The sequence below is a fragment of the Eulemur rufifrons genome, chromosome 9 (genome assembly GCF_041146395.1).
Source record: "Eulemur rufifrons isolate Redbay chromosome 9, OSU_ERuf_1, whole genome shotgun sequence".
NCBI classification, from domain to species: domain Eukaryota; kingdom Metazoa; phylum Chordata; class Mammalia; order Primates; family Lemuridae; genus Eulemur; species Eulemur rufifrons.
The window spans coordinates 46,392,238-46,536,416 of NC_090991.1; the positions used below are offsets into that span (position 1 = coordinate 46,392,238).

At 42.7% G+C, this 144,179-nt stretch overlaps 2 protein-coding genes and 1 long non-coding RNA gene across 5 annotated transcripts; 2 read left to right on the forward strand and 1 right to left on the reverse strand.

Moving 5' to 3' along the window:
* The first annotated feature begins 2,343 nt into the window (after positions 1-2,343).
* Positions 2,344-21,875, forward strand: PRKAR1A (protein kinase cAMP-dependent type I regulatory subunit alpha). Of its 2 annotated transcripts, none has more exons than XM_069482802.1 (11): positions 2,344-2,478; positions 5,779-5,961; positions 10,836-11,006; positions 11,821-11,912; positions 12,121-12,182; positions 13,054-13,100; positions 13,984-14,142; positions 15,690-15,750; positions 16,723-16,844; positions 18,079-18,160; positions 18,769-21,875. In XM_069482802.1, exons 2-11 carry the CDS (start codon positions 5,785-5,787, stop codon positions 18,939-18,941), a joined length of 1,146 nt encoding a protein of 381 aa, XP_069338903.1. In that variant the 5' UTR covers positions 2,344-2,478; positions 5,779-5,784; the 3' UTR covers positions 18,942-21,875. The 2 variants fall into 2 exon arrangements, with proteins under 2 accessions (XP_069338903.1, XP_069338902.1); XM_069482801.1 differs by lacking the exon at positions 2,344-2,478 and adding an exon at positions 2,768-2,883.
* Positions 21,876-23,525: 1,650 nt separating this feature from the next.
* FAM20A (FAM20A golgi associated secretory pathway pseudokinase) lies at positions 23,526-78,503 on the reverse strand. The gene is made up of 11 exons (XM_069482803.1): positions 78,080-78,503; positions 37,772-37,956; positions 37,043-37,093; positions 35,682-35,760; positions 30,982-31,074; positions 30,617-30,732; positions 29,880-30,060; positions 28,767-28,876; positions 27,864-27,945; positions 27,308-27,367; positions 23,526-25,671 (listed from the first exon to the last, which is right to left on the reverse strand). The coding sequence occupies exons 1-11, from the start codon at positions 78,493-78,495 to the stop codon at positions 25,407-25,409; spliced, it is 1,638 nt and encodes a 545-aa protein (XP_069338904.1). The 5' UTR covers positions 78,496-78,503; the 3' UTR covers positions 23,526-25,406.
* Positions 77,786-102,350, forward strand: LOC138392210 (uncharacterized). Of its 2 annotated transcripts, XR_011234903.1 has the most exons (4): positions 77,786-77,934; positions 81,459-81,569; positions 84,851-85,016; positions 101,472-102,350. It is a non-coding gene; the product is annotated as an uncharacterized lncRNA (long non-coding RNA). The 2 variants fall into 2 exon arrangements; XR_011234902.1 differs by lacking the exon at positions 77,786-77,934 and having other exon boundaries at positions 81,430-81,569.
* The last annotated feature ends 41,829 nt before the right edge of the window (positions 102,351-144,179 follow it).

A 144,179-nucleotide genomic window follows, 5' to 3' on the forward strand; every position in this document is an offset into this window, starting at 1 on the left:
ACAGGCCAAAGGAAAGGTCAAGAAACCTTTGGGTCAAAGGCAGAAGGCCTCTGGAGAACAGAAACTGTACAGAAACTACAATGGAACAAATGTCATTTCTGAAATGTGATTTACAAGTTGGTATTCTCACAGCAGCACAGTGGCACTGGAAGAGCATTTGCACCATTTGGAAAGCCCTGAGGCTGTTGAGTTTTTCAGAGCAGCTGTCTCAGTGAACTCTCCCCAGGCTCAACTATCTACTGCCCATTTCCCTTTTTGTCTTCTAAAGCCCCAGCATATGAGGATTTGGCAGCTAGAACAAGGTTGAGTGCGACTGACACAGGAAACGGCCCGTGGCTGGACTGGTGCCTGCATGCAGCTGAATGGGGACACATGGCCAGGCCTTAGCAAGAAAGCAGCTGTCACTCAAAGCACTCAACTCAATGTCACCAGCTTGCTTGTTTCCTTATTCTTAGTGTCTTAACTGCCTTAGGAAGGTAACACTAATAGTGGGACAGAATATCACTAAGACTTAACCTTGTCGTTTGGGCAGCTCTTTATGAAGGGAGAGAAGTAGGAAGTGAACGAACATTTATTTAATGTATCCCACAATGTACTGGGCACTTTATATATATAGGCTGCAAAGGAGAGTGGTTAAGATTACTGCCTGGGTTTGAGCCACGCTAGCTGGGTGGCCTTGGGCAAGTCACTTAACTTCTCCATGTCTCATGTTCTTTCTGTAATAATAACACTACCTACATCATAGAGTTATTATGAGGATTGAATTAATTATTACATGGAAAACACTTAAAACAATGCTTAGAACATAATGAGTGCTATACATATGTTTGCTGTTATTATCTTTACTAATTAACTTTAACTCAGCCCTGTTTATCCTTTTACAATTGAGGAAACTGAGGCTCATGGAGATTAAGTCAATTACCAGAGATGGCAGAGCCTGAACCAAACTCAGATTTATCTGACTGCAATGTTTTCTTCCCATAACAGGACCAGGCATGCTCAATGCTATCGAATTCCCTCTCCTGCTTGCCAGCTTAGGGTTCAGTTTATCAGCCGTTCTTTGTACTGACAAGAGTGAAATCCTATATGGCTGAGCCTCTGTCTTTAATCCCCCATTCCGCTCATCTCTGGAGAAGAGCCAATGGTGAGCATGTGGGGGATTGGTGAGAGGAGGAACTTCCCACCTACATTCCCCGCTGTAGGTGTAATTGGCCTTTCTCATGTTGCCTATGCTTCCCCTGACTATGAGAAAGCAGGGGATCACCGTAACTAAAGGAAATGGTCTTATGAGCAGGATCCTTATCATAGCCTGGTAGATTGAGGGGAGCAGTTGGCCTGGTAGGGCAGTGCTATCCAAAAGAAATATAATGGGAGCCACCTATGTCATTTAAAATTTTCCAATAGCTATGTTAGAAAAGTAAAAACAAAGGAGAAATTAATTTTAATATTGACCCTGATATATCCAAAATAGTATCACTTCAACCTAGAATCAATAAAAAATTATTGAGACACTTTACTTTTTTGTGTGTTAAGTGTTAAATCCATTATGTACTTTACACATACAGTACCAGAACTATATATGGGGCAACCACAACGGCTCCCAGCCAGACACTTGGATACGTGTCCTCCAAGGGCCTTCTTTATTCATTTAGTGACTTTATATGTTTAAAACTCTCCTCTGCTTCTCTCTTCTTCCTCCACCAGCAGATAGTCTGATCTACAAAAATGTCTGAAAGAGTAAAGAAGTCGCCTTTTCTCTGAATTTCCCCTGATTAGTGCAGCTTTTACAGACAGTTGAGATTCCTTGCGTGGTCACAGAGCATTTGTGACAATCTGCGCGCTCTGTACTTCTCACCCTGTGTGGTCAGGCGTGATGATGGGGGCATTTCAGGTTCCAGAAGGTCTTAAGGCTCTTCTTGGACCCTGACAAGGTCCTTTCCTGTGTCTTGTGGACACAGGGGACGGTATGGCCTACACTGATGACAGCACCCCCGGAGGGGAGAGCAGCCAGATCGTCCAAGCAGAGACTTGGCAGGGCTCAGATTTCCTGGACCGGATGGCAGGCCGGAGCCCAGAGCCCAGCGCGGCGCTGGCAGGGCACAGGATGCGCAGCCTGAAGTGGGCATCCCGGGCATCCGCCCGCGCTCGGCCCCGCATCGCAGCTGCTGCAGATTCGCCAAGGCCGCCGCCTCCTCCGGGGTCTGGAAACTGCAGGAATCTCCCCGCCCCGGCCTGGAGTCCTCCTCCCTGCCGGGGCCGCGGGGCGGAGTCGCCCACCTGTCATCCGAGACGCCCCACGTGGGTCCGCGGGGCGGAGAAGGGTGAAGGGAGGAAGAAAAGGCGGAGGCCTCGAGGGAGGCAGGAGTGAGAGTGGGGTGAAGAGAGGAGCGGAGAAGAGGGAAGCTCACGGGAGCCGCGCGGAGAGGGAGCGAAGAGCAGAAGAAATAAAGGGGACCTGAGACACCCAGAGAGGGACAGGTAAGGAGGGGCAGGTGAACAGGTAGGAGGAAATAACCCGGCTAGAGAGAGTGGGGAAAGGAGGCGCCAGGAGTGAGGAAAGGGCTGCGGATAAGGGACAAGGTAAGATGAACATAATGGCAGAAGGCAACCATTGTACAGTGAAGACGGGTGAAGGTCTTTCAAAGAGGGGCGGAGGAACTAGGGCCGCTGCGCCTTTAAGGTTGCCAAGGCGACGGGTCTGGCCAGAGCGAGGCGCATTGACGTCAACAGCCGAGCGCTGATTGGCTGTGGCCGGGTCGTTTCCGGTGGAGCCGTCGCCGAGCAGCTATCGCAGAGTGGAGCAGCGCTGGAAGCGAAGGGCTGAGAGAGCTCGGCACGACGCAGCCTCGCCCCTCGCCCGTGGCCGCCGCCACCCGTCCCCAGGTGAGTGGGGTCGGCCAGAGGCTCCGGCGCAGTGAGCTTCGTCGCCTCGCCGCCCGTTTGGGGGCGCTGGACCTATCCAAGATGGCGTCACGGGGCGCGACCTGCAGGGGGACGGCCGCACCCCCTTCCCCTCCCGGCCCGGCGAACGCCTCCCCGCAGGCCTCATGTCCCGGGCCGCGCCCCCGACTCGGAGTCTGTACCCCTGAGGCCCTGTGGCCTTCGGACGTCCGCTTCCGCACGGGGTTCTCGACCGCTTGGCTGCCCCCGCCCGCGCGCGCGGGCGCGCGCTCCCCCCACTCCGCGGCGGTCGGGGCCCCGGCCCTCAGCGGCCAGCCCCGGCCGTCTTCGCCCCCGCACGCCACGGCCTCCTCGCTCGCCCTCCCCCATTTCCTGAAGGACAGCAGCTCGATTTTGCCAGAATCCGCCATCGCATCCCCTGCCGGTTCTGGCTCATCTTGAGACCTAACAGTTCTTTTTATCTCCGTTCTGTCTCCTCTTTGTCATTACCAGCAGTCGTTTTCTCTCTTAAAGGAATAATTCCTTCCACCCCCCTACGATGATCTTAATGTCTCCTAAATTTCCTTTTGTCCCCTTTCACCTCCTTCCCATTCCGGATTTTTTCTCCCTGAGGCCTCTTCTCCACCGCCGTGGCCTTGCAACTAGGTTAGGATGAGGGGTTGGCCTCCTTTCTTCATTTTGTGGTCATGACCGTGGCCTACGTGAAGTGAAGGGCACTTTCCTGCTCTTCCTCTAGAAAATACGCGGTACTTATTAATTCTTCCAGCTCAGTGCATGTATGGTGCCAACCGACTTACTTGCAAGATTCCAGAGAGATCCGTCTTTTCAGCAGAGCAAGGAAAGCTAACACTTCCTTAAGGTGACCCCAAGGAAATGTTACTTGGCAGGTCGAAGGGGGTGCGGTCTGAATCAGGAAGTTTTTCAAAGTGTTTTAAATATTTCCTAGAATGTAATCCGTTTGAAACATAATTCTATCATAACTGAAATTCCAAAAGAAAGAATCTAAGTGTTTTCTCATGTGTAGAGGCAATGCAGTGAAAGTTTTAAAGTAGTTAAATTTTATTAGGGGGAGAAAGCTAAATTGTTGGGCTCTTAAAAATAAATACAAATACACAATTAGTCCAGGTGTATTTGATTAAAAATATTTAGACCATGAAATTTGGTTAAGGGTTTCACATAGTGACTGCATTAATCTTGGGGCATTTCTGTTTGTGTACTATCTTATTACCAGCGTCATCTTTTTGGTCTTTGTAATATATTGCTTGTTCCAAACAAACCAAAAAAACCCAGTTTCACCCCTTAAGCCCAATTCTCTCATCTCTACCAGCCAAAGATCGAGTGTTAAAATGATTTCTCTGATCAGTTGAATACATGTGTGGACATTCCTGAAATGTGACTAAAGTTTTGAAGCATAAAATGATCTGATTTAATCATTGTTCTTGGGAGCCTTCTGTATTATTTGAAATGCAGAAAATTCTACTGAAGTAGGTTTTCAGTTCATACCATTTGCCTGACTTGGAAAAGTGGCTGGTATAAATTTACCCTAAAGTAAATTAACTTTTTTCTTTTTAATGTTTACTTTTGAAGTAGCAGCATGGCTCTTTTTCCATGGCTTCTAATTTGTGCTTGTCATGGAGCCACAAACTTTCTCATGGTCTGTTAGTCTACATGTTATTGACCTCTATTATGAAAGTTGTCAAAACAAAATGAGTAACAGTGTAGCACTTCAGAATAGCTCTTTACTCTGATATTTCTTCTTTTACATTTACAGTTTCATCTCTGTGGTTTCAAATGCATTATAATTGGAAAAGTCTGATTAGTGTTGAACTCAGTTGTTGAGTGTAGGGGACCACACTCTGATTTTCTAATCTTAATTGCTCACTAATTAGGAGTTGGAAGGAAAACAGTGTATGACCCTGTTGTTCAATTACTAAGCTTTTAAGTCCAGGATAAGGTTAGCTGCTCATTCTTCTGTTTGCTTTATTTGACATCAAGGTACCATAGTTTGAACCCTCTAATATCCATTAAATGCAATTTATGTACTGAATCTTCATGTAAATTAGAAACTTAAGTGTTTTAACGTTTTCCCATCCAGATGAAGGAAATGTGTTGACAATTTTCTGTCCATATCTTTTAGTTTACTTGTTAAGGAATTCTCCTCTCCTCCCTTCCAAGGATTTTCCCTCTTTTACCACTAACTGTATTATCATCTAGGGCTGGCATCTGGTAAAAGAATCCAGAAAAAAAGGTTGCTTTTAAAACTCATCTGAGGTTTCTTTTTTAAAATTTTTTTTTTCAAAATTTAAAAAAAAATTTTGATTATACTCGTAGTTGGGTAATTAGATCCTTTCTCCATTGGTTTGTTGTGTGACGTTAAGACACTCCCATGGGTTAGAAGTTACGTATAGGGAATGTCACACATTCTTCGTTGTGCTTACTTGCTTTCACTTAGTGCTGAGTTGTGTGCCCTTTTAATTCTCTGTCATGTTTACCATTTACACACTTCCCACGTCATCATGATTTCTTTTGCAAGGGAGAACTGAATGGAATTCCCTTAAGGGCTTGACTTCTCAGCAGCCGGCCTCTGCAGGGGATAGTGGCTCATACTTCCTCTCAGGAGCTGAGGGTATTGACTTTCACTGTTGCTTACAGAGCCCAGATCTTGCAGCAGGAACTAAATGCAACACTTACTTAGAAGAATGCTCGTTCTGTACATACTTTATTCCCTACCCCCCACCTCCCTGTTTAAAAACCAGATCTACTTAGAAAAAAATCGCTATGAACCAGTTGCTTAATGAATTTAGTAAGTCAAAGGCCAAATTGGCATTTGTGCTTTATAAATAGTTTACACAAGCATATGTGTGTTTTTTCTTGCAGAGAACCATGGCATCTGGCAGCGCTGCCGGCAGTGAGGAGGAGCGCAGCCTCCGGGAATGTGAGCTTTATGTCCAGAAGCACAACATTCAGGCACTGCTCAAGGATTCTATTGTGCAGTTGTGCACTGCCCGACCTGAGAGACCTATGGCATTCCTCAGGGAATACTTTGAGAGGTTGGAGAAGGTAAAAATAAATGTGGGGGGATGACAAGATGACCTTGACAATTGCTAAATTCAGTGCTGTAGAATGTTACTAATTTGTATCTTTTGGAAGAAAAACAATTCTGACCAAATAGGAAGCCTAAAACAGAATTTCAAATAAGAAATGCAGTTAAGCAATTTGTAGTAATTTTAAAATTCTTAATCAGAATTTATCAGAAAATGAATCTATATGTTAAGTTTACTTGGCTAACAAAAGAATTTTCAAACACACAGTTTCCAAACTTTTAATTAGTACATAAAACTGACTATAACAGATAAAACTGGTCAGAAGTGGTATAGCAGTTGGAAGAAATGAGACATTCTGCAGTACTTGAAAGCAGTTAATGCTTTTCTTTTACAAAGCAAGTAAGCTTAATAAACCTTATCACATCTTTTAAAACTAGTATAATGAAACTTTTGAATCTATCTTGTGACCAATATATCAAAAAATCTGAATTAGGGAAGTCCATTTTACTGTAGAGTATATCTCAGATGAATTTAGCTATAGAGTGGAGGAGATATCAAGATTAATGGTTGTCAAAATTTTCCTCTATAGTTTTGGTCAGGACTTGGTTCCCCTTGAAAAAATTTAATCTGAGTTTTATTTTTTGTTGTTCATCCTATATATGTGGTATTGTGACCTACATACATGGTATATGCTTTTCTAAGAAAAATGACAATTTTGTATCAAGGACAATACTTAAATTCACTTTGCTCAAGAAAACAGTGAAAAAGTCTAGATCACCAAATGTTTTGAGTAGTTTGTGTGATTTGCTTCTGTAAATCAGTGGGATAAATTTATAGATTTTCTTGTGTACAGTGACTTTTTGAGGTGGCCCATAATGATTAGGAACCAATTGGACATTTGTTTGGCATATGATTATTAATTATCTAATTGTATAATAGAAATATTTGCATTTCTGATTTGCTTGGACAATTTCTTAATCAGCATAATTTATTAGTAAGAGAATCTGTACATTAAGGTTTAAAAATGTTTAGCTCAGGGATCAGGTATTTTCAACTGTTTTCTTGAAAAACTGTTAAAGTTGGTATTTAGTACCATGATTAGAATAATTAAAAAAACAAAATTGACTAACTAGTCCCTATGAATGTAACTTTGCTGTCTTGGAATTATGTTAGAAATTTTGGCTTTCTCTTTTTTAAGCAATTTCTAGATAATGGCACTACTGTATAGCCAGGCCATGGTTATTCCTTGTTTTGAAATCAAGTGCGTTCCTGGAGATCTGGTTCTGAAATGGGTCACTGTAAGGTGATCCCTCATCTTTGGACATCAATAGAAACCATCAAATGAGGGGATTAAGTTGGTGAGACATTAAGTGTGTATCTTTTTATAGGGAGTATTGAATGTGTGGTGCTAGTTTCAAAGCCTCTAGTTACCACACTACTGTTTAAGGACTAACCAGTGTGGAAAACAAGAAATAATTATTAAAATACTTACTTTACAGATGTGATTTTTAGATTTAATGGGTGTTGGCTTCTTTACCTCGTAATAAAAGTCACAACTCAACACACTTTTTGTTATAATTCAAGGATCTTTGTTCATTTGCATATATTCCTTCAGCCAGGGTGAAATACAGATACCTGGACCTTCAGATAACTAGCTTTTCAACTTTTTAACAGGTCACTTTTGTGTATATTAAGTATTAATTTGTATGTTGAAAATACAGTCACATTTTTGTCACCTCTTTCCCCGTGTTTCTGGGGTTATATTCCTGGTACTTTCAACTACTCTGTATGAAATTTACCAAACAGCTTTCACAGTCGATCTATTGAAAGCTTCTGCATTTTAATTTAGACAGTCATCTGGAATTCAAGTCCTTTTTTACTCACGTATTTCTTAGAACCTCACCTGTCTGATAGGTAAGAGGAATTATAACAGCAATGACCTTTGAGTTGTCTCTTATGTGCCAGGTACTGTCTGAAGCACTTTATGTACATACATACTCATTATTTCAAATGTGTGAAGTAGGTGATTATCACCATTTTACAGAGGTAGCAGGTAAAACTAAGAAATTAAGTAACTTGGTCATACAGTGTAGTCGTCAGCTTGTGCTACTGCAATGTATAACCCCCAAATTTCAGTAGCTTACTACAACAAACCATATTTCTCGGTCATAAGCAGCTCTTCTGAGCTTAGCTTGTCTTGCCTTCTTGACTCTACATGTCTTGTTCTGGGGCTGAATGGAAGGAGCAGCTACTATATAGGGCAGGCTGTTCTTACAGCAGAGAGAGGACAAGCTCAGGGTAGGCAGAGCCAGACCACACATGCGGGCATGGTATGGCATGTCCACTTACATTCCATGGCCAAAGCAAGTCTATAGCCAAGCCTTAAGTCAGTGGGGTGGGAAGTACACTTCACCCACAGGGAAGAATGGCAAGGGCAAGGAGGGAACAGATAATTGTGAAAACTTACTAAGTTGAGGGGACAGAATTTTAACTTAAGAGTCCAGAACATAATGCAGGATTTAATGCAGAATATAATGCAGAATTTGAACCTGAGAGTGGAGAACATAGTTAACCAGTGAATGGGAGTTTAATTTTTAATTTTTTATTGATAATATTTGTACATTTTTATGGAGTACATGTGATAATTTGTTACGCGCATAGAATCTGTAGTGATCAAGTAAGGATATTTAGGGTATTCATTATCTCATTTAAAGAGCTGAAGAGGAAGGAGACTGACAGCAGGATGACAACAGCAAGAGAAAGGGTATACACATGTATCATAGTACATGTTAGAAATTGGAGATCTTAGTCATGGCTCTGAGTCGTCAGGATTAGGTTATATTCAAATTGCTGTGTAAAAAGACTTACTAGAATCCATGAGACAATGTTAAAATCAAAATGCTTTTATTTCAAAATTATCCTAAAAATTCAGTGATGTACAGTCCCAAATGAGATATTATTTGTAAAATTTCTAATGAAGTTTTTGTGAAATGCCAATCAATAACAAATTTTGGGGGGAGAATTTGCGTTTTTATTTATACTTTTAAACTTTGAACTGAGGGGAGGCTTGAGTTTTATAGTTCTGTGTTAATACGAAAGGGGAAAACCTTACTGATTATTGGGACTACCGGAGTGAAAATGAAGTGAATTTTCTAAAGAATGTATTTTTTTAAAATAGGTTACATATTTCAAAATTCTGCAGGTACAAAAGTGTGTAACAATAAGAGGTGTCCTTCCTACCCCATTGCCTTCCTTGAATGCTGCCAATGTTCTGGAGATAATATGTGGGCACTTACAGACAAATTCATATTTAAAAGAGCTTCCTGTTTCTTTTCCTCATCACATGTGGCTTTCCATTGTGTGGATGTACTGTCACTTATTTAATCGTCCCTACTGGTGACCATTTTGTTGGTTTTCAGTGTTTCATTCTTAAAAACAAGGATACAATGAATAATTTTTTATACATGTCATTTCACACATATGCACATCTTAGAATAAACGCCTAGAAGTAAAATTATTGGATTACTGGGTCAAGGAGTAAATACATATGTTTGTAATTAAATATATACAAAAATATTAAAGTTATTTTTGTTGTATTAATGTTTTTCTCATTGTGTTTCTTCTTAATTGAAAATTAGAAGATGTAGAGAAATGAGAAAAATAAAGATAACCCCTCTCTCTAAAAAAGAAGAAAATAATAATCAGGCATGATCTTACTAGTAGAAATGAATACTATCAGCACCTTGATGGTGATGGTTCTAGAGTTTTCTTGATATATATACAAATATATATATATATATGGTTCTTAAATTTATCTTGATGCCAAAAGCAGGGCTGAGAACCATGCAGGAAAAAAAGTGGACATCTCTTTAATTTCTTTTTTCATCACATTTTTTTCTAAAACAATCATTAAATGCTAAGTTCATTTAGAATTTGAGAGAGATGGTTCAGAAAAATAATGGAGAATGGGTCAAGTGAATGAGAAGGTAGAAAATAAGACACATTATTTTTTTTGCTTTTACTTTAGGCTTAATAACTCATTCTTTACTATGGGTCTAGAGGAATTTCTTTTTAAGGCTCCTGATTTGAAAAAATGTGTTTAATAGTTTATCTCAGGTTTTATATGAATTGGTTGAATAAGAAGTAGTTTTTAAAGCCAGGTAAATAAACTCTTTTTGTTCTAACTTCAATTATAAACCCTGATAATAAAGAATGCTTCTAGGTCTGCTGGGAGAAGTATTAGACCTGATTTTATTTAAATTGATGGTTACCATGATATTTCATTATTTGTATATATCTGGGATCCAGGCTAGAATGTGAATTCCACAGGCTCAAGACCCTCTCCTGTTTGTTTTTATAGTCTAATTGCCTAATGTAGGCTTTGGTATGGCAGGTCCAAAAAGTGCTTATTGAATTAATGAAATAACTCCGTAGTCTAGATCTTCTTGAAGCACTTTGCTGTGCCTGAATTATTATTCCTGGATAACATTCTTTTTGGGAGAAGGTCTCTTGCTATCTGCAGTAGCATAAAGAAACCTGATTTCCAGGATTTTGTCTTGTATTTGGGTGCATCACAAATCAGTGTTAATACATTATTATAATGGATATTTAATTTTTTACTCACATGTTATGTGTCTTTATTATACTAATGGTTTTGTCATTAATAACGTGTAGTATCTGTTATCATCTGAGAAGCAGTCTTTTGAGAGAATTTCTTTTCAAACTTTACTCTCTATTTTTTTTCTGATTTGGAATTGGCCTTTTCCCCTTAACTTACATTGTAATATAAGAAGAGATTTTGAAATGACTGAGACAGACTGTCATTGGATCTGAGAATACCAACTTTACATGCTGAAGGATCTCATTTTACAAACCTATACTTTCTTTTAGGAGGAGGCAAAACAGATTCAGAATCTGCAGAAAGCAGGCACTCGTGCAGACTCAAGGGAGGATGAAATCTCTCCTCCTCCACCCAACCCAGTGGTTAAGGGTCGGAGGCGACGAGGTGCTATCAGCGCTGAAGTCTACACAGAGGAAGATGCTGCTTCATATGTTAGAAAGGTAGTTTTGATAGTTAAACATTGGGGAAGTATTTTTGGGTCCCACTTGGTAGTTACCTAGTTCCCTTTGGTGAGTGTATGCACTATTTTGAATATAAAATACCAAACAGGAGAGAACTTAATCTGTGCTGTACAGTTCTTGGGTACTGGAGAACAGGTTTGTGTAATAGCATGCCATCAGAGGAAATAACTAATAGTGGTTATTAGTGAGCAATTGCATTTTGGAAGTTTGTCATTTCCATGGTCTCTTGTTTTGCAGTAGAAGAAACAGGCAGTACTCCTTTTTCTTTTGAATCATGGTGTCAATTTTTTGATATCCTATAGTTGCAGCTTTTAACTTTTTATCTTACAAACTTCATTTGTCCTAATCTCTTCCTCAGAGCCAGCCTGACATGTTGACTTATGCTATTAGCCTTTAAGGAGAAACAGAATTGTCCTGGCACTGGAGGCTTATGAAACTAATAGTACATGATTACAGAGTAAAAAATGACTAATTATTATAAAATACTTAGTTTTGCCTCAGAATAATGACCTTGGTCAAGGTGGTTTTGGTTTGTTTTTTTAGTAGGTAACTGGGAACCAAGTACCAGGCTGTAAAACAGGCCTGGCTGTGACAAGGGGATTAATTAGTCAGCATTTGTTGAGTACTTTGTGGATCAAAGATGGTTACACGTGTGTTGTGGTGAAAGTATTTAACTCAGAGCAGTCTTGTTTAAGTACCGTAATGTGGCTTGACATGTAATTGAAATGCAGGTTGCAAACATGAAATGTTTTTGGCTTATGGAGTTGTCATTTGACCTTCAATTCTTTTCTAGGTCATACCAAAAGATTATAAGACAATGGCTGCTTTAGCCAAAGCTATTGAAAAGAATGTGCTGTTTTCACATCTTGATGATAATGAGAGAAGGTAGGTACAGGTTCTTTCTTACAATACCTTTTCAGGAAGGATGTGATCCCAAATGATTCTCATCATTATTGCAAGTTTTAAGTCTCTTAATAATTGTTCACTGGATGACAAACTGGGCTGAAAATCTGGGAGCTTTAATTTTAAGGTTAATGTTTCAAATGCACAGAAGAGATGAGAAATACAACATGAGGCTTTCTCTCTCTTGCAGTGACATTTTTGATGCCATGTTTCCAGTTTCCTTCATTGCTGGAGAAACTGTTATTCAGCAAGGTAAGGGCCGCTATTTCTGTGGCATGCAGTATCGTTATGGGAGAAGAGGTGAGACTGGAGGATTTTTTTGGTTTTGTTTTATTGAAGTTTGTTTTTATTTTGATCCTCCCATTTTTCTTCTGTTATACTATTGGATTTTCCTATTTCTTTTTTTTTTTTCTTTAATGAAAATTCTCTGAGCTAAAAAGAACACTTTCCCTGAGGGACTAACATTTTTGATACAATTTTGTTTATAATTACTGTTAAAATGCTTACATTTTTATTTTGAATGTTGTATGCAATTTCAGAACCGTATATATTTCATATATCCTTTTATATTATTAACCGCTTTACAAGTTAGAAATAAACCAAACATCTACGTTCTTCATTACATAGCCCATCTATTTATAAGTTTCTATGTCATTTATAGATTCTTACCTTTTTGCCTACATAGACTAACATGGATGTAATCTTTTGGATATCTTCCTCTTTTTTTTCCTTCTTATTTATTGACATTTTCATGGGTATATATAAACTATATATTTTCCTATTTTGTGGCAACTGGATATTTTGCTATTAACTATTTGAGTTGTTTCTAGTGTTGTTATAGATGCCATAATAATTAATAACTTGTACACATATGTGGCTTTAGTTAATTATTTCAGAGGTATTCTTTACCGTGAAATTACTAAAAAAATTGATCAGTTCTATGACTTTTAAAATAGATTGCTGGATGTTTTTCCCTGAAAGATTGTGTTAATTTGTAACACACTCTGCTCTCACAGCACCATTATAAAATGAGTTTATTTTTATTTTATAGTAATTTGATAGTTTCTGTTTGTTTCTTTCATTTGGAATATGCTTCTAACTTTTTTACTTTCTTCTCTTTTAGGTGATGAAGGGGATAACTTCTACGTGATTGATCAAGGAGAGATGGATGTAAGATTTAATAATAGCAAAAATATGTTGATAAAAGTCAATGTAGTGATTTTTATTGCTTCTAAACAACAAGAATAGTGTTTATGAAGGGCTGTTACAGCCCTTGTGTGTCAAATTGCACCATTACCTTTTGCCAAGTATTTTTATGACGCAGAGAAACTTTTTAAAGGTAATTTGTGTAGCCAGACATGCAGTTCAAAACTTTTGCTGGAATAGTGGTTAAGAAGTGCATGCATGGGCCGGGCGTGGTAGCTCATGCCTATAATCCTGGCACTCTGGGAGGCCAAGGCAGGAGGATCGCTCGAGGTCAGGAGTTCAAGACCAGTCTGAGCAAAAACGAGACCCCATCTCTACTAAGAACAGAAAGAAATTAGCTGGACAACTAAAAATATATAGAAAAAATTAGCTGAGCGTGGTGGTGCATGCCTGTAGTCCCAGCTACTTGGTAGGTTGAGGCAGAAGGATTGCTTGAGCCCAGGAGTTTGATGTTGCTATGAGCTAGGCTGACGCCACTCTAGCCTGGGCAACAGAGTGAGACTCTGTCTCAGAACAAAAAAAGTGCATGCATGCTGTGTAAGGGAGAGTCTAGACCCAGCCATTAGCTATGATACTTAATACAGCTTTCTTAATTCTGAAAGTCTTGTTTCCAAATGCAATGGGGATAAAAAATAGCATATGATATTTTAGGATTATTAGAAAATTCAGTAACTCTGCACAATACACTAAATGTATATGATTGCTATTAATGCTTCTATTTTATTCTATTCTATTTTTTAAAACAAAGCTTAGGATTCTGACCTTTTCAAAAGGTTTGAGGATTTTTAACACTTACGTGTGTGTAGATGTAGAAAAAAACACTTCTTTGATGTCATTTGTACTTTAGGTCTATGTCAACAATGAATGGGCGACCAGTGTTGGGGAAGGTGGGAGCTTTGGAGAACTTGCTTTGATTTATGGAACACCTAGAGCAGCTACTGTCAAAGCAAAGACAAATGTGAAATTGTGGGGTATTGACCGAGACAGCTATAGAAGAATCCTTATGGTAAGAGACCATGGTTTTTTGGAGTGTGATTTAGAATTCTAATCTGTGTCACTAATGTTTGAATAACATCACCAAATTAAAATGAGAATATTCCTTACTTTTAATGATCGAATATTTTGCATTAAGCCCAATTTAGCATTATTCATTATACCGTTTGAGACAGTGATATTTTACAGCAAAAGTTTGGCCAGGAGTAACATGGGAAACAAAATGTGTAAGTAATGGTCAGCTCATGTTTGGAAATCTATCCATTTGCCAATAGGTACATCGTGACTTACCTAATTTCCCCATCACAGATAGCCTCATAGGTGCTGCTTTTAAGTGCCTAAAGGTATTTGAGGTCATTCAAAAGTAATCAACTTCCCTAAACTGGAAGTGAGTTGTCAGTAATGCAGATGTCATGTCCCCTCTCATTAAAGAAATAATAAAGTCATTGGAACATTCTGGTGATACAGTCAGACTTTTTGAGAACTTTGTAACACATTTATAGAGTGGATGTTTAAGTCTTGGCTAATGGCATCAGTCATTTTAAAGGGTTTTCTTAGATTTGTGTAGTGTTCATGTGGCCGTTGAAAATATGCAGTCTGATGTACTTGGAAATTTTTCTATATTTGGGATATATATGTACACACAAACATGTATACAATCATGACCAATGTTTCAGTCAATGATGGACTTCATAAACAATGGGTGGTCCCATAAGATTATACTACTATATTTTTACTGTACCTTTTCTGTTTCAGAGATGTTTAGATACACAGATACTTGCCTACACTATTCTGTACACTTTTGTAGCCTAGGGGCAATAGGCTCTACTGTATAGCATAGATGTGTAGTGGGCCATAACATCTAGGTTTGTGTAAGTACACACTGTGATGTTCGCACAATGATGAAATCACCTAAAGAAGTATTTCTTAGGTTGAATCCCCATTTCTTTGCAGCACATGACTCTATACGTATGAAGGTATATATATTTTTGGGGAGGGGGTGGCTAAGGCTATTTATGATGAAAGGAAGTTTTGTTATAGAGGACTGTGTGTCTTCCCCCCGCCTCTTTGCCCCAGATGTATTTAACAAACTTTGCAGTATAAGACAACTTGGGTTAAGTCTGGGCCTTTTTTTTGTAGGGTGAGGGAGGATGTTTGTAAGTGGCAGCAGTTTATTTCCTTACTTCTTTGGGGGATTGGCGTTGTGGGGAAGGATCCTGGGCTGGGAATAAATAGTCAGCTATAGTCACATATGACTTGGTTGTTTTTAGAGAACTGATTATTTGCCTATTTGACATTTCATTAATTGGTGGTGCTGTGACCTTGTTTGACCATATACCTGGTGTTTCTCTTAGGAGCAAGTTACTAAGAGCTTTTTTGTAGAACTGAACAGGGGCTCACTATCTTCAACATGAAGAAAAATGATCACAAATCAAGAAGTAGCAGCAGCAAGCTTTGACTTGTTTTTAAAATTCATTTGAAACTTAATATTTATTATTCCGCAGCTGTGTGACAATTACACATTTGGGGGCTATAACTTTTGTTACTTTTAATTTATAGGGAAGCACATTGAGGAAGCGGAAAATGTATGAGGAGTTCCTTAGTAAAGTGTCTATTTTAGGTGAGTTTTAAATAAGTGTGTTGAATTTGCTAGTGTATGACAAATCCATTAATTAGAAATGACTGGGCTTGGAAGAAGCTTTCTGAAAGTATGTGCTACTCATTCATTCCTCCTGAAGAGACAGCATGGCTGAAAGTGTCCCCCTTTCTCCTGTGCACATTCACAGTTATTTCCTGTGTGACTTCTGTCTCTGTTGTTCCATCATTGAGTTTATTGGTTCAGGAAACTGAGTATTTCCAAGAATGCGTTTCCTTTGTGAAAAGATAAGTGTCATTTGCTGCCATCCTGTGAAAAAAATGCCAGAGTTTCTTGAAATTTAGAGTAAAGCAGGTTGATTGAAGATACTCCTGTACATTTTATTATGTAGACTTGGAGATATTGTTAGACCCTGTTCTTCAGAACGGGTGAATGGTGATTTTTATAAGGTAACTATCTTCTGCCATTGTTTTGTTACAGTGAATTGACTCCTGCCCCCCTTATTTGTCCTTTCTTTGAAGTGGTTACATTTGTTTTGTGTCTTGGATGTTAGTTTGTCCTTCGGGAATACAAATTATTTCCTAGCTCCTCTTAGGTTCCTCAATAAATTCAACTGAGAATTTAAATAGATTACACTATTTCTATAAACCTTTGGAATAATATAGATAGTAAAACTATTACTTTTGGGTACTGTAAATTTTGATTGGGTTGATGGCAATCTTTAGGAATACTTAATAATTACATATTCTTATTCCATTGCCACTGGGTGCAGTTGGTATAAATTAACCTGGCCACTAGGTTACTGCAGTAAGGATCTAAAGGTGTCTGCAGGTAATATGAGAATCCTGCTGAGACTAGTGGTAATTGAAGACAGGTACCATGTTTAATCTGAGACACTACTAGATTGTTGAATGTGCATGGCTATTTGGTTAAATCTCTTTATGCTTTGTTTTAATATCACCAAATAATGTAGAGAAATTTTTTTGATTCTTTCAGAATCTTTGGACAAGTGGGAACGTCTTACGGTAGCCGATGCATTGGAACCTGTCCAGTTTGAAGATGGGCAGAAGATTGTGGTGCAGGGAGAACCAGGGGATGAGTTCTTCATTATTTTAGAGGTAAAGAACTCAACATTTGATAATTTAAAAAGTTGTACACTGCTAAGAGGGAAAAAGTGGGCTTAAGTATTATCTTTTACCTTGAAATGCTATTGTTTGGTTTTCTGCCAGGCCACTACATTTTAAATGAGTTTGAGTCAGAATTCTGGAAGGGTCCTAGGCATGAATAGCCAAATCCTAAACAAAACTCAACCATTTAACATAACAAACTGTGAAGATTCTGTGTCATCCTTTTTGAAATGCAAATATTTGGGCTGTTTGGCAAACAAAGATCAAGGGTAATTATTTAAATTCTAGGCCGGGCGCGGTGGCTCACGCCTGTAATCCTAGCACTCTGGGAGGCCGAGGTGGGCGGATCCTTTGAGCTCAGGAGTTGGAGACCAGCCTGAGCAAGAGCGAGACCCCACCTCTACTAAAAATAGAAAGAAATTATATGGACAGCTAAAAATATATATAGAAAAAATTAGCCGGGCATGGTGGCGCATGCCTGTAGTCCCAGCCACTTGGGAGGCTGAGACAGGAGGATCACTTGAGCTGAGGAGTTTGAGGTTGCTGTGAGCTAGGCTGACGCCACGGCACTCACTCTAGCCTGGGCAACAGAGTGAGACTCTGTCTCAAAAAAAAAAAAAAAAAAAAAAAATTCTAAAAGTTACTGTGTTTTATATTTTCACAATCTATGGAAATGTATAGCAGATACTCTTGCCTGCCAAGCATATCCAGATAGTAAATTTCTGTGACTGTGGCTCCATAGTTGCTAATTGGTTTTATTGAAACCAAGGGCCAGGTGGTAAATAAGTTAAGCTTTGTGGGCCATAGATTTTTGTTGCAAACACTCAGCTCTGTTGTCATAGTGCAGAAGCAGTCACTGACAATAGATAAATGAATGGTTGTGGTATTCCAAATAACATTTTCTTTATAGAGCAGGCAGCAAGCTTGGATTTGGCCCTTGGTCTGTAGTTTGTTAACTCAAGTCTGCACTCTTTTAGTACCTTAGCTTGATAAGAAGAACCTTGCTAGCAGGAGATGCTAGTTAACCAGCAAGCTTATGTAGTGACTAATTTTTCAGTCATCTTTTGTCATATGAACACAGATGAGTTGAAATAACCACTGAATCCTTACCCGCCCCCCGCCTTTTTTTTTTTTTCAGAGTAGCTAAAATTGTATAGAGTATTTAATATGCCACCCTGGGTTTGAAATTATTTGTTTTTTTAGCTTTTTGGTGATTTTATTACAGGGGTCAGCTGCTGTACTACAACGTCGGTCAGAAAATGAAGAGTTTGTTGAAGTGGGAAGATTGGGGCCTTCTGATTATTTTGGTATGTGTGGATTCCCTCAGTAAATACGGAAAGTGAAATCCTTTCTTTAAGTCACCTCTCAGTGAGATATTGAGTCTTTCGTAATTTTGTCTTTTGTTCTCTTGAATTTATTTTTTAATTGCAGTCTTTTTTTTGGCTTTCAGAGTAATAGTGTGAGATTTTGATCTTTACTCAGTTAATAATTTATTTCATATCTATTAGTTGAGTTTTTCTTTTTAAGTGCCGATGTTGTTTGTCCTATACTAAGTTATTAGAGAAATAAGTATCTGTTTTCTTTCTCAGAAGTGCACCTCTTTGAGGAAATGTTTTTCATAAAAGTTAGCCTGCTTTTCAGGAAAGCTTACCTTCTATATCATGACCATGCTCCAGCTCAATTCTGTTCATCAAACAAGGGCAATTTTGTGAAAGTGTCTAGGGGAAATCATTAGGCATACACTTTACAGTCCTGATTTGGTTCCTTCTGAAATCTAATTGTTTCCTAATCTTAACATATATTTAAAGGACGCCCATTTTTCTTCAGTTAGTGATATATTAATAAAAAAGATTGTATTGAAAAAAAAAAAAAGTTAGCCTGCTTTTACAAAACCTTCTCCTTTTCCCTTCCCTAGGTGAAATTGCGCTACTGATGAATCGTCCTCGAGCTGCCACGGTGGTTGCACGTGGCCCCTTGAAGTGCGTTAAGCTGGACCGACCTAGATTTGAACGTGTTCTTGGCCCATGCTCAGACATCCTCAAACGAAACATCCAGCAGTACAACAGTTTCGTGTCACTGTCTGTCTGAAATCTGCCTCCTGTGCCTCCCTTTTCTCCTCTCCCCAGTCCATGCTTCACTCATGCAGACTGCTTTATTTTCCCTATTGCAGCACCAAATGGCCACTGGCATCGCAGCTTCTTGTCTGTTTATATTAAAAGTTGCTTTTATTGCACCATTTTTAATTTGGAGCATTAACCGAATGCTCATACACACTTAAATAAATAGAAAGACCTCTATGGAGACTTTGCTGTTACTGCTTCTCTTTGTGCAGTGTTAGTGTTCCACCTGGGCAGTGAGTGCCATGCTTTTTAAGGTGAGGGCAGATCCCAGCACCTAATGAATTACCATAGAGTAATGATGTAACCGTGCAAGATTTTTTTTTTAAGTGACATAATTTTCCAGTTATAAGCATATTTAGACTGTGGCCATATATGCTGTATTTCTTTATAGAATAAATGATTTCTCATGAAGCTCTAAGGATTAGGAAAAATGGACATAGAAAAATCTTAGTACAGTAGAAAGACATCTGCCTGTAATTAAACTAGTTTAAGGGTGGAAAAATGCCCAGTTTTGCTAATTATAAGATGGATATGATTGGTTCAGTTTTTTTTTCCTTTTTAACCAGAATTTTTGTTTGCCAAGCTAATTTGCCTGGTTTTGTTTATATCTTATTGTTTCCTCTCCAATTCTGAAATATTTTTAGGTGTGGCTATCTATACCTGCCTTTTGAGTTTGAAACCAAATCATAAACTGTAAATACTGGGTTATGATTTAATTACATCTGTCCCAGCTCACAAATTCTGATCAGACCTTTATCCAGCTAGTGCCAAATATCAATCATCAGATGCTGAATTGAGAATAAGAATTTGAAGTCTACACTCTTGGTTGTTAACTTAGAGCTTTTGGTTAGTGTACAACCTTCAGTTGACACCAGTATAATCTCCTGTGCTCATTAAACTCCAATTCCAGGAGATTAGATTTGCTGAGACTAGATATAAATGGGATAAATGTCATAACAGAGAAATGAAGATGATTTTGCTAAAGGGAGAAATGTCAGGTAGACAAACTTCAGTGTGCGGAATTTTTCCCCACTAAATTCACTGGGATGTGAGATTTGGGAAGAAATGTTTTTACTTCGGTTTAGCCTTTTTTTCCTCCTTTTTATGTCAACTAGAATTTCTGGTGGGTTGGGGGTGGGGTAGGATGTAAGTGTGTTGTTTCAAATTGTTCTAAAAGGCCATCCTGCTGGAAGTCCTGCTTTCCTATCTAGCATTTATTTCTCTGGCAGACTTTTTTTTAAAGTAAACTTGTGTTTTGAGTCTTAACTGTATTTCAGTATTTTCCAGCCTTATGTGTTACATTATTCCAATGATACCCAATGGTTTATTTTTATTATTGTTTTTTTTAAACAAAATTTCACAGTTCTGTAATGTAGGCACTTTTATTTTCATTGTGATTTATATATAACGTAGGATTATATTGGGAGTGACCGCAAGCATTTTCCATCTGTGTGCATCTGGCTCTGATTATTGATCCCCTCTCTTACCCTTTCCCAGGTAATTTAAATCGGTCATGGTAGATTTTTTTTTCATAGATTTGAAAAGCTTTTAGGTTGTTACTAAGTTTAAAGCATAAATCTGGGAAAGAGGTTTTATTTACATTTTAGCATGGGGTAGTAAGCCACCTTGATACAAATTTCATTTCCAAAATAATCTATATTCATTGAGGGTTTTCTGATCTGTACTTTGTGTTTAGCTACCTTTTTTATATTTAAAACATTAAAAATAAAAATTATGTTCTGATAAGCTAAAGCTTGATTTGATCTTTGTTTAAATGCCAAAAATGTACTTAAATAAATTACTTAGAATGCCATAAAATTGCACAGTTTCATATATGTATATAATCATATTCATGTATATTTAGATACATATAATGCTTTCTAAATGAGTTTTACTCAAATGATTTGGCTTGCTGTTTAACTCCCTTTTGTAGTTTTTAATCTAAGAAATTTTAAGATAAGTCTAAATTTAAAAATTGTCACATTTAAAGCTTTATCTTTGTGCAATCTAAGTATATGTGAGAAATCACAATTGGCATAATTTGTCTTAGTTGATAGTCAGGGCTTTAGAAGTCATTATTTTTGGGCTTGGTAAGTGAATTCATGAGATGTGCTCTAGAAAGTATAGATGGCCAAAGGACCATTTTGTACTGTTTCCAGGTTACCAGTCTGATTATACTGTGTGTGCTAATATACTCTATTCTTTTTAGTTATAGATTGTCTTAATGGTAGGTCAAGTAATAAAAAGAGATGAAATAATTTAAATTCTTAAATGAATCAGTTTTTCTTTCCTTTCTCCTTTTCTTCTTTTCTCCCTTTATCCTTCCTCAAGTGTCTTACTCTGGTGGGCAAGAATGAAAAGGGAAAGTGTATTACAGGATCACTGTTTTGAAAGAGTAATATGTTAATTTTTAATGCTTTTCAGTTTGTCAAAGAATGGATCTCAAAACCTTATTAAAAGGGTAATTGAGATGTAGTAGATTTATCTATCGAGACATGGGAGGAAAAGATTCAATCAAAAGCAAAATATTTCCTTTTTATTGAAGACAGATTGGCTCTGTGGCCTTGGGACTTTCCCAGATGTAATGGGGAAACCTCGTTTCTGGATTAGCATACTCTTTGTTTTAAATTTAGTATGCATTTAGCTACTTAGGGATACTTTTCTATTTGTGCATATGAAGTCTTATTTCTGATGCTTTTTCCTTAGGTTTCTGAGCAGTGAGATGATCAAGTTGTATTCATAGATATATTGGTATTTCTTCACATCCACTGAAGTTGGAGATATGTTATATGCTAGAAGAAAATTCTTTAACATGTGCAACTTGTCCAGCTTCAGTAATCCCTTCCCCCAACCTGCTGGAGTTGAAACCTTTAGAGTAACAACAAAATATAACCAAAGAAAATTTTTGTGGGTTGACTGTCCTGGTTATAGTTTAATTCTTCCTCTAAATAGTAGCCCATATAGACTCATTTGTTATTTTTTAATGACTTAAATGTTGACATTTAAAACCTGAAGTAGCATGCCAGTTTTCTTAGTACTTTTTTTATCTCTAACACAAGTTAATAGCTGAACTCTTTTTATGCTTATGTTAGGCCCTGGCAGTAAAATAAATACTTGTATAAAATACTTGTGTTTTTAGATGGATTAAAACAGTATGGAGGAGAAGTGGCTAGATTGTTCCATTTAATTTGTCCCCAAAGCTACCAATAAAGGCTGTAACTGTGTGAATTTAAAAGGGGGAACCTTAAATCTCTCCCTTCTCATGCTATGGGATTTTTACATAGAAACCAGCAATGTTGTGTACATACACAGTTAAAATTTATTTCTTGACATCAGTTCAGAGCTGTGACTTCATCTTGTCCCCACCTAAAATCAAAACTGCCTAGTATGGCTTTTTCATTTTGTGAAAGAAAGTTCTGCCAATTTTGCTTAGTAGCTGTGTGATTTTAAAGTCTGCCACTAGATGGAGAGCCTCTTTATCTTTGGTAATCTCAAACGAGTGAACAGTTGATCCTCATTTATGGATTCTGTATTTGCAAATTTGCCTACTTACTAAAACTTATTTGTAGCCCCAAAATCAATAGTTGCAGTGCTTTTGCAGACATGAGCAGAGCAGGAAAAAATGTGAGCCTCCCAACATGGATGTTTGCAAATGATGTTGAACAAGCGGATGCTTAGCCTTCCTGTTTCAGCTCTCATACTATGAGTAAGTGTCCTTTTCTTAGTCTTTTTAGTGTCACATTTTTTGCATTTTTGTTGGTGATTTTACACATGTAGTGCTGAAGTGCTGACTAGTGTTCCTAAGTGTGAGAAGGATTTGATACGCCTTATGTAAAAAATACACATATTAGGTAAGCTTCATTCAGGCATGAGTTACAATGCTGTTGGCCATGAGTGCAGTGTTAATGAATGAATATAAAATAAGGTGTCTTTAACACATAACACACATAAAATAAGACTATATACTCATCAGTTGATGAAAATGTGACCAGAGATTCCCAGGAACCTAAACCATACATTTCCCCTAGGAGCAGTGATTCAGTATTTGCCAATTCAGTGTTCATGGTGACTAAAGAACAGAAAACTACCACTGAAAAGAGAATTGCCAGTTTTTCCAGTGTTCAAACTCAAGTTGTCCTGATTTTTAGGAAGGCTAAAACTAATTCCTCCAAAACCGTCTCTCCACCAATTTATATACTGTACGGTTCCCTTTCAGTTTTTAGTTTTCTGTCAGTAGTAACAAAAGTTTTCACATAGAATCAGGACAATTTTTATTTCATGGGAAATTGAGCAATGGTTCAAAATGAACAAGTTGGAAGGATTTGATAGTTATGAGAATGGAATGTTTTGTTTTCTGATATTTTTGACAAGTGAGAGTCTTAATTTTGTTATTAGGTAAAAATGAAATGTTAAAGATAAGTGAGTAATAAGGTACATAATCTACGTACCATGGTCAAATTCAATTCTATTACTTTCAGTTTGTAAAGTACAGTAGATTTGAATATAGGCCATTTAAAAACCAGTCGGTCGTCATAGAGGTGGCTGGTTTGAGATGGAGCTGTAGCTTACCTCCCTGAGGCTCTGCTATTGGGAGTTCCAAATCATTTTGTGCTATTCTTTGAACATCTTTGCCTGAATATTTTTCTCTCATTCCTGTGTGTGGGATTTCCTAGTCCCTCATAGGAGAAACAAGTGATGAAGTGGGAAGCCCTGTGCTGCAGTAGGGCCACTTCAGTTAAGCAAGTCTCGGGGAATAAGGTTCCTGTGTTAAAGAGTTCTTTTTTTTTTTTTTTTTTTAAAGCAAACAAATAGAACTTCATAAATTGGGTGAGATACTGATGGGTTTTTGTATTACAGTGGAAAGAACACTTTGGAATATATCTAAACCATTAAATTGTGTGATTTTAGTTAATATTTCTCAGTTTATCTCTTAGTTTCTTCCATGCGCACTGGAGGGATCGGAGGGTGGAATTATATCTGCATTTGGTACCACTGGAAGCCCGTGTGCCGATTCTGTGATGTGGGTGAAGCACCTCACACATGTAAGAACTTGGAATGGTAGTGATGTTACCGTGGAGATGCAGATTCAGGGCAGGATGCCAGTAATGTGAGGGTACCAGGGGCATCAGGAGTGCCCGTTGTTACCTGTTGGGGATATCTTTGGACACACTGGAGAAATCTTGGATGACATTTGTAATTCTTGACCTTGTACTTTGTTTAGTGACAACTCCTTTGTATTCCTCTGACACTTCTAGTATTTGAGTCTTAGGCTTTATCAGAAAAGTTGATCTGATGAAATCAGGCATTTTTACTTATTAACTGACTAATCACTCCATAGAATGAGTACATTCCTGTCATTTGTATTTTCAGTTATTACGGAGTACGAACCAAAGCCTCCTATTAAAGGAGTTTCACGTGTCAGTGAGTCAGGAGGGAGAAGGTGGAGGAGACAAGGAATTCCTGCCAAAAAGGAAGGCTTGAATAAAAAACCTGATTTTGTCCTTTTTGAGCCAGCAGCCATGGGGAGGGGCATCTGGAAGACCTTACCTCTCCAGGTAGCCCCTAGCTCGTCTTGGGGGCAGCTGGGGCACAACTCCTAGGATTCCAAGGGCTGTGGTAGGCCCAGCCCTTTTTCTGCCTTGCTCCAGGCTTGTGTACCTGCCAGGCCTGTCCCGGTGCTGTCCCGACCTTTGAGGTTTTCCCCTCTTTTCCCTTCATCGAAATGTCTTCTATTGTTACTGGTGCCAAGTTTGACACACGATGTTATTTCAGTTGATGCTTAATCTCTTCAAATTGAAACACTCTTTTTCTGATATTTTGAGCAAATCCCTATTTTATGTTTACCTATTGTAATAGTATTTCAAAGAAGTTACTCTAGGGCCGGGCAGTAGGGATTATTGTATTCCAATTGGGCCAGGGACTGGAATAGAAGTAGAAAGTGTGAAGTCTAATTTGAACCAGTTTGAGAGTTACCATTTGCAGATTTTTAGTCTGCTTATGATAGGCCAGATGTTTTATCCTTTACCTGTAGATATAATAAGGATCTGGAGGATAGTTAGGGATCCACTAGATGTCCTTTTATTTAACTTGTTAAAGTTAATACCCTCTCCTGGGAACAAGGTTTCCAAACCTTCCAAGCCTGACCCATATCCAGATTTCCCAGTGTGCTCAGGAGATAGTCTGTGGCCTCGATGAAGCCAGCGCTCTCTGGGAAAAACAGACAAGACAATTCACGATAGAAGCAATGCACCAAGGAGTAAAGGTGGCGTTTAGTGGATCCCACTTGCTGTTTCAGAAATGCCCTTCCTTTTTCCTGAGCTCATGACTCGACCTCCAGCATTAATAGGTGGAAGTGAGGAAGCAGTGGTCTGCACTCTGGAGGCTGCTGCCGCTGGCTCCAGGTGTATTTTCTGAAAATTGACTCTTCTAGCCCTTAGTTTGTCAAGTTAGCCTGGCCAAAGTCAGCGGCAGATTGTTCTGCTGGGCCGATGGCTATGACATTCTGCTCTCCGTGGACTTCTATGCACCTCTCCACCGTCCTTAGGATGATTTGGAGTCTACGATCCAGGGCAAGGAGGTGGGGTTCTGTGAGGACTGGGGTGAGCTGGTCTTCTAGCAGCGACTCCCGCATCACATCACTGAGTTTATAGTCGGCTTGCGTCAGCAACTGTAAGTGCAAAAGTGTTTTCCTTTTTATCCTGAAAAGATAAAGTCATAGGAAACACATAAGCAGATGCAAAGAAAATAACTTGCCTGAACTTCCTTCCTTCCCAAACAGCTATCGTAGCTGATATTCTTCGAGCATTCTCCCCTGGTGTCTCCTCAAGCACGTTTTAATGAAAACCAGGTAAAAAGAGAATGAGTAAGAGGTGCCATCCAGCACTTTGCAGTCCTTTGCCCAGTTGCCTTTGGATCAACAGCCTGCATCGCCACTTGTACCCTAATAGTTGTAACACCACACACAGCGCTGCTGGGCCATGTGCACTTGCTCTGAGGTTGACAAGGGAATCAAAACCAAAGTGATGATTAGGATTTTTCAAGGAGATTTAAAGCTAATGGGAGAACTTTCTAGTAGGTGAAATGATGATGCTGTCTGCCATCTCAGAAGCCCTCAGTACTGCCAGCTTCCAAGTTGTTTCTGGCTAACTTTATGATGTTTCTCTGTGTCAGATCCTAAATTCAGAGGATGAAAATGGGACGGGACCAATCTTGACTTTCGGATTTCGATTTCTTTTTATGCAGGAATCTGACGTGGACTCAGACGTGCAAGCAGCTTAGTTGTCTGACTTTTGCTTAACCTGTCCTGCTCGGGAGGCACGGGAGGGAGGCAAGACGGGAAGCATGTTTAAATTAACCTAAGAAATTGAAGAATATTTTGCTCAGCTGTGAGTTTTCCAGCTGGAAACAAAGGAGATGGTTTTGCTGGGTGTGAATCACCTATTTATAATTAGCTCTGGATACTGCAGCTGAGCAGGTGGACAATTTTACAAGCCTGGCTAAAACACCGGAGAGGTGTGGAAGTAGGTTAGACGCTCTCTAGAGGAATGCTGGCCAGGCAGAGGCCTTAGTGCTTTCTTCCGATCTGACACAGGCTTGTGGGACTTTAATCAGGATTTTGTGAAGATGGTGGTCACATAGTAACATTTGTGAGCTTATATGAGTGCTGGGCAAAGCAGAAGTCTGATTCGTAATATCAAAGACCATTAGGCTCCTCTAAAGTAGGTGATTGCCTGAGTGGGTTAACAAAGTTGGCAATTGAAAGGTTTGAAAGATTGGATCCTAATTCATCCTATGTTGAAGGATTAAAAAGACTGCAATGTTGTCCGGGAAAATTTGATAGTTGTAGTACAGTCCTGTGCTGCTTAACGTGGGGGCACGTTCAAGAAATGTGTCGTCAGGGGATTTCGTCGTCGTCTGAACATCACAGAGTGAACTTGGACAAGGCTGGCCTAGGTGGCATAGCCTACTCTGCACCCCGGCTACACGGCGTAGCCTGTTGCTCCTGGGCTAAACCCATACGGCACGTGACTGCTGAACGCTGTAGGCACCTGTGACACAGTGGCGAGCATTTGTGTACGTGAACATGGATAAACACAGGAAAGGTTCAGTAAAAAGATGGTACTGTAATCCTTATGGGACCATTGTTGTTTACCCAGTCCGTGGACCAAAATGTCATTAGGCAGTGCATGAGTGTCTGGAAATGAAGTAATTCATGTCATTCTACACACCCAAGTCCTAGACCTGTCAAAATCAAGACCTTCAGAACTTGGTTGCAAGCAGGATGAAGTGTCACGGCTGTTACTTGCCCTTGTCACCTGTTGCATGAAAACTTACATGCAGCACTGGGAGAGAGGCGAGAGGATGGAGATTTCGTCGTGGGAGTGTCGTCCGAACCTAGGAGAAGAAACAGACTTGCTTTTCATGGGTGGCAAGCAGCGTCTTTCTCATCCCCTCAATGCTTTCTCTCTTCTCCGCCTGGGCCTTTTGTGAATCAGTGGTTGGGGTAAAATGCCAGGGATCGTGGCAGCTGCCTCCCCTGCCCCCTCCTCAACCAGGTCACAAAAGCCTCTGTCCAGAGATGTTAAAGTCAAGAATCCTTGACTCATTCATTCACTGCTACAGAGGGCCAGCTGCTGAGCATAAGTCTCATTCTCTGCCGCCATGTGTGTACCATCTAGTAATGGAGTTGCAGAAAACCTATTTCACTAGAGGGCACACGAGCACTCTCAGGCTGGAGAAGAATCAGCTGGTACTTAGCAAAGATCCGGAGAAAGAAGAAAATGGAAAGTGTGGGGCAGGCAGGAGAAGGGCACGTGAAGGTGGAGGCCCTTGTCCTCGAGCCCTCTGTTTCCCAGGAGAGGGGTGTTGGGGCACAGGCAGGAACACTCACCCTCTGGCGTTGTCAAGGTGAATAAGGAACCCGTCATCCCCAAACTTGGTGAACATCTCGTAATGGTGACGGTCCATGTTTCCTGTAAAGGAGGGAAGAAATCAGAGCCAGGGCCAGGGGACAGAGGCTCCTGACCTCCGAGTTCTCTCTAGGGAACGGAGGCCTGTGAGCAGTTCAGGGGCAGGAGTCTGAGCCTGGGCCACCAGCTGTCATTTCCCCAGGGGGCCCAAGAGGGAGAAGGAAGCTAAACAAACGGAGCCTAAACGGACTGTTTTCAAATCCAAGGCTCTCACCCCTGCCCCTGCTCCCAGCCCCCGGCCAGGGGTTCTAATTACACACATGCGCCTTTGCATGTCTTGTTCACACTGGTGTTGGCCTTCCTCAGCCCAGAGACCTCAGCTGAGGCCTGGTGTAGTGAACAGTCACAGGGTAACTTTCTGAAGGGAATGGTGACCAGCCGCTGTCTGCTTTGCTTTGGATCTGAGCACTGTGAGTGCGATGGCCCCTTCACGCCCATTCACTCTGCTCCCAGCCTTTCCTGGTTCCCGTGGGCCTGGGGGGTGGGATGACCAGTCTCACGGGCCTGTGGCCCTCCCTGCCACACCTTTATCCTTCACTTTCTTCACTCCATACCTGGTCTCGTGTCACTTGGTGAAAGAAACATGTGGCTTCCAATCTGACACCCACCCTGGCAGGGTGTTATGTCTGCCCCACGGGTGACGACCCCTTTCCACTTCTCCCAGTTCTTTGAAAAGAGGGGGGCCTGTTAACTTCTGTCCTCTTGGACCTCTGCCCTTCTATTTGTCCTCATGAGCCAGGCTGTAACATTTTGCCCAAGGTCATGGGGAATCCCAGGCACACGGCAGAGCCCACTTCTGCCAGAGGCCCTGAGCGTGGACCCACCTATCAGGAAGTCGAAGATGGCCATGTCGATGACGTTGAGGAGCCGGTTGCTGCTGTTGTACGGGTAGATCTGTCTCACTGTGTCGCAGTACAGGGGATTGACCTCCCACCTGAGGGGGAGAAGAAGTCCTGGGGCTGGAAAAGCCAAGACGGCAAGGTGTTGGGGGCCCTCCCCACCCCCAGATCCTTGCATCCCCAGGCTTGCCCTGGGCTGGTGGCAGCTTCTCTGCACTCAGGAGGACCCTGGGTAAGGACACGTGAGGCTGAATAATCCATGTGGAGAGAAGGTTCTGGGGCCTTTCACCCTGTTGGGTCTAAACAGATGCCAGAAGGGAGATGACGGGGCAGGCTGGGGAAAGGATGGTGCAGGGACCCTCACTGCTTCTGCCATAGCCCCTCTTGCTAAGCCTCTTGGACCCTGTCCCCCAGGGCTCCTGCACCCCTCACTGTCCCCCACAGGCTGTCCCCTGTCACTTCTCTCTCACGTGTTCCTCTGCCTACAATGCCCCAGTGCCCCTTTTCATCTGGTGGGCTCTTCCCAGCCTTCACGAAGTCCCTTAGCATCTCTTGTGTCCTCCAGAAATTCTTCCCAGTTACTTCTCCCCCAACTACGATAGCAGTGGCTTGACTGATGGACTCAGTCAACTAATGTTGAATACCTGCCACGTGCCCGGGAGTGTGCTAGGTTCTGGGGACACAGCAATGGGGTCCTTGGACCCACAGGTCTTGCTCAGGGGACCCTGAAGTCCCTCCCATGGGCTCCCGTGTGCTTCCTTGCTATAGCGAGTATTGCACTGTGTGTTCATGGTCTGGCTACTTGTCTGTCCACCCCACCAGACTAAGGAGAGCCTGTGTCTTTTATTTCTGTGTCCCCTAGCACCTAGTGTTGGGTACACAGAAGGCTCTTTATAGCTGAACAAATGAACTGAAGGAGAGAACAGAGCCAGGCCTGCTGGTCCTAGGATCAATATGAAATGGGGCAAAGGAGGATTGAGGCAGCTTTTGGGTTTGAAAGCCAAGCTGGCTACAAGTCCCTGGGTCGGGCTGTGGCTACTCTCAAGGACTGGACTGCAGGCCTGGGGTGTGGCGGTGTGGCTGGCGGGGCCAACTCACTCCTCTTTTCCTGCCAGTGAGTAGGAGCGGATCCAGGGGTTGGGCACAGACAGCCTGGGGGCCAGGTTGAGGGATGGCAGGAAGGCGGAGAGGGAGCCCTCCAGCAGGTGCGGGTTGCCACAGACAGCATACTCGGTCTTGCACATGTACGGACACTTGGCGAAGAAGCACACGTTGCTGGCTGGAGGACGGGGGAGGAGAGAGGACAGGGCGTAAGAGGAGGGCCCGGGAGGCATGCCATTTTCCTCCCCAGGAAATCCACTAGGAGGGAAGGGAAACCCTGAACTCAAAGCCCAGGAAAAGGCAGAAGGAGAAGGAAACATTGCCTTTTCCAGAGGTGCAGGCTCGGGAATGGTACTAAACTGAGCATCCGGGGTACCTATTTGCAAATGTCTCAGAGCAGAGAAAGCGTAGGATCCAGCCTCCCTGCGTCCCATCCGCATGGTTAGAAATAGTCTTTGCTACCCTGGATGGATAACACCTGGATCCAGGGAGGCGGACGGTGCAGGTTTGGTGCCACACAGACTATTAGCATCTCCTACCCCGCCTTTTCCTGGCCACAGTTCATCTTGTGTTACGCTAGAGCAGACCAGGGTGGGAGTGTCTGACACCAAGGAACGCCTGCCCCAGGGACGGATGGTGCTGGCGCAGGGGGCAGACCACGGCTGAACGTGACGGTGGGCGCGCTGGCTTACCGCCGACTCAGACCCAGACTACGGCTCCGGCCAGCACTCTACCTGGAGAGACAAAGAAGACACTCTGCAGGATTTCATTCTTGGTGACCTCCAGGATTTCCTTGGTGACGTTCACTAGCCGCCCCACTGTTGGCGGCACCCTTCTGAAGTCCAGAATCCTGAAAGAGAGGAAGCTCTGTTCGGATCCGTGGGACTGTCGGGGAGCGCGGAGTGGTCTCGTCCCCGGGCCAGCGCACAGTGGACGTTGCTGGGGTTCCAGGAGGGTGGCCGCTGAGGGGGTCTCTGCCAGAAGGGAGAAAAGCCAGAAGGGAGAAATGCCAGGGAGATCCCCCCCGAGGGTCTGCCCAGCGCCCCTCCCAGGGACTGGGCCCTGGAGTCATGGCCGTCTCCGCGGGGCCAGACTCTACCTGTCCAGGTGGAAAGCCGCGATCTCCGCGTTGTGCCTCTGGAAGTCAATGAAGTAGAAGAAGTCCTCGGGCGTCTCCTCATCTCGCTGCTGTCTGGAAGGAAGGAAGGAATCACGCCCTGGACTCAGACGTCAGCTGTGAGCCTGAGAGCTGAGAAGCACGGCCAGCGAGAAAGAAAAACACGCTTTTGTGCTTTTCATGGTACACACAGGTGATGGAATGACAGATCAGGCTGGCCCGTGGCTCCCCTGGCTGGGAGAAGACATGCGACGTGGGAGGAGCTAGGCTTCTTGCAAGACGCTGCCCTGTGGGCACCACCAGGACCCACTTTCCTGCTTAAGATGCTTTGGTGACAGTGACTGATTCTTTTCAAAACCCCCCATTTGAAAGGGAAGACATACAGACATGCTTCTGCAGTTGTAAACAGCGGAGACAGGGAGGGCTGGCCAGCAGAAACAGAGGTAGGGCAGACCCAGATGCCCAAGGATTAACAGAGGTGGGGTGTGAGCCAGGACTTGATACCAGAAAAGTGCCCCAGAAATGCAGTTTAGTATGACTGGGGTCTGAAGAACAGGGAAGTTCTGAGTCTTAGGGTGATTTGGGAGAAGTACATGGGACCAGCCCCTCAGAGAAGCACATTTGGGTCAGCAGAGCGGGCCCAGCCACAGAGTTGAGGGAGGCTGGTGTAGAGGATATTGATTTATATACATTTAAAAAATCTCTAATGGATCCCTGAAAAGCGCCAGCCTGCCTGAGCGTGCCAGGTTCTGCAGGTGCCTGTGCTTGGGAAAGTGCCTCCTACTCACTAAGAGCACAGTGATGCGACTTCTGGCCTCTAGGCTGACTTTGCCTTGATACTAATAAACATGGAAGAATGATGACCTTTGAATGATGTCCTAATTTACTGTGGGGGGCTGTTCCGATGGCTGCAAAAGTAATTTAAATGTAAATAAACATAATGTTGTGGAAAGCTGTAAATAAACAGCACTGGCAATTGAAACAGTGATGATGTGCACTTTGCCAAAAAGCACAGGCGGGTCCTGGAAACCACAGGGAGGTGCTGCCAAGAGCAGGGAGGCTATTTTCAAAGGTGCAGCCACACTGGCAGGGCCGCCCTCCGTGCTCCGGCCGACCGACTCCCCTGCATCATCGCCACATGTCGCGGCCAGCAGGGACGATCCATGTCCCTGATCTCGAGTGTTACCTTTCAAATTCCACCCAGAGAAATATATAATCTCTCAAACATCCTTTAGGATTTTCTAAAACACCATTTTTCCATTTCTATATGATATATGATAGAAGCGACTTTAAATTTGAAAATAATTCTACTTTACATCATTGCTTCTCATGCTTTGAGAAGCTTCTCATGCTTTCTCATTGGACATTGTATATCGTGTATATTACATTTTAAAAATATAACCTTTATGTTCACAATGTATATTTTCCAAAGGTAAATTTCTACTTTTATCTCTTTAATTAGGAAAAAATACTGTTCGCTTTAAATTACTTATTTAAAAAAATATGTTTTGAAGAACTATATTTTAAAATGATATGTCTGATTTTGGACTAAATTTTATAAAAATGTAGATGAAACTTTGTGTTATGGCATAAAAATAGGTAAAATGGCTCTTCTCACTGAATGTTTGATGCTTTTGTGTTATATTTGAGGGACAAAAGCTGTTTAATTTGAACAATTTTTGGACAGGGATAACTTGAAGAGGTATTGTGGGTTTGGTTCCAGATCACTGCAATAAAGTGAGTCATTGCAAATATTTTGGTTTCCCAGTGCATATAAAACTTATGCTTACACTATAATCAGCCTATTAAGTGTGCAACAGCATTATGTCTAAGAAATGTACATACTTTAATTAAAAAATACTTTATTGCTAAAGTAGTAATCTTCAGCAAGTCGTAATCTTTTTGCTGGTGGAGGGTCCTGCCTCGATGTTGATGGTTGGCTGATCAGGGTGGTGGATGCTGAAGGTTGGGATGGCTGTAGCAATTTCTTACTGTGACAACAATAAAATTTGCCACATCAATTGACTCTTCCTTTCATGAAAGATTTCTCTGTAGCATGCGATGCTGTTTGATACCATTTTACAAAGAGCAGAACTCCTTTCAAAATTGGAGTCACTCCTCTCAAATTCTGCTGCTGCCTTATCAACTAAGTTTATGTAATATTCTACATCCTTTGTTGTCATGTCAACAGTGTTCATGGCATTTTCCCCAGGAGTAGATTCCATCTCAATAAACCACTTTCTCAATGAGCAACACCTCATCCATTCAAGTTTTATCATAAGATTGCAGCAGTTCAGTCACATCTTCTGGCTCCATTTCTAGTTCTGTTCTCTTGCTATTTCTACCATATCTGCAGTTACTTCCTTCCCTGAAGTCTTGAATCCCTCACAGTCATCTATGAGGGTTGGATTCAACTTCTTTTAAACTTCTGTTAATGTTGATATTTTGACCTCATCCCATGACCTTCAATTTGTGAAAAACACAGTATGTGCAAAGTGCAGTGAAATGAGATATATCTGTATTTGTTTCTAATCAGCCAGGTAGACAAGAGGTTTTAGGCTGTGACTTATGACACTTTATTTTTCTGTAAAGGAAACGCCGCAGGTTCTAGTAGTTTTTCCTCCCAGATACATGAAGAGGGTAAGTGGAACTCATCCACTCCACAGTAGCTTTCAGTTTTCTAAAATCAGAGACATTTGATTGTGCCACATAAGAATTTTGCTCAGAGAACACGATTTATGAATCTGTTGATTTATGATGAATTCGCAGATTTATCATTACTTTTATGTTTCTCATTAACGTCTCACGTTTCTACATCAGTGTTCTTTCTGTTGCCTCTCTCTCATGAGTGCTCTCTTATGACTATACATTAAGTGTGCATGACTAGCTTGAGCAATAATTTAGAACTCTGTAATGGCTCTTGTGTTCAGCTGAGCATCATCCCAAGGAGTCACATGTCTACTCGTGGAACCTCCACTAATGGTCACGTGTGCTCATTTAAAAGGAACACAATTTATTCATTTATTTATTTTAGTACTCTATATGCCTGAATATGAGATCCCTCCTGAAATTGTCCCTTGGAAAAGGAGGCTCTCCATATTCAAGCTCTAGCATAGTTTCTCAAATGACAGGCCCCCCCCCCAATTGGCTTTATTTTGTTTGGGACAGGTTCATTAACCTGAAATGACTTCACTCTGTGCTGCTTTTATTGCTTGATGGAACTGGTTAAAACAGGTTGTTGGTGGCGGTAGGGAAGGGGAGTGGAGAAAGAACTTAATATTGATTTAATGTTGACCCCGAACTTGACTCTAGTGATGATGGAGACCAATGCCAAAATTTTTGACAAGTAAAATATATGGGGGGGAGGAAGAGGTATTTCTAAATTTATATATTATTTTATATGATGGGATTTTTTTAATCAATAAATTAAATATAAGCAGACATTCCTTTGTTTCATGTACATTTCTGAAAAGTTTTATAGTTAAATTGACCAAACAACTAGGGTTTTGGATTTTCATGTAACGAGAAATAGGGAATTTCTTTACATAGAAATGGTTCTCAAGGTTGCCTGGGCCTTGGGAAGGTAGGGGTGGGGGGGCGGATCCCCCAGAGCAAGTCTACTGAACTCCCTGAGGGTGAGACTCAGTCATCAGGAGTTTTTAAGGCTCCCCGAGAGGATCCAACATGCAGCTGATCTATTCCAAATTCCTCTTTATGGGGGTGCTTTTGCCAAAGTAGTTCAGGCACTAAGACTATTCAGAACTCATTCCACGAGGCCCCACCACTAGCACCAGCTACTGGGCCTTCAATATGCCTCTCCTTGATTGGCTGAAGGTTTGGAATCTAAGTTGGTCTAATTGGATTCCACTGGAAGCTGACATGCTGGAGGAAAGCGTGACTTGGGTAACGGGAGCCCCTCTTGGGGCCATTTTCTCTTACATTCCACTGGGTAAAGGCCTTGGGGCTCTACTTGAGGGCACCCCAACCTCTGGGCTGCAGACCCTGTGGGGGCCAGAAACCCATGCACACACCAAGCTCTGGCTATAGACTAAATACATATTATTTCGCCCATATATATGCGCTACAAATTCTAAAGGCATGTCATTACTGTTACGAATAAAACATAAATCAATGTAAACATGTAATTGACTTCATGATAGCCTTTCTTCATTGTCCAGTTTTCAATCAAAACAAGTACTGTCGTGTAGAGGTCTGTAACCTTTTTGATGTCAAAAAGAGGAGCGTGCTGGCCCTGGGAAAAAAGTGGGGATCGACTGCAGTGGTCAAGTGTGAACTTAGCAATCAGCTGCCTGGGTTTGAGTCCCGGCTCCACTGTTTGCAGCTGGGAGATTGGGGTGAGCTGGCCACTGCAGCCTCAGTGTCTTCACCTGCAGAGGGGCCATTATAACAGTGCCTGGCTGATCAGGTTGTCCACGATCCCAACGCACAATCCATGTAAAGTGCTTGGCATGGTTGCTAGTAAGGACCTGATAAAGATTTTCTCTTGCTATTTTAAATTATTATTATTATCATCAAAACCAGTTATATGCTTGGGCAGATTGTCCAAAAGAGAGTCTCCAAATGACTGGCGTAAAGATTTTACGTCACTTTTATTACTTTTTGGTCAGAATTCCCCGCGGCTGCCACACCCGGGCGTGGAGGCAAGGAAGGCGGTCACTTACCTCATGGGTTTGAACATGGCCTTCCCGAAATCCGAGAACCTCAGCACCAGCTTGAGGTGGACCCCGCTGGGTTTCACAACTGCGAAGGGGCAAAAGGTGAGTTAACCACGCGTCTGGGCCCCAGCTCAGGTGCGTGGCTGTGTTCATTCAGCAAACCCAGCCGACTTCTCCTCTTTTCTCTTACTCAATCAGACCCTATAAGCCTAGGATTAGCTCTTCAATGCCTGTAGGGTGAACTGCACGGCGTTAGGCCCTGGACAGTGTGGGGAAAGGGCGAACAATACAGTTTTCCCCAGATAGACGCTTACTGAAAACCCCGCAGAACGTGTTCCTGCGAAGAATTAACCTCTTTCTGTGTTCAGCTACACCCTTGCAGATTGCGGATTATGCCATCTATGATGTTGTGTTAGGCTGGATTGTTTAGCTGCGTCTTTTCTGTTTGAGGCTCTGCCCCTGGGCTGGGACGAGGGTTTGGCGTCTGAGGGTCCCTTAGGTGCAGTGGGGGCACCTCCCTCGCCTCACCGTGTCCCCGCTCTGCTGTAAACCCCACGGGAGGACAACGCCCCTCTCACTTTGTGTTCTGTGACATGGCAAATGGCAGGTGTTTAAAGGGAAGCTCTGGGTCTTATAAACTTGGTCTTTCAAAGGACACATTGCGTCATGCGAAGAAGTTTCTGACGTGTGCTCAGTGTAATGAGGGGAAGGCCTGAGGCTCCTCAGGGCTGGTGGTGACTGGGCTGGGGGCTTCAGCGGCCAGGTCCCACCGCTAACCAGCTCCCAGCCCTCACTCCCAGCTTGTTGGTTCTGTTAATCATTTACCCACCCGTGGGCGGGTCCCCCCTTAGCCGCACTGGAATCACCTGGAGCAGTTTAAAGTGCTGATGCCCGGGCCTCGCCCTCTGCACGGGAAGCAAAATCCCGGAGGCGGAGCCCAGGCAGTGGCACTTTTGAAAGCTCCCCGGGCGATTCTAGTAAGTGGGCAGCTTCGAGAACCATTGTCCTGGACAATTGCTTCTTAAATTTAAAACAAGTCCTCCAATCACTTGAGGATTTTGTTACAATCCAGATTCTGATTCAGAAAAATCAGCGTGGAGACTGCGGTGCTGTCTTTCTAACGGGCTCCCCAGGGACGCTGATGCTGCTGCCCCAGGACCACGTGCCGACCGGCGGGGTCCTGCACGAGCTTTCCTCTGAAACGCCTTTTCTTTCTGCAGGTGGCTGGGGGGAGTGGCGAGTCCTCGGGGGTTAGGCAGAGGGAGAGCCATGCTCCTTCAACTCATGGCCAGGGTCCCCACTGGATGCTGGGTTCACACCGCTGTGCTGGTGAGGGGGCTGGGTGGAGGTGGGGCGGGGTCACTTACTCTGGCTGCAGTCACACGCCCCCAGCAAGGCTTTCTCGTCTTGGCTGTAATCTGCGAAGGAGGAGAAGGGCCGTGAGAACTTCCAGCCGTGTTCCTGGGATAGCCCAGTCCAGGGGGGCCCTTGACCACTCAGTAGGGGATCTGCGGGCTGGCCCAGGGGGCTGCAGCCTCCCACCCTGCTCCATCCCAGGCCCCACACTCTCCAGCCCTGCAGTGGACACTCCAGCAGCACCTGGCTGGGAGACTGAGTCTAGTTTCGTCTGTGCTAATAATTTGCTGTGCCACTTAGACTCGTAGTGCTTGAGCGCACAGACTTGGAGTCAGCAGGCCTGCGTTTGGATCCCAGCTCTACCCCTGGGTCCTTGGCCAAGTTACATAACCTCTCTGAGTCTCAGTTTTCCCATCTGTAAAATGGCAATGAATGTCCATGCCATAAGGTCATTTGTATAAGAGAGGATGGTATTGCCTGGTTCAAAAGAAATGGTGGCGATCCCCTTTCTTTAAGTGTACAGAACACCTCCTTATGCCACTCTTATGGGGTCATGATGAGACTATGGTCCTAAGCTCTTTTTCAAAGGGAAAAAAATCAATGTCTATGTTCTTCTTCTTCTGTCTCTTGGGTGTCAGTGTCAAGCCTTTAATGTTGCACCCTGGAGCCTGGCCTGAGATGGTCTACTCAGCCTCTCTGGGAGAAAGTCAGTTCATCCTGCCTGATCCCATGAACCTCACCAGAGCTGATGGTGGGAAAGCGCTTCATGTCGTGCAGGAGTTTGCTGACCACGGGACTGGACCGGGAGTAGAGCCCGTGGCGGTTGATCTCCAGGTGGAACTGGACCCAGCTGGCCTCGACACGGAGCTGTAGTGGGGGGTCCAGGGAGGTGAGGTTCATCTGCTCTTTGTACATCTTTTGTCGTCTGGAAGAGCCAGAAGAGTTGTTTTTGTTGTTGTTGTTTTTAATTATAGAAACAGAATGTAAAGACCTGCCCAAGTCCCTCGTCCGGACTCTCCATGCATTCGACATGTGTATTAAGCACCTAATAAGGGCTGGGCTTTATGTTATGCTTGGATACCACAGGGAGCAAACACAGCCATGGGGTGCTTCCTTGCCCTCAGAGAGTTTACAATCTTGTGAGCAAAACAGGCAGTCATATAATACCGTACACAAATACTGAATTACAAACCACGACGAATCCTGTGAAGGAAAAAGGCACATTGCCAAAAGTAAAGGGAGAGACTGTTGGCCTCTGTGCACTTTCCCATTAAAAGTCTGTATCTTACAATGTATCTCCCAGTATTTTATGTCCTAAGGAGTTGGGAGACAGGGGAGAGAAGGTCCCCTGGTGGGAATGAGAAGAGTGCAGGGTGAGGATCCTTCAGCGGGGCTGGAAGCTGAGTTAGATTAATCAATACATCATAAAGGAAAAGAAGATTTAGTGAGCCATTTACTGTTTGTTCTTCTTGGTGGCCTTTTCTGCCAGGATAAAAAGAAAAAAAGTAAGAAACGATGGTGCTAACTACCATTTAGAGGTTTAGAGTCTGGCTTGGGAGACAAGTTGTACGTCTATGAAATAACCAGAATGAAATACAAGGCTGCTATAGATCAGCCGCTAGACTTGAGGTTGGTACTGAAACACCTTAACATTTTGAAGAAGGGAAAAGATGACTCTATGATGAAGTGGCCAGAGGATGACAGTGGGAGGTGGTGGACCTCAGCTAGATCCTGAAGAAGGGGCGGTGTTTGGATTGAAGGGGATAGTGAACGAAGCAGGCACTAGGACAGGCAGGCGTATCTGGGGATTAAAGAGGAAGGTTGAGTAAATGGATGGTTGAACGGAAAGATGGCGGCCTCCTGATTGGAAGGCAAGGCAAGTTAGTGTGATGTCATCCAGCCAGGTAAAGCTGATTGCGAGGGGAGGCGGGATGATGGGGGCAGGCTTCGGGCGTGCCTGTATGTCCCTATGTCTCACACTGTGACACCGTATGTCTGGGGTCTGGGACAGGGTGAATAACACAAACATGGCTGATCTTGGAGTATCAAATTTTCTAATGGTAAAAGTTTTAAAAATTACTTTCCTATTAAAATAAATATAAAATATAATGGGGAAGAAAATGAAATACATCATCATTTTAAAGATAAAACCCTACTTTTCAAAAAAAAAAAATTCATTTGGGCGTCTTAGGCTTTACTTCCAACTCAGGGATAGATGGCGTTTTTTTTGTTGTTGTTGTTGTGTCCCCTGCACTGCCCCTAGTGGAGGAGTTTGGGAAGTGCTGGATACTGACTTGGCTCCTTGAGTTCTGGCCCCGTGGAACTAAGCTGGCCTTTGTCGTCACTCTCCTCACCCCACCCCCTGTGAATAACGTAAAACAACACAGCTGTCCTGTCGCCTTGAGAAGGAGGCTCAGTTCTGTTCCTGGTCTTCTCTGCCCCTGCTCCAGGGCCCTTGAAGCCTCTGGGCACTCTCACTTTTGGAGACCTTCAGCTCATATCATATCAAATGTATTAAAATTTGCCCCATAGTAAATGTTTTTGTTTTCTTATAATTTTTGACAATGTTCTTTTATCACTTTGAATCCTGTTAAGAATAACGTATTTAGTAATATAACTATATGAGTTATCATTGACTCATTGTTTTGCAAACATTTAATTATATGTCAATTCCTTTTTATTTTGGAGTTTTCTTTCTATTTTTGAGCTAATACATTTTTTTGTTGTTGTTCAGGTCTTGGAATGTTTTACAACTTTGGTATGTCTTAGGCACTGTGTCCAGGGTGCTAAAACGGGTGAAGGACCCTGACCTGTTGTCTTAGTCCACTAGGGCTGCCATGACAAAACACCAGAGACTTGGGGGCTTGCACAACAGACATTTATTTCTCACAGTTCTGGAAGCTAGAAGTCCGAGATCAAGGTGTCGGCAGGTTTGGTTTTTCCTGAGGCCTCTTTCCTTGGCTTGTAGGTGGCTGTCTTCTTGTTGTGTCCTCACATGGGTTATGAATTTGGGAGGGGCACAATTCAGTCCATCACACCTGTCACTGACAGCCTTTGCTTCTAACAGCTAGGTCCACCCCAGAGGACATTCCTCTAGAGAGGCCGGGGAGTCAGGAGAGGGAAGTGGAAGGATTGCAAGACAACTGTACACAGCTGGAACTTCCTCCCTGGGCACATCCCCACACACCTACAGAATTTAATCAGAGTCCTCGCTGCTTGGCAGGGCCTGCTTTCATTCTTTCTTTGATCAGCTTTCCTGGGGACTAAGATGAGTGTTTGCCAGCAGTATATATACACATGCATGTGTATGTATTAGCTTGGGCTACTATAGCAAAATATCGTAGACTGCGTGGCTTAAACAACAGACGTATAGTTCTCATAGTTCTGGAGGCTGGAAGTCCAAGACCAAGGTGCCGGTGCGTTGGGTTCCTGGTGAGGGCTCTCTTCTGGCTTTCAGATGGCCCCTTCCTTGCCTGGCAGAGAGAGAGAGCGTTCTGGTCTCTCTTCCTCTCCTTAGGACACAAATCCCCTCACAGCAGCCCCACCTTCATGACCTCATCTAAACCTAATCACCTCCCCAAGTCCGCATCTCCAAATATTGGGGTTAGGGCTTCAACATACAAATTTTGGGGGCATGTGAACATGCAGTTCATACTGATATGCATTTTATTTCTCCACCCCTAGCTCATCTGTAGAGAACACTTAGTTAACATGCAAAACATGCTTTGAATAGCTATTGATTTTTGTTATTTCAGAAACAGATGAAGACATTTCGCCCTAAAAGGGCAGCTTGGTTTCCAGACAGTGAGCTACTCTTGACCTGGTGAGAGTTTCCAGTCACTTTCTTGAACAATGTTCACAGTGCTCCGTGAGCCAGACACAGAGACCTTTAGCCAAGGAGGGTAAAACAAGGCAGAGAGATGTTGGCAAAGAAGCCAAGAGTTGCATGTGAGACATCTACCTATACTTTCCCCACCTGTACACGTAACTCTCAAATTGGAAAGGAAAGGCACAGAAACAACGGAGTCTGTCACTATCTTTTATATTTATGACAGTAATTTCCCTAATTGTTTAAGAAGCTGCGAGGAGGCAGCGACAAATTCTGGCTCTATCAGGACTTTGAGCTGTTGGGGACAGTTGACCCCAACACTAACCTGGTTACCTGCTACCTCTTGCCTCAACTCTTCGTGGCATACCACACACCACTTTCTGGACCATACTAATTACACTTTCACTCTCGGAAACACTACATGAAGGAATATAGTTTCAGCATCAAATCTAAGGCTTCTGATTGGGCATATTTGACCCATGAATCAGCCTTTCAGTAGCTGGACTCGGGATTTTTGGGAGCCAGTGGTCAGTGGCTGCATTTCCAACTTGTTGATGTCTGATGCAGGTTTCCGGAGTCTTTGAGGGTCAGTCAGATTTTTGTACCTGGTGTTGATATTTACACTGCGGCCCTTCAGCTCTCCACCACCACCTTCTTTCTTCATATTCGAACTCATTGTCTATTTGGTCTTTCGCCAGTTGCCTTCCCACCCAGGGCTCTGCCAGGCTACATGCTTGGGTAGGTTTAGACACCTGAAGCTTTGCCATTTATCAGGACCAGGTCCTTCAGTTTCCACTGCATTCCTGACCATGTATTTGTTTCCTTAGTCTTATTCCTTGTGTTCTGTTTGCCTTGATATCTAAGACCCTGAGCTGTCGTTGGATCTAATTTGAGGGCACGTGTATCCTTCCTGTGCTTTCTTCCTCTGTTCATCCTTGGTCTTAGTTCTTTCTTCCATATCCCCCGTGATCATTCCTAGAGCAATAGCTCTGCTGGCGCTGGCCCTGTGCATTTGCTTAATCTGCTAAGTCTTCCTGGGACAACCACATCTTCCTCTCTTTCATGCTTTCATTTCATTTCATATTTGCTGTTACTCAAGCCTTGATTCTAACAATAGCCAATGGGAAAGAAAGACTTGGTGAAATGCAGTTCCAAATGTTGACACTTAACATCGTGGTTGAAAATAGAGACAAGCACACCGGGTCAAGGAGAAGCAAATGGAAGGTTTGGACAAAAGGAGCAGTTATAAAGGAAGCCAAGCCTGTTGGGGTTGGAAGGAACCTGAAAGACCATCTAACCCAACTTCCCTCCTCCCTCATAACATTCCCACCGTGGAGTGGTCTATTTTTGACCAGCTCCAATGAAGGAGATGCACCAAATCCATAATTAGCTCAATTAATCTGTCTGACTCTATCAGAAAGCACTTTCTAATACCGAGCCAAAATCTTTCTATAGCTTCCATCAATGAGTTGATTTTACCCCCTGGAGTCAGAGGGAACAAATTCCTTTCTTGCATTATAGCCTTTTAAATATTTGAAGATGGTTATCATGTGACCTTGGCATCCTCTCGTCTCCAGGTTATGTTTCTGCATTCCCTGTTCACCACCCTTCATAGGCCAGGGGTTTGGATCCATCTGTCATCTTAATTATGGCAATGGACTGAATGTTTATGTCCCCCTCAAATTCATATGTTGAAATTTTAATCCCCAAGGTGATGGTATTAAGAGGTGAGCCTATAGGAAGTGATTAGGTCATGAGAGTGGAGCCCGCACAAATGGGATTAGTGCCCTTATAAAAGAGACCCCAGAGAGATCCCTTGCCCCTTCTGCTGCTTGAGGTTATAGTGAGAAGACGGCATCTACAAACCAGCAAGAGGGGCCTCACCAGATACAGAATACACGGGTGCCCTGACCTGGGACTTCCCAGCCTCCAGAACTGTGAGTGATAAATTTCTGTTGTTTATAAGCCACCCAGTTTATAGTATTCTGTTCTGGCAGCCCAAACAGACCAAGACAGTTCTTCTTATCCATCTCTCTCCTATTCTGGACACCCAGAATGAAGTGTAACACCCCAGAGGTGACTTCCCAGTACAAAGGAGACTAGGATAATTACCACTTCCATTCTAGATATTTTCCTCCCACTGATGTAACCAAATACTGAAGAATTTTTTGGAAATCATATCATATATCTCTGAGAAAATATGGGAGATTTTATGGTAGGCAGAATTCTAAAATTGGCCTCCAAGATTCCATGCCCTCATCCCTGGAATCTACGAGCACGATGACTTCTCAATCCTGTGGTTATGCCACGTTTCATGGCACAGCTGAACTCAGGGAGGTTATCTAGCTGGGCCTGACCTAATCACATGAGCCCTTAAAAGCAGGGAGTTTTCTCTGGGTGGTAGAAGGAGAAGTCAGAAATATCCAAAGCAACAGAAGGACTTGACACCCCGTTGTTGGCTTTGAAGATGGAGAGTGCCAAGTGCGAGGACCAGAGAATCACCTCAAGGAGCTGAAGATGCTTCCTGGCTGGTAGCCAGCAAGGAATTGGGGGCATCAGCCCTACTACTGCGAGGAACTGAATTCTACTAACAACAAGAATGAGCTTCAAAGAGGATCTCCGAGCTCCAGCTGAGAATGTAGCCAACAAACACGTTGATTTTGGACTTGTGAGACCTTAGCAGAAAACGAGTCATGCCATACTGGACTCCTGACCTATGGAACAAATGGGGTGCTGCTCTAAGTCCCTACAATTGTGGCAATTTGTACACACTCGTAAAAACCAAATCCATATTTCCTTTAGGGAAACCCTCAAAACACAAATGCTCTTACTTTAGGCGTATGTTTTTATACATTTTGAAGAATACACCCTAAGTAATATTTTCTCTTAAATATAGAAAACTATTTACCTAAGTTTTAGAGTTTTATTTTGTCATTAAAATGGTTAATCAGCTTTCAGATGGAACTTATACTTCTGAGTTCTCCAGGGTCACTTAAAATGGTACAGGCCATGGAACTATCAGGCAAGAGGGTCCATGGATTTAAGTACCTAAAGAAACCAAGCAGGCAGCATAAATGGTGAAGAATTCAGGCTGAAGGCAACGCAGAGGGGTGGGAAGTGTGTCAAATTAGGGAGCACATCCTGTCTAAAGGGGAACAGCTGCTACCAAGTTTCATCTGACAGTAGTCTTGTTGGGACATTGTTTATTCATTCGTTCACTCATTCATTAAATATTTGTTGACTGCTAGACACTGACCTATATTTTGGAGCTAGGGCTGTGTACAAAACAGAGAAAGTCTCAGTTCTCATGAAACTTCTATTTGCCTGGAAAATTACTTATTCTGAGTTTTCAAGAGAAGCTAGAAATCCAGATTTTGATCAGAATTTTAAGCCTCTTTTTTGAAAAAAATGTGTTGACTCAAATTAAAAAATATCGCATGTGGGCCGAAATAACATCAAGAACAATAGCAGAAATTTACCTCCAGTTTGTGTTCCCTGTCCTATGCCATTAGGGGAAATGAGAGGTGGTCTGTGTCCACGGGAGGTAATATTAAGTCCCCCCCACGCAGATAACTCTGGGGGAAGTATATGAACAGAAGAGACAAGGCAAGGCAAAGGGAATACTCTATTATTTTAAGGCTTTGGTCTCCAAGAGCAGTAGAAAGACGGCTGGGACTTCTCTCCCAGAGAGCAGGCTCCTGGCCAGCCTTCCGGCTTGGGCTGGGGGAAGGGGACTGGAGTTTACTCCTCCCTTAACGGTCAACAGCAGGTCCCCCGCCAGGTGAAGGAACAATTTGTCCTCTTGGTATAATTGTTTAAAGTGACAAATGTTAACATTGCTTCAGACCTGGTGTTTTATGAAAATCATGGGAAAGGGCAAATTGTTGACCAGGTCTGTAGCTCTCCAGCCAGCTTTTCCTTACGTTATTAACATTTATTTTTATTTAAAAAAAAAAAAAAACCCAGTAGTCTGGCCAGGCAATAGTTCCCAAGACTACTTGAAGCTAAAGCTATGTGACTGCTCAACTCTCTTGGGAGTCTGTTGGAAAGGGCGGAAAGTCCTGAACCGGAGCAGCACAGAGTAGGAGTGAGGAGAGAGAAGTCACTACTCTGTCTGAGCTGGGTTTGGGAGAAGGCTGGGGAGGAAGCGGAGTTTCCTCAAGAGGAGCTGAATAGCTAATGGATTCCAGCTAGACAAGTCAGGAATCCGGTATCCAAATCAAAAATCAAATGTGGCAAGTTGAGTGTCACTTCTGGACTGGGACAAATTGCTCCTTAAAATGTTCACCTTTACTGTCAGGTGGGGACACTGGGCTTTCTGGGTTGCTCTTCTGCCTTTGCTAGAGGTAGGGTCACAAGCCTCCCGGAATGAAGATGTGGAGGGGGAAGAAAGGGTATTGCTGAGTCCTTCCCACGGTTTTTTTGTTTGTTTGTTTGTTTTGTTTTGTTATCATCTTTGAATACTATAAAAATCTCTATGCCCAAAAACTCGAAAACGTGGAGGAAATGGACAAATTCTTAGAAACACACAACCTCCCTAGGCTCAATCAGGAAGAAATAGAATTCCTGAACAGACCAATATCAAGTACCGAAATTGAAGCAGCAAAAAAAGATCTTCCAATAAAAAAAAGTCCCGGACCAGATGGGTTCACACGTGAATTTTTTTTTTTTTAATGGTTAAGGTAGACCTGTCAAGAGTAATTTATTAATATTTCTTGTGAGAAACTTTGCTTGAATGCCCTTTGTTCCCCGGGTGGGCAACCAGTAGGGGGTGCTGGAGCTGGCTGGGACAGGTAGCTTGAAATCAGCCATGGTGGGAATATTTACACCATGGACATTGGCAAATGTTACAAATCAGGGCCTTCTTTGCCCCTCAGAGGAGCTGGGTTTCTGGCACCCCACTGGCCTGTGACCTGACTATGGCAGTGTGCTTGAAGGTATGAAAGTGGTGAACAGAGTAAAGGATTTATCTGCTTTTCTCCTCTGTTTGTTATGCTTAAGAAAAACAAAAAGTAGAATTCTAAAACAGCAGCTCAGTGTGTTAACAGTAAATATCACCATGGATATATAAAAACTCATTTCTATAAAATATGTATCTATGCAGCCAGGTGCAATATCAACCAAGATAATCCTGGCTTTTAAGTTATCTTTACTTTTAAAGAAAGGGAAAAAGTGTGTATCACAAAAATAAAGCACAAAATATTGATGGCTGTTGTTTATATCAATAAAAATAAAACCTTAGTTACAAATCATATGATCTTGAGGGAAAGAGAGAAAATCACTTTGTTCCTTACCTTCTGCAATATTGGAGTTTCCTAAAAGGAACGGTACTTCTTTTAGAAAAAAGAGCATTTTAAAATGTTTAATTGTACTTATTTATTTTTGAATAGGAAATACATATACAAGGCTCAAAATTTGAACTCTCAAAAATCTTCCTTCCCAGTTAACCCACTTCCCCTCTCCAGAAGAAACTGGTGTTGCCAGTTTTTTTTCATTGTTTCCTTCCACCTTTATTTTTATAGGTATGATAATATAAAATTCACACTATCCTGATGTTTTTAAACTTCTCCCATCATAGGTGTTGGTGTTTTTCCAATTCAGTACACAGAACACTCCTTATTCTTTTGTAAGGTGGCATAGTATTCCAGTGCATGGAAATCACATAATCTGCTATAATCTGAATGTTTGTCCCACCCCCCCCATTCATATTTTGAAACCTAACCCCTAATATGACAGTATCAGGAGGTGGGGTCTTTGGGAGGTAACCAGGTATGGGGGCAGAGCCCTTGTGGATGGGATTAGTGCTCTTAGAGACTCCAGAGAGCTAGCTCAGCCCTTCCACCATGTGAAGACACAGCAAGAAGGCTCCATCTATGAGCTAGACAGCAGGCCCTTACTGGACACTGAATCTGCTGGTGCATTGATTTTGGACTTCCCAGCCCCCAGGACTACAAGAAATAAATTTCTGTTGTTTATAAGCTACCCAGTTTATGGCATTTTGTTACAGCAGTCTGAATGGACTAAGACATAATCCAACTGTCTATTGGTAAAATTCTAGGTTGTTTGTAATCTTTTGTTATAATAAGCAACATTGGGATACTTAACCGGTACATATGATGTTTCCCATGTGTGAGAATATAGTGTGTGATAAATTTCTGGAAGTGTTATTGATGGGTCAAAGGGTAGGTACGTTCATAATTGTTACAGATATTGCCAAACTGCCCTCTGCCAAGGCCAACTCCTACCTCCCAGGCATTGAATGAGACTATTTTCACAAGCTTTGCCAACAGTGTTATTACACTTTTTGATCTTTGTCACTCTAATAGATGAAAAAAAGGAACCTTGGTGTATTTTGAATTTGCATCTGTCTTGTCATGAGAGAAGCACAGCATCTTTTCATATGTTCAAGAGTCATTTGTACTTCTTTTGCCCATATCTGTAGTGGATTGTTAGTCCTTTTCCTATTGATTTTATACATTTATTAAATTACTCCTTTTCTCTGATAGGATTTGCAAATAATTTTTTTCCCAGTTTGTTGTTAATCTTTTGACTTTACTTACCATGATTTTTTTCATGCAATAATGCTGATTTTTATAAGGTTGAAATGACCCATCTTTTTATTCATAGTTCTGACTTCTATGCTATTCTTAGAAAGTCCAGTCTCATTATGAAGTTGCAAGAATACAAAACCAAACCAAACCATGGTTTCCTCTAGTATTTTGTGGTTTCATTTTTCCCATTCAAATATCTGATAAGTCTAGAATTTATTTAGGTAAAAGACTCCTCTTCCCAGGTGGCTAGCCAGTTGTCTAAAATGCATTTATTAAGCAAATTCATTTTTTAACCTCACTCATTTGAAATGTCATCTTTATCATACAGTGAATTTCCATTTTTATTTGGGCCTATTTCTGGAATCTCCATTCTGTTTCATGTTGTGTCTGGCCCTATTCTAGTGGGATACTGTTTGAACATTTTTAGCTTTAGTAACAGCTTTCACAGCTGGTAGGGCTCGGTCCCCTTTACGGCTCTTTTTTTTTTTTTTTTTTTTAAAGAGTTTTCCTATATAACTCAATGTGTATACTTTTCCACATGAATTTTATAGTTATAAAGACCCTTTTAAGATGGAAACCTTAGAAAGTTTTAAACAGGCTGATCAAGTAGCATTATTATAATGCTTTCTTGAATTATTGATGAGCGTGTAGCTGGCACATCTTTCTAGAGGGTAATTTCCCAGTACATTTCAAAATGTATAATGAGGTTGCCCTTTGACTTGGCAATTTCATTTCTGCAACTTATCCGGTGGAATTATCTGCACAACTGTGCAAGAAAATATGTTCAAACATGTTGACTAAAGTATTGTTAATAAGCAAAAAAAAAATTGGAGAAAATATAAATATCTAGGATGGGGTATTTAAGAGATGGCTCTTTATGTAGTGATGTAGAAGGGTGTCTAAGTTCAGAACAGTTTGTAGAGTGGGTATCAATTTTTTGTTAAAAATATATACACATATTTACATAGACACAAACACACAAGCACCCGTATGTGGTATGTGTGAAAAGAACTCATACCAGACTCAATGATGTTGGGCCTCGGGGGTGAGGACGAGTGGCTTTCCTTTTTCACTTTACATATTTCTGTAATTTCGCAATTAAACAAATAACACTGAAACATGCTTTTGCATCTTCCTCACTCCCCCTCGTGTCTCTCCACCTAGCATCCTTCTCCATCCCTTTTTTCCAGCATCACATCTTCTCATTTGAGTTGTCCTTCCCTGACCTTGTAAATCCTTGTACTTGGGTGGCCTGTGACCCACCATTTCTGACCTGAGACCCTCAATTTCAGATCTCAATGCCCCATCCGGTGGTCAAATCAGGCATGTGCAGTTGAACCAAGCTGTGCCAATCTGAGGCTTCTTAAAGACTTCTTAGCAGTTGCTGGAGAAGAGCTGCTCTCTTTTTCTGGCATTCTCGCCTTTAAGGAGACTGTACATGAGTTTCTGCTGGTGGCCAGAAAGCCTGTCTGCTATTGCTGCCACCAAGGAAAATGGAAATGAAAAGTGAGCAACAGAGAGCAAGAGGTTGCCTAATGGCATTGTTTGAGCACCTGGATGCTGCCATCACACTTGCCCTTCTCAGTCACCTGAATAGGACTAGTCCCCTTCCTCTAGCAGGCCAGAGTTGGGTTTCTGTCACCTGCCCTTTGAAAGATGTGAATCCCCCCTGATGTGTCACACACTTGCACTGGTTTTGGGAGATAGTGTCAGTCCCCATTCTACACAGCCCACACCACAGAGGGACAGAGCTCCGCCATCTGACCTGCCCCATGGTGTCCAAGCAAGACTCTGAAATTTGTTCCTCATGTCCACAATTATTAGAGGCTTCTTTTTTTCCTAAAACAAACAAAACCACGTTCCTAAAATCATCTTATATGTGAGTCAACACAACAGACACCTTTCTCAACAATCTTCATTATCACTCAATGCCCTTGTTTCATCTCCAGCCTAAATTAGAATTACTGTTGCTTTTTTTACTCTCTCTCTCTCTCAATCTCCCTAAATCTTTTTCTTGGAATGTTTCCAAGAACTTCGTCCATTTCAATGTCAGTTTTCACTTACAAAACTCCTTCGAGGACTGTCTCAAATGCCCCCATCGCTAGCATTAACCTTTCCTTAACTCTCTCAAATAAAGAATAAACAGCACAAAAGCCAAATACAACGCCTGCTTTTGGTGACAATGATGACAATGACATAGTTTGACCCCTGCTGGAATGAGGTAAGTATGTTACAGAATGCACAGTGATTTGAACAAGAACTAATCAGGAGTATAATAGCAGAAAAGGACACAGAGTTTATGACACAAAGACCTGGTTCTGCCTCTTATCAGAGGAATGACTTTGAGAATTGGGCCAGTGCTGTTACTATAAACACAGTATCTCACATCGGTCCTATAGTCACTCCACGAGATACATATTCTGATCCACAATTTGCAAGTGAGAAGACTGAAGACAAGGTTTGATCCCTCTGAGCCTCAGTATTCCTATTGTGGAAAATGGGAATATTGATGCCTACCTCACTGCAGGCCATAAGAATTAAGTCCAGTAATATCCAACCACAGAGTAGGCATCCAAGAATGGTTGCTATTTTTAATTATTATTCTTGCCATAATTATTGTTGCATCTCACTAGAGACAAGGTGAATGATGAATTTTCAAAAACAGTTCTACTAGGTAACTAGAAACAACCCCAGCTTTGCAAGCCACAGCAAAATCCCTTGGAACATCTCATAAGCAAGGGAATGTCATCTATGTCATACGGTTGCATTAGACACAGCCATTTGCATGCCTTGGCATGTCTTTGAGGTTGCAGATCATGCAACGGACCTTGGAATCTTGCCGTAGCTTTTCTGTGGTCTCTCGGTGTGCAGACTGAGCAGTAGCCAAGTCATCAGGGCATTAGAGGGAAGCCAAGGCAGGCCTGGGCTTGGGCCATAGGAGGGGGCGTCGGTTGGTACGGGGAGGGGTGGGAAGCAGGGATATGGGGCTTAGGTGGCCTAAGTGGGAGCCTGGAGTCTCATTTGCTTCCTGGGATGAGGGAGCTGGGGGTATGTGAAGGGTGCTAACCGGTACCTTATTTCCTTCTGGGATCCTGAGTCACTGGGGTGCTATATTAACTAGCCAGGTGCTGCGAGTGCTCCAGGCAGGGAGGGGAGATGTGTGACTCAGAGGGTTCAGGGAGGCTTTGGAAGGTTCTTAGGGGATTGGGAGCGCTCCCCACACCCCTAGTCACTGACCATGTGGCTTCATGTCTGAAAATCCTCTTTGGTGCCTAAATTTCCTTGTCTTGAGGAACATAGAAAAAAATAGGATTGGATCCTCACCTCCAGTCCCCACTTGGTTTTAGGGCATAGGTTTATGCCTATTATATTTATGGGTTCTTTGTGGTTACGGTTGGGCTCTTTGGAATAATTTTAGTACCGGACCAGGCAAATACAGACACAATAGTCCTCTGATGGGTGTGACAGTGGAGAAGCTGGGACAGTGTCTGAAGGGGAAGTCGAGACCTCCATTTGTTCCCCTCCAAAACTACAGAGCAAGCAGTTCATTCATCCCTAGCGTCACCCAGCATCACCCAGCATCACCCAGTGCAGACATCTTCTATTCCTTTTCCTTCCAAATCATTTCTCAATCCTGGAGTTTCACCTCCACTACCTCTTAAATCTTCCTTTTTCTTCCTGTTGCCTGTGCCTTAACTCAACCCTCTTACCTGGATATGGGAATAGCATCTTCACTGAAGTTCAAGACCTCAGTCTTTCCCCCTCTTCACTCCGGCTGTCGCCACTGCCAAATTAACTGCCCTGAGCATAGCTCCAGGCATGTGTCTCCTTCCTGTGAAATCCTTCCACAGGTCCTTGTGGTCCCAGAACTCTAGTCTGAATTCCTTTCTCTAGCATTCCCCAGTGTCTTGAACTGCTTTCAATCTTTGTCCCCCACCCCATTGCCCTCCCGCCTAGTCCTATGTTTAGTGTTCCTGCACTTTCCCCACTGCCTCATGCTGTTCCTTCATCTTGGAGTGCCTTCTTCCTCATTGTCATCTCCAGAAATCCCTCCCAGCCTTCGGGGCCAAACTCCCAAGGAACTTCCTCTTTGCTCCTTTTCCAATCTTACATCCAGATATGATCTTTCTCTCTCGCCCCCTCAAATTTTCATGCAACTCATATTTCTTCTACTGCTCTTGCCATATTCTGAGTAATAGTGAGTTAGGTGTGTTTCTCATTTCTTCTTACAGATGGTGGGCAGAGGCAATGTCTTGTTCATCTCTGCACCCCTTACAAGACTTAGCACGACGCCCTGCACACAGAAGGTACTCACATGTATTATGAAAATAAGTTGGAAGCTCTCAACTAGTTCAGCTACTATGGCTTCAGTATATTTTTGGCACCGGTGGGCTACAAAATACTTCAGGGATTTGATGGCTTATAATTCAAGATGAATCTGGTCTTTCTCAGGTTCTTTCACTCCAAGTTGTCTACAGCGAAAACTTTCTAAATAAGGAAACTTTATGGGAGTTGGGCAATGAACAGCAGGGTCAGAGAGTGTCAACAGCAAAGGGTTAGTGAGGACTAGACATCTCTTTATGAGTTTGAACATCACTGGATCACTCCGAACCAAGGCCTGGGACAGGTATAAATAAGGTACATCTCTCTCTCTATGCTTTAGTTGTGTTGGGACAAACTAACTTCCAAATAATTTAATGTAAAATCATTTTGAATGCTGGAGAAAACACATTTCTTTTGATAAGTAGTTTTAAATGCTGACTCTCCAAAAGAAAATAAAAACTTTCAATGTCTTCAGACGTGCAAATGAATGGGCAGCATGAAAGATGTTTTTCTGGTCTTTGAAATTTTAAGGAATGCTCTTGGTTTTACTCCTACATTTCTGGCCACTTAGTCTCTGTCTCCCTTTCAGCCTTGCTCAATCCACCATGAAATGCTAGAATTCCTAAAGGTTCTATTCTGGTTCTCTTCCTTCCTCCCTTGAAGGAAGCTACCACACCCGTAGCTTCCATGACCACTTGTGTGCAGAGCACTCACAGGTGTATCCTTCCAGCCCTCTGAGCTGTACACATAAATCTAGCTGCTTATTTCTGTAAAGGACAAGATAGCAAATATTGCAGCCTTGGCGGCCATACGGTGTCCATCTCCACTGCTCAACTCTGCCGTTGTAGCAGGAAAGGAGCCTTGGGCAATCTGTAAATGAGTGAACGAAGCTGTGTTGCAAGGCAACTTTCTTTACAAATCCTGGTGTTCAGGGGCCAGATTTGGTCTTCAGGCCATGATTTGCCAACCTCTGCGTTAACTGCACCTACATGCAACGTGTTTTAAACCAAACTCATGATCTTGCCTCCAAACCTGGGCTTCAGCTGTGGCTTCTGCCTAGTGACGGCCACCTGTCTTAGGTCAGGTTCTCCCTACGGCTGACCCTGGGCTTTGGGTTTAGGTGGTTTATGATGAGGGTGCTCCCTGGAGAAACTGGTAAGAAAGTAGGGATGGGAGAGGAAGAAGCCAGACAAAGGTGCTATTTCAGGTAAAGTCCTAGTCTCTGTGTGATCTTTTGCGCTGCTCTTGTGTTTATTATACCTAAAAGTTTGTCCTACGTTGAAGCAAAGGAGCTGGGCTTTTGTACCCTAACTCTGGTCAGTCATTGGCTGCGATTGTTCCTGGGGAAAGAGATAGAGGGGAGTGTATTAGTTTTCCTAGGGCAACCATAACAAACGACTGCAAACTTGGTGGTTTAGAACAACAGAAACTTATCATTTCATACTTCTGGAGGCCAGACGTCCAAAATCAAGGCATTGTCCGGACTGTACACCCTCTGAAGACTCCAGGGGAGATTGCATTCCTTGTTTCTTCCAGCTTGCAGTGGTTCCAGGCGTTCCTTGGCTTGTGGCTACATCATGCTAACATTTGCCTCTGTTGTGGTCACTTTGCTTCTTCCTCTTCTCTCTTTGTTCTCTCCTCTTTTATAAGGATACTTGTGACAGCATTTAGGGGCTGCCCAGATAATCCAGGATTATATCTGCCTCCCAAGATGCTTAACTTAATCACACACGCAAAGACCTTTTTTCCTCATAAGGTAATATCCAAAGGTTCCAGAAATCTGACATGAATATCTTTGGGGGGCCATTTCTCTACCTAACACAAAGAGTAAAACTCCCGGGTACCTCTGGATCTTCCTGTGTGGAGGTCAGTGTCTTAGTTATTAGCAGCAAAGCATATAGAAGCTGGACAGGAAGGGAACCAACATTTCCACCGTCTACCACTATCTGCCTGGTTGGGTGAGCCAGAACCCCAGGAATTATCCTCGAAATTTCTCTCTCCCTCCCCACAATGTCCTCCCCATCACCAAATCATCTAGTTGTTTCCTCCTTAATAGCTCTCGAATCTGTCCACCCTGTCGTCTCTACCACCATCACCCTACTCTAAGTCACTTCAACTTTTCAACAGCCTCCTAACTGGATGCTTCCTTTCACACTCCCTTTGATCAGTTCTCCCAGCTGTAACCAGAATGACTGCTGCTCCAAAGTGCACATCCGATCCTGTCAGCCTCCTGCTCAGAAGCACTCAGTGTCTCTCCGTTGATGTTAAATAAAAACACACTTCCCTACAAGGCCTGGACTGGCCAATGTGCTAGCTACTAGCCACATGTGACTGTTTAAATTTAAATGAATACAAATTAAATAAAAGCAAAACTTCACTTCCTCAGCCACACCAGCCACATTTCCATTGCTTAGTAGCCAATGTGACAAGTGGCTACCTTTTGGACATCACAGGTTACAGAACATTTCCATAATTGTGGAAAGTTCTGTTGGATTCGCTGGTCTAGATTCACGCTTCTCTACTCCAGCTACAAAGGCAACAAACCATCCACCACAGGGGCTTGGGACGTGCTATTTCCTCAGCCCGGGGCACTCTTTTTCCCCTTTGCGTCCTTAATCCTTCTCATCTGTCTACCAGTTCCCGCCTCAGCTCCTTGGAAGTCTGCAAGGACAGGCCCCACGTCTCTGTTTCTGTGTTCCATTGCACAATGTATTTCTCCTTCATACATGTTGCACTTGCAATTTCATATTTGCTTGTGTTTATTCACCCCAGGCACTGCAAGGATAGAGTCTATTTTTGTTTTTGCTTAACCCTGGATTCTTGGCATTTGGCACATAGCAGATGCTCAATAAATATTTGTTGGCTAAATGAATGTGCTCCTTATCTCATGCATAGTGGATGCACAGCTTTGTGAGAACTACCCTCTGTATTTTTCTGGGAAGACAGCTAATGGAAATCACAGGCTTACTCGAGCCCAGTATCAGAGAAGTTGATTTGCATGCTTTTTGGATATGATATGTTTGCTATAGTGTTAAAATATCCAGAACTCCTACCTCCCATCCTTCCTTCTTTCCAACTGTGTTATCTCTTAAATGTCCTGGTTCTCCTGAGTCAGAATGGACTGAACTGATAATGGGAAATAACTTCTGTCTTTTCTGATGAAATAACTAGTCTCCCTTTGGCATCTGGCCACAAACTCTCCTCCAAAAGCAATGATGCCAAATCTTCTCAAGCTTAGCTATTTAAATTGCATGGCACAGAATTTATATTTTGCTAAAATTCACTGGTTACCAAGCTGTTATGAGAAATGACAGTCTTTCTGCTTTGAGAGCTCACACGGAGGTCCCCTGGGGAGGAATTTGATGATAATCCATTAATTATTTTCTAATTGCTTGGACCCCCTGCTCATTTCGTGGAGCTGTTCATTCCTGAGCAATTCTAGGAGGTGCCGTGTCAAGTGGAGAGGTATGATGGGGTCCTCCCCAACCCTTGCCCCGTCACCTGGGCTGGGATGGATGACCTGCAGAGATTCAGGGAGCCCGGGTCACTGGCACCTGGGATCCTGAACAGTGGGAATGGGGCTGTCAGGCTCTCAGGCAAAATCTCTTTATTGGAAACTCAATTTACTGGTAAATTGAGAAGAACAGCAGTGAAAGATTCAGAGCCACGTGTTTTCTTTCCAACTAAGCTCTAAGTTTCTTGAGGGCAAGGATCTGCCTTGGATTTCTTTGGCATGTTCCTCAGTATTTGGGGAAGTGCTATGAACCCAGTAAATACTCTATAAATAAATCATTCTTAGGTGCTTGGACAAGTTTTCTGCTGCCAAAACCCCACCACATGCCAAAACACCAGTATCAAAACTTAGGAGGTTTTCCTCTTGAACACAGGAATTGCACTAGAATTTTATATATGGAGTTCATAAGGTTGCTCTTACTCATTTTATGGATTTCCAAAAGCACTCTGCCATATAGAAAATTATAAAAGCATTAGGGTGAACTTCTACGGCACTTGGCTTTCAAATTAAATCTCGCATCTGTTTGATCCATATGTCTGTTTCGATGTTCTTATCCTTGACATTGGTCTTAGAAAAAACATTTTCTCAGAGTTGTTTTTTTTTTTTTATGGCCATGATGAATTTGGAAAAATCCTTCTTCATATTGTTTTATTTCTCCTGTGACCAAAAAAGATCAGGTCTGCAGGACCTGAAGCTAATAGGATTTGAGGGGGCCATCTTTAATAAAAAGAGTACAAAATTATGAATACAAAACTGGGTATGAAAGTGATTATTTATTTAGAATGAGAAAAGAAATCAGCAAATCACTGGTGCCTTGAAAATTTAGGTCCCTTTTCTTCTGAGATCTCATACTTAAGTAGGAATATTTCTTGACAGCAACCTGGCTCTCGTCCCAACTCCACAGCTCTCAGCACCCGTGGGGACATCAGGGTCCCTAGGCTGAAGCTTTATCAGCTTCATGGTAAATCTGCCTCTGACAGGCAGTTGTGCAATTCCCAGTCCAGAAATATTTACTGAACACTTTCAGGCACATTATTTTGGGGAAGTCAGGGGCTTCATCTAACGGCCCTTCTTGGTTCTCTTAGCCAGTTTCTAAGTATGAGAACATTAGAGCAGTAATACTAGAAGTGATTGGGCCAACAAGGGCATGGGCTTTTTGGAAATGACATTTCAGTGTTTACCATTTGAATGGACTTTATTTCTGAGACCCCAGAATTCCTGCTGGCTGCATGTGTTCGCTACAGAATTATGTAGAATGACCAACTCTTCCCAAAATGCATCTTCAGCAGAACTAGTTGACTCACCATCAAAATCCTAAACAGGCTGAAGGATGCTGGCTGCATCTTCCCACTGCTCCATCCCATGGACTCAGAAAACATATTTCCCATTTCTTCCCTTTCGGCTTATCTGCTTCCTCACCCATTTATCTCTGTGCCCTTGAGGCCAAGGGAAGTCCAACCAAAGCGCCGAGGCAGTATTAGTGAGCCAGACCCCAAAATGAGTTCCCAAGTGCTCCTCATGTGATTTCACTTCCCAAACACAAGTGATCCACTGATCAAAGTCTGTCCTTCAGCCCTGCAGGAGGATCTGCTTCAGCTAGCTCACACATCAAAGCTTGGTTTTAAGGGGCAGGTGAAAGGTGGCAAGGCTGCTGTATCTGTAACTGAGAGTCACCATTAGTGATGAGTTTGCAAATCTGGGCGGGGGAGGGTGGGAGAGGCAGATCCCTTATCCTGACTCTGCCACTCACCGCTGTGTGATCCAGGGCAAGTGTTCTAACTTCTCTGTGCCGCACCTCATCTGAAAGGTAGTGATAATAAACGTGCCTACTTTATGGGATTTTAGTGAGGATTGAATGAATTAATAGTTGTTTATGTGTCTTAGTCTCTTTTCTGTTGCTTATAACAGAATACCTGAAACTGGGTAATTTACAAGAAATGAAATTTATTTCTTACATTTCTGGAGGCTGGGAAGTCAAGGGGGTGCATCCGGTGACAGTCTTCTTGCTGGTGGGGACTCTGCAGAGTCCTGAGGCCGCACAGGCCATCATGTGGTGAGGGGGCCGAGTGTGCTAGCTCAGGTCTCTCTTCCTCTTCATGTAAAGCCACCAGTCCCACTCCCATGGTAACCCATTAACCCATTAAGCCATTAAGCCATGAACGGATTAATCCATTCATGAGAGCAAAGCCTTCATGACCCAGTCACCCTTTAAAGGCCCCACTTCTCAATACTGCCACACTGAGAATTAAGTTCCAACATGAGTTCTGGAGGGGACAAACATTCAAACCATAGCATCATGTGGATTATTATTACTAAGATTTCTAGGACTCCATTTGTATAGGTGCCTCTATGCTTCATGCAGGGAAGGAGGACTGTGAAGAATTATCTGCAACTTCTGTGTAATTTCTCAGTCACCTGAGCTCTGCTTACCAGGGTGAGGGATGGCCCTTGGGGTAGGCTCCCAAAGATATCCATTTCCTGATTCCTGGGACCAAAGGGACTTGCAGATGTGATTAGGGTAAGGATTATCTGAGTGGGCCCTAAATATAATCCCAAGCACCCTTGTGGAATACACACACAGAGAAGACAGAGAGAGGAGGATGAGGCCACGTGACCACAGAGGCAGAGACTGGCAGGAGTAGCCAGAAGTCAGTATGTACAATTATTACATATGAATTTATAAAAAAAAAAAAAAAAAAAGAAATGCCTATGGCCACCAGACTCTGGAAGAGGCAAGAAATGGATTCTCCCTAGAGCCTCAGGAGGGAACACAGCCTTGCACACACCTTGACTTTGGCCTCTCCCATGCCCCGGAGCTGTCTCTGAGGGAAGTGGATGGTGTCAGGCTGGAGAGAGGTCACTGTGTCTTCATCCCATCCCAAATTCTGAAAGTCAGCTGCATACTGAGCACTTTAAATGGATCTGGCCAGCCAATGAAACAAGCTCCCATAAGATCATGAAAGCCCAATGACAGGCAGCCAGCTGAGGCCTCAGCCAGCTCCAAATCCAGTGCTCTTTGCTTCCCTCCACCAGGTGCTCACACGTATCAACAGTGGTCGACATTTACAGGGCCATTGCTCTGTGCTAGCACCTTTGGCGAAGCATCACGTGCATTAGCTCACCACGCTTTACAACAATCCCATGAGACCTGTCTGTTGTTAGCCCATTTTACAGAGGAGGAAACTGACACAAGTCAGGAAACTAGCTCCAGGTCACCCGGCTGGTGACAGCCATAGAGCAGTGATTTGAACCTGGCCATCTGGCTTTCAAAGCCAAGTTCACCACCATTGAATCCACATGCTGATCACATCATGGTCCATTTGCTACCGTCTGGCTTACCCGAAGCTCTCCTGCTGACTGTCCCAGCCTCCTCCCAGGGAGAGGGATCTGTAGGCCCATAAATGCCGAGAGGGGACTCAACCCAGGGGGGGAGATCCTCACTGTAGGTATCTTTCAGATACTTGGTGGAGGGTGTCACAGAAAATGTTATGTGTAGTTGGGGACCTAGGGATACAGTGGGTTGCTTAACTGACACAGAAATCTGAGACCAAATTAGGAATCCTAGGTCCTCATGAACCAAAATGTGATTTTTAAAAGTGGTCTTATCAAAGTGTCTAGACTTGCCCATTTGCTCAGACCCTGTAGATTTCAGATGGTCTAACAGATCCGAGTCTAAATGGCCCCAGCCTGAGCTAGGTACCCTCAGCAAGCTGGGAGGGGCATTTCAGGGGCTGGGACTCTGACTTCAGTGAGAAACCTGCTTCTCTTCCTTCACAACGGCTCTCAGACTGACGGCCCCCGATGTGGGTAGATGAGACACCCTGGAGAAGGAAAGAATGATCCCTCTTCTAAGGGGTCTCCAGAGTGAAGTCAGAGAACTGGCAGATGCCGTCCAGCCTAGCCAAGTTTCCCAGATTCTAGTCCTGGCCATAGAGCTAAGAAATGGTTAGCAAATTGTCATCAGCTCCACACAAATACATTTGGAAAGAGCTGCAAACTGGAACCCCTCTGGAACAGTGACAGTGTATGCAAAGACAGTCAAGGCTCAGAGAAGTCGTGCCGTGAAGCCTCCTGTTCAGGGGGCATTTCTGGAACCCCTTCCTTACACAGCGCACATCCATACCCCTCTATTCTGCGTGGAGCACAGCACATGCTGGGAAACCCAGGAGCTCCGCACCCTAATTGCGGTGTGATGAATCATAGCACAGGGCCCTGCATCTGCACATTCTTTCTTCTTACTGTACTGATGCCTCCCTGGTGAAGACCAGCGGTTCTCAAATAGGGGGTGATTTCACCCCTTAGGGGACATCTGGCAATGTCTGGAGACATTTTTGGTTGTCCTAGTTGGTGGGGGGGTGTGATAGGGATGTTGTAAACATCCTACAAGGTAAAGCACAGCCCTGCACAACAGAAAATTATCTGGCCCAAAATGTCAGTAATGCTGAGGTTAGAAACCCTGGGCTAGAGCCATAGAATAATGAGCAAATAAAGCACTTAATCCTCTGATGATGACCTGAAAATTGCTATGATGGATTTTGGACTCTGTGCAATTTAATATTTTCCAAAGACAGCATAAAAGCCTTCTTCAGGGGCTCCTCCACTCCTTGTATATCTTCTGCACAGCAAAAATGAAAAACGTTACTTAATTGTTTAACAAAACAAATTTGAGTCAGCAGGCATTTAGTCGTCAGACTTCTACCAAACTAGTAAGCACATTGATAAACACTAACACACGTGTTGCTTGCAAAAGATGCAATATCGATCCATTTACATGTCATAATTTTGGTTCCTTTCATCTTCTGTGTAATCCTAAAATAAATATATGTTTCACACACATACTATAGACACACACTACACACACACACACAGACACACACAATTAGCAAATGGCATTGGACAGATATGTGTCCTCTCCTCTACTATTGTTTGAATGCAGAAAGCAGACATGTGGTCCAAAGCCAGTACTCTGAGCAGACCATGAAAAAGCAGGAGTCTTAAAAATCCACACACTTGGTCCTCTAATAATTCAAGGTTTACCGAATATATTTATTTTTAAGAGTGTTTGAACTCTGCCTCACTGGCTGTCATATAGGTGTGGGCTTTGGAAGGGCAGAAGGATTTGAACGTAGGGGAATCTGAATGGAAAGGGTTAGGCTGGGGGCACACACTTTCATGGTTCATAGGCAGATTTCCTCGTGCCTCACTCAGATTAAATTCTTTCAAGTCCTTGGCCCGTGAGCTGGTGCTAAATTGCGTGGTTTTATTTTTCCACCTGATTTACAAACTGAGTGAGAGAATGACTGCAAATTTTGGCCTGTTTTCCTCCTCAGCCTGGGCAGTCACCCGTGTGGTAGGATAATTTATTGAGATGTTAATGTGGTTTTTGTTCTTCTGGAATTTAATGCACCCCTATTCTAAGAAGATAGCTGGGACTTTATGTTTCCATGTCTCAGAGGGCATTTCTGATCCGGGACAAACCGGGAGTTTAGACAAGTAGATGGGCTTCGTCTACTCCTTCCTGGGTTGGGTTTTTTTTTTTTTTTCCTGAAAGTCTGCTCAATGAAGGAATATGCCAGGCAGGGGATTTGACAGGGAATAGGAAGTGCATAAAGAAGCACAAAATTTGGGGGAAGCATGAGATTCTCCAAGATTAGGAAAGGGAAGTTGGCTGGGGTGCTGTGTCTGCAGGTGACCCATGGTGGTGGGGAATGGCTGGGTGGTGTGTAGAGGAAGATTCATTTTAGGCACCAGACGCCCAACCCTAGCAAATAAGCCTGGGCTCAAACCTGACACGGAAACAACAGTGCCACGCGCCTGCATGAGACCAGGTGATGGAACATGGAACATGGGTCCCCCCCAACTGTTTTTCTACCTGAGACCCTAAGGACATTCACCTGGCACTAGAGGGTTTGGAGTAAGGAGCTTCAGTGATGACTGAGATTGAATTTCTAGCCAAATAAACAGAAAAGGGGGTTAAGAGTCCCATGGGATTTGACTTGAGAAAAATAAATCAACGTTTGAGTTTGTGGAGCAAAATCCATCTGTACTCATTTACCTGTTGTGCTAGAATAGGCTACATTCTGCTAGAGTCATAATTCGATCTTGAAATCCAGGTGGCTTAATACAACAAATGCTTATTTCCCACTCATACTACTTGCCTAATGAAGGTCAGGGGGTTTCTGCTCCACAGAATAAGTCAGGGGCCCAGCTTGACGGACACACCAAGATCCCAACATGTGGCTTTCACAGTCATCAGGGAGAGGGAAAACAGGAAGTAGAGGATTAAGTACCGGCTCTTCAATGCTTTGGCAGGAAGTGATGTAGGTACTTCAACTGGTATCCCATTGGCTACAGCTAGTCACGTGGCCCCACCTAACTTGAAGCGGGGCTGGACACACAGGAGAACTTGTGGAGTTTTGTGGGTTGCAAATGGCTCTGCCACAGCCTCTTGGTACTTATTGAACTTATATGTTAATAATTAACATTTGAGTAGAGCTCATTACAAATGTATTTCTTTGGGTTCTTTCCATGTATTGTCTTACTCTAGTCCACTTAAGCCCCGTGAGTGAAGTCAATTAAGGTCCACAAAGCGGAAGTAACAACATAGGAAGCAGAAAAGGAGGACCCCAAACCGAGTTTCTGACCTGAGCCCCTTTTGCTCTTCCACAGGGGCTGCAGAGAAAGTGACGCTTTGTTTAAGGATTTCACTTGGGTTTCGATGGAGCCTCCTTAAAGACCCCGGTGGTGGGGGTAGGGGTGGGGAGACACCGAACCTGCTTATCTGTTTGCTGTTCAGAAAGCAATGACCCTACCAAGATGTTAGTGAGATTTTGTCAAATGAGCTGGTTTCCCAACACAAACTCATTCCCTTCTGGTTAAAATATAGTTGCTTCCTCTTAGAGTGGATTTCATGCTGTGTTGCAATGGACCACTTGTTTTAACCCTGGCCCAGCCGGAGCCCCAACCTATCCCTGACCTCACAGAACCACAGCCCTGGTTCAGCAGTTGAGCAAGACCTATTCTGAGAGTGACGTGGGGCTTCTGAACTGGAATGGACCTGAATGGGAGGGGACCTGAATGAGAAGAGGCAAATCATGGACCATCCCAGGGGTGAAAACCATGTGGACTTCTGTTCCGGGGAGCAAAAACCAGAGTCAAGAGGAACAGTGACCCACAATGGGTCTATAGATCTGAATGAGGAAAATAGCTGACTTCCCCTTACATAGCACTGGTGCTGTACCGGGCACTGTTTTTAGCACTTTGCAATTTTAATCCTCACGGAAACATTTTAAAGGTCACTATGATTATTATTTCCATTTTAAAGATAAGAGAACCAGATATAAGCAGTGCAAGACTTGCCCGAGGTGGCACTGCTAGCAAGTGGCACCGTTGCAATTAAACTCAAGTGAATTGTGAATGAAATGTGAATATGGGTGAGAGATTCTACCAACAATGATTTTTTTCCCTGATGATAAAAGCCAAAAATTTTTGGTATAAAAATAAAAAAAAATGACTATGGTGTATAAGGATAGATGAGTTGCACTATTTTTAAAGCGTTTGATGTTTATGGCCAACTTGCCCTCCAGAAAGGTCAAAGCAACCTACACTTCCATAGCAGGGAGTTGGAAGTAACTCTGCCTCGCTAGTCTCTGTCCCTCAGTGGGAAGGGGTGGCACTCTGAGGGCACTGCCCACTCAGCCCCCTGAACACAAATCTCATCTCAGATTTGTTTCTAGGACTCAGTCTAAACCGTGAGACAAAGTTAAACTCAGTGCTGACTTTCTGCTCTGGAGGTGAAAAGACTTGTCTTTGAAATCCAGTTTCTTGTGTAGCTGAGCCACTTCCCTCCTCTGAAAATAAGGACGATAGCTGAGGGACTGTTGTGAGGATTCAGTGAGAGAGTGTATGAAGGGGTCAGCGCTGTGCTTAACACAAGTAAGTGCTGCACGAGTGTCAGCTGCCATCAACGTCACCAACTCACCAGAGGCGCAACGAAGGCTCTGTGGGCAGAGATCAGCCTGTCTAACTGGCTTAATAAATGCTTTGTTAAAAGAAAGAGCCGTTCCTAGAATCAGCAGGATTCCTGTCATTTTAAGTAAAGTTATTGAAGAACATTAGCTCAACGGTTTGCACTCAGAAGAGGGTGTGTGTGTGTGTGTGCGTATGGGGAGCAGAGGGGCATAGTTCCTGAAACAGGTAGAATAATCGCATTGTGTGTTTTCCTCCCATTTGCAAACACTAGGTATTTGACGTCAAGGTGACGGAGGAGAGATCAATATGTGTATTTTCTCCCTCCAGAAAGCACTAGATATGGCCAAGTCAAGCGAGGGCAATGATTGGGCCAGAAGCTCCCTGGCAACGGAGACCACAAAAGCTGTTTCTTCGTCATCACCAACCCAAGCACAAAGCACAAATTGATAAGACTAGATATTGACGGATATCAAATAACCTATAGGGAACATTAACGATAACCACCTAGTGTGGTCCTTCCCCCCTGGTGCCCAGTGCCATAGGAACCAGCTACGCTGCTCAATGCGTCATGTACATGATCTGATTCCATCCTCCCAGCCACCCCTTGGGGTAAGTATTACATCCCGTTTTACAGACTAGGAAACTGAGGCTCCAGGAAATGAGCCTCACGTATCATAGTTCTTATGCGGCAGAGCCAGGATTTAAACCCAGAGTTGCCTAACTACAAAACTTCTTATGTGCTGTTCTCTTTTAGTCATTCATATACTAACATTTGTTGAGCACCTACTATGTATAAGCAGCATTTTAGATACAGGGTTATAATGATGAAGATGTAAACAAGCCTTCATCCTTCTGTCAGTTTCCTGTGGTGGCCATAACTAACGACCATGAACTTGGTGCTTAACATAATAGAAAATTCATTCTCTCACAGTTCTGGAGTCCAAGAGTTTGAAATCCAAGTGCCAGCAGGGCTGTGCTCCTTCTGGGGGCTCTGGGGGAAAATCTCTTCTTTGCTTCTTCTGGCTTCTGGTGGCTATCGGTGCTCCTTGGCTTGTGGCCACCTCACTCCTGTCCCTGCCTTTGTGGTCACATTGCCTCCTCCTCTTCTATCTGTGTCTAATCTTCCACCTTTCTCTTACATGGACACTTTTCATAAGATTTAGGGCTTACTAGGTAATCCAGGATGATCTCCTCATCTCGAGATTCTTATTTTAATTATATCTGCAGAGACATTTTTTCCTACATAAGGTGATAGTCACAGGTGCTGGGTATTAGGACATGCATATCTTCTGGGGAGCCCTCATTCAGCCTACCCCAGGGGACATCCTAGGGAATGCAAAATAGCACCACCATTCAACCCAACGCAACCCTTAAAGAGTCGACAACCTAATGAGGTTATACACTAAGAAAAGCAGTAAACAAGAAGTGCTTTTAAGAGCCCTGTTGACAATAAAACAGGGCTTGATATAGGACAGTCTGGGACCCCTGTGGGTCACTGGGACGGGGAAGTTCTGAGTGGGCAGTTCTGAAAGGAGACCTGAAGGACAAGAAGCAGCCAGCTGATCATCTTAGTGGGGCCCAACTGTTCTAGCTCATCTGCTTGTTAATTTATACCTTCATGAGTAAATAATACTTCTGAATGAGTTGGGCATCACATCCCCCGCCAGGTTGAGGAAGCAGCATTTTCCTATATGCAGATAAAATGGCTTTAATATCACAAACTGCAGGTAGCCTTAACATACGACTGGCTCTGCAACTGCCGAAAGAACGGCTGCAGATCAATTGCTGTAAGTCCAAGCTCATGGCTTTTTGGCTGGCTTCCCCCACCTTTTAATAGGTTTACAGCTTATAACAGAACAGAACATTGCCTCGTTCAGTTCCTCGGGTGTACATTTTGCAACGAGTTTAACCCGGAGACGCCACTGGCAAGTTATACTGGTCAACTTAATAAAGCAACCATTCAATGGTTGCTTTATTAATGGCTCTTTAATACCTAAGGTGGGCATGCGGTTACAATCTATTTGAATATTTTTCCAGCCAAAAATTTTGCAGCCATGTTCCATGGCATGTGGCTTTGAGGTATTGATTACCCATTGGGTCACCTGTGGCTCCAAAAGTATTGCAGGAGGAGAATCCTGACTGGCTCTTGGACCTTTGGCTCCCCCTGGGCAGAGGTTGATGGCTTTGCCCAGTTGACTCCATGACCTCATAAAAAGCCTTTCGTTCCTACCTCCAAGTTCAGCTCATTATCAAGTCTATTTTTCTGCCCTGAATGACAACCCTGAAAACCTGTACTTGAGGTACCTCTGGGAGTTTCATCTTCAATGCACTGCCGCTCCATGCTGATCAGCAGCCCTGCTAAAAAAGCAAGGTTCGTGGAGCCCTGCCCAAAGGACGTGCCTGCTGCCCTTTCCTCTGGAACCTCGATGATTTAAATTCTCTCCTTGGATGAGACAAGCCAGCAGGCCTGATGACCACAACTGGGCAGGGTGGGGCAGGATTCTGGACCCCCACAGAGCCGTGTGCTTATGCTGAGGGAGGCATCGAGAGCCATCGCTGGGTAACTTCCCTAAGGATGTGGTGGAAGATGCTAGTCCTGACACCATTCAGTGTCCTCTCTGGGGGGCATGAGGAAGACATTCCTCCGCTGAGTCACTGCCAGGGAATTACTGAGCTCTTCCTGGGCCACTGGCTGGTTTTTACCTTATAGATGTGGCTGGTGGTTTCCCCTCGCAGAGCTGACTCTGTGGTGGGTAGGTTTTCATTTTGTAAGCACTCGGAGAAGTTTCTCACTCTTGTGTGTCCTTATTTTCCCCTCGGCCCACTTTTCGCAACTATTTTATATTTATTTTATATTGTGATATGTCATAATTGTTTTATGATATATCTAAAAGAGTACCTGTTAGCTATAGATACGCATATAGATTATGTAACAGATAATCTTTTATCTTTTGTGTATCTTTTGCCTGAAAGATTAAAAAATATTTTTTTTAGAACTAAAAATAAAATGGTAACCTCATGGCCTTTGTCCTTGTCATGGAATATGACTGTAGTGGGCTGAATTGTCCCCCAAAAGATGTGTCTGGGACCTAATCCCTGGAACCTGTGAATTTGATCTTCTTTGGAAAAAGAGTCTTCATAGATCTGAGTTCAGGATCTTTAGATGACATTATCTTGGACTATTCAGGTGGGCTCTAAATCCAATGACAAGTGTCTCTTACAGGAGAATGACACAGATAGAACAGGAGAAGACAGACACACAGAGACAAAAGAGGAGGAGGTGACATGAGCGTGGAGGCAGAGATCCAAGTGATGTGACCACAAGTCAAGGAAGCCGGCAGCCCCCAGAAGTTGAAAGACACAAAGGCTGGATTATCTCCTAGAGCCTCTGGAGGGAGTGCTACCCTGCCAGCACCTTGATTTCAGGTTTTTAGTCTCCAGAACTGTGAAATAATAAATTTCTGTTGTTTCAAGCCACCCACCGTGGCTTAAACAGGGGCAATTTGTCACAGCAGCCCTAGGAAACAAACAAAGTGACTGAATTCCTTTTGCAGACCTTGCTCAGGAAATGCTAAGAGATCTGATGGCTTAAAGACTTCACTTCTAACTATCTAGGAGTGTGACACCTCATTCTTCTAGAGCTGTGGCTCTACCTGTGGCTGTGCAGTTCATCGAGGGTTTTCTGCCAAGGGGTCCAGGCTAAGGAAGCAGAAAAGTAAGTATGTGGTAGAAAATCCATCCTTGATGATATATTTCATTTTCTGATAGCAAATTAGACTAGATGACCCAGGCTCAGTTTCTTTCCATTACATTATAATGACATAATGACTATAATTATGATAAAAACGCAGCACCAATTTTTCCCCGTGTTGCTGTGATGCCAGCAAGTTGCACGGAGGGTGGTTTTACCCGTTTCAGCGGAGAGCTGAGAGGTTCATCCTCGGGAAGGTCTCGGTGCAAGGGCAGCACAGCGCCTGTGTTTCCTGCCCAGTGTTTTCACCAGGGGCCGTGCGTAGAGTCCACTGTGGACACCTGAAGCCCAGTCAGCCTGGGGCGATGGGAAAGCTGCTTTATAACAAAACACAGATTGGCTGGATGCTTTTCCATGGGGGTTTTCCGGTCAACCTCTTACGAATTGTACAGACCAATTTTTTTGTTTTTTGTTTTTTTTGCAGTGAACTAATTACAAACTATTTAAAAGAGCTTCAGGAAGCAGAGAGGACTCTATGTGTTCATGGTATTAATTCGTGGTATTAATAATATTAACAATTATCATCACAAATGCCTTATAGATAGGTAACGGTCTTTGGAAATACATTTATAAAATATAGACTCTTAATATAACCGATAAAGAAAAACAAATCTCCATTATTATTTCTAAATATTATATGAGGGGAAGCGTTTAAGAGTTTATAAAGTGAGCTCAACAACTTTCTGAGATGACGTCGTATGCTTGACCCAGCCAACCACAACATCTGTAACCTGGAGGGGATTAGAACTACTATGAGAGGAATGCTAAGAGAGACAAGGAGCCAATTTTCAGCTTTTGACCACAAAAAATGGGCTTCAGGGGAAGGGGAGCTTAAAGTCTCTATATAAACAAATATATTAAAAAGAGAATAAAGGAAACGCAAGACACTTTGCTCTAAGGAGGGAACTTAAACTGTCTCATCCGGGAGGCAGGGAGGCTGAGGCTTTCTTAAGGAAGGGAAGGCCAAGAGGCCTCTTGCAGCTGCAAGAACCACAAGGGAGAAGGGAGACAATGTCAGAGATGGCTTTGCCCTTACCCTGGGGAGCTGAGGTAGAGCCAGGCCTAAGCCAGAAAGTTGTCCATGGCCATTGCAGGTGAGTTAGCCTCTGTGTTAGTTTGCTAGGACTTCCATAACAAAATACCATAGACTGGGTGGCTTAAACAACAGAAATATATTTTACAACAGTTCTGGAAGCTGGAAGTCCAAGATCATGGTGTCAGCAGGGTCAATTTCATTCGGGGGCCTCTCTTCTTGGCTTGCAGATAGCTGTCCTCTATCTGTGTCCTCACATGGTCTGTCCTCTGTGTGCACGCATTCTTGGTGTCTCTCTCTTCTTATAAGGACACCAGTCATACTGGATTAAGGCCCACCAATAGAAACTCATTTAACCTTAACTACCTCTTAAAAGGCCCTACGTCCAAACACAGTCACATTCTGAGGAGTACTGGAATTTAGGACTTATGCATTTTGAGGGACATAATTCAGTCTATAACAGCCTCATGAGGTTTTTGAAGGGCTATATCATATTTCTTTCACATTGACATATGGAAAGGGCTCTAAGTTGTGTACACCTCCTTCTCTTCAATGGCCAGGATACCTGAATGTCCCTTGATGACCTTTGATCTACTTTTGCCCACAGAATGTGGCAGAAGTGACATTTAGCAGGTTTTGGCCTGGACTTCAAGAGGCTGTGCAGGCTTTCACTCTCTTTTGGGACCCTGCTGTCACCTTATGAACAAACCTGGATTAGCCTACTGGGGAATGAGAGGCCATGTGGAGCCAAGTTCACCATTCCAGCCAAGGTCCCAGACATGGGAGGGGTACAGCCAACATTAGCGGGGCTGTTGCAGTAGCTGACCACAAATACTGAGCAAACCCAGCACAGACCAGAAGAACCACTCAGCTGAACCCAGCCCAGACTGATGACCTGCAGGATCATGAGCTAAATAAATGGTTCTTGTTTCAAGTTGCTAAGTTTTGGAATGTTTCATTATGCAGCAAAAGCTAACAGTACACGGAGCCTAAAAGATACTCTCTAATGGTCAAGTGGCCAGAAGCATTGGCAAAGCCATGGAAGAGGGTTATCAGAGGACAAGTACCATGTTCTTATTAGTGATGATAGCTTGCAGTGGAGGCTAAGGAGAGCAGGAGGCTTGGGTTTTAGGCACATCAATTTTAGAGACAGGAAGAAAAGAAGTTTACTCTATTTTCAAATATTCTAAATCAGTGGTTTTAAAATTTTTTTCTACACGTGTAATCTTCTTGTTTTAAAAAAAACTTATACAAATCCTCAATGTATAAAACAGATAACATTTGTAATTTATTGCTTTATATCTAATTTATGTGGTTAAATATGTAAAATTATTTTAAAAAGTCAATGAGAACAAGAGGGATAATAGGATTATTAAGCATTCGAAATTGGGGGTAATGGAAGATAGGAATAGTCTAATTTAGCACCCTTAATTTCTATATATTATTTTGCTAGCAAGGTATTGAAAATCCTGATAAACACACATAAGAAGTTGTGATGGGAAATAGTTTTTAACAGCTCACCTTGCAATCTCAGGATACTTCTCAAATAAACTGTAGCAGGCTCGATGTTTTACATTGGTGTATAACACGACTGGGTGCAAGATTTTTTAAATTACATCAAAATTACCTTAAAGTATACTTTTTCCAAGTGAAAATTTAATCAATCATTTGTAGAACCCGTGATGCACCTCCCAGAACCTGGAAGTTCATGAAGCATACTTGGAAAATGAATTGGCCAATATTTCATTCCGACAAACTCTGACGATGTGCAAATCTTGGCAAAGAGAGCTGCAAGGAGGCCTCAGGGCCACAGACTCTGCCCTCTTCATTTCAAAAAGAGGAACTCAGGTCGGAGGAAGAAAATATTTTTCTCAGGGTTTACGTACAGGTATCCTGGCTCCAAGCTGAGTTATCTTTTTCAGGTGCAAGAGACATGAGCCATTGAATGAACTGGGTCCACTGAATGAGCTGGGTTCACATCAATTTCTTTTTTACGCTCTGACAAAGCGAGTAAGGTCGATTTAAGAGAATGCGCAAGTAAATAATGATTCCTATTTCCCTGGGAGGATTTTAATGGTTGGTATACAAAGTCTGCACATGTGAATTTATGATTGAATTTGCTTTTTAAAAAAGTCTTATTAAAACCCCAGGGCAGCAGCCTCAGGAGTCAGGCTCACTGAGGCAGACAAAAGTTGAGAAACGTTCTGGCATCACTCTAGAAACTAGAGTTCTTCCACTGCCGTGGCAGGTTTGGGGGACCTGCTCCTCCCCACACCCAGAGCCACATGGGCCAAATGGAGAGTTTCCAATGACTCCACCTCCCTGGCAACAGTGATTGGTTGAGGGGTGGGCATCTGCCTCAAGCTGGGCCAATTATAGCCTTCTGCAGCCTGGCTGTATTCCCAGACCTGGCCAATGAGCGTCTTTGCCCAGGATCTTTCTTTTGGGAAATTGGAGAAGCCTTCTTCCCTCTCTGGTCCCAGGGCGGTGGGGACATGAGCCATAAAAATGGATGAAGACAAGCAGATGACCTTCACAAAGGGAGAGACGAGACACAGGCAGAGTGCAGAGGCTGTTTTTAGTTGTGAGAGGGCCAGTTCCTCCTGCCCTTGCTGAGGTTTGGTTACCTACATCTCTACATTTCCTTTTCCTTCTTTAGTTAGTTTGAATTGGGTTTATGTCAAGTGAAACCAGAGAATCCTGATGAATATAGGGCATACTTTGCAAATATAATAAACTATGTCCTAGGAAAATGAACTTATGCACAGAATGCAAATTTTGCATGAAACTTAAGGGAAATACAGCCCCCACCACCTGAACCTGGTGGGATCCAATGATCCCAGATAAGAAAAAAAAAAAAAAAACCTGCAAAGAGACTGTGGTTAATAAGGGTCTGGATTTGATTATGGAATGTAGTTGGTCAATCTGACTTTCTCCAGTATCTCTGAGTGCTCTGAGAGCATGGATTGCACAAATCAGCAGCTACTGGTTGTGCATAATCCTCAACTATGAATTCACTATGAACAGGGTAAAAAAGCTCATGGGCCAGCTGTGAGGGCAGATACATTACACTTGCCCTACAGGATTTGTGACTATTCAGCCACCAAAGAAAACGAATTGGAAATATAAAAATTCCATTTCACTCGATGAAACAGAGACTCTGTGGGACACTTGAACTGGCTAGGAGAGACAGTCTGTCCCTCTATGTAGATTCCATGTTGGTCAGCGTCATCAAAAAATATGTACATATAACCTATGAACATTGACTCAGGTGTTGACAACTGAAGGTAAATTTGCTGAGAAATGCGCTTGACTTCCAAGGCTGAACAGCTCTGCTTTTCTTCATCAGACACCTTTTCTAGCCCATTAGCCTCTCCCAAGTTTTTAAAAAATCCCATGTCTTCCCAAGTCACCTTGTTTGTTTTTTTTTTTTTTTTTTACGGTCCAGCTTCTCATTCCGTGTGCCCCGGCGCCAATACTCCTTAAGTTTCTCTTTTACTCTCTGTATTTTGCTGAATTTTATTGCAGGCTCTTGGCTGCTTAGGAACTGTAGTCCTCTACAGTGCTCTGTCCCATGGGGCTTCCCAAATTTATTATCTGGTTTATTATTAGTGAGTCCAACAAACTAGGACTTTTTCTGGGATTTTACTTTGCCTCTTGCTCAAGCCAAATTCTTCTGGCTGCCTCCAATGCTGAGCCTCCAAAACCAGGCTCTGGGGATCAAAATCCTGGATACTGGCATCTACAAAGCATTCACACTCAGTTCTGTCCTGATTTCACATTGCAACCTAGGACATTCTGCCAAGTGACAGGGCACACAAAGAGCTAAGCCTTTTTTCCATACTGTGGTTTTCATTAGGCACATGTGTATGTGTCTGCCTATAATAACAGGTAAGAACTTATGCCTAGGAACTTCTGCTCTGCTAAAGCCACAGCTGTTTAGAATGGTATCCCCACTCGGCATTTAGCCATATGCAAGCCTACTTCAGCAGAAACCGCGGCCTCTCATCAGCCTCCAGCTTAATGAATAATCACAAGAATTACAGGTCAGCACCTGCCAAGGGGGAGAGTGGGAGGGATTGCTTTGGCTAAGTCAAGGTCTCTGTGTTTCCCATTTTTCTTTAATGCAAGGCTTCTTGGCTGTTTTTCCTCAGAAAGCACAGGAAGCTGAAGAAATTCCTTCTTCTTGGCAAATGACACTTTCTCAACTTTCCTTCATGGCTTTTCTTTTTTGAAATTGATTTTATTTAGGCTACTGCAATAAGAATAGCACCCCACATCCAAATTTCAGAATGTTTCAGCAGAGTGGTTTTGTTCTAGATTTCTATAGGGAGGAGTAGACAAGTTGTGGGGGGGGGGCGTGATTTTACCATTGGGATTGTTTTTGTTCAAGGCTATTTTCAAAGCTGATAATATGCCATTGACTAACAGCCCCCAGATCCTGTTGTTGACTGTTCCCGATTATTTGTTCCACATATATTTACTCTGGCTCTGAAGTAGATGTACTCCTCTGGCTGTCAGTGGGGGGCTTTTCATGCCAACAGCAAGTGGCCATTCATTCTCATATGAAGCTCCAGACAGCTGCCATGAAGTTATAGCTGGATGTAGTGGACAACCCTACAAAATAATACGGCATATACAGAGAGGGTGGGTATGGGTCAAGGAGGGACCAGAGTGGATGGGGGTAGTCAGAAAAGCCTTCCCAGAGGAGGAAAAGCCAGGGCCTGCAGGCATCGGAGGACCCAGGGTGGTGGAGCTGGTGGTTCGGAGCACAGATTCTGGAGCCAGACCCTTTGGGTTCAGAGCCTGCCTGTGGTTTGCGAGCTGTGTGACTTTGGGCAAGTTATACGACCTTCTCATCCTGTTTCCTCTATAAAATGAAGCGAACAGTGGTACTGTATTTGTTTTCTATTGCTGTGTAACAAATTTCCACAAACCTAGTAGCTTAAAACAACACTCTTGTGTTAGCTCACAGCTCTATGGGTCAGAAGTCCAGCTTGCTATGGTTGCGCCCTCTGCACAGGGCCTTAGAAAGCCAGAGTTAAGGTGTCTTGTCTGGGATGAATTCTCACCTGAAGGCTCTGGAGTAAAAACATCTGCTTCCAAGCTCGTTCTTGTTGGCGACAGAATTTATTTCCTTGGGGCTGCAGGGCTGAGGTCCCTGTTTCCTTGCTGGCTGTCAGCTGGGACCAATCTTAGCTCCTCAAGCTTGGTCCTATCCCTTGTCACATGGCTCATCCATCTCCAGACAGCAGTAGCTCATCAAATCTTTATCCTACGTTGAGTCTCTGACTTCCCCTTCTTTGATCAGCCCAAGAAAAATCTCTGCTTTAAGGGGCTCATGAGATTAGGTCAGGCTTACCAGATAATCTCCCTTTCCCAGGGATAACTGATCTGGGTCTTTACGTACGGTCTTACGTACGTCTTTACGGGTACCACCGTAAAATCCCTTTACGGTGGTACCCGTATTAGCAGTTGGTTGAATAACTAGGAGAGGTGTGTGTACACCAGGACTGAAAATACTGGGAGGCCATTTGGAATTCTGCTTGCCATCTGCACCTACTTCTACAGAAGCTGTAAGGCCTAAATTAACAAGAGCATGTAAAGTGCCTGGCACATAACAAGCATGTTTCAGGCAGAAGAATTTGCATGCAAAAAATCAGCCATTTGCGTTCCCAGGATTGATGAGAGCTTAGTTGGGGTGAAAGATGTGTTAGGGTTTGGGAATGATGAAACAGCCTTCAGTCCTTGGCTAGGGGGTTCATTTTGATCTATTTGGAAACAAGAAGTGCCTATCCTCCTTGGATGAACGGCACTGATATCTTCCCTGATTTAGGTCTTTGCTGTGGCAATGGCAGCGAGGACCAGGCTTTGGAAGGAAGGAGAAGAAACCTGAACATGGCCTTCGGGATTAGCTCTTTCAGAAACTATCTGCTTGGAACCTTTGATTCTTAAAAGAGTGGAGAGGTTTCCTCTAGCTGCAAGTTCAGGGATTCAGAAACCACTAAAATAATATCTTTTCCAAAACCAGTCAAGCCAGGCTCTAATTGGGAGAAATGGGAAATGGAAGTCGGGATCCCCACTCCCTCTGCTAACCACACACAGGTCATGGCTGAGGTCCATTTCAAATCGAAGGAAGCCAGTTCCTTTCTTAGCCTGGCATTGCTGGCGGAGAAACCAGACAAGCAGCCAAGGCCCCGCTGACTTTGGGAGAAAGGCAAATGGCCCCCATCCATGAGTAAGAACCTGACTTTTATCCACCCTGCGGGTTGAACTCCCCGCTCACAAGAAATCTCGGTTCCAAATGGTCTGGGGCAGGCACGCACTAAGCAGGAAAGAGATAAAAAGATGGGGGGTGAGACTGTATTGTTCATTCCACAGATACCATGGTGGAAAGGAGATTATTTTCCCAAAACTCCTAGACTAGATAATTCTTATTTCCAGCTGAATTCCTTTTCATCTCTCTTGGCTTCTTCTCCCTCTTCTCCTCTATCTGCCTCAGCTCCTGAATTTTCTCAAAGCTTCTCTGGGAGAAACTTCAGCCAATTTATTCCCCTTGACCAACTGTCATGTTTGAAAGGCTGCCCAGTCTCTTTGCTGTGATTTTCAAAGAGAGACTTGGGGCTAGGTTTTCCTCCAGTGACAGCAAGGAGGTACAGGAGAGGCGAAGACAGGAGCTTCCAACGATGGGAAACACACACACAGATACCCACACACATTCACTTACACACTTCTAAGAAATGCTGAATCTGTAATTGCAGGACAATATAACCTTCCTGATTTTATTGTCCTATAGATGATGTGAAGAAAGAAAGGCAGGGACTCATATTTGTGCTGTAGCTGTTGGAGTTTGTACACTAGGGAGGCACGACCCTGTTTGACCTTGCCTGTCAAGACCACAGGGTTATAGAGAAACCGACCAAAGATATGTGGGCAAAAGGCCAGGCCACGCTGACCAGTTTTAACATGACACAGCACAGACGTTGTCTGGCTTGGGCAGCTTGTGGGCCAGGGAAGAAATCCGAAGCTCTGCATCTAAGAATGCAAGGACGGCAACAATGCGAATTGTCACCTGTGCTCCAGGTAAGCCTCCCCTACATCCTTATTAAAGAAAAGGCGTAAGAGCAACGCGACTCTGGCTTGTTGGTTTATGGCCTGAAGTAATGAAGACTCCATTTCCCTTGTTCCCTGTGATTTTTCCTCTTCACTATTCAAGACAGGTGCCAAACGTGTCATCATGCCTGATGGAGGCTGGCGTTGTCTCGCTGGCTGTGATCAGCAGTCGACTACCTGACAGAAACACTCTCCCTGATTACATTTTTAACCTGGATTGTGCATGCTTACTTACATTTTGTGGGGGAAAAGAGAGAAAGGGAGGGAAGAACAACGGCTTATGGAGGTTTGTAGAAAATTTCAGGGTCAGATAGCACACGGACAGCCCACCCTACACATAAGGTGTCTTCCCATTTGTAACTTAACTAAATATTGACACTCAATGAACAAATATTGATTGAGAACCCAAAACATTCAAAGCAATGTACAAGCTCCCCTTTCTACTGGAAATCACAAAGGAATGTGAGGGGTGGGGTGGGCAGGAGATAAGCCCTCACCTACCTCTCACTGGTGATGAACTCAATGGTAGAAAGACACTTTCTGACTTCGTGCCATTCCTTATTAGTATGGTGGTAAAATTTTTTAAAAAATCACTCAGACTAACAGTCTCTTCTGGGCAAGTGGTGAAGAATGCTGAGTTGGCTTATTTTATTCCCCACACCTCCACTGCTGTGGCAGACGGTTCGCTGACACAATTATTTTGGCTAGCACTTGATATTAGGTATTGGCATGGTGGCATCCACATACGTTTCTCAATCACAAGATTTTAAATATTGGCACGGTTGTGGCTACAATTGTTTGTGCAAGAGAAAAACAATGCCAAGGTCATTCACTGTTACTCCCTTTGCTGTCCTTCTAATTATGAGTCTGCACGGGGATCTGGAGGCTTCCTTGGCCCCACACAGCAGCAAGCACTCGTGCTTCCTCAGCACTTCCACGACCTCATACTGGTCAGGGCGCACTCTCACTTAAGGTAATGAGCCACTTCCTCTCGCAATAGAACTCTGAGCATGATTCCAATTCACACTGGCTAATGAGTCTTCTGTGTTCCATTTTTAAGCCTGATATAAGTAACAACACATCTGCTTATTAACATCACCATGTTGGCGTTTACAATATAGTTTAGGTAGAGGGAGGGTAGGGTGTTCTCTGCCTCTGAGGTCCAGTGTCAGCATTTGTTAGGGCAGCTGACCCTCCTGGGCCCACAAACCTTGCTGGGGAAACTGTCATATTCACCCATCCATACAGAACCACTCTGTGACCTCGGAATATAGCGAAGTCACCAGCCCCCATCAATCCTGTTAAATGACTAAGATCATTTCTGGTCAGTAAATGTGTGCATGTGTGTTTTGTTTTTGTTTTGACATATAAGGGTGTGGAAATCAAACTTAAAATTGCCTGTAAAACAGTTTGGTGAGAAAGAATCTTGTTTTTCTGCCAAAATATTCCCCCAGACGTTCCTTTAGGAACAAAGTAACACAGGAATGTTTAAGGCTACAGAAATGTGACTACACGAACACTGATCACATTTACAAAAGCAAGTGACTTTGACCACAATCCCTTGCTCTCAAATCTGCAGTAGACATGTAGATAATTTTCTAAGGACAAAATTTCCTAGTTCACTGATCCAGACGCCCATGTTATTGATGAAATAAAGGTAATATTGAAAATGACAGTGTCTGAGAAGCAATCTCAAATTGCCTTTTATTATTGCACACAATTAGCAATGGAATTGAGAACCACTTTTCTTTCTAATATAAAATTATCAGCCATAGAGCTGCAATTGAAATGCATCACGGTGATTCAGCCAATAACTCAACTTCTTCCTTTTTAAATTTTTTTCTGAAGTTTTTTCCTCCCCTGCCCCCAGTCTCAGCACTACAGAATGAATAGCGAGCAGTTACATTGGGCTAGCTCTGAGTTTCAACAGAGATTTATGGTCTTCCCATCCTCCCGAGGGACTATGAAACCACAGATGACATCTCATTTTGAAATCTCTTGTATTAAGAAGAGATGGGTGTGGTGCAAAAGTGAACTCTGCATGCGAGTGATATTCAGACAAGTTCTGTACTTCAAAACAGAGTGCCTAACCCCCCTGAAGGCTTCTTGCCATTAGCTGAGTATCTCAGCAATGACCATTCTGCCTCCCCCAACGTCCCCATTTTTTTTAAAAAAATATCCTTCTTAATTTTATATTAAATAGGTTTGATATTTTTCCTCTCTACATTTTGCTTTGGGTTTTAAAAATTCCCAGGCAGATTTTTATCTCTTCTGCAGAAGCATCGAGCCTCATCCACGCCAGTTCAAATCATCACCATAATACAAGATAATAAAACTGCCTTCAAATTATAACACTCGCCGGAGAGGGACAAGCCACGATTTAAGTAAGAACAATGGGTGGCTGTGTCAGAGACCTGAGAGTGTATTAGGAAGTCGCAGCTCACCCCTAGGGCTCTGACAGTGGGCAGAGGAGTAAGGGAAGGGAAAGAGCTGGGTTTGGGGGAGAGGCATGCTTTCTGGAAGGTGCTCAGGTCTGCCCCAAGAACAGAAGTTAAGTGCTGACTTCGAACCAGCTCTGGAGTTGCTCTGTTTGGGGACAGAACCGGAGTCCAGCAGCGGCTTTCCACGTCAGGACCAAAACAAAGCGGGTGGGAATGGACCCTGGAACAGGAGTGGGGCTAAGTAAGGAACACAGGCGGAGTTCAAGGGGAGGGGCTCAGAGAGTTTCTTCTTTGCGCCGCAGCATAAAACTTTTTCTCGCACTGAGCTCTTACTGCAGGACTGAACTCTGAGGCCCCCCGCAGCTGGTGGGGTCCGGGTGGGGAACACTCTAAGCCCAGCGCCAGGGGCAGCAGGGGAGACTAGACAGGGCGCGCGGGAGCGCGCGGGAGGGTGCGGGGGGCGGCCCCGGGGAGGTCGGCGCAGGCGCGCGCGCTCTAGGGTCCCAGGGACGGGGTCCTCACCTGTTCCAGCGGGCCACCTTCCTCCGGTAATACCGCAGCGCCTCCTGGCTGGCCAGCAGCGAGTCTTCGGGTCCGAGGAGAGGCGGCTCCTCCGGGACATTGTACAGTGGGTGGGCGAAGAGGGCCTGCAGCTTGGAGCCCGAGCCGCTGCGGCCGCCGCCGGCCGGCTCAGCCCGGGGCCCGGCTCGGGAAAAGTTGTGTGCGACCGTGCCGGGGGCCGAGGAGGCTGCGGCCGGGGCCGGGGCCGGGGCCGGGGCCAGGGAGGAGGCGCGGCCGGCGCACGGGCAGCCCTGCGGGCGCTCCCGGGGCCGCAGCTGGCGCTGCACTTGGGGCCAGAGGTGGAAGTAGAGGTCGGCGGAGAGCAGCGCGCCCAGCAGCAGCAGGGTCAGCAGGCGGTCCCGGCGCAGCCCGGGCATGGCCCAGCCGGGGCGCGGGCCGGAGGGGGCGCCGGCCAACGGGGGCGCCGGGGGCGCCGGGGGCGGGCGGGCCGTCTCCGGGGACCCGGGAGGGCGCCGGGGGCGCAGGCAGAAGAGGCTCCTGGAGTCCCCCCAGCTGGCCGGCCGGGCTCGGTGGGGCCGGAGTGCTCACCGCGCGGGCTGAACCCCCTTTGAGGGGTGTCGTCCCTGAACTTGGGGACCAGGTGCACAGAGCGCTGGGGCTCGCGGTGTCAGCGGGCGTCGCTGCTTCTCGCCGAGTGGAGCCGAGGGGATGGTGATCTCCCGGGTGTCCGCTTCTCTCGCCTTTTCTGCCCCGCGCCCGTCCGCCCAGGCGTCCGCGGCAGGTGACAGGCCCGGAGCGCGAGTGCTGGGGGCCACCGCGGGCGGACGAGCAGCTGGGCAGGGAACGACCGCGAGGAGGAGAGTGGAGAGCGGGCGGAGGCGGGCGGCTGCGGAGCCTGGGGCGTCTCTCCCGAGGATGCTGTCGCTTGGCGGCTGCTGCGACTGCTCCCGCGGCTCCTTCTGCGGGCGGCGAGGACGCCAGTGCCCCCGGCTGGCACGGGCGGCGGGAGTGGGGACTTGGCGAAGCAGGGGTGGCTCCGGGGAGCTTGTCTACGCGCCCGGACTCCCAGAGGCAGAGGTAACGCGGGGCCTCCCCCCGCCTGGCCTGGCGCCGGCACCTCCGCCCACTCTCAGCTGGCACCTGCCTCTGGCGCAGCTCCACAGCCAACTCCCGAGCCCTCTGCCGGCTCTGCCCGGCCACCTTGTCACCCGACCCGCTGTCTGCGCCTACCACTCCCCCCGCCCCCCGCCCCCAGGCGCTCCAGGCCTCCTCCTGTCCCTGCTCAGGTCTCGGTCCAGACACTTTGGGGGACTCAGGCGAGGGGGCTGAAGCTTTTAATTTCCATTTTTATTTTTAGAAAGAAGACACCACAGCCCCCTAAAAGCCTTCTTTTCTGTAAGCTCTGCCAGATGTGTGTGTGTTGCGGGGGGTGGTAGTATCTTTTCTCTCTTTGTATCCCCCCCATCAAGAACAGCGCACATACTAGATTCATGACAACTACATGGCCCGTGCCTGGCACGTAGTAGGTGCTCAGGAAACACCCACTTGGTGAATGGGTGAATGAAGGATCTTGACCTTTAAAAATAAGGCACCAGTTCTACCTAGAATCTTGGCGATTTCCTGTTTGGATGGAGTTTGATTCCTACTCTGGCTGTGCTTTAAGAAGAGGAAATGTTTCTTGCGCTGGAGGAGGGAGGGGCCCTGCTGACCCCACTCCGAACTTCGGAGTGTGAAAGAAGTCCACCCAAATGAATCACCGGGAGCACGGTCAGGCTTTCTCCTGATATCCTGTGAGGTAATTTGTACTCCCCCCACCCGGCTTCCCTTTTGAGGAAGAGGGAGGGAGCCCCGAACGCCTGGCTCCTCTATTAATGACCTGGGAGTATAGTACAGCACAAGTCCCATTGGGGAGGCGGCCCCACCCTGCCGAATGTTCAGGAAAAGGCATCCCCTGCCATGAGCTGCCCGCCCAGGCAGCAGAGCTTTCCATGTACTCTTTAACCATGTTCCTTCCCTTGCTGGAGCCGAGAACCTTCAGGCGTATTTTGGACTTGGGAGTTCAGACCAGAATTCTTTTCCCTGTGGTTCAGTGGAAGATTTCTTGCTGCCCTTGCCACCCCCTACCTAGGAGACGTGAGAGAACCGACCTCCTAGGGCTATTCTGAGGCTTAAATAAATTAAAGCACAGTTATGGGTCACATCTGAGAAATGCATCCTTAAGCAATATTGTCATTGTGTGAACATCACAGAGTGTACTTACACAAGCTTAGATGGTAGAACCTACTACACGCCTGGGCTGTAGGTACAGCCTGTCACTCCCAGGCTACAAACCTGCACAGCATGTTACTGTACTGAAAACTATAGGCAATTGAAATACAGTGGTATTTGTGTATGTAAACATATATAAACATAGGAAAGGTACAGTAAAAATAAGGTCTTATAATCTTATGGGACCACCGTTGTATTGACTGAAACATTGTTATGTGGCATATGACTCTATTTAAATTGCTTAGAACAGACTCTAGCTCTGCAGTCCACAAATCTCAGGCCATGTAATACCAGTCCCTGGCCTGTTAAGGACCAGGCCTGGCTGCAGAGCTATGCCGACCCCTGCACCTCGCCCCACTGTCTGTGGAAAAATTGTCTTCCATGTAACTTAGGAAGAGGGGGGCACACAGCAAAACCGCCTGAGCACTGCTCGCTGCCCCTCCCCCAAAATTGTTTTCCATGAAACCGGTCCCTAGTGCCAAAAAGGTTGGGGACTGCTGCTCTAGCTCATCAAAATAAGTGTGAAATATGTGTTTACTATAATTATGATTACTCTTGGTTGCTGTAGTACACTAGGTTAGGTGACAGACTGTTCATGGGTAGGACAAAAATAGAAAAGGATGGAAAAGGCAGAGAGCAGAAAGGAACCATCTTCATGGGTGCAACATCGTGGTCTGAATGCCCAGTCCAAGCGAAAAACCCCAAGATGGTACTATTCTCAGCTCCCTCACTCACCTGGGTATGGTGGGCATTTTGAGGGGTTCTTGAGCCTTCTCCTTTTTTGTCTAGAATTAAATTTTAACTGGTCTCCAATTTCTGAGACATTTGCAACTTCTGATGTGTCTAATTAGGTGTCATGGCCAGTAGATGAAGAAGTCAGGCATTGCACCATAGTGCTGTATCTGCAATAACTATGTGGCAAACTGGTGTGCATTTTTCTGGACTGCCACGGGACATGGACATGAAGATGTCACATGTCTTATGACTTCAGTTCTCCCCAACCCATAAGGTCACACTCCCTTAGTAGACTCTTTTGTTTGGCCCCAGTTTAGGGAACAATATTTCCAACTTGTTTGGAGATTATCTTAACCTTTTTTTCTGCCCTTTAAAGGTCAAGGACAGAACTGCACATGGAAGTCAGATACCGGTGTGAACGAAGTTGGGGTGGGAGAGTGGAAATCCTACCAGCCGGATTGGCTGGTCAGATGCCGCTATCCTTAAGGTTTGTCTCAAATCTCTTTCCTTCTTCCACAGATGAGCCTTCCCCTCCTTCTCCTGCTCTGATCCTTCATGTCTTGGCTCCTGGCTTCCTCTCCAGCCTCATCTACATCCTCTCCATCCACACCGAAGTTACCCTACGCTGCTGTTTCCAGGGGCCCATCATTCTGTGTCAAGCTTCCCCTTGGAAGTCCATCCCCCTTTTTCCATTTCTGCTGTTCTTTTTGTCTCCAGAGCCTTGTGATTTCTTCCTTAGACTTGCAAATAGTCTCCTGACTGGTCTCTCTGCTTTCAATCTTGCCCCATTTCAGTGCCCACCCACACTCTTTCCAGAGTGAGCTTTCCAGCAAGCAGATACAACCAGGATTATTTTCTTTCTGAAAACCCCCCATAGCCTCTCCTTGTCTCCTGACAAGATCACTTATTGTGACAGGGCTCTGCATGGTCTGGTTTCTAGCTCCTCTCTCCTTTGTAGGCCCTCCCCCCAACTCCTTCTTCCCCTGTCTTCACCCCATAATACTTTCTGCAATTCCCAAGTGCTTCAAACTCCCACAGACATGCTTTTTCCTTTTCCTACCTGGAAAACACCCATTTTCCACCTAAGCTTTGGCCACTTTTTGAATTTTCTTTGATGCTTATCCTCATGCTCCCTAAACTCAGTGCCATGTGCTGTCATGGGCCAGCATAGCTCCTCAGATATGCCTCGATGACGGTATTAGCCGTGTTGTGTTTAGTTGTTTGTATGTGTCATGGGTAGAATATGTCCCCCTCTCAAATTAATATGTTGAAATCTTTAATATGTTGAAATTCTCAATGCCTCAGAAAATAACATTATTTGAAAGTAGAGCAGTAGCAGAAATAATTAGTTAAGGTGAAGTCCTATTGGTGTAGAGCAGGCCCTTAATCCAATGTGACTGGCATCCTTATAAAAACTGGAAATTGGAACACAGAGACACTTACATGGGGAGAACACCATGTGAAGATGAAGGCAGACCTTGAGGTAATGCTTCTACAAGCCAAGGACTGCCACAGATTGCCAGCAAACACCAGAAGCTAGGAAAGAGGCATGAAACAGAGTTCTCCCTCATAGCCCTCACAAGAGACCAACTCTACCGACACCTTGACCTTGGATCTATAACCTCTAGAACTCTGAGACAATAGATTTCTGTTGTTTAAGCCACCTGGTTTGTGGTGCTTTGTTACAGCAGACCTTGTAAATTAACACAGTGCACACGAGTCCTCCCCACTGGAGCACCACCTCTTGAGTGTAGAGGGAGAATGTTACTTAGCTATGTGCACAGAGCTCTAAGGAGGGGGCCTATCATTTGGGAAATGCTCAAGAAATGTCTGCTGATTGAAGGCAGGGATGTTGGCCATCTCTGCCACTGTGGAATCTCATTCAGGGCCTAGTACAGGGCCTCGCAGAGCCTTAACTATTGGTTACAATAAAATGACATAGTTTTGCAGCCTGTAGGAGACAAAGAAATACATGACACCGTTCCTTCTTGACTTCAAGAATCTTTTGTGATCGTTAGAGAGACAAGATCTGTCTGTACCTGTGAGCCAATTAAGAAAAAGTGCAAGGCGGTACACTGAGCAGATTAGGAATCTGTGCCGATGCGTGCATTAAGGGGAGCAAACGCAAAGGGCACTTGTGTTTCCTTTTAGTCTAGCTAAATATCAAGCTCTCCACTTCCAAGAGTTAAATCATGAAAACAACAGAGTCAACATTTAAACACCACAGTTCCTCGATCTGTGAAGGTTATATTCTATTTTTGTCTTGTGCGTGTTCCCATGTTGCCTAGAATATGACTAGTTGTTCCTCATTTGGTTGATTCTCTACACTAGACTCTAACTCTGTGAGTTCAAGGCTACCAGGCTTTCTCTTTCCTTTTCCTCCATTCACAGGATTTCACACACAGCAAGGCATGCAGATGAGAATTAATAAGTAAATTCCTGTAGAATAAATGGTGTTTCTTGGTCCATGTGTACTCATGTATGGAGGTGGGGCGTGGTTGGGAAAACAATATTTAAGATAAAAATGTGGATTTATAAAATCTACCTCCAGATAGGTGTTAACTATTTTATTTAGTTAGAACATCTATTGGAATCTCAAGGGACCTTTTGAGAAAGGAGTAGGTAAGAGACATATAAAGAAATAATTGCACTAAACATAGATATGTGTGTCTGTCGGAGTTTTCATTACAGTGTAGACGTGTGTGAGGGCAACGCTACATTTACTTGCTAGCAGTCAGCAAGAGAGAAGAGAGGAAATTAATGTTACTGTGAATAACAGATCCATAGTGGAATGAGGTTCAGAAAACTGAGGCTGAGTTGGTGTGGCACCCAACACCTTATCCTAAACTAGAAAGTCCAGAATTTTCTGTTCATGACCAAAACACAATGCCTCAATGTAAGCCAGAGATTTCTCAAAGTGCAGGATGTGGATCAGAATTACCTGTTAGGTTTATAAAAATGCACATTTTAGGGCCACCTGGATCCAGTGAATCAGAAACTTTGGAAATAGGGCCAGGAATGTGCATGTTCAATAAGCTGATTCTTATTATTTTATAAAATTCTGACCATACCTGAAGTTTGGGAATCATGGGCAGTGGACAGTGTTAATGAGAATAAAGATTTGATTGCAAATAGTCCAGCTAGGATCCATTGTCTAGCACTGGCCATTCAACTTGTGTCATGAGATCACAAAGGGGCTAAAAAGACAGAGAGAGAGAGTGTGTGTGTGTGTCCTTGGCACAGCACAATCCATCACTACTCCTGGGGAACAAAAACAAACAAACAAACAAACAAAAAACTCAAGTTCCTGTTCTTTACAAATGATGAGTAAGTAGTGTGATCTTGCTGTAAAAAGTCTTGACTCTGCTTATTAATAAATTTCCCTTGGGAAACTGGATTACCTTCTCTGGGCTTCATTTGAAAATGGAACACCGAAGTGAATGATTTCTAAGGTCCTTTGCAATTCTAAAAATGATAATTTTACTTTTTTTTCCTGCTAAGCACATAATAATCAAGCTCTTTTTGCATAGCTTTATTTCCAGCATAAACCGAATAATTGAGATAGCAAACCAGGGCACTGTGTAGGGAGAGTAAGAGCACTGGACTAGGAGTTAGAGAGCTTAGACTGTGGGCCTGGCTCAGTCATCAGCTAGCTTGGTGGCATGGGACAAATTATTTAATGTCTCTGGGCTTCATTTTCCTCACATGTAAACGAGTAGTTTGAGTTAGATAATTTCAAAGTTCCTTACCAGCATTAATTTCCTTCAGGAATGAAGATGAAGTAAAGACATTCTTAGATGAAAGAAAACTAAAAGAACTCATCACCAGCAGACATGCTGTAAAAGAAATGCTAAAGGAAATTTTCCAGATGGAAGGCAAATGCTACCAGAGGGAAACCTGGAACATCAGGAATGAAGGAAGAGCAACAGAAATGGTAAATATCTGGGTAAATATAAATAATATTATTTCCTTCATCTTGAGTTTTAAAAAATACATATGATCATTGAAAAAAATTATAACATTATCTGTTGGAGTTTCAATGTATGTAGACATAATACATATGACTACTACAACATGAAGGGAAGAAGGTTAAGGACCTAAATGTTGATAAGGATTCTGCATTCTACTTGAAGTGGTAAAATATTAATTCTAAATAGACTGAAGAACATTAAGTCTGGATATTACAATCCCTAGATTATAATACTATACTATGCTAAGAGATAGAAAGCTAAAAAACTATACTAAGAAATATAATAAAAATTTAATAAATATATTAAAATGGAACACAGGAAAGAAAGCAGAAAAGGGGAAAAAGGGGGAAGAGAAGCAAAAAATATAGGGAATAAACAGAAAACAAATTATAAAATGGTAGACCCAAATGCAAATATATGATAATTATATTTAATGTAAATGGTCTAAAGACACAAATTAAAAGACAGAGATGTCAGAATGGATTAAGTTTTTTTTTTAAATCCAATGTTATGCTGTCTACAAGAAACCTGATGTGTGTATATATAGCAATAGATAGGTTAAAAGTTAAAGGATAGAAAATGATATACCAGACAAACACTAATCAAAAGAAATCTGGAATGATTATATTAATATCAGACAAAGTAGACTTCAGAGCAAGAAAAATACCAGTGATAAAAAGGTACATTACATAATGATAAAAGGGACAATTCACCAAGAAGACATAATAATCCTAAATGTGTTTATCTCTAACAGAACTTCAAAGTATGTAAAGTAAAACTGAAACGATAAATGGACAAATTCAACAATTATACCTAGAGACGTCAATGTTCCTTTCTTTTCCAATAATAGAGCAAATAGAAAATCATCAAGGATGTAGAAGTGAACAACACCATTGGCCAGCTAGATCTAATTACAAGTGTACGTGACATTTACCAAGATAGACTATATCCTGGTTATAAAACAAGCATTAAAAAATTTAAAAGAATCAAAATCACACAAATTATTCTCTTTTGCTCATAATAGAATTAGACTAGAAATCAGTGACAGAAAGATAACTGGTAAATTTTCAAACATTTGGAAAGATAAACATATACTTACCATATGACCCAGTAATCCACTGTTAGGTATTTACCCAAATGAATTGAAAATTTATGTGTGCTCAAAAACCTGTCTATGAAAGTTTTATAGCAGATTTATTAATAATTGTCAAAATTAAATATGCAGATGGCCTTCAATGGGCAAATAGATAAACTGTTGTATGTCATACACTGGAATATTATTATATGTATTAATAACAGGAACAAACTACTGATATGTACAACAGCATGATGTATCTCAAAGGCATTATGCTGAGTGATAGAATCCAGTTTCAAAAGGTTTCATATTGTATGATTACATTTATATGATAGCCTAGAAATGGAAAAACTGCGGTGACAGAGAATAGATAATTGGTTGCCAGGCATTAGGAGCAATAACCAAGGTGTGGCTACAAAGGAACATCATTAGGGAGTTGTTTTGGGTGATGGAATTATTCTATATCCTTATTGTGATGGTGGTCATATGAATTCATACATGTGTTAAAACCGACAGAACTGATATGTTAAAAAAAAAGGTCAACTGTATTGATCATATTATTCAATTAACTCCATGTTAAAAACAAAATAAAACAAAAAACAAACAATGCATACTTCCATCCAAAAGGATTTTTCCAGCAGTATGTCTTATTAATAGCAAAGAATGGCCAAAAGAGTAAATAAATATCCATCCATAGGAGAACAAATTATTAAATTGTAGCATGATCATACAATGGGAAATAGCAGTTAAAATGGAGGAAATACAACTGTATTTTCTCAGCATGGGTACATCTTCAAGTTGTAAAAGAATGTGAATACTTATACATGGTGTGAGTGTATGTGTGTGTATGTGTAGCAGTACAATACTGTTTAGGTAAGCTTCAAAACTGGCAAAATAATTTTTGATATCATTTATGAATAAATATATGTATAGTACAGTTATAAAAATATGCATGAAAATAATGAAGACTGTCTTAGTTCGGGCTGCTATAACAAATATACCATAAACTGGAGATTTCAATAAAAGAAATTTACTTCTCACAGTTTTGGAAGCTAAGAAGCCACCAGATCCAGCGTCTGATGGGGACACTCTTTTTGGTTTGCACATAGCCATGTTCTTGTATCCTTACATGGTGGAGAGAGAGCACTCTGGTCTTTTCATCTTCTAATAAGGGCACTAATCCCATTCATGATGGCTCCACCCTCATGCCCTAATTACCCCCCAAAGGCCCCACCTCTGAATATCATTACATTGGAGATTTAGGCTTTGACGAATGAATTTGGGGGGAAGTGAATATTCAGTCCTTAGCGAACACCAAATTCAGCATAGTGGTTACATATAAGATTGAAGTGAGAGAAAAGGGATTGTTGAAGATAATATATGGGGCTTCACTAGTATGTGAAGTGATTTATGTCTTAGAAAAAATCTGAAGGATCTATTATAAAATGTTAAAATTTGACAAAGTTGGGTGGTGATATATGTATGTTGGCTATATTTTTCTCTGTACTTTTATGTATACTTAAAGTATGTCATTAAAAACTCGATTTATCTTGTAGCCTCATATCCTGGGCAATTCTAGTTTTTCAAAGAGACAGTTGAGATAAAGTGTTGGGCTTTGATGTCAAGGTGAAGCAAGTTAATTAAAGTCAGCAGTCAATAAACTTGTCTTATTTTTTTTTAAAGGAGATACATCATAGAGGGTAAAGAATATGTGTAAGAACAATTTTGACTTAAATTAACTGAATTTATATTTTAGAATGGGAAGACATCCACGAGCTTTATGTGTAGCTGCTTTCAGACCATGTAATTCTTCTGAGCAGCATCCTTGCATATATTATGTGAGCTTTAGATGCCAGACTGAACAACAACAGATGTGTTTTCCCTGTTTCAGTTTTTACTACCTTGACAGCATAGCTATTCTCAGAAGGTGGGAAGTTGGGACTTTTTGGGTCTTTAGAAAATCATGTCTTAAAGCATTTTAACTATTGTCTAGCAACTCCTAGTCCATTATATGAATTCACAGCTAGTGGGTGAGACAAACATTAAACAAATGGAACACAAATAAATACCTTGTTCTGGCTCAAAGTTCAGTCTCAGAACATCAATACAACTAAAATAAATAGAAATGACTCTAAAGAGCTTTGAAAATTAACATAGGTCTTCACTCAGTAACTTTTGAGGGGGCGGAGAAGTGAGAATGACATTATGGAGGTACACAATGCTTAGTATTCTTTTCTAAACATCCTTAATTCATATTGTTCGTATTGTCCATGCTTTGTGGTTCTCCCTTCCACCCTCTCACCCTGCTCCCACAAATCCTCCCCACCACGCGTGTTCTCTTCTCTTTATTTCTGCGATCCCCAGGCCCCAGGCTCTGGACCGGTACTGGTCTGTGTTAGGGACTGGGCCGCAGAGCTCCGCCATGCCCTCCCTCCGCCCCCTCTTCCCCCCAACCTCTGGTCTTTCATGAAACCAGTCTCTGGTGCCAAAAAGGTTGGGGACCGCTGCTTTATTTCATCATCCTCCAATATTTAGGGCAACTTGCCCTGCTCCCGGTGGCTGCCATTTCCCTATCCATTCCCTATGCAGTTCAGCCTGACAGAGGCCTATTAACTGCCTGGATAATTATTAATAAAGGACCCTTCCTTCCTGGAAGAATTTCAAATATTTATAATATATTAGTTATAATAATATTTTAGCTCTGTCAAATAGAGAATCATAAAATTACCAGTTATAGTTGGGACAAGTACAATGACATCATCTTAACCCTCTTCATGCTGGTTTATTTTTTTTTTAGTTTGGAAGCAAGGATGAAAGGTGTAAAAGATGATTAATCATTTTAGAAACAGAAAGATGATTGTGGCCTAAGCCCGTGCTTAACTAGTCATGCCCTCTTCCTCTTTCTGGGTTAGACCAAGTCCCACATTTCACAACCTTTGACTCGTATGAACTTGTGTGTGAACAGTTGGTAACTTGGAAAAGGCAAATGGACCCTACAGCCACTACATTCTCCCTCTGTTCTTCCCTAGAGTTATGATGATCATACTTTATGAGCAAAAAATCTGGATTTAGGGTCCAACTTGTGGTTTTATACATGCTTTTACAATGAAGCAGTGCATTAAAAGTAATGAGTCTCCTAGCCCAGGAAATATAGGAACTACAGCTGCTGTAACCAGGCATTATGCGGAGTTCTTACTTCCCTTTGGTGTCCTAGACGCAGCCGTAGAAAGACAAGTCTGTGGTCATGTCTGGAGCCCATGGTATCAGGTCTGGATAAACCATTATCAAAGCTGATTGTTGAGCTCTGCTGAGGAGGCAACAACTCTATCAGCAGTAATGTGTAGTCAGAGACACGGCTCAGCAGACCCTTATTTTCATGATGCATTGACTTTGAACTACACAAATAACACATGAATATTTTCTTTTTTGTAAAATATTTGCACAATGTACAAGGTTTTAGAGCAATAAGAGAAAGTCTCCCTTACTTCTCCTTCTTCCCTATCCTATTTTATTTTCCAGAGGTAACCACTGTTGGTTTGATATGACGCTTTCCAATGCAACGTATTCTCAGATAGTCTTGCCTCCACCTTACTAGTAATCAGAGAAATGCAAATTAAAACAATTGACAAGGGATCATTTCTTTTTTTTATCATATTTTTATTGCAGAGAATGAATAAAATATTCAGAATTGGTTAGGGCTTAAGGAAGGAATTATAAATTGAAGCAACTGTTCAGGAAGTTAATTTAGTAATGTAAATGCAGATAGACTTTGTATCAGGGTCCAGTTAGGAGATGAAAAGCATACCAATTATTTGAAAAGGAAAAATTTAATAAAAGGAATTGTTAACTAGCAAAAGTGATAAGACATCTCTACAGAGCTCAGAAAGTAGCAGCTGCAAAAAAGAAGCTACCACATCAACGCTGAATAAAAGTGGACAATGGGGAAACTAAGATCTAGGAGGGTTCCCTTGCCCTCAACCCAAGGCTGAAATTTAGACTTCTTTGTAGAAGGCATGTCTACCACTGGAAAACCCAGCCATTGGTGGCAAAGAAACCTTCCTGGTGTCAGGCCATGTTGATCTGTAGAAATGTCTGTAGGAGGGGGAGACAGATGCCCGAGGCCATGGCCAGAGCTACCCTAGGGAAACAGCCACAGGGTGGTGGGGGGTGGTAGAGGAAGTTTGACCTGATAGTGTGGTTGGAGCGAGTTTGTGAGGGCTGCAAGGGCACCATGCTGAAATAAAATGGAGGACTGGGACCCAGAAGGGAAGTGTCTTCCAGCCACTACCGCCTTGCAGTGGTCCTCCAGCGCCCTCTGTTGACAAAGCCTGTCATTATGCCAACTGGTAAAGGAGAAATGTCTACAGGGTCCAGTTCCAGTTTTACAAAGTAGGAGAGAAAGAAAGGTAGATTTGGAAGTGAGAGACAATAAACTGATAACTGGCACATACCTTGACTTCTGAATTCCATTTCTAAAAATTTGTAGAAATTACGAAAGGTGTACATAAATATTTAGGTAAAGAATGGTTACTGCAGTATAACAGACAATTGAAGTAAACTCAATGTTCAAAAACTGAGAACTCCTTGAGCAAAATAGTGGTTCATCTATAAGATGAAGCCATATTACTTACTATCATGAAAAAACATTTATATCATTAGATGGAAAAGGTGTGTTAATAACAATTATTATAGCATGACCCATTAAAAACATGTTTATACATGTGTTTCTGTGTATGCATAGAAAAAACTTGAAAAGCTTGGTGTCTTATCACCAGTTTCTTGATGTAATATGTGGCTCACAGTTGTTCAAAAATATGTATTGAACAAATGTATTGTATTAGCTTCTTAGGGCTACTGTAACAAATTGCTGCAAACTTGCCACAGACAACAGAAATTTGTTCTTTCACAATTCTGGATACCAGGGGTGAGAAATCAAGGGCCATGTGTCCTCTGAAGGCTCCAGAGAAAAATATATCTTTGCCCCTTAAAGCTTCTGGAGGCTGCAGATACTCCTTGGCCTGTGGCAGTATCACTCCAATCTCTGCTTCCATCTTCACGTGTCTGTGGATTTTCCTTTTCTTATGAGAACACTTGTAATTGGATGTAGGGCCTGCCAGATAATGTAGGATTCTCATTTTGAGAAACTTAACATAATTACATTTGTCTTTAGAAAGACCCTTTTTCCAAATAAGGTTACATTTATAGGTTCTGGGTAGATATATCTTTTGGGGGGTGGGGTGAGCGGTGAGCACCTTCAACCATTCAACACACTATGTGTCTAAATAAATATATAGCGATATTTTACAATGGTTTCTTTGAGTGGTAGAATTTATAAATAACCTGAATTTTATTTTTCATGTTTTTTTTTTTTTTTTTGCTTACCAGTATTTTTATGACTTCTCTACAAATATCTTTATACTACTTTTGAAATGAAAGTAAAATGCATTTGGCTGTGACAATTAAGAGATTACATTGAGAAATGCTGATTTCATCTTGAAGATATGGTTGAACCCATGGTTCACAAAACCCTGAGTAATTGTATGCCCTTAGAGGAGGAAACAATAGAAGAAAACAAAGTAGGAGGAGGGGCAAAACCACCACACAGAGACTGAAGTTCAGCTATGCTGTGTGGCAGAACTACAGAGCTCCCAGCTGAAAGCTGACACAGGGAAGCTGGTAACCAAAAATTCATGCTTAGTCTTTTGGACATCTTTGAATTCAGAAAACTTGTGGTCTGCCATCAAGGGCAGCAGATCAAGTTTGGAATCTTCCTGCATTGCAGACCTCCTCTCTCCCCTCCTCCTCATGCTATGATTCATTGATGAATTCTTAGAAGATGTTGCTCCATTAAAATAGGAAGGTCTTTGACGTCAAAAGATCTGAGGATGAAAGGCATTTTATAAGGCTGTCATCTTCTTCCTTTTATTTGAGAGGCAGTCTTTTCAAAAGGAAAGAAAGGAAAACATGGGAATTAGGGCATAATTTTTTTTATATCTCTTAAAGCTATAGACATTTTATTTCCAGTCTCTTTTGGGGACTAATCTTTTTTTGTTCTAAAGCTCGAAGTTTAAATCTCTATCTTAAAACATGGCTGAATATATCAAGTGTTGCATTCAAGATTCTAATGTCATCTGGGAAAAAAATAAATGTCATCTGGGTAGAAGATAATTTTTTAAAAATTAGATTAATTAAAAAATAATAACCACCTCTTAATAAAAGAAAAAGGAGAACTGCATTACAACCTTTAAAAAGCATTGTCTGATTTCAGATTGACACTTATTAACAGTGACGTTAACATGTTAAAATGTCAGTGAAATGAATGAATAAATACCTGAAATGTGAGAGCATAGGATGCTTTTTAAACTAGAACAGGGGTTGGCAAATCTTTTCTGTTAAGGGCCAGGATAGTAAATATTTTAGGCTTTGTAGGACACATGGTTTCTGCTGCAATGACTCAACTCTGCCATTGTGGTACAAAAGCAGCCATAGACAGTATGTAAACTAATGGGCATGAATGTGTTCCAATAAAACTTTATTTACAAAAATAGGTGGAAGGCCAGATTTAGTCCATGGGTGGTAGTTTGATGACCTCTGAAAGTGAACATCAGAGAGTTGCAACAGTTCCCTAAATCTGACATTGGGGAAAGGAGATTTTTATTTGATTTGTTGTTTTTCTTGTAAGGAGGAAATGCCAACATATTTTCAGGTATCTGTGCTTTTGTTGGGAGATCAGTTTACAACAAATGATTGACATAAGAGGAAGAAAGAGAAAATGAACCTCTGTCTTTGAGAAATAAATGGTTGGATTCTTAGGAACAAGAATCTTTTAAATGAATTCTATTGACAATACTGTGGGCATTATGTTCTGGGACTATGTTTAATATCTGCCTTATAAATTCATCTTATTATATGGAGCTTTTACCAAGTGGTTGGAGCTTTTACCATGTGTTGAATGATTGTGGTTTATACCATAATATAGTTGAATCTGGAGAGTAGTTAGTAATGATACACACAAAGGGTTTTGAATGAATTCCTTTACTTGTGATATTAATAATTTATCCTTATTCGTCATAATATTTGATTGCAAGGTAAAAATTAGGAAAGTAAGACAATGGAAATGGATGTTTTGGAGGGACTGTTAATGGAATATGGTTTTATTGTGGGTTAACAGAGATTAAAAAAAAAAACCTAAAGAGGACTGAGCATATTAATTGGAAAGTGAACTGCTTTGGGTTAGAATGCCTGTATTTGGTAGTTTTGGTTAGTTGAGGAAATAACTAACTTCCTACCTCTTCACTTTGAAATTAAATGATTTAATACTTATTTAATCAAATCAATTAATACATGTTAACTTGTGTAGCCTCTTAATACCCTCTGGGTAAGCTGCGTTCTCTGGCAAGCAGATGCTGAAACAGAGTTAGACGTGCAGAAGATTAATTGGGCAGAGAGAGCTACACAACTGTGATGCAAATCTGAAGGTCTCTATTAGCCTAATGGGGAGCTCTGGAGCAAAGAGTGCCTGTTAGTGGAGTCCTGTGTTGGGTGGAAATTTTGTACCATGCCTTGCTTAATCATTGGCAAAGCTGCCCTAAGAATAAGTAATCTTGGCTACCACTGTGTTTACTCAGTTGTGGGCCAGGGGCTAGCTCAAGAAGGGTATGACCTTAAAAGCTGAAGTTGACCATGTCCGTGGAGCTAAAGCTGGAGGCTGTCAACCAATTACACTCCTTGTAGCCAGGGAGTGTGTCCTTTCTTGAATCACATTCCTTGCAGCTAGGAATCTCAGTGGCACATTTCCGGGTTTGACACATCCTTTTAACTGTCTCTTCCTTCCAAATCTCATTGGCTGACTTGTCTTCTGCTGCCCTTTGCATTGAGATTTTCATTGAGATATCTGTGTTTATTTCTCTCTCCTCATTCTACAGACTCTTTCTGGAAGATCTCTTCCACTTCCATAGCTCAAATGCCAATGGATTACCCATACATTGATAGTGATTTGATGTATCAGTTGGAATTATATTTTTGAGGCATAAAACATAAAACCTAAGCAATGGTTTAAATGTAAAACAAATCCAGAGGTGCTCAGTCCAGGGCTGATATGGGGGCTCCATAGTATTATAATTAGGAACCCAGCATCCTTCTGTCTTTCTGCTCTTCCATTCTACCACATGGCTTTCTTGGATTTCTGGCTATCATGTCTTTGACCTTAGTAGAAGAAAAGTGGAAAGGGTGGAAGACCAAACAGATCTACCTCCCATTTGAGTCATACAAGTTTGCATAGTCTTCCTAGAAGTCCCACACAACATTCCTACTTACATCATTATCCAGAATATAGTCACATGGCCATGCCTAGTTACTAGGGAAGCTAGTAGATTTTTTTCTTTTTTAACATCCTAACTACTGCAGGAGAGGAAAGCTTGCAAGAAGAGAATGTGAATGAGCATGGAGTATGTACATCCTCTGTGCTTTTCATACTCCTAAACCTGTTTCCAGATCTTTCTTTTGAATTTTGGAAACACGTATTCCCCTGACTACTAGACATTTCCACCTAGATGTCTCATAAGCAACTCAATTTGAACATGTGCTCACCTGAACTCCATTCTATTGACCTACAATAATTATAATCTTTCCTCTTATACAATGATGACATTAACTACTTGGTCAACCCAAACTCTTGTTTTATACTCTTCTCTTGCTCTCGTTTTCCATATACAATGTGTCTCATAGTCTTGTGAATTATCTCCTAATTGTTTTTCAAATATGTCCCTCCCTCTCACCCCCATTACCACTTCCAGAGTCCTAGTTCAGGACTTCATTATTTTCTCATCAGAGGATTTTTATTTTGCTTTACTAATCTCAGTCTTGTACCTTCAGATCCAGATGCATCCTTCATACTGTTCTTGCAAAATGTAAATCTAATCATGGTGTTTCACAGCTGAGAATGGTAGACTATCTATACTAAAAAGGCCAAACTCTTTAAGAAGGCATCTTCCATGTTCTGATGTCTGCTCTCACTTTGGCTTTATCTTTGGCTGTGTCTTTCTGTGCACCCTGTGTCTCATCCATGTTGCTTAATGTCTGTATGCTGTTGTGAAATGACTAGCACACTCAGGCACAACTAAGCCACGTTAAGACATAAATCTTAAATACTGTCTTACCTGTCTGCACTATGTTCCTCTTGGAGCTCTTGGAACTCACATTCTTCTAACAAAGCTGAAAAGGATTCTTCATCTTTATGAAAATGACAAAAGGCTTGTTGATGTAGGGGAAAACTGATGAGTTTAAATTTGAACACATTGCATTAAGCTGATGGTATGAAATTCAGGTGGAGATATCTACTTGCTTAGAAAGTCTAAAGGTGAGGAAATTTGGAAATAAGAATTTTGATGAGGTCAGCATAGATATCACAATATATTCTGTGAAAATAGATGAGGTGGATAGTTTTAGAAGAATGCTTCAATGTATTTGGCTGCCAGTAATAGAAACATTGCCAATAGTTGCTTACTTACTGTTGTCATTCAAGCATGTGTGCAGTTGCAAGATTGGCTTGGCAGTTCCCTGATACCAGAACACTGCATTGGCTTCTATGCTTCTCTTGACCTTCTCTCGTGGTGGCAGGATGACAAAGCTCAATGCTTCATCCTCTTATGTGACAATATCCTAAGAAGGATTGGAGGGGCAGGAAGAAATATTTTTCTCATCATTTGCCTTTTTTATAGGGAGTAAAATATTTCCCCAAACCCCCTGGGGGTCTTTCCCTTACCATTGATCAGAGCATGCACATCCACAATATTTTGCACACTTATACCAATTACTGTCAAAGGGGAAGAGTTTGCCATGATTGGGGCTGGACCCTTGTTCTGTTGGTAGGGTAGAAGGTGAGAATGGCAAACCTAAGTGCCTGCCACAGACTTCCTCAAGACCTGAACTGAACCACAGTTTTGAGAGAAAGGAGAACATAAAGCTAAGATCAGAAAGTGATCAGTGTTTAGTGAAGCAAAGAAGTCAAGAAGAATGAGGACTGAATAAAGACTGAAGAGTGTGACAATGAAGAAATTATCGGTGAACTCTCAGAGACGTTCTTTCAGTTGAGTGGTTGGGTTGAAAGCAGAAGGCCATGGAGCTATGGAGAATACAGTGATGTGCAAATACATGTAAAGCATGTGGAGTGATGTTTGAAGATCTTTGTTAGTGAAGAGAAGGTGGGTGAAAGGGGAAGATGGTGAGAGGTGGGCCACAGATGAAGTGAGGAGTGAGAGGTTTTTCAAAGCAGGGAGACCTGGCTATGTTTAAAGGTAGGTGGGGAGCGAGTCAGCGGACAAGAAGAGATAGACAGTATATAGGAGGAATGGAGAAAAGTGGGTCTCCTGGGTGCTATGGAGGATAGAAGGGAAAGGTTCACTTTTCACAGTTTTTAGTGGAAGAGAAGCATATAAACTAAACCATGGCTGGAGGGAAGGATGAAAAGTAAGTTGGCAGATGTTTTGAAATGATAAGCAAAGAAATACAAAAGCTTGACATTGCTCTTAGAGAAGGAAGAGGTCAAGTCATCTATGGGATTTACTGAGAAAAGTGTCAAGTAGAGGTAGAGGGAAGGAATAGGTTAGAAGTCGTGTATTAAGGTGAGAGGAGAAGATCTGGAACATAAAGAATAGGGAAAATTTTACAAGTTTAGAACAGAAACCAAAAAAATACCCCCCCCCCCCCCAGCAAACCCAACCTCCAAACAAAAACACAACTCCTGGGAAATTAAATTTAATGACCAAAGAGAAAGGAAGCCAGAAACCTATAAATTTCCTCGAGAAGGGAAGGGTTCACAGATGAAGAGAAATTTGACATGGAAAATCCATTTTTGGCTTTTCCCAACCTCCTGCTGTTTGTAAAATAAATGATATTTCTCAGACCTCGAATGTTTCAATTTCCTGAGTTGAAAGATGCCACATTACTGTTATACTATTTATAAAGTCAGGCTTTGTTTGCTCAATCTTACCCAGGATGAACAAATGGAAAATAAGTCTCTGGGATGGAATTCAAGTGAGTTAAGTCAAGACACATATAGAGTACGTGCAATATATATGAGATGTTAGATTTTGAGATGATCTAAGAAAACAACATCCCCCTAACCTGCCTCAATTGGAAAAAGTTGAAAAACAGACATGAGAATCAAACAGATGAAGAACATTTCACCTTTGTTACTCGTCAAGCTCTTTACAGGGCATGGCTGACTTAGATCTGGCAAATGGACTTGTTAACACTCTTGATGGTCAAGCTTATATCCCTTCCCCAAACTGGAGGCCTCTCTTGCAAGAATAATCCTGTCCCAATAAGCTTCTCTGATGGCCAAGAACAAATGAGAACACACTGAGAACATAGGCTTCCTATAGGTGGCTGTTTCTTCAAAGAGAGAATGGCGGGTGCTGAGTTGAGCAGACTCAGATCCTTCTGCCAAACTCATAAATCAGATGCATCACCTCCTGCTCCCCCCGGGGTGGAGTCATTGAGGAAGGCAGAAAGGGTCCTGCAGTAGAACTCTGATGCCCTTCCCATGGAGTGCAGATTAAGCCTCCCTCCCACAATAAGGCACTGTATTAGGCACAGAGATATAAAGATAAAGGACATACCTGAGAATCCAAGGAACTTACAAGCTAGCATGAGAGAGAAGAAATGGCTTGACACATGAATAGGAATACAGAGATGCAAAAATATGGGCAGGTGGTATTCAGTGTAGGGTGAGGAAAGTGGAAGAATTTAAGTTGCAAGGGACCAGAAGATGGAAGCCTTCGTGAGCTTTACAAAGGAATTTTGTCCTTCTTAGACAGGCATTAGGAAGCTGTGAAAAGTTTCTGAGCAGGGGAGTTGTTCTTGCTGAACAACTGAGTTTCAGCAAGTAGTGCGTAGGATGGGTTAGAATGGAGGAGAAGCTCAAGGTAAGAGGACACGAAGACCTGAATAAGGCAATATTCAAGAGAAATGGTAGAGACAGAAGTCACTGAACATGGGGTAGCAAAGGACATGGGGGTGTTAAGGGACATTCCAAGGTAAAGGAGAAGTCAATGAGTTTGTTTTTATGTATGTGGAGTTTGGTAGGTTGGAAGCATCTGTGCTTTTCCAACAGAGAGTTAGAAATAAACAAAGAAACCAACATAGACAAAAGCAAACAAATGAACATTTACTATGTGGTGAGCCTTGTCCCAGGGACTGGAGACAGCGGTAACCTGGTCCTTGTCCTTGTATGGCTTATGGATAATCCAGACTGTTACCATCTCTGTGTGGCAGGGCTTCACCCTTCATCCAAACTGTCTACCAGATATTTAGGGGAATCTTTAAGCTAATGGGCCCCCAAACCAGTCTATCCCCTGCAGTCACCACGTTGCATCTGTCCTCAGGCTCTCTGGCTCCAGCTCCCTCTGGTCTGTTCTGTTCCTATTGCCGGAAAAACCTGTGCTTGTGACACCACCGATGTCATGTGCAAGGGTGAGGCTCTGGATGGGGCTTTGTCTGTATTTTGTGCTACACCTTGTCTCCTGCACTTGCGATGTTTCCCTTTTTGTGTCCAGAGTTTCGTAGCAGCTCTCATGGTTTCTGTCTCTACTGTCTTCACTCCATGTGGAGCTCCCAGGGGCCTGATGGGCTGGGTGGTGCGCAGACATTGTTTCATTTCCCTTTGTGTAGCCTTTGCCACTTCTTTTGGTCCATTCCCTAAATTTCCTCTTTCAAAGACCAGGTTTAAATGGAGGAAGCTCGCATGCATATGGAGGAGTGTATGAGAGAGAGAGAGAGAGAGAGTGTGTGTGTGTGTGTGTGTGTGTGTCTGTGTCTATGTTGTCTATCCTAGCAGCAGGCAGCTCCAAATACTTTGTTACTTAAGTAATTGCAACAAAGTACAATGATTGCTATGTGAGGAAAGCTAAAGAACAGGACAAGGGCAGATCATACTGGAGATAAGAGTGTAGGGCAGAGATTCCCAAATGTTCTGGGTTCACAGAGGCGTTAGTGTCTTAGTAATTCTTTCACAGCATAAAGCCAAAGAGGTACCTAAGAGTTCTGTTTATTAGTTAGGTCCAAGAAACTTAGTAAGTATTCATGTCCTAACAACTTAGTAGCTGTTTAAAAAATACACATACTGTGTTGTATTTTTTATGTATACATAAAAATATATAAACATATTTTTATTTTATTCTTAAAAACCATGGTTACTTGCTAATGATATGTGTGAGCTGTTGGCTACTGCACAGCTTCTTGAACTTGGAATCAGAATGGACACTGCCACCTCATTTTCTTTTCCACGGTGATTTTCATGTAGGACTTGCTATTTTTTTAATCACATCAACCACGCCAAACCCAATGTTGCCAAAATATGGTATCATCAAAAGGAATATAGTGACCTCATGTTGAAGCTGGAAAATACTTCCAACTAGGAATTCTCACAGTGTCCAACAGATGTCAGCTATCATTGAGTTTCCCTTGATATTTGAAAATATCCCAGAGTGTTCCCTATGATTCACAACAGTGCCTGGGTCACCTCAATACATTGGGGTTGGGGGGTTAGGGAGTCAAGGAAGGCCTCTGGGGTGAAAGGATGTTTAAACTGAGACACTAACACTAAGAAGGAATAGTTCAGGCAAAAAGCTGCCTGTAAGAGCCTTTCAAACAGGGCGCAGCATTTGAGAGGAGGTCCTGCTCATGAAGGAGTGTGGTGAGCTTGAGCAGTGAATGTATTGCATGTCTAGAACTCTTATCACCATCTGATTTTACGAGGTCTGCCGGAAAGTATGCAGCCGTCGTTAATATGAGAACAGTTTGTTCAACATCCGTGTAACCTGGCAGCCAAGGAGAGTGGACTGGAATGCGCATGTGTGAACAGTGATGACATCACTGTACTAGTCAGTGGGGCGCTAGACACTGCTGAGTGAGCATGTGCACGGTGTGGCCGTCACTTTCAAAATGAGCAAGTAAAGCAGCGAATCTGCATCAGATTTTGTGTTAAGCTTGAACATTCTTCCATGGAAGCTATTTGCATAATTTAGAAGGCTTTCGGCAACAATGCAATGAGTGCAGTGCAAATAAAAGTGTGGCACAGATGCTTTAAAGATGGTTGAGCATCTTTTGAAAATGACCCATGTTCTGGAAGGCCTGCACCAAGCAGAACACCTGAGAATGTTGAACGTGTACGGGTTAGGTTAAGAGAGGCTGGGAGAACTGTGTGAGGTCCCAAGGGCCTACTTTGAAGGGGACTAAGGAGTCATTGTCCATTGTACAATGTTTCTTGTATCTTCGTCAATAAATGTCTCTATTTTTCATATTACATGGCTGGATACTTTCCAGACAGACCTTGTATATCTCTATGTATCTATATCATATGTACTACATATACACCCCAATGTATATTATAAACAATATATACTATATATTCTATTTATATTACAAAATCTATCTATCTATTTCTCTGTCTATGAACACACACACACACACACAGTCGTTTTCTCACTGCTGCAGGGGGAGGAGAAAGGGGATTCACTGGGCCTGGGTCACGGGGAGTGCCCAGCTTAGGCCGTGAAGCCTGGATTTGCCGCAGAACCCGCTGGCCTGGCTTCAGAAGCTCCCCCAGCAATGTTTGGCAGCCTGGGAGCAGGAACAGAAAAAATGGATGGTTGGCTTTATTCAGGGTCAGGAATTGTCAAAATAGATGTGGCAGGGATTTAAGAGATCGGAAGGCGTGGAGATTTTGACGTTGAGTGTCTTCACATCAAAGCGTGCAGTACACAGCGGCTCGGGGGAAGCTGTTCTTGGCAGGGGGGCGTTTGTGGCTCCAACTACGATGATGCTTCGCAGGCAGTTGCCTTTTCTCCCCTGACTGCCCAAGGTCACGCATAGACCTGAGGACGCAACTGCTCCTCCTGACCTTAAATCAGTGTGGGCAGTGTGGCTCAGCTCTGGAAAGAGACGTCCAGGTGCCTGGGATTTATCTCACTCCCCCAGGGGATCATGTAGATTTGCCTGAAAGCAACAAAGATGAACAAGAGGACTTTTTTTTCCCGTGTTAGTTTTGGTTTAAAGTACCAACAACATGACAAGGCTGACTTTCGAATGCTTTCTTGACTTCTCTTTGTCTGTATACATACATTTTTACATATCATATTGTGGCAGGTGGCTTCTAAAAGGGCTTCCAGTGACCTCTGCCTCCTGTGTAATAAAGTGTGACCTGAACCTAGTGCCTTATGTTGAATGAATAGAAAAATGGCAAAAGTGATGGGGTGTCACTTTGGAGATTAGGTTATAAAAAATCATGACTTCTGTCTTATTTGCCCTCTTCTCACTGTCTCGATTTCTCACTTTGGTGAAGCCAGCTGCGGCGCTGTCAGCTGCCCTGTGCCAGAGGCCCATGTGTCGAAGAAATGAAGGTCACTTCTGGCCAATGGCCAAGGAAGAGCTGAGCCTCTCAGCCCAATAAACCGCGAAGAACTGAGTCCTGCCAGCAACCAGTGAGCTTGGAAATGCATCTTTCCCTAACTAAGGATTGAGATGATACCAGCACAAAGTCACGCCTCAACTGCAGTGTGTGAATGACTCCGAGGCAGAGTCTAAGCTGTGCCTGGATTCCTGTGAAATAATTAATGGCGTTTTATGCCATTCAGTTGTGGGATAATTTGTTACACAGCAATAGATAACAGAGACACGGATGTCATGAACTTTAAAATGGTATTTTTGAAGCTTGTATTCATCTTGGAGAAGTGCCCATAGTTTCATGTTTAAATTTTTTTATTGGTGCATAATATTTTACATATTTATGGGGTACACGTGATATTTTGTTACATGCATGGAATGTGTGATGATCAAGTCAGGGTATTTGAGGTATCCATCACCTCGTAAAATTTTTTTTTGAAAAATAATGACTGTTACTTGGGACGTAAGAAAGAAATCCATGAGTAGATGAAGCTGTGTTGTTTATTATTTTTTTTCCTGAGATATAGCCAAGCAATGCAATTGAAGTCAGGAGAAATCGTGAAATTCCACAGGACAGATGAAAGGAATTTCAAAGCAGTGAGAGGCTATTGTGCTTGACTGTGGTAAGATCAAGAGAGCACCAAGTCAAAATCTGCAGAACGGGTGTCAGTGTGTTCAAAGAAAATCTAGGAGGAGGATCCCTGATAGGATGAAGGATGATTTTGTATGGAAAAAGGTGGACTTTGACAACTCCGATTAGAAAAGTGATTTAGAGCATTCAGACTCTGAATATTTTATTTCTCTTATATTTTCTTTCTCATCAACACACACAGGAGTGATATATTACAATCACTAAATATAAGTTTATCAGTAGAAAATAAAAACTCAAAGTGATAAAAAATCATGTCACAATTTAATTGGTCGTGTTTTATTTACTTTGCAGAGGTACAGAAAATAATGGTGTGACCTTCAGATGATAGAATTTTAGATTTGATGAAAAACAATAATATACTTAGAACACTTTGCACAGTGCCATAGTTACCTTCTTCATGTTTTTGTCCCATTTTGCAACAAACTAAGAAAAATATATATCTGCGGTAGCCAGACTTCAGAGGGTCCCCACGATCTCTGCCTCCTGGATTTCGTGCCCTTGTGCTGTGTCCCTGTGCTCTGCATAGGGATGCCCTGCATGGCCAATGGCATATAGCAGACAGCAGAGCACGACGTCTGAGGTCGTGGTTGGTCATCAGAGCCTTGCTGCACGCGCCTTACCACCTAGATCGCTCACTCCGGGGAAAACCAGCCACTGTGTCATGAGGACACTTAAGCAGTTCTAAACAGAAGGTACACATGGCGAGGAACTGAGCCCGTCTGCCAACAGACAATGAGGACCGGAGGCCCCCTGCCCACAGCCATGGGACCGAGCTGTCTTAGAAGCGGACATTCCAGCCCAGGTCAGATAGCGGCCTCCCACCAACATCTTGGCTGCAACTTTATGCAAGTCTGAGTCACTCAGCTGACTCACTCATGAGTTTCTGACCCGTAGGAACTGTGAGGTAACGAATGCTTATTGTTTGAAGCTGCTAAATTTTGGAATATGCAGTTTAATAACATAACATATATGATACCATACAACAAGACTCTTTTTTTTTTTTAAAGGTGAAGTGATTTAGGCAAAAGCAAAAAAAGCTTAAGAAAAATTAGATAAAGGCAGGGGTTTGGTAAATACCCAAAGTCATGCTGTGAGGTCCATATGCATAAATAAGGGTTGGCCCCCAGTGGTTCTGTTCTATTGTTTTGTTTGCAACCTTGACAATTACGGAGTGTTTCCACAGGTGCAAACTCACAAATCACCATCTCTCAGTAAGATAAACTTGGTTTGGAGTTAACGGTCACGTTACCCATGTATATCACATTAAAATCTCATGGTAATGAACTCAGAAATTCTAAAAAACAACACATGATAGGAAATTTGGCTGAAGATATTATACGTAATGTGGAAAAGGAGAAAGAGAATTGCCAATATTCAAGAAATGTCGGGATACAATTGTTTAAAATTATTAGTATCTGGAAGAAATACATTATAACATTTTGCACTCCCCCAGATTAGCTAAAATGAAAAAGAAACTTGATGTGTCCTATGTCAGTCAGTGTGAGGAGAGAGAGTGTGGATGGGAATATAAATAAATGGTTCAATTTTTCTTTCATAAAGGATTTTTAATTAAAATTATACATGCATATAGCTTTTAAAAAGTCCAATAGTACCACGAGGAATTATATGAAAGATAGTAATCCCCTGCCCCACCCATTCTCACGCTATATCCTGTTCCCCGGAGTCAACTGTTGTCAACTCTCTTGGTGATTTCTTTTGCTATTTGCTTCCATATCTTAAAATAATATGCTTAAGAAGCTCTTTCTTAGTTTTTGGTTTTATATATTATCTACTGACTTCTTACTACAAAAGAAGAGGCTCTACCTCTGTCTTGGGTTTTGTTCCCCCCAAAGGTAGAGTTGCGAGATAAAATACAGGATGCTCAGTTAAATTTGAATTTCAGTTAAATGACCCCGAATCATTTTTTAATAAAAGTATGTGCCAAATATTGCACGGGACGTGCTTATACTAAAAACTAATTTGTTGATTATTGGAAATTCAAATGTATCTGGGTGTTTTTTATTGCAATTTGCTAAATCTGGCAGCCTTACCCAAAGCAGACATTGAGATGGGGATAGTTTGCAGTTTTATCACGAGGTCCTCCCAGGAAGTGTAAGTGACAGAGAAGGGAGAACGAGAGGATGGAGAGAGAACCACCAGCAAAGGATGCATTTACCAAGTGGATCGTCACCGTGGATGATTTGAGCTCCGTTTTGCTGGGAGCCCTTTTGTGGAACAAACCTCAGAATAGCCCCTGTAGGGGGAGGGGGGATATCGATCCATTGGTTCCAGTTCCCCATTGACTGAGTGTTGCCCTGGGGGCTTTAGCGCCCCCTCTGGCTGGGTTGCACCTTGGGCCATGTGCACACACTTTCACTTTTCCGTCTCCTATTGTTGGTTAATACAATTAACCAACATAACCATAATACTGTTTATATACAATTAACATTAACGATATACAATTAACACTGCATTTACAGTATTATGATTATGTAAGTGTGATTAACCACCGAGCTGCGATTGCATTTCTCACATAACTTTTTGTACCCTTGGGATTGATTGTTAATTGCTTCCTCCATTATTTGCTTAGGTTTTCGTGGCACCAATTACTAATTCATCCTCAGTTTCCCAAGTGAATTCATAGTCTCCCAGTTCAGGTATCCCCTCAGTTTCATCATCTTCTCTTGGTGCCATCGCTCTTTGAGCCCTTGTGCTCTGGTTCTGATCCGGACGGGTTGCTTTCCAGGCCTGCGTGTTTTAAGATGTCTCTTTACCACCATTCCTGAAAAATCCCATAATGCCTCTTTCAGCAGGTTTCTCTGTTTCTCCAATCACAAGCCCTCTCTTTCCTGGTATACACATTCTCTGGGAACTTCCCAAAAGAGGTCCTGAGAAGTGAATTTTTGTGTCCTTGCATGTCTGAGAATGAATGTTTTTACTAAAGGATATTTTGGCTAAATACCAAATTTTATTTTAGGCATTATTTTCCCCAGAATTTTGTAGGTTCTGCTCATTGTTCAATTCCAATACCATTCTGAAGCCTTTTTTCATTCAATTTGATCTGTCCTTTTCTCTTTATTATAAACTTTAAAAAAAAATTTCATAGTTATATGCCTTGTGGGTGTTTTTTTTTTCCTTTCCTTTTCTATTCATATTTATTATGCTGGACACTTAGTGAATACTTTCAGTCTAAAAAAATCATAACTTTCACTCCTTATATTATTTCTTTGCTAATTTCTTCCCATCTTTCCATGATGCATCTTTTTTTTTCCAACTTTTTTCTCTTTTTTTTTGATATAAGCTTTCTTGGATTGATCCCCTAGTTTTCCTGTCTTTTTTCTTCTATTTTCCATATTTTATCTTTGGATTTTACTTTTTGGAGAATTTTTTAACTCTATCTCCTTTCACACATTCTGTCAAATTTAAAATGTCTTCTAGTATATTTTTTTTTAGCATTATCACTAAATAGTGTGCTAAATGTTCAAAACATCATATAAAATACATTTTACAATTGTTTTTTTTTTTTTTCATACCCCCATCCCCTCCCCCACCCCCCACCTCAGTCTGATATGCAATTGGTGTCGTTCCCAGATTTGTATTTAGCTGATGATCAGGGAAACCAATTTTCTGGTGAGTACATGTGATGCTTGTTTTTCCATTCTTGGGATACTTCACTTAATATAATGGGTTCCAACTCTCTCCAGGAGAACCACAGAGATGTCGTATCTTCATCATTCCTTATAGCTGAGTAATATTCCAATATATATACATATACCACAGCTTACTAATCCAATCATGTATTGATGGGCATTTGGGTTGTTTCCACATCTTTGCTATTGTGAATTGTGCTGCTATAAACATTCGGGTACATGTGTCTTTGTTAAAGAATGACCTTTTTTCCTTTGGGTATATGCCCAGTAATGGGATTGCTGGGTCAAATGGCAGGTCTACTTGAATCTGTTTAAGATACCTCCATAATGCTTTCCACAGGGGTTACACTAGTTTGCAGTCCCACCAGCAGTGTATTAGTGTTCCTGTCTCTCCACACCCATGCCAACATGTGTTGTTTTGGGTTTTTTTGATAAAGGCCATTCTCATTGGAGTTAAGTGATATCTCATTGTGGTTTTGATTTGCTAAAATGTCTTCTAGTATATTTTTAATTTCCAAGGGCTCTTTCTTATTCTGATATTATTCCATTTTATAGACCATCATTCTATAATAATATAACTATTTCTCCAAGGATATTTATTATAGTTTTTTTTTTTAATCCTACCTTCTGCATTGTTGTTTTTCATGGAATTTTTTCCCTCTTGGTTTGTTGTTTTTTCTTTCTCTCCCTCTTTTAACATTAAAAGCTTAAAAGAGGGCTGGGAGCTAACTATGTGGCATACCAATGCAAAACAGTGTAAAAGCAAATGCCAAATGTCTAGATGTCCTTGGCTGTCCATTTGTACTTGCTAGTGAGGCACTAAAATGCAAACTCTATTCTGGTGGGCAAGGGGGGATCTTGTCAATTTGAGACTTCACTGTAGAGTGATCTGGCAGTGAAGAGAGACCTGGCATCTCACTGGCAGCCTTTCAAATATCAATGTCTGTAGGATTTTTCTCTTAGGCCAATCAGTTTGGCTAGAGAGGAATCTTCCAGTATCCCGCCACCGGGGACAGGTGGTGGGTTACGTCTGGCTGCTAGTGTTCTTGAAGCCAAGTGGCTGTAGGACCAGAACTACCAAGAATGGGTTTAGGCCTTGAGTACAAATATTTTTTTGCCTCCTCTTGCCCCCAGCAAAAGCAGAGGTGCCAGAAATCTTTACATGGCTTTGCACTGATAGACAACACAGCTGGACCCAGACCTTGTCCAGACTGTGGCCCTGGTGATGCAAATGGGCTTTCAGTCTCCTAAAAAGGTGGATGGATATTCGGCTTTTGTGTCTAGGCTTCCACTTAATCCCTCTGTTTCCAGTACAGGCTTCCGTCTGGCCTCAGCTGGGCCTTGTAGCCTTGATCACAGCCTGTCTGCTGCAGCCTCTTCGGGGAGGAAGGTTCCAGGTCTCGGTAGGTAATGTGAGGGGGTGGAGAGGGACGTGAGGGTCTAATTACTTCATATAAACCTTTCTGCTCCTCCTTCCACCCTCGGCACCGTCTTTAGAGGCACCAGTTGCTACAATCTGTAAGTCTTTCTAGGATTCTGGGGCCAAACCCAGCTTGCTTCTTGTTGAATCTTCCGTGGGCTTTGGTTTCAGTATCTTTCTGCCTGCTGAGTTAACTGCCTTACTAACCCACCGTCCAACTCCCGAGTACTGTTGGCGTTGTTCGTTTACTGCTGTCTCCCCTCCTCTGTTTAAACTTGCGTGTCTTCTTTTTCATTCCTCTGCTGTCAGTTGAGTGTGGTTTTAGGGGAGAGTGGAGATAAATTCATGTTCAATCTGCTTTGTTTAACCTGAAGGCTTAACAATTACTGTTGTTACTATAGTTATCTCAGCTAATCCTTACAAAAAGCCTTTGGGATCATTATCACCATTTTACAGATTAGAAAAGAGAGGCCTGGGGAAGGTAAAATCACATAGCCCAGTAGTGGTAGAGACAGGATTAGTGCTGTGAGTCTTTTGTTTATTGTGTTGGATGCAAATATTATCCCCATTCTCTCACTTTGCCTCTTATATCTGTTATGCCTCGGCATACTTACATTTTATTGTTTGTTATTTTTACTTAAAATGGCATTTTTTTCTTTGTAAAAATCATACAGACTCATCTAAATTCAAGCCATACAGAACAGTGTGAAGGAGAAAAGTAAACATGCCCCGCGGGCCCACCCGCCCGTGATAACTTCTATTAATATCTTGGTGCGTACCTTTCTAGAAACCTCTCCATGCACACACACAGAGACTCATTCAAGTTTATGTAGATAAGGTCATTCTCTTTGTGCTCTTTTCTTTCTTGAGGAAAAAAAATCCCTCACTTTTTAGACAACAATATCTTGTGGATCTCTTTCCATTCCAATAAATGTAGACCATAACTGGGAATGAATGCAGGGTGTTCCTTTGTATATCTGTGCCATATTTTGCTTAACCAATCCTCTATGAATGGACTTGTAAGTGCTTCCTAATTTTTGTCTATTGTAAGGTATGTAGTAATAAACATCCTTATGTCATTCCTGGAACTGTGGTTGCTTGTTGGAAGGTATACTCCTTTACATTTTGATACATGTTGCCAACCACCCTCTAGAAGTGTCTCCTGCCAGTGCTTCATTTTTACAGTAAAATCAATGTCTCTTTACTTTTAATTTCTTCAATTACTTCAAACCTTAGGAAATTTTTCAAAGACCTGGCGTACATTTATGTCCTTTTTCTGTAATTTGATTAAAAAGATAAAACTTTAATCCAACTAGGATTAAAGTTCCTCATCTTAGGTGGACGAGGTAGGGTTAATTTTTATAAATATTTGTTTATTCTTATTTATATGAGTTATTCACAACTTATTCCTATACAAAATGCAAAGCAAAGCACATATAAAGAGGTAAAATAAAAAAGCTCATCTGCCTCTTCACCCATTTCTCTACTGTCACATTTGTTCTTATCCCCAAGGGTAACCTGAGTTTGTCACTTTGGTGTGTAACTTTCCACTGATTTTCCTTTGCATTTACATATATAACAGGTACATATAGAAACACATAGATCCGTTGAGTGTTTGTTTTAATATAAAGGTGATCATGCATATATATTCTGCAGATTGCATTTTCCCAGCCCATAATATGGACTTGGAGACCTCTCATTCCCTGTTGGTTTCTCTCTCCACATACCTCACTCCTTTTAACCAATGTATAGCGTTTCATAATACAGATGCGGCATAGTTTATTGAACTATTTCCAGTTGATGAACATTTAGTTTTTTTCACTATTAAAAATGATAATGACGTCAGCGACTTTGTTACTCTTTTGCTTCTTTTGGGGATTCTTTCTCCAGGACAGGTAACAGAAGTGGAATTGCTTAGTCAAAGGAGAAGCACATTTGAATTATAGCTTCATTTGGATCAGTGTTTCTCAACATTTTTTTCTGTTATCCTCCCCACAAGAAAAAAATTAAACTTAAATTATTAAATTAAATTAATTACTCAAATTAATTTAAATTAAATTTCTCTCTGATGTGAGAAATTAAATGCTAGGGAATAAGGTTTTGGCCGGGCGCAGTGGCTCATGCCAGTCATCCCAACACTTTGGGAAGCTGTGTCGGGAGGATCGTTTCAGACCAGCCTGGGCAACATAGCAAAACTCTGCCTCTACAAAAAATATTTAAAAAACAATTAGCTGAGCATGGTGGCGAGCACTTGTAGTCCCAGCTACTCAGAAGGATGAGGCAGGAGGCTCGCTTGAGCCTGGGAGGTTGAGATTGCAGTGAGCTGTGATCCTGCCACTACACTCCAGCCTGGGTAAAAAAGTGAGACACTATCTCAAAAAAAAAAAAAAAAAAAAAGAAGAAGAAGAAAAGAAATAAGATCTTGTTGGGTAATATTTTAGATACTCCAAGTCCAGTATTTCCCCCATTGGAAATGCATAATTTAGATAAACTCAGTTGAAAACTTGTTCATTGACTAAGTCCGTGGACGGAATAGACATAGCTCTCATACTTTGTGAGGGCTCTGAGATGCCACATCTAACTCTTGTAACCTGTGCAGCATCTAGCATTTGTGGCTTGCGTGGAGTCCTCAAAAAATATTTACTAAACTGAACGGAATGTAGATAGTGCAGCATCCTAGAACATTATCATGCCTGCCACAACGCGGACCAGGTAGACAGTGTTAATTTGTTCTCCTTCCTCATACATTAATTAACATTGTCAAGAATCGCTGGAATATCACTAGATCATTCACAGAGAAGAGAATATGGAAAACAAATCACTGGGCTGGAGGCTGTCACTCATGGGAGCCAGCTCACGCGTTCCTTTTGTAGCAGCTTTGCATGTATAAGGAGCTCGGGATCTAGACCATGAAGCCCATCCTTTGAAATATGCTTTGTGACAAGTAGGATGGCAGGAAAACCAAGCTGTTGCATTCGTTATGTGAGAAAATGCTTGATGACCTGGAAAGAAAGTGGGCCCCCCCTGATGTGGAAAAACTGCAAAATGAAAGCCGTGACATTTAGAAATTACTTCTAGCTCTGTCGTATGAATCCAATAATCACATTAGATGGGAAAGGAAGAAGACTGTAAACAACCACAGGATCCAGACGAAAGTGGCCAAGCAGGAAGGGTAGGGAGAGGGACACAGGCGTTGTCTCTGCAGCTGGGCGAAGAAGGATGCTTACACTGTGTTACGGGAAAGCCGTGGTCTAATCTTTCTGCCCAGCCCCGGCTGTGTTATCTTGGGCAAGTTGCTTGGTGGCTCTGGTCCTCAGCTGAGCAGGATGTGCTGGAAGCAAAAGGTTTTGCTCAAATCACTTGAGTGGAGAGATTTGATGTCAAAACATTTGGAACTGCAGCTGAGAGCTAATAACATGTTAATATAGGAAAGAAGAGACTTCCTGGAGTTCTAAGTAACATTTTTATGCCAATGAACATTTTTATTCTCATAGTTATGGTTTCACTTTAATGTGGACTGGAAACAACTAGCTCATTAAACTACTGATTTTCTAGGTATTATTTATTGCTTAGGATGCAGTTTTTAAAAAACCAAATTCATTGTAAGTTGGTTTAAATAAAAATAATACATAAGGGTTGTATATGGATCTGGTTAAAAAAAAAAAAAAAGAATGAAGGGGTTCTGGAATGAATAAGGTTTGGGAAACAGTGACTTATGCCATTCCTTCCTAGAATTGGCTCCATGGCTCACCATTAGCATAGACTGGGCAGAAGCAGTTAAAATCATTCATTGTGTCTTCTGTATCTGAAAAGGAAGAAAATGGAAGGAATCCCCAAGATGGTTTTAGCCCCTTTATTAGGAATTCAAAACATAAAACATTTCTTCTTAAGAATACTAATAGCTAATATTTGTTGAATGCTCATTGTGCCAGGAACTATTCTAAGTATTGTACATATTTTGTTTCGTCTAATCTTCACAACAATCCTGGAAACTAAATTCCATTATTATCATTATTGTCCCCATTTTAGATCTTAAGGCTCCAGAGCTGAAATGCAAAGAAGTCAGGATTTGAACTCCAGGGCCTGTATTCTTCTCCATGTCAGTCCCATGATTGCAAGGGCTCCTAGCATGAGAAATCCTTCCTGCTGGAGCAGTTGGGGGTCTCACTTTTTCCAGAAGCTTGAGGCTGGCTCCCAAGCCCAGGGCTTCTCACACTTTAGTGAACTTTCTGAATAACCTGGTGATCTGGGTTGGGGCCGAGATCCAGCATTTAAACAATTTCCCAGGCAATGCTGTTCCTGCTGATCCTTGGACCGTGATCTGAATAGAAAGGTCAAGAACTTATTATTATTGCAGGATGCACCTCTCTTGCCCTTTCTTCCCCTGCCCTGTCTCCAAGGCATCAGCTGAGTTCAGGGTCTGCATGAAGTTGGATACAGACTCAAGTCAATGAAGCAAGACATCTGGCAATCGGATCCGGCACAGACACAGCCATGAATTTCTCCTCTTCTTAGTTCATTGGCTAAAACTAGCTCCTCTCAAAGAGAAAAGCTAACAATGGCATCAAGTCCACAGGGCACGCAGGCGTAGCTTTCCCTTTTCAGGGAAACAAGATTCCTAATACATTTGGAGAGGGTTCAGTATTAGTCTTGGGCCCTTGGGCTGCAAACCTGTTTTTAACTTTATGTAACATCTTGGCCCTTTTTCCAAGAAGAAGTGTTTCAAAATTGTTTAATGTCCCTTCTCTGGGATGTCTATAAAGAGACAAATTGTCCTTTCATATGAGCTGACTTGGCAGTGAAGCATGGCCTGTCCCTTTTGCTGTCCAGAAATCTCCCAAACTTGTGGTCTGTAACCTCTTCCTTTCCGAAGATTCCCTTTGGAGACAGTTTGCCACGAATGCTCTCCTGATTTGCATCCAATTGCATAAATTGTCATAGGTGTGAATCTTCGCTCAGTATTTGAGTGTACAAGAAAAACAACTTATAATGTATTTTTGAAATTCAATCTAATTTATATTTCAAGCCTCTATTTCACCATGGTGGGAATATTTAATCTCAGTTAATTTGAAGTTTCTTCTTGCCTTACGATTGTATTTAAATTCTGGGGAACTAGATGTGTCATGGGTTTATCTACTCTTTGATATGATCTGGTTATATGGACATGGGATAAGACAGCTGGCACCCAATTTGTTCCTTCCTCATTGGCCCAAGCATGTCGCCACAGAGACGTCCTTGTTCTTATTCGTATGGTTCCTGCATGGTCTTCCTCTTATTCAAGGTGTTTTCCAAGAAATATTTTGTCTAAAGTGAGCGTTCTTTTCAGGCCCCTAACATTGTAGGCTTTAAAACACTGGAGCCAGGAAAAATATTATTTTTTTCTTTGCTTCCTTCTTTATGCACACCCCTCACCCTACCCCTGAACCAATAAGCATAAAATAACTTTACCATTAAAAATGGAAGCAGGGCCAAAAAGAGACAACATAGGTAAATGTTTGAAATACATCACCTTGCGACAGAATTTCATGCTCCAGATGAATTGGCATGTAATTTGTGTAGATCTCTATAGAAGCTTCCACTATTTTTCCACTCTGCACACGTTTTAATGATACTGTCACTCTCCTAAATGCTGTTCCTCTCGTTTGTCCTTCTTTTTTCAGGTTCATCCAGCCCCTGGTGAAGAAGTGTGGAGCTGAGAGAGGTGGGGGGTCCCCAGCTGGAGGAGAAGTTAGGAGATTAACGGAGCACACCTGGGAACTTTGCTGGACCATGGTTTGGAAAACGTGGCTTCTATTGATTGCACACCACATGTGGGTTTGTAGTGAGATGAGATAAACTACTGGTAGTTATTTCAATTGTTGAGGTAGTACTGGTGGTAGGATCATTTCAGTGTGGAGTTTAGGGTAATAGTGAAGGACATGAGCTTCAGAGGGAGAAAGCCACATTGGATTCCTGGCTCTGGCACTTCCTATGTAGTTGACTTGGGCAAGATACTAAACCTGGCCAATCTTTCAAATGGGGGTAACAGTAGCATCTATGTGGTAGGATTCCTGTAACGTTTGAATGAGAAAATATATTGCAGACTAAGAGCTTAGCATAATGAATGCCTGGCCCTTGGCGAGCACAGAACGAATGTTGCTTTATGATAATGATCATACAAATAGGGTTGACTTTCTGATAATTTCCATATTTTAGTTATCTTCAAGGAGATCCTTTGTTTGGTTTTCGTTTATGAAAATGGAAAAAACACAAGATAAGCAAAGACCTTTATTTAACTGATCTTAAGAATAAGCAGAAAAAACCTCAGGTGTAAATTTGTCATTGTTCTCTTCACCATGGAAATTATGGTCCTAACATACCTTATTTGGGGCATTTTTTTTTTTTTTTTTTTTTTGAGACAGAGTCTCACTCTGTTGCCCAGGCTAGAGTGCTGTGGCGTCAGCCTAGCTCACAGCAACCTCAAACTCCTGGGCTCAAGCAATCCTCCTGCCTCAGCCTCCCGAGTAGCTAGGACTACAGGCATGCGCCACCATGCCCGGCTAATTTTTTCTCTCTATATTTTTAGTTGTCCAGCTAATTTGTTTCTATTTTTAGTAGAGACGGGGTCTCGCTCTTCCTCAGGCTGGTCTCAAACTTCCTGAGCTCAAACGATCTGCCCGCCTTGGCCTCCCAGAGTGCTAGGATTACAGGCGTGAGCCACCGTGCCCGACCTGGGCATGTTGATTTAGCAAAACTGAGACTCTGGTTTTACTGTATAAGACCTGAAACATGGCCATTTATAAAATGTCCCCAGATGTAGTGGGAAGTCTAGTTAGGCTGCTCCTGTCAACATCACAACTGGAATCATCCCCTAAAGTAAGACACGGGATACAGAGTTGGCAAAGGAAAGGATATTTTCATCCTGAGCACGCAGCTCATTTACATTAATTGAGTCTGAATATTCACAAGTCGCATAGCTCCAGACAGGTTTTCACGAGCCCATGGCAGGGATTGACAATATTTATAGTGCTCCGAGCCGAATCTCACCGCTGGGGAGTTCATAAATATGGAGGACACTCGCTCTGCTGTCACTAGTGTGGTTTCTGGGCTTCTGCTCTGATTTTCTGGTCTCCTTTAATCCAGGAACCTAAGGTTGGGAATGACAAACCTTTACCAATTTCTGAGATCCACTCAGTTGGTTGCTGTTAGGTCCCCCAGGCAACTCTCTGGGGACGTCTCCACCATGGGGCTCCTGTTCCCATTTATAAACTCTCCCTCGCTCCTTGCATGCTTCCCTCATCCTTTCTTCCCCCTGTGTTATTTTCCACCTAGCCTGCTCTTCAGCACAACAAAAGAAACATCATAGAAATGAGCCAATATCATCTGGTATGGCAGAAGTTTCCTCTTTATGTAGTATTATAATAGTTTACCTCTTTCCAGACCTACTTCTTGATATTCAGTTTCCTCTGACTTCTGTACTTTCCTCTCCATGACTCTAGAAAGAGTTTGGAATTTTAGGCGTGCCTTCACCCATCTCACTAGAGGATGAACATATCTGCTTTTATATGTTGCATGAGGATAGCATAAAAGATAAATGAAGCAGGCAGTTTTGTTTCAAGGTAAATATGTGAATAAATTTAAATTAATGTCGATTATATAACCAATAATAATAATGAATGGTGGGGTTTAAAATATGTTTAGAATTAAAATATAGGCCAATAAAAACATAAGTAGGAATGGGGGTGACTGGCGGTAAAGTGGTCTAAGGTCTTTCTGTTGTCCCAAAAGGGGGTAAAGGCATCAATTAATATTATGCTTTAATAAGTCAGGGGGCATGGTTACTTCCAGATAACACTAAAAGAATGGTTAATACATGTACAACTTTAATGCTAATAGAGGAAAGGTTGAATAATAAAAAAAAAGTCAATCCAAAACAAGGTTCGAAAAGACAGAAAAGAAACCAAGAATAGATGGAACAAATAGCACGTAGCGGATGATAGTTTTACCTGCTTCATGGTATATTTACTACTGTCGTGGTACTTTGTCGTGGCAGCCCTAGCAAACTAATACATCTACCTAGATATATCAGTATTGTCAAATATACATACACCATACACTGCAATGAAAAGACACAGACTGTGTTAAATTGGAATGAAAGAAGACCCATCTATATGTTGGTTACAAGAGACATATCAAAACACAAGAAAATGGGAAGATTAGAGTAAAAAGGTGAAAGAAAAGAGACACTATGAAAATTATAACCAAAGAAATTTGGTGAGGTGATGTAAATATTAAAAGATGATGCTTTTATGGCAAAAAGATTAGTAGAAATAAAGAGTACATTTTGTAGTGCTAGAAGGTTTGATTTACCAAGAAGGTATAAATTCTAAATTTGTATGCATCCAATAACATCAAATAAAAAAGTCAAAAATGGACAGAACCACGGTCGTATGGAAAGATTTTATCATACCTGTCTTAGTAGTTGATGAAATAAGTGGATAAAAACCAATAATAATATGCACAATTTAAATAATGCAATCAAATTTGACCTAAGGCCATGTGGAGAACATTGTAAACAACAACTAGAGAATACATATTAATTTCAAGCACACGATAAAATTTGTACACTGAAACATAAAAGAAGTCTTACCAAATTTATTTTTTTTAATTTGATTTTTAATTATGGGTACATAAGTTGTATATCTTTATAGGGTACATGTGATGTTTTGATACATGTATATAATGTGAATTAATCAAATCATGGTAATTGGGTATCCATTATCTCAGACATTTATCATTTCTTTGTGTTAGGAATATTCCAATTCCTCTATTTGAGCTATTTTAAAGTATACCTTAGCTTATTGTTGATTATAGTTACTTTGTTGTGCTATCAAATATTGTTCATTCTAACTATCTAGCTATATTTTTGCACCCATTAACCATCCTCACTTTATCCCCTCCTCCCCACTACTCTTCCCAGTCTCTGGTAGCCATCACTCTACTTTCTGTCTTCATGAGATCAATTGTTTTTAATATTTAGCTCCCACATATGAGTGAGAACATGCAAGATTTGTATTTCTGTGCTGGGCTTTTTTCACTTAACATAATGTTCTCCAGTTCCATTCATGTTGTTGCAAATGGCAGGATTTCATTCTTTTTTGTGGCTATATAATATTTCATTGTGTATGTGTACCACAATTTCTTTATCTAGTTATCCATTGATGAACACTTAGGTTGATTCCATAGCTTGGCTATTGTGAATAGTACTGTGATAAACATGGGAGTACAGGTATCTTTTCGATATACTGAATTCCCATCCTTTGTGTGTGGGTGTGTATGAGTGTGTGTTGGTGTTTCTGGGTGTCTTTGAGTGTGTGGATGTGTGTGAGTGTGTGTAGGTGTGTTTCAGTGTGTGTTGGTGTGTGTGGATGTGTTTGAGTGTGTGGGGGTGTGAGTGTGTGTAGGTGTGTTTGCGTGTGTTTGAGTGTGTGTAGGTATGTGTGAGTGTGTGTGGGTATGTTTGTGTGTGTGGGTGTGTGTGGGTGTGTGAGTGTCTGGGTGCGTGTGAGTGTGTGTGGGTGTGTTTGAGTGTGTGTGGGTATGTGGGTGTGTGTGAGTATGTGTGTGTGTGGGTGTGTTTCAGTGTGTGTGGATATGTGTGTTTTGTTTTTTCCATTGAAGCTTCATTCATAACAGCCCAAAACTGGAAACAACTCAAGCATCCATCCACAGTAGAATGGATAAATAATTATAGTATACTTACATAATGGAATATTAATAAAAAAGAATGAGGTATTGATATATACAACAACATGAATGAATCTCAAAAGCTTTATGTTGTATGAAGGAAGCCAGACACAGGATACATAGTAAATGATTCCATTTACATAAAGTTCAAGAATAGGCAAATCTAAACTATAGTAATGATCAAAATACCAAACACGTGGGACATATTGGGTTTTATACAGAGCTCTGAGCTAGCCAATTTCAACAGACTTTGCCTTCGGATTCTTCGGATTATTGTTTATGCCTTGCTCATGTTTGCTGCCAGGGGAAATCCTAATCTCATGGACTCTTAGGAGTGACAGGGAGACATAGCTTATTAGATCATATACAGGTTCCTAAGTCCCACTGCTAAAGTTTCTGATTTATTGGTGTGAAATTTAGCCCTAGAATTTGCACTTTTTAAAACCTAGGCCTTTGCTCTTCCTGCAGGCTAGTTTCTTATTTGTATAGAAGATGACAATTGGGCAACCAGAGTTGTGAGGATAAAACATCTGGTGTAGCAAATGTTTCTAGTTTCATAACAAGGGATCCTACAAATAAACTCCCAAATCCTATCCTTCCCAAAGCCACTTTGATATTTACTTCAGTGAAACAAGCTGGGGGTATCTTCCTAACTAAACTAATCAGCAAAGCCAAAAATGGAAAGAAAGAAAAACCCAAAAGCACCAGATTGGAAACATCACTGTTGAGTGTCTTGTACCCTTTCAGAATGAATGGGGATTACGCCATCACACCACATGGTTCCTTCTCTTTTCTAAAGACATATCAGTGGAAAGATTCTGATGCTAACATCAATCAGTGGCTGTGGCAGCTGACCCAGAACAAACCATTGCTTCTTTTTCCATCATCTTTTCTGGAAATTATTAAGACAGAGATGCCAGAGCCAAAATTTGAGAAAATGCCAGGAGTTTGTTTATTCTGATCTGGCTCCTTAGAGAAGCGAATGCACGAAAGGCATTCTGACCAGGATGAATGGAATCATCATATTTTAACCTGTCATTTCTACGTCAAGGCCTTACTGCACCTTGCTGAACAAAGGTAAATGAGTGCTCTGCTTGTCAAGAGAAGAGGAGAAGGACTTCTAGAAATTTTATTCCTGATAACTCAAGATCCAGCAAATTAGTTCATTTGTAAAGGATTCCATTTCTCAGTGCCAAGGTATATGCATATAAGCACCCTCGTCTCCGTACAAATGTACAGACAAATGCATGCACATGAGTTAGGTGGCTTTGGTCTTCATGTTTGCTAGATGGCTGCTGTACCTAAAATTGCATTCCTATTTTAGGCAGCAAGAAAGTAGAAGGCCAAAAGGGTAAAAAGTGAAGCCAGTTGAGTCTGTCCTTAAAAAGAGCTCTTCTGGAAGCCTGTCTAGTGACTTCCCTTTACATCTCTGCAGTTGCCACCAGCAGCAAGGATAACTGGGGATAAGGAGTGTTGCAAGAGGAAGTATCTACCTCGACCAAAACCTGGATGCCGCCGGTTCACAGTATTGTTAACTCTAGTCCTCCTGCTATGCAATAGACCACCAGGACTTATTCCTTCTGTCTAACTGTAGCTTTGTACCCATTGACCAATCTCTCACCATCTCCTCTCCTCTCTCCCTTCCCCACTCTCTGGTAACCAATATTCTACTTTCTACTTCTATGAGAACAACTTTTTAGACTCCACATATGAGTGAGATTAGGCAGTATTTGTCTTTCTGTGCGTGGTTTATTTTAGTTAACATAATGTCCTCCAGGTTCATCTATGTTGCTGCAAATGACAGGATTTCATTCTTTTTTATGGCTGAATATAGTATTCCTATATATACATATATACTCCATTTCTTTATCCATTCATCTGTTGATGGAAATTTAAGTTGATTCCATATCTTGGCTACTGTGAACAGTGCTGCAGTAAATGTGGGGTGCAGCTATCTCTTTGACACACTGATTTCATTTCCTTTGTATTTTTTGGATAAAACTCAAAGCTCGGGCAACAAAAGCAAATATAGACACATGGGATTACATCAAACTAGAAAAGCTTCTGCACAGCAAAGAAAGTAATCAACAGAGCAAAAAAGAATCTACAGAATGGGAGAATGTATTTGCAAACTATACATCTGATAAAGGGTTAATATCCAAAATATATATGAAACTCAGACAACTCAATAACAAAAAACAAATAACCTGATTGAAAATGGGCAAAAGATCTGAATAAACATTTCTCAAAAGAAGATACACAAATGGCCAACAGATATATGAAAAAATTATCAGCATGACTAATTATAAGGGATATGCAAATCAAAACTATAATGAGGTATCACCTCATTCCAATCAGAATGGCTGCTATTGAAAAAAACAAAAGATAACAAGTTGGCATGGCTGTGGAGAAAAAAGAACCTTTACACACTGTTGATAAGAATGTAAATTAGTGCAGCCATTATGGAAAACAGTGTGGTGGTTCCTCAAAAAAATTAAAACCAGAATTACCATGTGATCAAGCAATCCCATTACTGGGTATATATCTATTAATAAAAACAAACTTATTCAACACCTCCTTTGTCAAGTACGCGATAATGGTAAGACACAGTCCCTGTCTGTAAGGAACATTTAGTCTAAGGAGGAATAGTAAAAGATAACAAAAGCAAACACATCCACATAAAATTATACTGTAATATAAGTCCAAATGTTACTGGATTTAAGCCACAAGCAAATTGAATTATGTTGGGAAGAGGAGGAATTTTTTTTTTTTTTTTTTTTTTTTTTTGAGACAGAGTCTCACTCTGTTGCTCAGGCTAGAGTGAGTGCCGTGGCGTCAGCCTAGCTCACAGCAACCTCAAACTCCTGAGCTCAAGCGATCCTCCTGTCTCAGCCTCCCGAGTAGCTGGGACTACAGGCATGCGCCACCATGCCCGGCTAATTTTTTCTATATATATTTTTAGCTGTCCATATAATTTCTTTCTATTTTTAGTAGAGATGGGGTCTCGCTTTTGCTCAGGCTGGTCTCGAACTCCTGAGCTCAAACGATCCGCCCATCTCGGCCTCCCAGAGTGCTAGGATTACAGGCGTGAGCCACCGCGCCCGGCCTAGGAGGAATTTTTTTTAAGAAGAAGTAGTCTTTGATCTAGGCCTTAAACGTTGGTAATATTCTGACAGGTTGAAATTGTTGGGAGAAGGAGGGAGGAAATTAGTAGAAGACAATTTCAAAGTTGTTTCATTTTGTGTGAACCTGAATTATAGAAATTTGGAAATATGATATGTAGCTATATTAATGAAGTTTTATTTACTGCACAAAATTTGGAGTTATTCTTTAAGGGAAAATTAAAACCACAATTCATTGTGTAATTTCTAAGCTGAAGGCTAAGTAGATAATGAACTATGCTCAAATTATTGCTAAATGTTGATGCCTCTTTTTCTGGTAAAGCAAAATACTCATTATTCCATATTGTTATTATTTAGTCCAAAAATCAATCAATTTTTATGGGTATTGGAAATTCTATGATTGTGGCAATTATTAATATTATGCTAATATTTTCACACAGTTACTGTAATTTAAAATCCTTTATATGTTTTGTAGTAATATCATCTAAACTTTTATTATGTGCTAGTGCTAAGCCTGATACAAAAAGATGTGCCTAAAAAAATCAATAACTTTGGAATGAAGTTAGATGTGGTAAAATACTCTGAAGGAGACCAAGCAGTGGTTATGATACACAGTAATGGTAATTTAGAGGAACATATTCTGCAAGACCTTAGAGCCAGTGTTGAGAAAAAAAATAAAACAGAGAGCAGCAGGTACACCTTAGGTTCACAAAAATTCTGTAATTGGACAAAGTAATAGTGAAAATGGGGAGACTGATGGCTGCAGATCTGTAAGAATAATTTTGCTTGTAGCTTTATGAGTTCCGCGAACATATACTCTGAACATTATATATGTTCCTGTAGGATAATTGGCCCTAAGATACGTGAATTGAAGAAACAAATTCCTGGCATAAAATGTGATCATCTCTACCTGGGAAGTCGACCTAAAGTGGGAAGGAGCAGAGATGGAAAGGACACAGAGGAAGGGAAGCAAAGAATAAAAAAGGATGCCAGGAGCACTTGTGGAGCATCTCCAATTCCCAGGCAAGGCACCGACACTTAGCTTGGTTTAGCAGGCAATGGAGGAAGTCCTGAAAGCTTTTGAGCAGGCCGGTGATATACTATGCCTGAGATAGTATTAATAGATGCTTGACAAAGTTGAATATTAAATGAATGACTGATCAGAACCACCCTGCAGAAAGCTGTCAGGGCAGATAACATGTGAGATGTACCTAGGTCCTGAGATCCAATCGAGGTGTGCTTGCGAAATTCCTCTTCTGCCAAAACAAAGTGTCCCCCCAGGCCTCTGCTGCTTCCAGAGAAAGAGCAGTGACTGGCACTTGTTCTGGATTCGCAGAATCTCAGAATTCTGGGAAATCAGGAAAAGCTGCTCTAAAAAAAATTTTGATCCATATAAATAACAACTCTTTTTTCCCCTAATAAGGGTTTGTTGCTGGCAGAATCACACAGCTGTTTCCTAAATCAAAGATCAATTTGTTAGATTATTTTTACTAGTGGAACAGGGGTAATTGTTTCTGGAAAACGTCTGTTCTATAATTAGAAAACAAAGATTTCTTTGCCCCAACTGAATGTAATTACTTTTGAGTACCAGAGGGAACGTTTTAGGATCATCATCAAAATTCAATGAGGATTGTTTATCACAAAATTTGTCTGTCTTTCTTTTTTTTTTTTTTTTTTTGAATTTGTCTTTTGTAAAATTTCTTCTAAAGTAGCTTGGAGACTATAAGAAAATTTGTGTTTATTAGCATGGTATAGGCTGTGACGGAATAAAGCAAAACTCCCAAATCTGTATGGCATTGTTAGCACAGATAACTCCAGGGAATTCAATTCCGTCAACTCACAGGAATTCCATTTTGAAAATAAGTGAGTGGATGTCAGAGGGCTGGAGACCTCTCCTGGCAAGTCCACAAAAAGGTGTAGTTCTAGGGGACTGCTCGGCCTTCGCTGGCAGTGACATTACAGATGCCACGGGCTTGCTCTGGTTGGCTCTGCACGATGGCCTACTGCGACGTGAGCTTGCTGCAATGCCCCACATCCTAAGAGAGTGCTGCTGTGAGGTTTGGTTGTCAGCCCTGTCTCTGGCTTCTCACCCCCACACTGCCACCCTTCACCACTGTATTCCAGACTGCAGCCTGTCTCTGCTGTTCTCCTACAGCACATCTGGGCCCTGATTGTACTCTGCTTATTCAGTCTCTTGAGCACCCCAGTCTCATCCCCACCCTTCACCGCTTTCCTATAGACAACAGAGATGACTCTCAAAATAATTATGTTGAGTGAAAGAAGCAAGATGAATAAGAGTAGATACCATTTGATTGCATTGACACAAAACTCTAGAAAATGCAAACTAATCTATAATGACAGATCAGTGGTTGCTTGCAGATGGGGGGTGGGGGATGCCAAAAGGGAGGAATTAAAAAAGGGCATGGGGAAACTTTCAAGGGTGATGGATGGGTTCCCTATTTTCATTGTGGTGGTGGTTTCATGGGTGTTTAAATATGTCAAAGCTTATCAAATTGTACACTTAAAGTCTGTCTTTTCTGCTACTAGCCTGCCATGTCAGTCCTCTTATGGCGGAAACTGTATACTTTAAATATGTTCAATTGATTGTATGGTGATTATGGCTCAGTAAAGCTATTTTTGCATTTTTTTTTCTTTTAAAATAATCTGCTGAAATTGTCACACACAATAAGTGGCAGAACCATAAACTTAAGTCCAGGACTATCTGATTCTAAAACCCATGCTGTTGACCACTCCGTAATTACTGCTTCCTCTGTAATGCAAATAGCCAGTCTTAATTGTAGGGTTGATATGGTTGGACTTCCCAATACTGGATGATTTTGGAACAGGGAACGGCATTCTCTCATGTACTTCTGATGGGAGGGAAAAATAATCCAAAGTTTCTGCATGGCAATTTGGCAATGTCTTGAAAGCTCTATTACATATATTATATATGTGCAAAACATTTGCACATATGCTTTGGTTTATCAATTCCATATATAGAAATCCATCTTAGGGAAGTAATAACAGATTTTTGCAGAGCCTTATTTATAGGCATAATAAACACAATTTTTTTGTAAAAATGATAAATTGGAAAATTAATCTGTGCCATGCAGCCATTTACACTATTTTATTAGATGGTATTTCCTGACATGGAAAAACATTCAGGGTGTATTATTATGTGACTAGAGCCACTTTAATAAAATATGTCATCTGTGTGAACAAAAAAGTCTGGAAGTAGGTTTTTTTGAGACAGAGTCTTGCTCTGTTGCCTGGGCTAGATCACAGCTCACTGTAACCTCAAACTCCTGGGCTCAAGCAATTCTCCTACCTCAGCCTTCCGAGTAGCTGGGACTAACAGATGCATACCACCACACCCAGCTAATTTTTAAAATTTTCTGTAGAGACTGGGGTCTCACTATTGCTTAGGCTGGTCTCAAATTCCCAGCTTCAAGCAATCCAGTCCTCCAGCCTCAGCCTCCCAAAGTGCTGAGATTACAGGCATGAGCCACTGCACCTGGCCTGGAAGCAGATTTTAAAATACTAATGTGATGTTTACTTCTGGTAGAGAAGAACAGATGTTTTAATTCTATTCTTTGTGCTTTTGTTTTTGTATTTTCCAAAATTTTCACAAATGACTATGCAGTAATTTTGTATTAGATAAAGCAGTAAGTAGGTGACATTAAAAAAGAAGATACACCTACGTGTAAGTTTTTGCTTTTGCAGGTGCTCTTAAACTTCTGGACTTTTTTCTTGGATGTAGCCATCCATTGGGACAGATGGGGTGACATCCCAGGTGTGGGTGCTTATTTACGGTGATAATGAGTGGGCAGGTATAGTTTAGGATTAGAAAACCTAATCGTGCAAGGAAGCAGTGTTCCTAGTTGGGGCAGGTGAGAACATGCGCTGCAGTGAGGAGCAGCAGAGGCCAGCAAGGTCACTGTGGCAGAGAGCTCATTAGGTTAGGACAGGGAAGAGCACACTGAATCCTGACGGGGCTCCTGTGTCCAGATTAAGGACAGGGCCTGTGTATATAGGACTTTGGGATGAACTGTGCACCTATAGGCTAGACCACCACTGAGTGTCCAGCCTCACCTTCAGTAGCATGAAGATGCCTTACTTCCTCACTCTGTTTGAGACCTTAAGACCAGGTAATCACGCTGCACCTCATTTTACTGTCAGCCTTAGTCTCCGCCCTGTGGCTGCAGATGCTCTGCGGTTCCTTCCTCCTCATGTTGTTTTGGGTTTCCTCTCACTTGGCGCTTTCTCTCTTTCCGTCCCCCCCCAACCTTACCCCGTGCCCTCTGGAATCTCCCTGCAGGACCCCCAAGTTCCCCTACATCCTCAATCTCTTTCCAGAATGCTTACCTTTGGCATTTAAGCATATATGCTTACCCAATCATAAACGATTTCTCCCTCCATATAGCCAACTATCCACTGGACCCTAACCATTTCTATATGCCACAGGGAACTTCAACACAACACATATAAAACAAAACTCTTCATCTTTCCTCTCAAGTATGTCCTTTCCCCTATATTATTTTACTTTTTTGACATACGAAGTATACTTTACATACATATTTTTTATCCAGATAGTTAATACATTAACCTAACCAGTCCGCGTATCTCAGCATAACACTCTAGTATCAAGGACATCACTTGGGTATGATGAAAAGAGCGTGCAGAGTATGATACCAATGCTTCAACCCGAAATCTTGAGACTAGCTGCTTTTTCAATCCTCCATGTGTTCTTCTTCCTCAAATACTGTGTTCACCTGCCTTTTCCTCGACAACCTTATAAACTCATCGTGTATTTTCTTCATTCATCCTTACACACTCAGGATAGGAAACATCCAGCATTGCCCGTGAGATAATAAGTAAACCAAAATACTCAGGGAGTGAAGGTTGACTTGATTAGGGTTGTGACTTAGAAGCTGAGTCATAACAAGTTGTTACAATGTTTCCCTTTAAAATTATGCTTTCATTTTAGACTCACTCAGTCACCCCAAATGAGAATTCACACTGTCAGTGTCGCAGGTGGGGGGAGGTGGGTATGGATATCTATTAATAGTAGCTGTATCGGAGGTGCCACATTACTGCCACTGCTACTACCAGTGTTTCTGTTATCCAGATTTTGATCAACGTCTGAGGCTTTGCTAGATAACACAGTGATATTAAAAAATACTTTTATTGGTGAAAATAATAGCTTGTTAATTAGCATGATGATTATTAGAAATCAGCTTTCATTGGAGAAATGACAGTTTTCAGGTTTTGTGTGTTGGCTAAAATATTTTAGAGATACCCATTATCTTCTGTGAGCAGGGTATGAAAACCTTACAAAGTTGTAGTACAGACCCCTAGAATGAGCATCTGAGGTTGGTCTCCGCATGGCCTTGGGTCCAGCCTCTGACTGTGGAGCATCTCTGACTGCTGAGGCTAACTGAAAGTTGCTGAAGCCTACTTTGGGAATCTTGCTGTGTGTCTTGACTGAACCTTTCCAGTAAATGTGATGCTCATAGCTCCCAAAAGACAGAGAGCTGGGACTTTGTTTGAGTCTCCAGAAATGATCGCATGAACTATTTCGTGCCTGCTTGCCAAAAACTTTTTGTTGAATAAATGTCCATGTGACAGGACAAATTGGGTCTGAGACCTGGTTTTCTTAGAGCCTGGAAGGAAGATTGTGAGATAACAGATAAATTCTTCAGCAGCTCCCATTACCTAAAAATAGAGTGTATGAGTTATGCGTAACCCTTAGGCCAGTTTACAATATAAGTGCGTATGAAAATAATAGACCACTTTATTCATCAATGTATGAATTTAAAAATTAGACTTCAAATGGGAAAGTACAAAGCCCTTTATCTGGACAATTTAGAGTTGTTGCTCCAAAGGAAAACTTCTTCTAAGCCCTGGGCACTATCTAGTGGAATGTGAAAGAGGATTTCAAAGATTAGCCAATGGCCACATTAAAAGGCCAAGAGGGCAGGGCCTGGACACCACTCTGGGAAGATAACCATGGCAGAGAATGTTGAGATGGAGTCCTCTTGAATCCAGCGGCAATGAAGAAAAGACTTTGGCTAGGAAAAACATGTCCCATTGCAATTATCTTTGCCCATAAGGATTTGTGCCTTATTTCCTTCTCTTAAATCAATACCAGACCAGACCCAAATGCCAACAAGCACATAACAGCAGTGACCTGCTGAGCAGTAGGACAGTGCAATTAAGGACAGACCAGTCCAGTCTGAAGAAACAGTTAAGGTTCAGGTCCTGTCTTGTCATTGTCTTCCCATTTGGCATTTCCTTTCGTTTGAGACTTGAGGTCAGTATCTAGGGAACCAAAAGGCAAGTGGCAAACAACACACAAGAGGATATTTGGTTTTTGGGTGAACATCTTCCTGACAAACCAAATATTTGACTGTATATTTTAATTTCCAAACAGGATAGTGGTAAGAATGGGAGGTGGTTAAATAAAAGAAGGATCTGTCCTCTGCTCATTCTCCCCCACTTTCAATTTTAAATGTTACTAAAACGATCCTACATGGACGTCCCTTCATTCCAAGCCAAACTGCTTTATTTCTTATCTGGTCATCGTACCATACTGGTTGTTTTAGATCACTCAGGGTACTATAACAAAGTGCCATGGACTGGACAGCTTGTTAACAACAGAAATTTATCTCTCACGGTTCTGGTGACTGGAAGTTCGAGATCAGGGTGCAGGCGTGGATGGGTTCTGGTGAGGGCTCCCCTCCTGCTTACAGACTGCCAACTGCTCATTGTATCTTCACATGGTGGCAAAAGGATTAGGGGACTCTCTAGGGGTCCTTTTTATAAGGGTACTAATCCCCTCCATGCAGGCTCCACCCCCATGACCAAATTACTTCCCAAGAGTCTCACCTCCAAATATCATTACATTGGGATTAGGTTTTCAACATATGAACGTAGGACACAAATATGCAGTTCATTGCATCAATCTGTACCTTCCAGAGCCCACAGTTGCAGGCTCGTCATGCCATGCGTAAAGATGTCAACCTGCTGCAGAAGCTGCAGCATAAATCCATGAGGATTTCAGTGACAGACCCCCATGCTATGCCAAAAATTGCCTTTTATTTCCCAGTGATGGAGTCCTTTTTAGTTGATTGATCTTATGTGCCCAACTGGCCTCTAGTGACACCTGCGCATATCTGACTTCTCAGGGAAGTGCAGCTCAAGTTCAAGTTAAGATCCCTGCTACATTGAGAACAATGACAGCTTGCTTTTCTGAAACTTCTAGAAGAATTTTCAGGCTCTTTTGTATGTGGGAAAAGGCCAGAATGAAGATCTAGTATCTTCAACATGTGTAAAAACTTAGAGCAAGTACATTCTGAAGCAACTTTACTCTCAACCGGATGACTTTACAATGATTTTTTTTTTTTGTCCATGTGATATGAGTAAGGATATTTCTCCAATCTTCCCGTCAGTGTTCGACTATGATGCTATTGTTATACAAAGAACAGGCAGGTGGCCCCGAGCAGGAAGACACAATCAGGTGCCTATGCCACGAGAAAAGGGACAAGACCCCAGAAGAGAGCATACTAAGGGCGCAAGGGAAGTTCAGGGCAAGTAGGGACGAAGCCCAGCTGAGCTGGTGAACACTTCACGGCAGACTGGTCAAATTATAGCTCTTGGAGTAAGACCTTCATTAAAGGCCCGCACCTCAGAGACATTTGAGCCTACCAAGGTGCATCATTATGGAAGACTGGGCATGATAATAGTAATTTAAATGAAGAGCGGTCTCAATTAGAACAGGTATTCACGTTTCAACTTCTCTCAAGAAGAGCCTCTGTGGGATACAGAAAACTCACTCAGCAAAAGAAGCGTTTGAAGGTAAACTTTGCCAGCCCTGGTGTGCAAGGTTTGGAAACATGCAGCACCTCCCAGGGTTATGGGGGTTCTATTGTTTTCTTCCACATCATTTCATTACAGAACAGTTTTCGGCAGCAACTTGGTCTACCTTGTGACTCAGTAATGCTATGTCAGGACTTCTCATCAAATAGTTACCTTGTTCACACTAGCCTCGCCATTGCTATACAGCCACATGTTTCCCTGTTAGAGTCTCAAAAGGACTCTCTTGAGTAATCCAGGATGGAAGATGGAGCATCATTTCTGTCTCGAGCTGTGGTGGACAGCAGTGTTCACTCACCCTGCTGCCAGCAGGGGACTGGGAGAGAGGGAGGGGGAAGGGCCACTTCTTGCTGTACTTTATAATCCCCAACGGAGGAAATGCACAGCATAGGTGTGGGAGTTTGGCTGACTTACGGTAAAAAATAAACATGGTTTCCTGTTTGTCTCTTATTTCCCTTCCTTTCTTCATTCGTTTCATTCAAGTGGTGAGAAGTGGCTGGTACTTCTGCCAGGACTAACACTTTATACAGGCAAAGGTGGTATTATTTTGGGACCAAAAAAAATAGCAGTACCTGCAACCTTCCAAAAATTCTCACCTTTCACTCATCAGTATCATTCCTTAAAATAATATTGAGTATTTTAATTTAGGCTGAGTCATCAAGTTACTTGGAGTGTTGAAAGATTAGTACCTTGAAGCATTATAATTTTCTCATGTATCTGATTAACTTGAAGCAATTCCAAGTCCAGAGAAAGTTCTCTTGCCCATCCATCTTTTGGCCCATCCATCCATCCATCCATCCATATTCATCCATCCATTCAAAGGAGGAGGTGAGTGTTCTGTGTTGAGGGGACAGAAGGTGCACAGGCACTAACTAAGGAATGACAAGCTTGGTGTTTCTAAGGAACAACAGGTAGATCACTGAGCTGAAGCACAGTGGGGAGTAGGGAGAGGGGACAGAGAGAAAGAGAGAGGGGAATGTGGGGACCAGGTCAAAGAAAGCCCTGCAGACCACTGGTGAAGGCTTCTGATGGCTGTATTCTCAGTGCAAGGAGAACTCATTAAGGGGCTTTAACTGAAGGGGAGACATGATGTGATGTACGTTGCAGAAGCATCACTCTGGCTGCTGTGTGGAGAATGCACTTGAGGACGGCAAGAGTAGAAGCTAGAGGTCTGAGAGAGGTGGCAGTGCTGATGGAGAGAAAGGGACAGATTCAGGATATGGGGCTGATAGGATTTGCTGGTGGACTAGATATAGCATGAGAAAGTTACTGAGTGACCAACAATGGCTTCTAAGTGTAGGGCTTGAGCAACTGGTGGGACATTGACATTGCTAGTGGGGGCAGCAAACACTGAGGGGTGGTCAGATTTGGTTAAGTAGGAGACAGTTCTGTCTTATGTACCTAAGTCTGCAGTGCCTATGAATCCTTTGAGAGTAGGTGTCCAGGAGGCAGGAGGATGTGTGAGACTGGAGCTCAGCAGAGGCCAGGCAGGAGATAGACACTTGGAAGTCATCAGCACACAGACGATATCTAACGCTGTGCAACTAGAAGACATCACCTAGAAGAGAGAGTGTTAGTGGAGAGGGGACAATGGAGCTCTCCAGCATTTAGAGATTGGTAAGAAGAGGAGGAGCCAGCAAAGCGGAGGTCACCGTCGGCTCGGTTTGGGGCTCACGTGCATGCAGGATGGGAGATCACCATTTGTTCAATAGAGAGTTTTTCCTGACACTTGCAAAAGTCTGATTTTTCATACCAGGAATCAACATTTTGCATGTATGTTTGCTGCCTAGGCTGTTCAGCTGGGTGACTTACCCTGCCTAATGCACATATTGCATGGAGTAACTTAAAAGTTTTGGGAAGTAGGAAAGGGATGAGATTTCTATGGTCCCAAGAAATGTTCCTTAGTGACTCAGGATGCTGGGAACATTCCATATCATTGAAGTCAAGATGCTCTGTGTCTACCCGCAGTTTATCAAGTTAGGTCAGTGCAGTGGTAAGAACATGTTGGGAGCCTGGGTTCCTGTTTTATCCTCATCATCTACTAGCTGGGTGACTTCAGGTTTAGGACTCTGTAAATTGTTATTCTTAGGGTGATGTGGAACACCTTCTTCTCTCCAAACTCTGCTCTCTGCTCCACACTGTGCTCATTTTTACTGTTCTCAAGGTTTCCCTCCAACTCATAAGGTCTTTTCTCCTACTTTCTGCCTTTACACTTCCTACCTGTCTCCCATTCTATGTCTTTTATTCAACATGTAACAAGCATTTTTAAGCTTGGCCTGTGTGTTGGGCTCTGTGCCAGGCACTGGACACCATGAACTCTTCCTTAACTAATTCGCCTCACCATTCCTCTTCCATCCATCCATCCATCCATCTGTCCATCCATCCGTCCATCCATCCATCATCTAGGGGCCTCTTTACTCCCAACTGAGTTTATACAATCTAACATTGATCGTATATGGTCTTGTAATTTCTAATAATTCTAGGTGTATACATTAGCTTTCCCAGCGAGACTGTAAGTTCCTGCGTGGAAGGAAAACATCTAACGCTTAAAAACAAAATTAACCAGAACGTAGAGCAAAAGTCCAGATACCTAACAGGCACGTTAAAATAAAATGAGACCTGGGCAATGATTTGCCCAGCCTGGCTGGGAAAGTCCTCCAAACATAGCTGTCCTCTGGTTTCCCTGCCAGACTGCTGCAATGTGGCCCTTTCCAGACTGTGACTTACACGATGGGCAGAATGGCCTCAATCACACAAATCACAGAGTGCTGCCTAAGGAATATGCCTACCCATTGCAGGGAGTCTGCCGATGTTCAATTTTGCATGCTGGAGCTTTCAAACATCCCTTTGCCCTCTGTCATAGGCACATTCACCTCCCAATCACCTTGCGCTCTCCCCCATGTCTTCTCTGACCCTCAGTAACAGCTGCATTAGTGCAACACTGCACCCAATTTTCCAAAGCCTGGGTGCCATTTTTTTTTTTTTTTCATTCATCCATTTCTTTGCCAGACACTTAATGAGTAGCCATCAAGTACCAGGCTTTGGACTGGGCATGGGGGAATCCAGTGGTGAGTAACACATAATTACCACTCTTTAGGAAATCAGGGCCCTCAAGGCAGACAACAGACAGCCACACTCATTGTGATAAACATTATAAAAGTGCTGCAAAGCAGAGAGGCACTAATTCTGCCTGTGAGTTGGAAGGAAGCTTCACAGAGGAGGTGAAGGATAAATAAGGAGCTGTCCCCTGGGAGATAAGGGAAGGACAGCTGAGGCAGGGGAAATACCGTGTGCAAAGGCACAAGGAGTGTAGGAGTGCAGGATGTTCCGTGGGATGGAGGGGCATGGATGTGAGGGGTGGAATTCCAAGGAGGGAGCAGGAGATGAGGCTGGAACAGCTGAGGAAGGGCCCTGTGACACATGATCAGCACTTTGGCTCTCACTGTATACAGGCAACAGGGGAGCTGTTTAAAGAGTAGGGAGACATAAACCCACTTGTGTTTCAGAAACATCTCTCTGACAAGGGAGAATGGTGACCGGGGCTATTGTAAATGCCGAGAAGAGACGATGAGAATTTAAAACTAAGATAATGGAAGGCAGATGAAGATGGGGAACCTAATTAATTAACCTAATTAATTTGAAAGATGCTTAGAAGGTGGAGACACATGAGAGTGAGACACATTAACGTCGACTCTGAGATTTCCAGTTCCAACAGCTTGGCAGGTGGTGGCAGCTTTATTAAATGAGATGGGGAAGATGGGAGGACAACAAAGGCTTTGGAGGAAATGTGATGCTTTGTGTTTGGGACATGTTGAACCTAGAGATACCCAGGCAAATCCAGAACTCCAGGGGAAAGGGATGAAGCTACAAATAATGTCGTTTCAGGGCTTTGATGTCTGTGTCCTTTACTTTGCTTGCAGATCAAGACGTTTGGTGTAAAAATCGGAATGCTTATCTTCTTGAGTTTCAGCGTTACAACAGGTTTAGGTTCAAGTTTTGTCACTCTAGTTTACCAGTAGCCTGACTTTATACAGATTAACCCACAGTTACCAGCCGGCTTTCACAACTGAAATCCATCCGTATCAATCTATTAGGTTCTTGGCATAGTTCAAAGAGACATGAGAGACACTGTAAACAGCAATCAACACAGTGAAAAGTTCTAGAAAGACCATTCTAAGCACTCAAGGAGGCTCTGTGCAAATTTAGCTATTCCCAAGTTTCGCATTTGTTTAAAAAAAGCAACAAAAGATTATTCTGAGAAATGCATCCAGACCTGGAAATGCACTTTGCTTACCACGGCCCTGTTTCCTCACCTTAATTATTCCTGGAGAAGGCTGCAGATTCCGAAGGACAGTGGGCCTGAAGACTCAACTCACATGTTCCTTTTCCTGGCATTCCCCAGAAAAAAATTTTGAATAAAACCCAAAAACCTACTGTCCACACAGCAGCCCTCAGCGATTACTGCAATTGCTCAATTACATGGTTATTCACGAAGTGCAGATTATAGGGTTACTTAGCTGGAAGCTCTATGACTCGACCAGATAAAACTAAATTAAAAAAAAACCCGAAACATGCAAACGCTGGACATTTTCTGAGCATATGGCAGCACTTAGTTCTAGTCAGCAAGAAATAGGAACAAAACAAAACAAAGAAAAGCTGTGAGCAAGACTTTTTTGTTTCTTTTTGCCTGTTTTGTTTTACTTCTTAAGGATGTAGATATCTGAGATGCAGGCTTGGTTATACAGAACAAGGCTTGTTTGAAAATACCTGATACTAATAAAATGATGAAAGTATAGGCTATTTGCAATTTTTATATGGGCCTTATTTCAAAAATTTATTGCTATATCTGTGTTTTGAAACTTGGAATTCAGTTTTGTATCGAGACAGTGGATAAAGATGTCCAGGTCACCTTCGGCAAATAATCCTGTCTCAGGCAACACTGCGCCACCTGCCACCATGCTGCTCAAGCTAGAAACCTAGAAGGTATTTTGAAACCCTCTGCTCCCACCTGTGCCATCCACTCAAACATCAAGTTTGACCGTTCTAGCCCCAAACTGTGTCTCTGCCCTATCGCCTTCTCTCTGTCTCTTCTGCCTCCACCCTGCTCCAAGCCATCAATCGTATCTCCTGCCTGGACCGGGGTGTCGGTGTCCTAACTGGATCTCTCTTTCTGATGCCCTGGCACTCTCTGCATGGTGGGTAGGATCATCTTTTTAATAGGGTTGTCCAGGCTTGAAACTCAGCGAGCCTGTTGCAGGTCACAGTGCAAAGCAGCCGGGGAAGCTTAATTAACATACAGTAAGAAGGTTACAATTTCTAGCATCTCAAGTGAAAGGCACCCTGGAAACTCCATACAACTGGAGCTGACTCCATTTCTTTGGGCTTCCTCTTTGCAAATAGTAAACTACAGGGCTTTCCTCCACCCTTGCAGGGGCCCCTGCCTAGAGACAGCAGGTCTCTGTCCAATCCCAATGACCTGGGAAAGAGCAGCATTTCCCTGGCCTGGGCTGCGGAGAAGGGGGAGGAAAGCAAAGCATCAGAGAGACGGGGCGGAGTTCCCGGGCTGGTGTGGGGAGTGGTCCCAGAATAAGGGGCTGCTGTGTTGGAGTCACAGTCTCAGTCACGTGTCCCACCTCTCTTCCTGAATTCATCACACACCTACACATACGCACTCATGTGCACGCACATACACGCACACACGTGTGCATAGAAGTCTGGATTTGACACTCAGAATCAAGCCTTGGAAAAAGGTGAGGGAGAAAACAACGACTGCTCACATCAGGGACTTGCTAGGTGCCAGACCCTCTCTGGGCCTTGCCTTGGTGTGAGAGAGGTTTGCCACGATCTCCACTTTTCACACAGCAAACGCTGAGGGTTCCAGGTGTCAGGAGTTTGGCCGGGGGGGGGGGGGGGGCTGGGGAGAGAGCTGGCAGTCAGGTGTTGGAGTAGCCGATTAAAGCAACAAGCCAAAGGTGAAATCCTTAAGCCTTTAATCACCTACTGCCACGGGTGGTATAAGCAGAGGAAGTGCCGACTCCCTTGTTCCATTTTCCCCCATGGAACATCCAGGAGCAGGGGGGTCAGCACAGATGTGGGGTCGTCTCACTGTGGATGGAACCTGGAACAAAAGACTCCAGCAGTTTTATGGACCCTAAGGTAAGGGGGAGGACAGGGGGCAAAGGTTAGGAGTAGAAAAGGACTGGGTGCTGAATCACAGTGGGGAATGTGCCTTCAGGGTTTCCCTCCCTTTCCCGTTGCATAAGGAGGCCTCGGCAGAGGCTCCTGAGAGATCTAGGAATGAAGGCACCTGTACCAGGAAGGTGAGTGTAGTATTAATATGAAGCGGGTGACCAGCCAGAGGGGCCTGGGTCCTGGACTGCAGCTCTACCAGGAGACTGCAATGCACCGGTGTACGCCGAGTCTGGGGTGGGGAGGGCAGCTTTCCCCTGTAATTGCCTGTGGTCAGGTCTGAAAAATCACACGTAGGTTTTTAATCAGGAGCCAGACTTCTCAGCCTCGCCTAGGAGTCTTGCCCAAGGTCCCAGGGTTATAAGTGGCAGAGCTTCAGCTTGAACCCATCTTCCAGTTTCTGACTGTTCAAGGCAAACTTCAACTTGTCCCCCTCCTCACCTCTAATCTCTCCCCTTTTTGGAGCTTGCACAGCTTCCAAAGTTCTAGGTCTCTCTTGCAGGGCTCCTGCCACATGGAACCTGCCTGCCCCGTTCAGCTGCTGGGAGGTTAATGTTCTCGCTCTCACCACTTAGCTTTGGAAGGCAATAGTCAAAATTGGAAGAAAAAAATAGAAAAAAACATGAGTTTTTGTACATGTATCAGCTTGTATTAACTATTCAATAAATGCATAGAATTTGATTATTCAAAAAAGAAGGAATAGTGGCAGATGAGTCATTAGCATTTGTTATATATGCATGGGCTAGTTTATCAAGAGAGCTGAAAAAAAGAGCATAGATCAAACAAACCGCGGGGCAGGCTGGAGTGAGAATGTGTGCGGTGATGTGCACAGGTGTGCAGGATAAATTCCTGCTCACTGGGCGAAAGGAGGGAAGCAGGTGTGTGCTGGTGCTATTAACGTCTCTTGAAACTTCAGTTTTCTCGTCCTCAATAATAATGGATTGTTATAGTGGAACAATAGTGTGGATTAAAAGAGGTGAATCCCCAAAAGCTTTTAACACAGTGCTTGGAACAAGGTAATTACCCAGGATGTGTTGGCTGATGCAACTATTATTACTTCTCACTGAGTTTTGCCTTACCCAAGTCCTATGAATAGAAGATAAGCTTTTCTTTCTTTCTTTTTTTTTTTTTAATTTAGATCTTGCTTTGTGTAATTAATGGGTTTCTGTGAAACTGTATGTAACTCAGAGTTACTGTTAATTGTGAACTTAATTGACATTTCTTCTTTTTAACGCTTGGGCATGTGATCTAAGTGTTGGAAATCTCCTCTGTGGATCTCAAGTTCTTGCTGTTTTCCATTGTATTTGCCCAGACCTTTAGCTCTGCTTGGGTTCTGGGTGGAAGGCCACACCTCGTTTCAAAGAAAGCACACAGGTTGGGGAACACTGATGTTAAGCCCTCACTGGCACCTGTATGGAGTCTGCCCACCTGTGTGGAACCTCCCAAACTCGTGGAAGCAGAAGGGAGGGAGTGAATCTTGGCTAGGCTAATAGGAGAGACAGAAGCTTATACACAGACGCCAGGTCATGCACAAGATACGCAGGAGGGTTTCCTAATACAGATGGCAAATGAGCCTGCGGGCAGGTAGCGTGGTGGTGGGAACAGCACTAGGTAGATGTGTTTTGTAGGTCGTTCTAGGAAGGTGTCCTAGTCCATTTCTGTTGCTTATGCCCGAAACTAGGTAATTTACAACGAAAAGAAATTTATTTCTGGCAGTTATGGGGGCTGAGAAGTCCAAGGTCAGGGGGCCACACCTAGTGAGGGCCTTCGTGCTGGTGGGGACTCTGCAGAATCCTTGTGTGGCTCAGGGCACCACATGGCCAGGGGGCCGAGAGTGCTAGCTGTTCGTCTGTTCTATAAAGTCACCAGTTCTACTCCCATGATAACCCATTAACACATTAATTCATTAATTTATGAATGGATTAATCCATTCATGAGAGGAGAGGCCTCATGACCCAATTACCTTTTAAAGGCCCCACCTCTCGATACTGCCTCCTTGGGGATTAAGTTTCAACATAAGTTTGTAAAGAACAAACAAACTGTAGTAGAAGAGAACTGGATTAGTTCTTGACTTCCTTTGGTGGCAATTTAATCTCCAAGAATGTAGAAGAAACCACACAGAGGCCTTCTATTTGGGCCTTAAACCAGTAAGGAAGAACTGGTTGGGAACACAAAGGAGAGGGATGTTTGGGGGAGAACAACTCTACTGGCCAGGTAAGGTAGTACCATGGTAAGGGCATAGGTGCTGAGATCATATCCCTTGGGTCCAAATCCTGGTTCTGCTACTTTTTAGCCATGTTCCTTTACCTTGCTGTGCCTCTGTTTCCTGCTCTATAAAATGGGAATAATGGTATTACCTACTTCATAAAATGGTTGCAAAAACTAAATGAATCAATATATTTAGTATGCAGCAAATATTCAATAAATACTAGCTGTTAGTATTATGGTTACTTAAATGCATATTTGTGTTGGAAAGTTTACATGGACATAGTCATGGACCCTAGACTTTAGGGAAATTAAAAAATAATTTTAAAATTAATTTAAATTAATTTTTTCATTAAAAAATTCAAAGACAAGTGAAGTAGACATTGCAGACGGGAATTTGGCTCATGACAGTTCAGCAAGCTTTTTCTGTAAAGAGCCAGATAGTAAATATTTTCAGCCCTGTGGGCCAGAGTCTCTGTGGCAACAAGCCAGCTTTGCCATTGTAGCATGAAAGCAGCCAGTACAATGTGTAAACAAATGGGCGTGTCTGTGTTCCAATAAAACTTTATTTACAAAGACAGATTTGTATAGTTTGCAGACCCCTGGCTTAAGAAGAACGGGAAACAATACAATATAAAATTCTGCCCGTGTAATTGTAAATGATGTCAGTAAATTGAAAAGCAAGGAGACAATTAAATGAAGCAACAGAGCTGCAAAGGAAGGGGTTTAATTCAGAATGAAAGAGGACGTGTGCCAAAATGGAGGGGAACAGTGGCGTCTTCTGCATCACGTAGTTCAGAAATAACCATTACAGTATTAAAAAGAAAAGATTACGCCCTCTATGAATCTTTGAAAAAGGTTAAGTGTATGTACCCACCTGGGTACAGTGTTGTAATGCAAATGATGCCATGGCCTCTGTAACCATAGCCACATGGGAGGGAACCTAGAAGTGGACCAGGTGATCCTTTGAGAGATGTTGGGCAATGGTGCCAAGACACTACCCAGTGAAAACTATGGAAAAGAGATCTCAGCCCAAAGACAATCTCAGTACTTTGATAAGGGCAAAGAGAGTGAAAAATGATCTAAAAATTTCCAGATACAAACAAGTTATATCTAAATGGTGAGATTTGGGATAATTATTTTCTCATTTATGTCTTTGAGTAATTTTTATTATAAGTATAGGTTACTTTGAAATGTCAAAGGAAAATGAAATCTATTTAGGGTGGAGCCATCTTCTTAGAGGAACAGCCTTAGGATTGATGCTTAGAAATTATAAGGCGGCAGATTTTTCACTCGGCATAAATAAAAATGTCTCACTATAATCATCTCACCTGCAAATTACTGAGCACCCCCCTGTGGTAGACATTAACTGCTTCCCAATTTTTCTACTTTCTTTTCCTGATGGTATAACTTGTCTTCTAATATACGCCCAATACTTGCTTTCTCAGCTTCCTTTGTAGTTAGGGCATAGGTAAGATACCTCATCCTGGCTAAGGAGAATTGCTAAGAAATCTGCTGAGTGGCTCCTGGGAGAGGTTCTCCTTCTGTGTGTGCGTGTGTGTGTGTGTGTGTGTGTGTGTGTGTGTCTAACATGACACCCTTCTAGGTTTTGATGTACTCTGCGAGGATGTGATGTTTGGTGCAGTGGTAGCCATCTGGGGACCATGAGGCACTAAACCAAAGGTTACCATCCAGCACTCTGGGGATGGTAGGGCAGAAAGATGGAAAGAGTGGGGCCCTCCATTCATTGAACTGTAATCATCTCCTCACCCCATCTTCAGAATTCTGAGAAAAATGTTCTTGAGGATTCAGTTCTAGTTGCATATTGAAGTTTCTAATGGATTCACCCTTTCCAAAATGCTCACACAGAGACATGAGGTTGCTGTTCCTCAGGTTATCTAAACATTGTCTGGATTGAAAATATCTCAGCATTGTTGGGTCTCTAATTGTTCTTAACACGAAACCTTACAGCAAGGGGTCAGAATGCAGTTTTGCAATTTTTATTTCATGTCGTTAGATTTTGTGGCTTTAACTATTGGGGGGAATAAAGGTGTTTTCATGTGGCTTGCTGGTTTCCCTTTCTCATGGTCCTCTACATCCTTTCCCAAGCCCAGCTCTGTGGCAGACAGCGGTAAATCCTGGAGGTTTACATCAGTGGAGCACGAAGCACCCATTCTCTGCACGTGGGGACTCATGGGCAGCTCTCGGGGAAACACCAGTCTTCGCATCTCCTAGGAGGCAGAGAATAATGTCAATGAAATAGTGTGGGGACCTGCTCCAGAGCACCAGGTTAAAATCCTGGTCCTGGGAAAGTCACTTAAAATGTCTCCAATATTGTGTCCTCCTGTGTAAAATGAGTACAATGTTAGCTTGGTGGAGGGAATGAGGATTAAGTGTTTGTAAAGTCTTTAGCCCTACACCTGGCATACAGAAAGAGCTCAATACAGGGTTGCTATTGCTTCCAATATGTGGGAGATCTGCTCTTCCCCAGTGTCACGGTGAGTGGAGAAGGTATCTTTGTCTATCTGGAGACTTTGTTCTTCAGCAAGGATTTGGGGGGTTGGATTTAGCAGATAGCAGCTCGAATCTGGGTAACCCTCATCTTCTCGGTCTGTCCACTCATGGAGCTGTCCTCATTAACGTTTCATCATAGTTGTGTTTGTAGCATGATTGTGGCATGTGGCTCAGTTTCCCTAGCTGACTAGAAGCTCCTTCAGAATAGATGTGGGATTTCCATTTTGGATTCTCCAGAGAGCTTAGCTCTGGGCTGTGTACATGCACGTGCTTAAGGAACATTGACCAGTGAATGGATAGATGGGCAACAGCTACCTGTAATATGCAGAATTGGGGCTAGTTTTTAGAAAGTTCAGGAAACAGTAGTTCTCAAATTTGGCTACACACTGGAATCACCTGTGGATTGGGTGACCCACAGTCTGGTTTGCCTAGTTTCTAAGGACATGGGACTTCTAATTTCAAAACCAGGACTGAGGGGGTTCCTGGAATTCAGGACTTTTAGTGCTAAAAGTTGAAAAGTCCTGGGAAAAGGGTAAAAGTAAATCCTGGGAAACCGGGATGAGTTAGTCAGCCTATCAGCTGGGCTTTGAAACATGCCACTGTGATGTCTGGGACCCAGCCCCAGATTTAAGCTGAGGTCTGGGTTGAGGCCGGGACATTAGCATGGCTAATTACTCAGATGATCCTCATGTTAGGGAAAGACAGGAAGTACTGATGAGCTAAAGCTCCCAGTGGGTTCCAGCGCACACTGTTGAGCTGTGAATGGCTTACAGGTGGCCTGACATACCAGTCCCCTTCAGACTTGGGGTACTGTTTGTCTAACCCCATTAGCAACCACCGAAGTTCATCCCAGTGTGCTTTCCAGAGTTTACCACTCTCTGTGTGGGCCATGGCATGAACAAGGTTAGGACACACTGATTGAGTAATAAAGCATAAAAGGGGTGAGCAGAGAGTTGTTAATAAAAGGAAATTCCAAGGCTCCACCCAAGACCATCCAAATCGGAATCACTACAAGCCTGGAAATCCACATTTGAATCAGCCTGCCCAAGTGATTCACGAGTACACTCAAATTTTAGAACCACCAGAAGGATATCTTGAAAGTATTACAAAAACATAACAGTAATAGTTTCAAAGAAATGGACTTTGGAACAGCCCCACCTGCATTACCCTGGGTCCAGAAAGTAGCAGGTAAATTAGAGAAATGGGAACCAGAACCGTCTTCCTTTATTTCTCAAAAAGCTCTCTCTGCTCCAGACCTCTTCCTTCTTTGAAATGACCTTGTCTCTGAACACCACAGCTGCAACCATCTACCCTCAGATCTTCCCCTAACTCTTGGGTCACTGACCTGTAGGTAGGCTAGACTTAATCTCTTGTGGCAGATTACTGTTCTTGAGCCTTGACTCCCTCTTGCCCTGGGAGCTTGCAGTGAACAAAAGGGGAAAGAGTATCCTTCTCTGCAGACTACGAGTGAGAAGCATAGATGCTTGTGATCATAAGCCACTAAGGTTCAGGGTCGTTTGTTACTCAGCATTATTGTGGCCAGAACTGACTAATACACTCCTCAAAGGGAGCAAGACTTAGGATTTGTCACTGGTCCCACCAAAAGACTTTCAAATCTATTACAAAAAGAAGAGCTCACCGTAGTGGCAAGGGCTTGGAAAGGGGAGAAGACCTGCCCAAACTGGTAGCACTCGTGCACACTGACATTTCCAAAGCGACTGCGGCGCTGCTTCCGGCCAGCCAGTCTCTTCTCCACCCTCATGTCCATGAAGTGCTGGAAAGAGCCCTGCTGGGGCAGACGGGCTCCATGTGCCTGGGGAGGAGCCAGGAAGCACGTGGTTACCAAGTGTCACGGGCTCCCTCCAAGGGAGGTGTACTTTCCGAAGTATGCAGCTCTCGTTCATGCTGCTGATTTATTAGCTGCGCTTCTGTTTACCTTTCTTAATTTTCTGTGGCCTTGGGAGGCGGACACAAGGCCTGAACCCTCCGTGTGCTGCTGGGAGTCTGTCACAGTGGATTGAGACTCTGGGCACTGAGGTCTAGTTGGGACTGTGCTGCTAACTATGGGACCTGGACCCGTCTCCCACCTCCATAGTGGGATATTGATTAAGGTCTTTTTATAGCCTTGTGATGGTGTGATTTATATAAAAATGGCATATCAAGAAGGCCATGGGTTGAGAGCCATCCTTCCCAAAGGCAGGAGGCAGGAGGGTCCTACCTTACGATTTTCATCTTGTCTCTATTTGAAACTGAGGAGCAAAGGAGCCTCATTTGCATTCCACAAGGAGAGACACGCACATGGGGTGCCCGGTGGATTCCCCAAACCAGGGCGTTCCCCCATCCGCACAGGCACGGGTCTATGAGTTCTTTATTGTCTGCAGCTCAGGCAGCACCAGGTCCGGCCTTTCAACTGCTTTGACCCCAGGTCTCCACCAGTTTTCTCAGTTTCTGACCATCTCACCCTCCCAGGCGTGCTGGGCCCCGCCTCATGTGTGGAGGAGGCTCAGCGATCGCTCTTTCTGTCTGTGCTCCACAGCGGCAGGGCATGGCTGGCCACTGCTGGCGGTGGACGGACTCCAGCTGCTGGTGGCCGCGGCACCTGGGAGGGTGGGGTGTGCTGAGGAGTGGGCAGCTGGACACACCGCAGGAGCCTCATCACAATTAGGGAGTTAGGCCATTTCCTGCCTCCCACACAGCAGGAAGCAAAGATGTGTGTTGTTTTATTTCTTCCAGCATTAACTAGAAAGATGCCAGATGGGCACTGAGACAGCGGCTCTGGAGGCAGGCAGGGGACGGGGAACTGACAAAAATCAGAGGTTTTTAGGGATTGGTCATCCGCCTTCCGAGATAGGGAACCGAGACCCAGGAAGGTGAAAGCAAGCACTTTCCCAAGGGCTCTTTGTCACCTTCTCTTGCATCAAGTGTAAATTCACATATGTAGCTTCAGGGCAGCGACTCTGTTCCCAGGAAGGCAATTTCCGGGGTCCACCTGGAAAAGCAGCACTGTGATGCCAAGAACCTCAGACGGGCCCGTCTACCCGGTCACTCTGGATTGGGCCAGAGCTGACCCAGCGCAGAGCTGCGTCTGCAATGACAAATGAAAGGCCTGCATCTCTGGCCTCCTCGGGCTCTGCTCTGTCTCTTGAAATTGTCACGTTGCCTTTCTGCAGGGCAGTCACCATCATCACTATCATCACCACTGTCACCACCATCATTACATTTTTACTATGGGAGCCCAAGTCTGCAGGCGTCTCTCTTTCTGCCTGGATCACGGCCTCTCTGCCATTGCTCCCCTGCCCTCTCCGGCCTCACTCCTATTCCTCTCTCAGGGCCCTGATTGTGGCTTCCAGTGAAGTGTCACCTCCACTGGAGGCCTTTCTGGCCCCTAATCAGAATAAGCTCCTCCTGCTCTGGGCTTCCACAGCCTTGACCCCAGGTCTGTGTCCCCTACTTAACTTACTGCTGGTGTCCCTCCACTTGGTCGTGTCCCATCAGACTCTAAGGTCCCTGAGAACAGTGCGTACGTTTCATCCACCTACATGAATTACACGGCGTGTATTAATAGTAACTGCCCGACAGAAGTCAGTCACAAGAGCAAGCAATTACGTTTTGTAGGAGGACATTTCTGGATTTTAAGACAGTAAGGAGAAAGAGTTAGATTAACCCCCAACTTTCCAAAAACATCTCTTTCACGCGAAGCAAAATGAACCCAGTAACGACAGGGTAGGAGATCAGGGGATAAGGTGTGTGACATCTCACATAGTGGACGCATAGCAGAGATTCAGGGCATGGAGGAGGAACAGGGGTGCCCCAGGGTGGAAAAGACAACTAGGAACATCAGAAAACTGTCAGATTTTTGAGGATTTCTTCTTTTTTCTTTTTGAGGACCTTGGCGAGGTTTGCTGTGCGTTACGACTGACTCTGAGGGTTTCAATCTTCTCCCTGCACTGCTCTTGTCTGGCGGCAGGGAGGTGACGGGTGGCAGTGGGGATGGTGGTGAAGGGGAACCGCTTACTCCTGCTCTTTCGGGCGTCATTGGCCACAGCTCGAGTTTGCTCAGCTCGCCCCGGGGCAGGGCACATTTCTCAGTCTGCAAAGCGTAAGGGGAAAAAGGGATCCTTGAAAGACTTACGTCATGTACACGGAAGCTCTCTGCTCTTGGAGGAGACAGTTCCCAGCTTTGTCCCACAGCTTTGGCGGTGCTCAGACTCGAGGAGAGTAATGGTGGGTAAACAAGTCCCAGAGGGATCGGCAGCTTCCAGTCTGTTCCAAGGAAGCAGGGAGAGAAACGCTACACTGTAGGACCCCACGGACAGCGCTTGCCTCCTCCCCAGCTAGACCAGGGTTGACTTTGCATCTGACATTGCAGCGTAGCAAGGAACAGGCTCGTGCAACTGCGAAGGAAGCAGACCCTCAACTCAGCCAAGAATGAAAGCTCTGGCCAGGAGATAAACCGAATCTATGTGATATTCTGACAGCCTTTTCTAGAAGCTCTGAGAATGTGATACACACAGTGTGCAATTCTCTTTGCCAGTTGCATTATTGGTAAGTTGTTCTGCTGATGCAACATGTATGTTTAATTAGGTTAATTACAGAATAAGTTATGTGACCCTTTTTATTTTTCCATGTGCATACAGTATTATTCTTTTACCTTAGTGCAGAAGTCAACGAACTTTCTCTTAAAGGGCCAGACAGCAAATATTTCAGGCTTTGTGGGCTATGCCATCTTTTTTGCAACTATACAACACAGCTGCTGCAGCATAAAAGTCGCCATAGACAACATGTAAATGAGTAAGCATGGCTGTTTCAATAAAACTTTATTTACAAACAACAAAATTAGACTTACATATAATTTTCGTGTGTCACAAAATATTATTCATTTGATGTGCTGGAATGGAAAACCATTCTTCATTCGCAAGCCATATAAAAACAAGTGGCAGGGGCTGGGTGCGGTGGCTTACACCTGTCATCCTAGCACTTTGGAAGGCTGAGATGGGAGGATTGCTTGGGTCCAGGAGTTAGAGACCAGTCTGGGCAACAGAGCAGGACCCCATCCCTTTAAAAAAAAAAAAAAATCAGTCAGGCATGGTGGTGCATGCCTGTAGTCCCAGCTACGTAGGAGGCTGAGGTTGGAGGATCGCTTGAGCCCAGGAGTTTGAGGCTGCAGTGAGCTATGATTGCACCACTGCACTGCGGCCTGGGTGACAGAGTAAGACTCTGTCTCTAAAAAAAAAAAAAAACAAAAACAAAACCA

Coding starts and splice junctions, on each gene's coding strand:
- PRKAR1A (XM_069482802.1), top strand. CDS start 5,785: ATGGCATCTGGCAGCGCTGCCGGCAGTGAGGAGGAGCGCAGCCTCCGG. Junction 11,913..12,120: donor CTTGATGATAATGAGAGAAG/GTAGGTACAGGT, acceptor TCTCTCTTGCAG/TGACATTTTTGATGCCATGT. Junction 16,845..18,078: donor AGTTCTTCATTATTTTAGAG/GTAAAGAACTCA, acceptor ATTTTATTACAG/GGGTCAGCTGCTGTACTACA.
- FAM20A (XM_069482803.1), bottom strand. CDS start 78,495: ATGCCCGGGCTGCGCCGGGACCGCCTGCTGACCCTGCTGCTGCTGGGC. Junction 30,733..30,981: donor GCGGCTTTCCACCTGGACAG/GTAGAGTCTGGC, acceptor CCTCTCTTTCAG/GATTCTGGACTTCAGAAGGG. Junction 27,946..28,766: donor CATCTTCGACTTCCTGATAG/GTGGGTCCACGC, acceptor CCTCCTTTACAG/GAAACATGGACCGTCACCAT.